Here is a 138,057-nt window from a genome sequence, read left to right as displayed (position 1 = left end):
TGACACACGGCTTGGGGGTTAAAGGTGCTTGCTTGCAAAGCCTAAAAGCCTGGGGTTCAATGCCCCAGTACCCAGGTACCCAGTACACAGACTACTGGAGTTCATTTGCACCCATTCTTTCTCACACACTCTCTGTCAAATATTTAAACATTATTTATTTATTTATTTGCAAGAAAGAGGGGGAGAGAGAGAGAGAATGGGTGCCCCAGGGCCTCCAGCCACTGCTAACAAACTCCAGATGCATGGCCCCCATGTGCATCTGGCTTACGTGGGTCCTGGGGAATCGAATTGAAGTCCTTTGGCCTTGCAGGCAAGTGCCTTAAGGGCTAAGCCAACTCTCCAGCCCCGTGTCAAAAAATTTTTTTTTTTTTTTTCGGTTTTTCGAGGTTGGGTCTCACTCTAGCCCAGGCTGACTTGGAATTCCCTATGGAGTCTCAGGGTGGCCTCGAACTCATAGCGAACCTCCTATCTGTGCCTCCCTGGTGCTGGGTCATCTACTTTTAAAATTAATTAATTATTTACTTATTTATTTGCAAGGAGAGAGAGAATGGGTTTGCCAGGGCCTCTAGCCACTGCAAACGAACTTCAGGTACACACGCCACTTTGTGCATGGCTTTACATGGTACTGGGGAGTTGAACCCATGCCTGCCACACTGAAGAATACTATCACTTAAGGACACTTAAAAACTGTGAACCAGGGCTGGAGAGATGGCCTAGCAGTTAAGCGTTTGCCTGTGAAGCCTAAGGACCCCGGTTCGAGGCTTGATTCTCCAGATCCCACATTAGCCAGATGCACAAGGGGTGCATGCGTCTGGATTTCGTTTGCAGAGGCTGGAAGCCCTGGTACACCCATTCTCTCTCTCACTCTCTAACTCTATCTGCCTCTTTCTCTCTCTATCACTCTCAAATAAATAAATAAAAAATGAACAAAAAAAAACAAAACAAAACTGTGAACCAGCTGGGCGTGGTGACGCATGCCTTTAATCCCAGCACTCAGAGGCAGAGGTAGGAGGATTGCTGTGAGTTCGAGGCCACCCTGAGACTCCATAGTGAATTCCAGGTCAGCCTGGGCTAAAGTGAGACCCTTCCTCGGGGAAAAAAACCAAAAAAACTATGAACCTTTTTTTTTTCTTTTTCTTTTTTTGGTTTTTCAAGGTAGCCCAGGCTGACCTGGAATTCACTCTGTACTCTCAGGATGGCCTTGAACTCATGGTGACGCTCACACCTCTGCTTCCCAAATGCTGGGATTAAAGGCATGCACCACCACACCCGACTTGCCTTTTTTTTTTTTTTTTTTTAATGACACAGAATTGGTGCAACAGGGCCTCCAGCCACTGCAATCAAACACCAGATGTGTGAACCCCCTTGTGTGCATGTACAACCTTGTGTGTCTGGCTTATGTGGGACCTGGAGGGTCAAACATGAGTCCTTAGGCTTTGTAGGCAAGTGCCTTAATGGCTAAACCATCTCTCCAGCCGATGACCCTGTAAGTTAATGCTCATGACCTTGGAGGAAGCTATCAAACCTCTTTGAACATCAGATTTCTTTTTTATTTCTTTCTATCTTCCTTTTCTTGTTTTATTGCTTTGTTTTGTTTTTTGAGGTAGGGTCTTTCTCTAGCCAAGGCTAACCTAGAATTCACTATGTAGTCTTAGGCTGGCCTCCAACTCATAGCAATCCTATCTCTGCCTCCCAAGTTCTGGGAATTAAAGGCATACGCCACCACACCCAGCTCCTGAACCTCAGTTTCTTTTAAAAAATATTTTTTAATTTTTTTTTATTTATTTGACAGAGAGAAATGAGGAAGAGAGAGAATGGGTGCATCAGGGCCTCCAGCCACTGCAAATGAACTCCAGACACATGTGCTACCTTGTGCATCTGGCTAATGTGGGTCCTGGGGAATCAAACTTGGGTCCTTTGGCTTTGCAGGCAAATGCCTTAACCAGTAAGCCATTCCTACAGCCCCTTGATTTCTTTTTCTTTTTCTTTCTTTCTTTCTTTCTTTTTTTTTTTTTTTTGGTTTTTTTTTTTTGGTTTTTTGAGGTAGGGTCTCACTCTGGTCCAGGCTGACCTGGAATTAACTCTGTAGTCTCAGGGTGGCCTTGAACTCATGGCAATCCTCCTACCTCTGCCTCCCAAGTGCTGGGATTAAAGGCGTGCGCCACCACGCCGGGCTCTTTTTTTTTTTTTTTTTTTTTTTTGAGGTAGGGTCTCACTGTAGTCCAGGCTGACCTGGAATTCATTATGAAGTCTAGGGGTGGCCTCTAACTCACAGCAATCCTCCTACCTCTGCCTCCTGAGTGCTGGGATTAAAGGCATGTGCCACCATGCGCAACTACCCCTTGATTTCTTTATGATGAAACAATAGTACCAAAATCAAAGTGCTGTTAAGAAAGTCATATAAGTAATTTAAAGTGCTTCATAGAAAAAGAAAAACAAAAAGAAAAGAAAGAAAGAAAAGAAAATAGAGTGCTTCAGTTCAGGTAGGTGCTTTGCTTAGAGTACTCATACTTTAGAGTGATGAAGACTAGAAACTTCATAGTTAAGTAGATGGATGTGGGTTCGAACTATAGCCCATCAATTTTTTTAAGCATTTATTTATTTCGTTATTTTTTTGTTAACAACTTCCATGATTATAAACAATATCCCATGGTAATCCCTCCCCCACAACTTTCCCCATTGAAACTCCACTCTCCATCATATCCCCTCCTCCTCTCAATCAGTCTCTCTTTTATTTTGATGTCATGATCAATTCCTCCTATTATGATGGTCTTGTGTAGGCACTGTGAGGTCATGGATATCCAGGCCATTTTGTGTCTGGAGGAGCACGTTGTAAGGATTCCTACCCTTCCTTTGGCTCTTACATTCTTTCCACCACCTCTTCCACAATGGACCCTGAGCCTTGGAGGTTATGATAGAGCACTCCTCTGTCACTTCTTCCCAGCACCATGATGCCTTCTGAGTCATCTCAGCATTACTGACACCTGAAAAGAGAAGGTTCTCTAACACAAGTGAGAATAGCGTTAATATATGGGTATGAACATTAAGAGAAGTGCTTACTGGGCAGTTTGGTGAGCATAATATATACATTTAGCCAGACAGCAGCAAACGTTATACCCCTAGGGCTCATGACTACCCCTGTTGTAGGTTTTAGTATCAGGGATGTATTCCTTCCTATGGAGCAGGCCTCCAGCCCAATTAGAGGGTGATTGGTTTCCACCATGACAGACGTGCCACTATTGCACCCGTTGGCTCATTTGGCCTGGCTTAGCCCACCAGTTGTTAGCAGTGTGACAGCAGGCAACTTACCTGTGCATCCAGCTTCATGTCAACTAAGTACCTACTCTCTGGACTGTGTCCACCTCAAATACGGGAGAGTTTCCCTGAAGACAAGTAGTTTCACAAATACCTGGCTATCCCATTTGGTCTCAAGAAGAAGTTTGGTATTTCTCAGTGCCAGGGATTAATGTTCCTACTTTGAAAAATTATTAAATGTGAGTTTGCATTTCACAATCTTTAATACTGAGTGGGTCATCTAATAACATTTTTTTTAAATATCTTATTGAGCTTGGTGTGGCACACACTTTTAGTCCTAGCATTCTGGAGGCAGAGGTAGGAGGATCACCAGGGGTTCAAGGCCACCCTGAGACTACATAGTGAATTCCAGGTCAGCCTGGGCTGGAGTGAGACCCTACCTCAAAAAAAAAAAAAAAATTGTGTGTGTGTGTGTGTGTGTGTGTGTATGTGTATGTGTATGTATGTATGTGTATGTATGTGTGTATATATATATATATATATATATATATATATATATACACACACACACACTTGGAAAGCAGAGGTAGGAGGATCACCATGAGTTCAAGGCCACCCTGAGACTACATAGTGAATTCTAGGTCAGCCTGGGCTAGAGCGAGACCCTACTTCAAAAACCCAATAAAAGGGGCTGGAGAGATGGCTTAGCGGTTTAGCGCTTGCCTGTGAAGCCTAAGGACCCCGGTTTGAGGCTTGGTTCCCCAGGTCCCACGTTAGCCAGATGCACAAGGGGGTGCACGTGTCGAGTTCATTTGCAGAGGCTGGAAGCCCTGGCACGCCCATTCTCTCTCTCTCCCTCTGTCTTTCTCTCTGTGTCTGTCACTCTCAAATAAATAAAAAAATTAAATTAAATTAAAAAACCAATAAAAGAAGAAGAATAGGAGGAGGAGGAGGAGGAAAAAGAAAAGAAAAAGAAGGAGGAGGAGGAAGAGGAGGAAAAGGGCCACTGATCTTGTCATCTGGGAGGATGGCGTAAGGCTTACTCTGGCCACTAGACTTCTTCACAAACATCTGGATCTGAGGAGGGAAGGTCTCCGGCACCATGATGGTTGCCTCAGAGAAGATCCCACGGTCTACCTACCAGGGTCTTCTGGCTGCTGACCAGCTGCCTCTCCCCACCTGACTCCTGGAAGACTCCCTGAGGACATTTGTCCTCATTTATTTAGTTAAGAGAGAGAGGCAGAGAGAGAGAGAGAACGAGTGAGCATGTCAGGGCCTGTAGCCACTGCAAACAAACTCCAAACATATGCACCATCATGTGCAACTGGTTTATGTGGGTTCTGGGGAATAAAACCTGGATCTTTAGGCTTCACAGGCAAATGCCTTAACTGCTAAACCTGGGCTACAGCGAGACCCTACCTTGAAAAACCAGAAACAAAAAGAAAAAAAAATGAGCTGGAGAGATGGCTTAGTGGTTATGGTGCTTGCCTGTGAAGCCTAATGACCCAGGTGCGACTCCCCAGAATCCACGTAAGCCAGAAGCACAAGGTCACCATGCGCACATGCATCTGGAGTTCAGTTGCATTGGCTACAGGCCCTAGCATGCCAATTCTCTCTCTTTTTTTCGAGGTAGGGTCTCACTCTAGCCCAGGCTGACCTGGAATTCACTACGTAGTCTCAGGGTGGCCTCAAACTCATGAAGATCCTCCTACCTCTGCCTCCCGAGTGCTGGGATTAAAGGTGTATATCACCATGCCCAACTCTCCCTCTGTTCTGATTAAAAAAAAAAAAAAAAAAAAAAAGTAAAAGAAGATGTTACTGATAATTATGTGGAAAAAACAGGTATGGAAGTGTTCCAAGCCAAGAAAATTATTTGGTCATTCTAGGCTTATAGAACCACTGAGTCACACTCTCTATCTTTTTTGTGTGTTTGTTTTTTGAGGTAGGGTCTCACTCTAGCCCAGGCTGGCTGACCTGGAACTCACTATGCAGACTCAGGGTGGCCTTGAACTCATAGCGATCCTCCTACCTCTGCCTCCCAAGCTAGGACTAAGGGGCATGCACCACCACACTCAGCCACACTCCTTTTTTTTTTTTTTTTAATAGTATTTAACTTTATTTGAGAGAGAGAAAGAGGGAGACAGAGAGAGAGGGAGAGAGAGAGAATGGGCGCACAAAGGCCTCTAGCCACTGCAAATGAACTCTGGACACATAAGCCACCCTTGTAGATACTGGGGATTCAAACCAGCGTCTTTTGGCTTGCAGGCAAGAGCTTTAACTGCTAAGTCATCTCTCCAGCCCAATACAGCTTTTTAAAATCAGGATGTTGATAGATTATATATAATATTACATAGTTGCAATGTTTCATTGTGTCCTGTGTTTCTTTTCAAAGAATGAAAGCATTTTAATATGTAGAACCAGTAGAAGACAATTCTCTCTCTGTCTCTTTCTTTCACTAAAATTAAAAAAATTAAAAACTTAGCCAGGCATGGTGATGCACGCCTTTAATCCCAGGACTTGGGAGGCAGAGGTAGAAGGATCACTGTGAGTTCAAGGCCACTCTGAGACTACATAGTGAATTCCAGGTCAGCCTGAGCCAGAGTGAGACCCTACCTCAAAAAAAAAATATATAATAATAATAATAAATAAAAATTAAAAATAAAAATTTAAAAACTTAATAATTAGCAGGGTGTAGTGGTTTGAATGAGATGGCCTCCATAGCCTTGTGTGTTTTGAATACTTGGACCCTGTAAAGAAAGTGTAAAAGAAAACATTGGACTTTCTAGGCATGGTGACACATGCCTTTAATCCCAGCACTCAGGAGGCAGAGGTAGGAGGATAGCCGCGAGTCCGAGGCCACCCTGAGACTACATAGTGAATTCCAGGTCAGCCTGGGCTAGAGTGAGACCTTACCTCAAACAAACAAACAAAAAAATTGAACTTGATCTCTACAGACAGTTTATTGAGAGAAACAGAGAGGGGCTTGAGATTTCCCACGGGATGAAGGCTGAAGCACTGGGCCAGGCTGGGGTGCAAGTTTATAAGGGGGATCCTAAAAAAACACACTGGGCCAGCTGCAGGTCTAAGGGAAGTAGATAAGGAACTGCAGTTATTTGTGTCCTTGCTCAGAATAAACTCTTTTAGCCAAATTGTCTAGAGAAGATAACCCACCAGATGGTTTCTGTTCCCTCAAGATTTTCTGAGCTAAGGGAAGTTTAGTTTATTATTCAGGAATAGACGGGCCTAATATTTATTTATTTATTTATTTATTTATTTAAGAGCAACAGACAGAGAGAAAGAGGCAGGGAGAGAGAGAGAGAGGATGGGTGCACCAGGGCCTCCAGCCACTGCAAACAAACTCCAGACACATGCACCCCTTTGTGTATCTGGCTAACATAGGTCCTGGGGAATCAAGCCTCGAACTGGGGTCCTTAGGTTTCACAGGCAAGTACTTAACAGCTAAACCATCTCTCCAGCCTCCCCCCTTTTTTTTAATGATAGTGTCTCACCTAGCCCAAGCTGGCCTCAAACTCACTATAGCCAAAAATGTTCTTGAACTCTTAAGTCTCCTGTTTCTAAACTGCTGGGATTATATTAATGCACCATCATGGCTAGCTTTCTTTTTGTATTGTTTTTTCATATTCATAGCAACCTAAAGATGGTGGTATTGTCTCCATTTTATGGATGAAACAGTGGAGTCTTAGATTAGACAGATTTCTCAAGTTTGCAAAGCTAATAACTTGTTGAGTCAGGATTTGATCCCTGGCCTGCCTCCTTTCCTAGACTCATGCCCCTTCCATACTTGAGCGCCTATCTTGAATGACTGAGCAGAAACTCTGCTCTCCTTGACAGTGAGACATCGGGCAAGTCCCAGTGGATCCACCACAGCAGTTTGGTTTTCCAAGGTAGGGTCTCCCTTTAGCCCAGGCTGACCTAGAATTCACTATGAAGTCTCAGGCTGGCCTCAAACTCACGGAGATCCTTCTGGCTCTGCCTCCCAAGAGCTGGGATTGTAAGCATGTGCCAGGCTAGAGAGATGGCTCAGCAGTTAAGGCACTTCCTGAAAAGCCTAACGACTGGAGTTTGATTCCCTAGTACCCACAGAAAGCCAGATGCACAAAGTGGCTCATGCATCTGGAATTCATTTGTAGCTGCTGGAGGCTCTGACACACCCATTCTGTCTGTCTCCTCTCCCTCTCTATTTGCAAATAAATAAATAAAAATATTTTTACTTGATGAAAGAGAGAGTGAATGGGTGTGCCGGGGCCCCTAGCTCCTACAAACAAACTCCAGATGCATGCACCATCTTGTGCATCTGGTTTATGTGGGTCCTAGGGAATCAAACCTGGGTCTTTTGGCTTTACAAGCAAGCACCTTAACCTCCGAGCCATTTCTTCAGCCCAACAAAAATATTTTTATTCATTTATTTATTTGAGAGAGACAGAGAGAAAGAGAGAGAATGGGAGCGCCAGGGCTTCCAGCCACTGCAAATGAACTCCAGATGGGTGCGCCCCCTTGTGCATCTGGCTAACATGGGTCCTGGGGAATCAAGCCTCAAATGGGGGTCCTTAGGCTTCGCAGGCAAGTGCTTAACTGCTAAGCCATCTCTCCAGCCCTATTCTGGTACTTTGTGTGTGTGTGTGTGTGTGTGTGTGTGAGAGAGAGAGAGAGAGAGAGAGAGAGAGAGAGAGAGAATATATGAATTGGTTTGCCAAGGCCTCCAACCACTGCAATTGGACTCCAGTCATGTGCGCCTCCTTGTGCGCATGCATAACCTTGCACGCTTATGTCACCTTGTACGTCTGGCTTACGTGGGATCTGGAGAGTCGAACATGAGTTCTTAGGCTTGGCAGACAAGCGCCTTAACTGCTAAGCCATCTCTCCTACCATGATTTTTCTTTTTCTTCTTTTCTTTTTTTTTTTAGAAATTATTTATTTATTTGAGAGTGACAGACACAGAGAGAAAGATAGATAGAAGGAGAGAGAGAATGGGCGCGCCAGGGCTTCCAGCCTCTGCAAACGAACTCCAGACGCGTGCGCCCCCTTGTGCATCTGGCTAACGTGGGACCTGGGGAACCGAGCCTCGAACTGGGGTCCTTAGGCTTCACAGGCAAGCGCTTAACCGCTAAACCATCTCTCCAGCCCCCATGATTTTTCTTTTAATGCTGACCATGTGAACAGGACAGGAGGGGAGAGGCAGATTATTATGGGTGTCCTGTTGTGAGTGCAGGGGCATAGGGAGTGTTGGGGTACATTCATTTTGGTTCGTTGTCTAATAAATCAGATCTACATAGTAAGGGGGTTTGAGCTTGAGGCAGGACCCACACAGTCCTTGGCCAGTTCTGGTTGTGTAATATTAAGCAGCCCTCTAGCATAGGAAGAAACTTTAATCTCTTCCTTCCAGTTTGGGAAGGGGAGCTCTAGTGACATTTTAGCATCTTTGATCATACACAAAAGGAGAAAACAGGGTGAAAGGGCTACCAAGAAGCCTCAAAACACAGTGGTCTCCCAAGATTGAACCGTGTTGGGAGAGCTTTAGGGCCTGTAGGGAATATGGGTCTGTGGGGGTTGTTGGCATTTCTTGGTTGCAGAGCAGTCCATCTTGCCTCAGGGTTTGGGCCACTGATAATGGGGATGGGTGAGCTGGATAATTGGGCAGGGTGCTGGGTCACTCTTGGGAAACAAAGTTACAATGAAATGTCAGTCGGAGTCCAAAAATGGAGTTATTCTGCTTCTAAGATTCCAAACTCTGTCATTATATAGAAGGCTAGAGTAGGGATTTTATAGGATCTGCCTCTGGTCATATGATTCTGATTGGGGGAGTCAAGGTAGATGTGCAATGGAAACATGGATCCAGTGCCATCCCAAGAGGTGGCCTAAGGACCCCAGTCCGAGGCTCGATTCCCCAGGACCCACGTTAGCCAGATGCACAAGGGGGTACAAGCATCTGGAGTTCATTTGCAGTGGCTGGAGGCCCTGGTGCGCCCATTCTCTCTCTCTCTCTCTCTGTCTGTCAGCCTCATTCTCTCTCTGTCTGTCCCTCTCAAATAAATAAATAAATAACAGAAAATTTTTTTTAAAAAAAGGACCTGGAGTTTCAGGAGAGATATACAGGCAGCAGAGAGAGCCTTGCCCACCTGGTAAGCATCTCTAAATATTTTTATTAATTTATTTGCATGCAGAGAGAGAAAAAGAGAGACAGAGAGAGAATGAGCCTGCCAGGTCCTGCAGCCACTGCAAACAAACTCCAGATGCATGTGCCACTTTGTGAATCTGGCTTATTGGGGAATCAAACCTGGGTCCTTAGGTTTTGCAGGCAAGCACTTTAACCGCTAAGCCACCTCTCCAGCCCTCATCACAGTATCTTGATCCCAACTCTGAGTGCCCAGCTCCTGGTGTTCCCATGATGTAATCCCGTTTCTTCCTCCACTAGTGGAAAGTTCTAGGAAATCTGGGACTTGTTTTGTTCATCTCTATCCTCATCATGGTTTCAGAATATGGCATGCGGTGAGCATTCAAAATATTCTATAAATTGATGAAGGAAAAAATATTTAATGATGCAATATGTGAAGATACAAGGCTAGACTGTATATATAGAAAAACTATGCCTTGAGAAACCAGTAACAATAAAAAAGATACTAAAAGTATATATTTTATATAATATTTTAAATATATTTTTTAATTTTTAAAAATAATTTTATTTTAATCCCAGCACTCAGGAGGCAGATGTAGGAGGATCACCATGAGTTTGAGGCCATCCTGAGGCTCCATAGTGACTTCCAGGTCAGCCTGGGCTAGAGTGAGACCCTACCTCAAAACCCCTCCCCCCAAAAAATTTTTATTTATTTATTTGAGAGAGAGAGATACAGAAATAGGCAGGTAGAGAGAGAAAGAGAATGGGCGTGCCAGGGCCTCTAACCACTGCAAATGAACTCCAGATGCATGTGCCCCTTGTGCATCTGGCTTGTGTGGGTCCTGGGGAGTAGAACCTGGGCCCTTTGGCCCCATAGGCAAATGCCTTAACCGCTAAGCCATCTCTCGAGTCCATTAATATAACATTTTAGTTGGTCTCATGGCTCATGTACAGCTGGGCATGGTGGCGCACACCTTTAATCCCAGCATGCAGGAGGAACACAGGAGAAGTACTGAGTTCGAGGCCACCCTGAGACTACATAGTGAATTCCAGGTCAGCCTGGACTAGAATAAGACCCTACCTCAAAAAATCAAAACAAAAAGAGAGGGCTGGAGAGATGGCTTAGCGGTTAAGTGCTTGCCTGTGAAGCCTAAGGACCCCGGTTCGAGGCTTGGTTCCCCAGGTCCCACGTTAGCCAGATGCACAAGGGGGTGCACGTGTCTGGAGTTCGTCTGCAGAGGCTGGAAGCCCTGGCGCGCCCATTCTCTCTCTCCCTCTATCTGTCTTTCTCTCTGTGTCTGTCACTCTCAAATAAATAAATAAATAAATAAAATTAAAAAAAAAACAAAAACAAAAAGAGAGTTACACCAATGGTTACCCTGAGCTTAGAGAAATTACACATGTAGCAAACCCAGAATTGAGAGGAAACACCCACATGGTAGATCTAGACTGTGGAGGAGATGCACACTTAGATCAAAGAGTAGAGAGCAAATTATATATGTAACTAAAGTGAGAAGTTACCTCAAAACTTAAAGCAGGGCTAGAGAGATGACTTAGCAGTTAAGATGCTTGTCTGCAAAACCAAAGGACCCAGGTTTCATTCCCCAGGACCAGCATACAAGAGGGCGCACATGTCTGGAGTTCATTTGCAATGGCTGGAGGCTCTGGTGTGTCTATTCTCTCTCTTTCTCTCCTTTACCTGCCTATTCTCCCCCAAATTAAAAAAACCTCACAACTAAAAAAAAGAAACATAAAGCAAATAGAAAGCAAGCAGAAAACTATCCAGGCCAAGAAGCAGTGCTCTCTCCTACTCAGCCAGAGTTACATGTTGTCCAGACAGAGATCACAGGGCACAGAGAGAGATGGGAAGCTAGAGTGAGACTCTACCTTAAACCCCCCCCAAAAAAAATTATATATATATTGGCTAGAGAGATGGCTTAGTGGTTAAGGTCTTTGCTTTTAAGCCAAAGGACAGAGGTTCGATTCCCCAGGACCTACATAAAGCCAGATGCACAAGGTGGAACATATGTCTGGAGTTTGCAGTGGCTGGAAACTCTGGCGTGTCCATTCTCTTTCTCTCAAATAAATAATAATAAAATTAAAAAATATTTCTTTAAAATGTATTCTTGGTGATGGAGAGATGGCTTAGCAGTTAAGGCACTTGTCCACAAAGCCTAAGGACTCATTTTAAACTTCCTAGGTTCCCCCTAAGCCAGATGCACAAGATGATGCAAGCATGTAAGGTTGCACATGTGCACAAAGCGGTGCATGGAGTTTGACTGCAGTGGCTGGAGGCCCTAGCGTGCCAATTCCACCCCCATCTCTCTCATTGAAAAAAAAGAAAATAAAAAGAGAGAGACAAATGTATTCTTAGGCTGGAGAAATGGCTTAGAGGTTAAGGAGCTTGCCAGAAAAGGCAAAGGACCCAGGTTCAATTCCCTAGGACCCAGATACACATGCATCTGGAGTTCATTGGTAGTGGCTGAAGACCCTGGTGTGCCCATTCTCTCTTTTTCTCTCTATGTGCTTCTCTCTCTCAAATAAATAAGTTAAAAAACGTATTCTTGCCTGGCACATGTCTTTAATCCCAGCACTGTGGAGGCAGAGGTAGGAGGATCGCTGTGACTTTGAGGCCAGCCTGGGACTACAGAGTCAATGGCAGGTGAGCCTGAGCTACAGTGTGACCCTACCTTGAAAAAACAACAAAAAAAGTTTTAATTAAAAAAAATTTATTGTACTCTTTCCTTAGATTTAGATATGTATGGGGATAACGCTAAATCTAACACTTAATTGGTTTGCAGAGTCTAGGGACGGACCCCAAAGGCCAGCCCGCCTCGGCAGCGTGCTAGTCTGTGGAGGCAGCAGAGGGCGCTGCAGCCCGTGTGGATGAACTGGATCAGCCGTGAGTTTCATTCGTGCCAAGACCAGCTGGTGTCTTCTGGTTTCCTCTTTGTGTTGCTATCTCTCACTGAGACTGCCTAAAAGAAGCTGGCTTTCTCATCTAAAAAAATGTTCTACATCACTAGTCATCAGGGAAATGCAGATTAAAACTACATTGAGATTCCATCTCACTCCTGTCAGATTGGCCACCATCATGAAAACAAATGATCATAAATGTTGGCGGGGATGTGGAAAAAGAGGAACCCTTCTACACTGCTGGTGGGAATGCAATCTGGTCCAGCCATTGTGGAAAACAGTGTGGAGGTTCCTAAAACAGCTAAAGATTGATCTACCATATGACCCAGGTATAGCACTCCTAGGCATATATCCAAAGGACTCATCTCATTTCCTTAGAAGTACGTGCTCAACCATGTTTATTGCTGCTCAATTTATAATAGCTGGGAAATGGAACCAGCCTAGTTATGGAACCAGCCTAGATGTCCCTCAACTGATAAGTGGACAATGAAGATGTGGCACATTTATACAATAGAGTTCTACTCAGCAGTAAAGAAAAATGAAGTTATGAAATTTGCAGAAAAATGGATGGACCTGGAAAGGATTATACTAAGTGAGGTAACCCAGGCCCAGAAAGCCAAGCACCACATGTTCTCTCATATGTGGATCCTAGCTACAGATGATTGGGCTTCTGCATGAAAATGAAAATACTTAGTAGCAGAGGCCAGTAAGTTAAAAAGGAGACATAAAGGGTAGAGAAAGGAAGGGAGGAGGATACTTAATAGGTTGATATTGTATATATGTAATTACAATGATTGAGATGGGGAGGTAATATGATGGAGAATGGAATTTCAAAGGGGTAAGTGTGGGGGAGGGAGGGAATTACCATGGAATATTTTTTTATAATCATGGAAAATGCTAATAAAAATTTAAGAAAAAAAAAAGAAGCTGGCTTTCTCATTTCTCCTTCAATCTCACTGCTGGGGAGGAAGAGATGGGCGGATCACTGCCTCTCACTGGCTAGTCAATGTAGCATGCTTGGCAAGCTGCAGGCCAGCGAGAGACCCTGCCTGAAAATAAAAGGTGGGGCTGGAGATATGGCTTAGCAGTTAAGCGCTTGCCTATGAAGCCTAAGGACCCTGGTTCCCCAGTACCCACGTTAGCCAGATGCACAAGGGGGCGCACGCGTCTGGAGTTTGTAGTGGCTGGAGGCACTGGTGCGCCCATTCTCGATCTATCTCTATCTGCCTCTTTCTCTCTCTGTCTGTCATTCTCAAATAAATAATTTAAAAATAAAAGGTGCTGGATTCCCCAGGACCCACGTTAGCCAGATGCACAAGGGGGCGCACGCGTCTGGAGTGTGTAGTGGCTGGAGGCACTGGTGCGCCCATTCTCGATCTATCTCTATCTGCCTCTTTCTCTGTCTGTCATTCTCAAATAAATAATTTAAAAATAAAAGGTGCATGGTACCTAAAAGGAATGACACTCAAGTTGTTCTCTGGCCTCCACAGAATTTCTTCCAAAATAAATTTCTGAGTGGGTTTTTTTTGTTTTTGTTTTTGTTTTTAGGTAGGGTCCCATTCTAGCTCAGGCTGACCTGGAATTCACTATGGAGTCTCAGGGTGGCCTCGAACTCACTGCGATCCTCCTACCTCTGCCTCCCGAGGGCTGGGATTAAAGGTGTGCACTAGCACACCTGGCCTGGGTGCTATTTATAATTTACATTTTTTTTTAATTTATTTGCAAGCAGCAAGAGATAGAAGAGAGACAGACGGATAGAATGGGTGCAGCAGAAGCTCCAACTGCTGCAAACTCCAGACACATGCACCATTTTATGTATCTGTGCTTTATGTGGGCGCTGGGTGTTGCAGTCAGGTTTGCATTGCTGAAAGAAATCACCCAACCAAGAGCAGCTTGTGGGGGAGGGGGAAGGGTTTATTTTGGCTTACAGACTCGAGAAGAAGCTCCATGATGGCATGATCAGAGGGTGGACATCATCTCCTGGCCAACATCAGGTGGATAATAGCAGCAGGAGAGTGTGCCCAACATTGGCCAGGGAAAACTGGCTATAACACCCATAAGCCCGCCCCCAACAATACTCTGCCTCCAGGATGCATTAATTCCAAAGTCTCCATCAGCTGGGAACCTAGCATTCAGAACACCTAAATTTATGGGGGACACCTGAATCAAACCACCACACTGGGGAATTGAACTTGGGTCATTAGGCTTTGCAGGCAAGCACCATAACCACTAAGCTATCTCTTTAGCTCCCTCCTCCTTTTTTTTTTTTTTTTTTTTTTTTTTTTGAGATGTGGTCTCATTCTAAGCCAGGCTGACCTGGACTTCATGTATGACCTGGAATGAAGTCTCAGGCTGACCTCAAACTCACAACGATTCTCCTACCTCTGCCTCCCAAGTGCTGGGATTAAAGGCGTACGCCACCACGCCCGGCTTTTCTTTCTCTTTTTTAAGTCTCTTTCTAACCCTGGCTGGCCTTGAACTTAAGGTAGGGGTTTCACTCTAGCTCAGGCTGACCTGGAATTCACTATATAGTCTTAGGGTAGCCTGGATGCCTCCTGAGTACTGGGACTAAAGGTATGTGCGGCCACGCCTGGCTCTTTCTATTCTCACATCCTACTGTAGTGAGAGTTCCGATGGAATTAAGATTTTGCCAATCCGCAACCAGAAGCCATGGATTGTTACCAGGAAAATTTCAGTACCTGGTACTAAAAGCCTAGATAGAAACCTATGGCTGAGGAGGTCATGAGTCCTAGGGGTGTAATGGCTGCTATTGCCTGGCAAAATGCATATATTATGTTTATCAAACTGCCCTATAAGAAGTTTTTAGTATTTTATTTTTATTTATTTATTCAAGAGGGAGAAAAAGAGAGAGAGAGAGAGGGAGAATGAACACACTAGGGCTTTCAGTTGCTGCAAAGAAACTCCAGATGCATGTGCCACCTTGTGCATCTGGCTTACGTGGGTCCTGGGGAATAGAACCTGGGTCCTTTGGCTTTGCAGGCAAACCCCTTAACCACTAAGCCATCTCTCCAACCCTGTAAGCACTTTTCTTAACTTCTTACTCGTATATTAATGCTACTCTCACTTTTGGTTAGAGAAGCTTCTCTTTTCAGAGATGGGATGACTCAAAAGGCACCATATAAATCAGAAAAAAAAAAGATATAAAAGGAAATCGCTGGGCATGGTGGCTCACACAGTTAATCCTAGCACTTAGGAGGCAAAGGTAGGAGGATTGCTGAGGGTTCAAGGCCACCCTGAGACTTCAGAGTGAATTCCAGGTAAGCCTGGGCAAGAGTGAGACCCTACCTCAAAAAACCAATAAAAGAAAAGAAAATTTTAAAAAGGGCTGGAGAGATGACTTAGTAGTTAAGGCACTTGCCTGTGAAGCCTAAGGATCCAGGTTTGATTCTCCAGGTCCCACGTAAGCCAGATGCACATGGTAACGCATGCATCTGAAGTTTGTTTGCAGTGGCTAGAGGCCCTGGCACAATCATTCTCTCCCTCTCTCTCTCTCTTTGTCCCATCCCGCGGGACCTAGTTATTCATGGGGGCGAGGAGGACCCTAACCTGAAATAAGATGGGCGAGAGAGAGAGAGAGAGAGAGAGACTCAAGCAAATGTACACTTGTCAAGAGTCCAATTTTATTGAGCCGGAGCAGCCTTTTAAAGGGTTAGGGTTAGGGTTAGCGTTTTGGGTGAAGGAGGGGCTGGAGGAGGCAGGTGGTGGAAAGTTACAGAATCTTCTTGGCCTTTGGCCTAGGACAGTTTGCGGTTATTCCGAGAAGTCACGGTACAGTTCTCACGTCTCTGCAGTTGCCAGGCAGGGTGTTAGGTGTGGTTAGGTGTGGCAGGGTGGGGGGGATGGAATCAGTTAGGTGTGGCGGGGTGGGGGGATGAGGAGAGGTCAGAAGTTGCTCAGGGCTTGTCTCTAACATTTCCCCCTCTTCTGTATACAAGGACTAAGATAGGGAGGTTACCGCGACCCCCTGATGATGTCCCAAAAAAGGGCTTGTTTTGGTGGCCGATTATTTTTGTTTAAGAGTAAAAATGGATCCAGAGGAGCAACCTGACAGCAGCCTGACATCAGAGAGGCAAGCGTTCCCCAGAGTAGGTTGAGCGCTGTTGCTCATAGGTCATTGATTTCGATAAAGTTATTTGGATTGACCTTAGAACAAGGGGCACAAATGGAGTCTGAGCCTGTTAGAAGGGCAGTGCTGGACCCTTACCCGTCATTGGATCGGCCTCCTCTCGGCGAGGTCGTCCTGTCTTAGGCGGGTCGAGACTTAGCCACCCGTTCCGTCGCTGACTTACCAGACCACTCACTTTGTGGAAATGTAACGCATTTTGCTCTCAACAAGACCGTCAAAGCCCCATAAGGATCCTGGAGGAAATATGTTTGGTAGCCAAATAGTATATGAGGGGTCGCGGAGACCTGAGTTATTATTCGGAGGGGCGGGGCCAAAATTTCCACCCCAGGGTGGATTTTTGTAGGGAGGTAAAGTCTAAGGGTCGAGATGGGGGGTTGTCTTGTTCTTTTGGCGGGTCAGCGGCAGATGTTTCTTCTGTGGCAAGTCGATGGTAGTGGACTTCCACCAGCTTGATTGCAGATTCTACCTGACTCTTAACAAAACTTGTTAACTGTTTAAAGGCCCAGGGGCCAAAAGAGAGAAGTAAAAGGATACCTACAAAAGGTCCTAGCAGACTGGGAAGCAGAATGGTTAGCCATGGAGATGTGGAAAGCCAATTTTTATGCCAAGATTCTTGTTGTTCCCGAGCCCTTTTTCTATCTTCTAGATTCCTTTTAACTTTGTCAAGGCTATTTTGTACTAGCCCAGTCTTATCTGAGTAGAAACAGTATTCTTCCTTGAGGGCTACACAGAGTCCCCCTTCTTTAAGGAAGACTAAATCTAATCCTCCCTGATTTTGAAGAACTACCTCAGAAAGGGAAGCTAATGAATCTTTAAGATCTTGTATTCCCTCATGTATGAGGCTGAGATCTCTATCCACTAAGGCACTGAGATGTGAAAAATGTTGTTGGGAGGTAACCATTGAGGCAATACCTGTCCCGGCCCCTGCAGCACTAAGCCCCAGGAGTACAGTCAGAGTAATGGTGGTCAGGGGTTCTCTTTTCTGCCTAACAGACATACCTCTGTCTAATGTACTTAGAAAACTCTCTGGATCATGGATAAAGAACCGTGGTAGCACAGTGACTACAACACAATAATCCTTGTTATTAACAAAGTCCTCATTGGTTATAAAAGGAGTTAGACCCGAAGGGCAGGCAAAGTAGGTGTTATTGGGAGCCTTAGTATAAGTGGATGTTCTATTGATAACAATAGTCTGATTACAGACCGATATGAGTGAATGGGGGGGGGGGCAACATTTTAGGGCCAACAAGACAGAGTCCAATACCTGAAATGGAACTAAGAGTAAGGCCTCCATCTGGGGCAGCATGCCAAGGCAGGCCATCTGTGTCATTAGTAAATATAGGGGTCATAAGCATCGCAACACCCTCATAAAAGGGAGGTGTAGGAGAGAAGCAGATCCAGCATTCTTGATAATCGGGATTGCTAGTATTATGAATAGCTTCCAGGGAGGCGTTCACTAAGGAAACAATAAAATCAGCCGAACTTGGGAGTCCCTCAGGGATGGTGGGTTGGAACAAGGTATGTCTTTGAGATAACTGAGTAACAGTAGGGGGTGTAATAGACTTTGGGGTAACGAGTAATTTGGGCTTTGCTGGTTTAAGCAGGACAGGGTTAGGTCCTATGGCCGCAGAATTTTTGGTGGGAATAGATTTAAGTAATTTGGTTTTAAAAGTAAGTCCAATATCTTTTCCTTCTTTATAGATTCTGAGCCCCCATTCAAATCCCCAACCAGTCCAATCTTGTTGTTTGGCCTGAGGGGTAAATTGAATTAACAGGGGGTTGCACCATCCACCTGTAGAGGAATGGGCAGTATTACAGAGTCGTCTCACATCCTGGGGGGAATGGTTGGGCGTTGCCTGAGGATGTTTCCACTTTTGTTTGACAGAAATGTAATCCCAGGAGGAAGAAGGCTTCCAATAGGTGTCCCCGGAGGTCTCACAGCCTCAGGAGGCACAAAAATAGTCATTAGCCCACCCGCACTTATAATTGAGGGATTTATCCCAGTGGGCTCCTGGGCAGACATAAATACCCTCCAGGCCGTGAAGAAGACTTTTTTCGACATCGTTTCTACAGCCAGGGAAACTGGGATTGTGTGCGGGAAATTCAGGTGCTAGACCCTTGGGCCGAGGCCAGAATACCTCCGCTAGACCCTAATCAGGGTGTGCTCCAAGGGCAAGGGTGCAGAGATCTACTTCTAAATCAGGCCATTGGGGCTGGGACCCGACCGAAGAACTAGAGTTAACAATGTCTCCGGCCTGATTCTCAATGATCCAAGTGTAGTTATAAATTTGATAAGGGGAGGGGGCACTTACCACCAGTCGGGCTACAAGTAGAAATGAGAGAATGGCAAGGCCGAGCATCTTTCTGTAATTAAGCACAATTAAAATCTTTCTCAGGGGTTTCCCTGGGAGAATTAATCAATTTTATTAGCCTCTCTGGGAGCCATCTAGCATTTTGTTCTTTAGAATCATATATGCAAGCATGTCCTTTCCCCCAGATTAACACAGGATCTGGGCCGGACCACTTATGAGTTAATGGATCCTTCCATAATGCTTGAGCATAATTATTTGATGTAGAAGGGTGCCAAAATCTATCAGTCGCGGATTTACCATCCTTATCAAGGGTCAGGAAATTTAAAACAAACAAAGCATGGTTTAATAATGTTTTGGGATTTGTTGCCTGGGGGTATAATATTCCCCCTGAGTGTTGTAGCTTGGAAAGCATATTTTTAAGGGTTTGATGTGCTCTTTCTATTATACCTTGTCCCTGTGGATTATAGGGAATACCAGTAAGATGTTTTATTTTTAATTGAGCACAGAATTGTTTAAAGTTAGTGCTGGTATACCCAGGGCCATTGTCTGTTTTGATGACTTTGGCAATGGTATAAAGGCAGAGCAGGCAAATATATGATTAATAACATTTTTAGTAGCTTCTCCCATCTGAAGGGAAGCACAGATAAATCCACTAAAGGTATCTATAGACACATGAATATATTTTAATTTGCCAAAAGGCGAATAATGGGTAACATCCATTTGCCATAATTCCCCTGGTGTAAGACCACGAGGATTAACTCCCAAGTGTGGCTCAGGCAAAAATGTTATACAGCCCTGGCACTGGCAGACTATCTGTCGGGCCTGTTCTCGGGTGATAGAGAATATCTGTCGGAGAGTTTGGGCATTAAGATGGTGTAACCGATGTGTCTCTTGTGCCTGAGATATGGGGTCAGGTGGGGCAACCATTCCAGTTAGGACAACAGAACTATTTTGAGTTGCCTGATCCACAAGGTTATTTCCTTTACTTAAGGGTCCAGGAAGACCAGAATGTGCTCGAATATGTCCTACAAAGAAGGAGTGAGTTCTGGCCAGGATTAGTTGTTGAAGTTTAGCAAAAAGAGGGGAAGCATTGGTAGAGGGACGGATGTAAGGGACTGTCTCAAGCAAAGGGACTGAGCTGGCTACATAGGCGCTGTCAGTATAAAGGTTAAATGGGTGATTGGAGAGAGTCTCAAAGACCTGTATAACAGCAACCAATTCCGCAAGCTGTGCCGAAGGAAGTTTAGTTTGGACTTTGGAGATTTTTCCATTGATGTTAAAGGCTGCAATTCCAGATGAAGAACCATCAGTAAAAACTAACATGGCTCCAGGAATGGGAGAGCTTTTAGTCTGTTTTGGGAAAACAATGGACTGTCTATAAAGGAATTGAATTAGTCTGTCTGAAGGATAATGATTATCTATTTTGCCTTGGAAGGAAATACAATCAACAGCCCATTCATCAGAGGACTGTACTAGCCATTGAACCTGGGAGGCGCTATAAGGCACACTAATGGTGTCTGGGTCTTTTCCAAAAAGTTTAAGGGAACTTTCTCTCCCAAGTTTTAAAACCTGGGCAACCAGGGAGGGGTAGGTGGGCAGAATTTTTTTTGGGGGGGTAGCAGGTAAATGGATCCAATATAAAGGCTTAGTCTGCCATAAAAGACCGGTGGGTGTAAAGGTTGTAGGGAGAATAAGTAACCATAACGGGGAGGTGGGAGAGAAGTAACCAATCTTTTGTGCCTGAATGGCCTTTTCAACAATTTGTAAGGAATTTTTAGCCTCTGTAGTAAGCTCTCGAGCCGAGGAAGGGTCAGAATCCCCTTGCAAAATATCAAACAAGGGTTTAAGTTCTCCAGTAGTTAATTTTAAATAGGGTCGTAACCAATTAATGTCCCCCAAGAGCCGTTGGAAATCGTTAAGTGTTTTTAAAGAATCTTTTCTTAACTGGATTTTTTGAGATAGGATTTTATTGGAGTGTAATTCAAATCCAAGGAAAAGGTGGGGAGGATGGATTTGAACCTTCTCTGGGCCTATTTGTAGTCCGAATTTTTGGAGTGTAAGGATTAATTCTTGTCCCACCTCATATAATTTTGTTGTCTCTGGTCCTGCTAATAAAATATCATCCATATAATGAATGATATATAAATTAGGATATTTAAGCCAAAAGGGATCTATTGTTTGGGCAACAAATTTTTGACAGAGGGTAGGGCTATTGGCCATCCCTTGTGGCAAAACTTTCCATTGGAAGCAGGGCGATGGACTGATACAATTAACAATAGGGAGGCTGAAGGCAAAACATTTGCAATCCTCTGGGTGGAGGAGAATGCAAAAGAAGCAATCTTTAAGGTCAATGACTAATTTAGCATAACCCTGCGGGATGGCTACCGCTGACAGGAGACCAGGCTGAAGGGCCCCCATCGGAACCATGGTCTTGTTAATTTCTCTTAGATCTTGGAGTAATCTCCATTTCCCCCCCTTTTTTTTGTATAACAAAGATGGGTGTATTCCAGGGGGAGGTGGAGGGTTCAATATGACCAGCCACTAATTGTTCCTGCACCAACTGTATGGCTGCTGTTAACTTATGTTGAGGAAGGGGCTGTTGATCTACCCAGACAGGGGAGTCATTTTTCCAGGTTATTTTATCTGCCTGGTGTGCAGGAGGAGCAATGGCCCTTAGGAAAAATGTGAGTCATAGCCAAGACCTGTCCGTGTTGTTTTTGGAGTAACCGAGACAGGGTTTGGTATTCCTTGGTTGTTTTTCTAAGGCCTCTGCCTGGGATAAAACCCTGGTTAAGCATTTGTTGAGTAACTGCCTCAGAAGGGCTGAACATGAGGACTCCCATCTGGGATAAGATGTCTCTTCCCCAAAGGTTGACCGGAAGGCCAGGGACTATGAATGGCCAAACGTGTCCAGTGTTTCCTTCGGGATCCTCCCAAGTCAGGAGTTGGGAGCTCTGAAGGGTGTTAGTAGATTGACCAATACCTTGAAGATGAGTCAATGAGGGCTGGAGGGCCCAGGAAGGGGGCCAAGCATTTTGTGAAATTACGGTGGAATCTGCCCCTGAGTCTAAGATGCCCTCAAAAATTTTACCATTGATTTTAAGTTTTATGCTAGGACGTTCTTGGGTCATTTTTTGAATCCAATAAATGTCTGAAGACCCAGGCCTGGAGGCTCCTCTATGGGGACCTATCGAAGGAGCCGTTGAATCCAAGGGCAGGGGGAGGGCCTGTGCTAAACGTTGTCCTTGTATGATAGGAAGAGGCCCTCGTGTACTGGTGGCCAAAATTTTTATTTCTCCTGTATAGTCATTATCAACTATTGATGGAAAAATGGTGATGCCCTTTAAAGTACTAGATGCCCTTCCCAGAATTAGATAATAGGTTTGTGGCGGGGGTGGGCCAAAAACTCCTGTAGGAATTATTTGGACTCCCTCTTCAGGTTTTAATATTGAGTCGGTGGAGGCACACAGGTCCACCACTGCACTTCCAGGAGTGACCCTGTGGAGGCAGGCAGTTGATTGGGGGTCTGGCTGTTGTCTGTCTGGCTGTTTCCTGAGGCCGGCAGGAAGGCTATCGGTTGAGGGGGCCGGGGCTGGCCCCTCATTCCGTTTCCTGGTAGGGGAGGGAGAGGATTGCCAGAGATGTCTGTTTTAGACCGGCAAGTATTAGCCCAATGTTTACCACGACGGCAGCGAGGGCAGACTGTGGTAGGTGGAGGGCGAGCCCCTCCAAGTTGACCAGGAAGCTGTGGCTGACCAATGGACTGTCCCACAGTTCCTTGGGGGCATTGCCGTGCAAAATGGCCTGTTTGTCCGCATTTGAAGCAAGTATGTTTAGAACCGTTGGGTTGAACAACCGCTCCAATGGCCAGATTGATTGCCTGAGAAACCTTATGGGTAAATAGATCTACGTCTTGGCATATGCGGATCATGTCATGAAGATCCTTGTCTCTATATTTGCCGCGTAGGGCGGCTCTGCAGGCCGAATTGGCATTTTCATAAGCAAGTTGTTTGAGAAGTTTATTTTCATTTTGACCAGGTCCCAGAGACCTTTCGGCAGCCTTTAAGAGACTGACAAAGTCACTATATTCTTCATGATTGCCCTGGATGATTTTTGTCAAGGGCAAGAGAACAGATCCCTTAGAGGGAATTGAATGCCAAGCTGCCATAGCGGCATTAGCAGTTTGTGCCAACAGACCTAGAGGAAAGTTTTGTTGTCGTTGGTCAGAGGAATATTTCCCTTGACCTGTAAGTTTCTCAAGTGTCCAGCCAGCAGAGGGAGCTCTAGATCTTTTAGCGTTATTGTTAGCCAGAGTCCTACAGTGATCAACCCAATCAGCCTGCCATGAAAGGAATTGTCCTCTAGTTAAGACCGACTGTACAACAGTGAGCCACTCATTAGGAGTCAGATAACCTCCCCCGCCAAGGCTTTCCAATAAGGAAAGGGTAAAAGGGGCATTAGGTCCATAGTCCTTGACTGCTGAGTTAAGTTTTTCTAGGTTTTTAAAGTGGAGTCGGCGATAAACAGTCTCCTCACCTTGACTATCTTGGCCTGTGGTGGGCATATTGTGGCGTGGTATACTCTGACTTTCTTCCTCCTCATTTTCATTTTCACTTTGAGAATCATCATCATCAGAGGAAGGCAAGGGAACAGAGACTGCGGGGAGATGGCGTGAAGAGGATGGGGCATCGCGATTAGGGGCAGAGGAGGAGGTCGGACCCATATCTCCGATTGGGAGCGTGTCTAGTTTGTGAGCGGGTAATGGGAAAAGCCAAACAAGGAGAAGACGAGGGGCAACGGGGCTGGGGTTGGGGTAAGGGAGGGGGGTGTCCAGCAGAACAGCGAGCAGAGAGACAAGAAAGTTGATTTTGAAGTTGGAGAATTTCAGGGAGATCTTGAACTTGAGAGGAGAGGCGAAGCTTGGTCTCAGAAAGGGAATTAGGTGGAACAGTCGGAAAAGAGGGCAAGGTCAAAAGAGGAGCAGAGGGGAGAGTTTGGGGGAAAGAGTTGGGGCAGCGGGGGCGAGGGATGGCCAATCAGGATTGTGATAACGGGTGGCCTCATCTTCTAAGGTGGTTGCATCTCCAGGATCGAGAGGGTCATCTGGAGGGGAGGAAGAGGATGAGGGATCAGCAGGAGGAGGCCGAGGTTTAGTGGTAGGTTGCTTCTTTAGAACAGGATTGATTAGGTGAGGCGATTGGTTATGGGGGGGGGTTAGAAATGTCAATTGGGGGTAGTGGAGGGTAAAGTTGGGGAAGATTCGAAGGGTCAGAAGTATGAGAGTCAGAAACATCAACGAGAGAAAAGGAGTCTGAAGCTCGAGAGGGGGGATGTGAAGGGCAGCGGGAGCCAGGCTGTGAAGATGAGAGACAATGTTCGGCCACAGAGAGAAGGGGGCGTTTACCAGAGTCATTATTCGCTTCATCTACAATGTCTCGGATTAAGCCCCAGAAAGAGAAAATAGTTGGGGATAGTGCGTCATTGCCTTCCTCAGTGAGTTTCTGATTTAATTCTCTACCTACTCTTTGCCACTTTTTGGGATGAATATTAGGTCCATCAATCATCAACCATGGACATGTCTTATCAACAAAAATAAAAAACTGTACAAGATCCTTTTTCTTTACCCGTATTCCTCGCTCTCTGAGAGAGGCTTTTAAATCCTTTATGAAAGAAGCCTCTTTAGACAATGAATGGCCCATCTCAATGGGACAGAATGAAGAGGGAAAACTTACCAGGTCTTGCCGTCTTCTTGGGCGGAGAAGCGGTGACCATTCAGGAACACTCCGGAGATCGTGTGCTGAGGGGTCTCCATCTGGCAGGGGTCCGTGCCTCAAGCCCCACGTTGGGCGCCACATGTCCTGTCCCACGGGACCTAGTTATTCATGGGGGCAAGGAGGACCCTAACCTCAAATAAGATGGGAGAGAGAGAGAGAGAGAGAGAGAGAGAGAGAGAGAGAGAGAGAGGGAGAGACTCAAGCAAATGTACACTTGTCAAGAGTCCAATTTTATTGAGCCAGAGCGGCCTTTTAAAGGGTTAGGGTTAGGGTTAGGGTTTTGGGTGAGGGAGGGGCTGGAGGAGGCAGGTGGTGGAAAGTTACAGAATCTTCTTGGCTTTTGGCCTAGGATAGTTTGCGGTTATTCCGAGAAGTCATGGTACAATTCTCACATCTCTGCAGTTGCCAGGCAGGATGTTAATCAGTTAGGTGTGGCGGGGTGGGGGGATGGAATCAGTTAGGTGTGATGGGGTGGGGGGATGAGGAGAGGTCAGAAGTTTCTCAGGGCTTGTCTCTAACATCTCTTCCTCCCTCCCTTTGTCTTGTCTTAAAAAAAATGATTTTGCCAATCAAGGGGCTGGAGTTCAAGTTAAAGGTGCCTGCTTGCAAAGTCTGACAGCCTGGACTTGATTTCCCAGAACCCACATAAAGCCAGATGCACTATGTGGGGCATGTGTCTGGAGTTCGTTTGCAGAGACAGAGGCCCTGGCGTACTCATTCTTTCTCTCTCTGTCTCTCTCTCTCTCAAATCAATAAACTTAAAAAAAAATAAAAAAGAGGGGGGTGCTGGAGAGATGGCTTAGCAGTTAAGTGCTTGCCTGTGAAGCTTACAGACCCAGGTTTGATTCCCCAGGACCCACGTAAGCCAGATGCATGAGGTGGCACATGTGTCTGGAGTTCGTTTGCAGTGGCTGGTGGCCCTAGCATGCCCATTCTTTCTCTCTCTCTCTTTCTCTCTGCCTCTTTCTCTGTCTGTTGCTATCAGATAAATAAAAATAAACAAAACAAATTAAAAAAACCAACAAAGATTTTGCCAATCAAGACCAGGGGTGTGGTTCAGTAGTAGAGCACTTACCTAGAATGTCCAAAGGCCCTGGGTTTTATCCCCAGCACTGAGAAAGAAAAATGATTTTCCCAATCAGGTGCATTTATATGAAGTTCAATCGTGAAAGCAACGAGTCTGGTGGAGACAGGCGTCCGCAGCTCACAGATCACCACTGAGGAAGTGAATGGGGCTCTGTGGCTGTCCATGTGCTGACTTGTGGGTTTCCAGTAGAGGCAGCTATAGTTTACACAACCACAGCGGAATAATGACATTTTGATTGTCATCTTATCCTCACCTCTTCCTCCTTCCCTTCCTTTTTTTTTTTCGAGGTAGGGTTTCACTCTAGTTAGTCCAGGCTGACCTGGAATTCACTATGTAGTCTCAGGATGGCCTCGAACTCATGGTGATCCTCCTCCCTCTGCCTCCTGAGTGCTGGAATTAAAGGTGTGTGTCACCATTCTGGGTTTTTTTTTTTTTTTTAGGAAGGGTCTCACTAGAGCCCAGGGTGATCTGGTATGTAGCCTCAGGCTGGCCTTGAACTCAAGGCGATCATTCTCCCTCTGCTTCCCTCTCCCCCTTCTTCTCCTCCTCCTCCATCTTTTTTTAAGGTAGGGTTTCACTCTAATCCAGGCTGACCTGGAATCCTGGAACTCACTATGTAGTCTTAGAGTGGCCTCAAACTCTCAGTGACCTTCCGACCTCTTCCTCTGCCTCCCAAGTGCTGAGATTAAAGGCATGTACCATCACGCCCAACACTTTTTTTGGTTTTTCTAGGTAGGGTCTCACTGTAGCTCAGATTGACTTGGAATTCATACCATATAGTCTCAGGGTGGCCTCAAACTCAGGGTGATCCTCCCACCTCTGCCTCCTGAGTGCTTTGAGATCAGACAGAGCTACAAAGTGAAACCATGTCTAAAAGCACCACCATCAGGTTGAGGAGATAGCTCAGCATTTAAGGTACTTACTTGAGAAGCCACCAGCCCAGGGCTCAATTCCTCAGTACCCGGGTAAAACCAGATGCACAAAGTGGTACAAGGTCTGGATATAAGATGCTCTGACACACCCATTCTCTCATTTTCTCAAAGAAATAAAAATATGCTTTAAAAACCCCTCCATCAACAACAAAACTTGCATGCTCCTCTAGCCCTCTCAAATACTATGGAAATCACATAACCCTTAGTGATAATAACCTTTACTGTTAAACTACCGAGTGTATATTTGTGGTCTGTAACTGAGCTATGAAGTATATTGCTTCATTTGGTGCCTGTTAGCAGAGGTACATCCTTTTTATGCGCCTCCAAATCTCCTTCAGTATTACTTCTTTTTAAAAAAAAAAAAAGTATTTATTTGAGAGAAAGAGAGAGAGGCAGGTAGAGAGAGAGAGAGGGAGAGAGCAAGTGAGCAAGTGAGCTGGGCATGGTGACACCCACCTTTAATTCCAGCACTTGGGAGGCAGAGGTAGGAGAATCACCATGAGTTAAAGGCCACCCTGAGACTACATAGTGAATTCTAGGTCAGCCTGAGCTAGAGACCCTACCTTGAAAAACGAAATGACAACAGAAAACTTGCCTGAAGTGCCTTTAATCTCAGCATTTGGGAGGCAGAGGTAGGAGAATCACCATGAATTCAAGGCCACGATGAGCATATGTAGTGAATTCCAGGTCAGTCTGGGCTAGAGCAAGATCCTACCTTTAAAATAAAATTTAAAAAAACAAAAACAAAAACAAACAAAAACAGGAGAACAGGTTTTTGCTGGGTTCCTCTGGTTAGGGGCCAAGCTGGTGACCCACACCTTTTGTCCCTGCATTGGGGAGGCAGAGTTAGGATTTCTGTGACTTTGAGGCCAGCCTAGAGCTACAGAGTGAGTTCTAGGTCAGCCTGAGCTAGAGTGATACCCAAAAGTAGGAGGGAAGGAGCATCACAGGCTTATTGTAGTAACTTACTCTGTCCCAAACATCAGAGGATCAAAAAGATTAAGTTGGTGACCTGAAAACCTCTTCCATGTAGACCAGCTGACAGAAAGCTGGAAAAAGCCATGCTGCACGCAGTTCAATAGGAGAAAGAAAATCACCATGAAGAAGACTCAACAGTGGACACCGCAAGCCTTATATTTGGACAGCCAGGCCAAATGAGGCAACTGGTGCAATAGTGGCACATCTGTCATGTTGGAAACCAACCACCCTCTAATTTGACTGGAGGCATGCTCCATGGGAGGGAATATATCCCTGAGACTGGAAACCTACAACAGGGGTAGTCATGAGCCTTAGGGGTGTAACATCTGCTGCTGTCCGGCTAAATGTATATACTATGCTCACCAAACTGCCCAGTAAGTGTCGGGAGCCATAAAGCAAAAGCCTCTCCATTTTGCTTGGGCCTGCTCATAAACTGACTCATTACTCAGAAAGCTGGTCCATCTAGCTTTCAGCTAGGTACTTCTGGAACCGGTCAGCAGGCTGCTTACAGAATCTTATCTTTTGCTAAAGGACAGTTTATGGTCAGGATGTGAAACCTGGTGCAGTCAGGACATTAAGCCAGTTGGGCAAGATTAGATGAACACCTAATTACAACCCCTCTAGGTTTCCTGACAAGTCCTTGCCCTGGCCACATCCCCTTTCCCCTACAACCCTATATAAATGTAAGAATACATGTAAGAATAAACTCTCAAGGCCGTGACAAATGTCTAGCATGGTTTCCTTCTTGTGTCTGTTTCCCTACTTTCATTCAGGTTGATTTTCACCTTGCTTCTTTGTTCGACTCCCCACTGGCCGGGGCAAATGGCACCCGAATGTGAGACCGAGGTACGAAGAAAGACCTGAATGTCGCTGGAGTGGACCGCCGTCCCAGCCATTAGACCACCACCCCACCGGAGGGGTGAGTGAAGGTCTGCATAGAGGTCACTACAGGCAATTCCCCTGTAATATAGACCCGCACCGCGATCGACGCAGAAAAAGCCCGCCTGCAAAACTGATCCGTTTGAGGTAAGCGACGAATTTTAGGCAATTAAAGTAAGGACTATTGAGTCATTTTTTTCAAGGCACAAGAACTGCGGGACTTTCTTTTTGCACTTCTCTTCCTCCTTTTACTTTCGGTCGGCGCCATCGCGTGGAATTGCAACATAGCGACAGGGCAACTGAAGCCTCTTGGCCAGGGCCACCCTCTGGCATTGGCTGAAGGCCCCTAGCTCCCTGTGTGAATCCCGACAGCCCGTTTGGGTGTTGGCAAAGACCTCCTATCTAGCCTCTCTTCCTATCAACAAAACTGGGTACGCAACAGCCAGTAACTGCTCTTAGAGCGGCTGCCAGCTCTTAACATTGCGGTCAGGCTCACGGTAGGCCCACCGGAAACCCTCCTGTGCTGGTTCTCTGACCGGGAATGTTGCCCTCTGGTCTTGCCGTTTCTCCTCTTTCCTTTTCTATCATGGGACAGACCCTAAGTAAGCATAAATTGTTGAAAGGCTTAAAACTTCCCTCAAGGCATAAGGAACACAGGTTAAAGAAAAAAAATTTTGGGCTGGAGAGATGGCTTAGCGGTTAAGCGCTGGCCTGTGAAGCCTAAGGACCCTGGTTCGAGGCTCGGTTCCCCAGGTCCCACGTTAGCCAGATGCACAAGAGGGCACACGCGTCTGGAGTTTGTTTGCAGAGGCTGGAGGCCCTGGCGTGCCCATTCTCTCTCTCTCCCTCTATCTGTCTTTTTCTCTGTGTCTGTTGCTCTCAAATAAATAAATAAATAATTTAAAAAAATTTAAAAAAAAAAAGAAAAAGAAAAAAAATTTAGCAAAGAGTAAAAAGGAGCTAATTGCCATAGTAAAAGATATTTTAAAAACCAAGGAATTGAGATTGCTTCAAGTTCTTTTTAATTTTATCAGGAGATTTGTTCTTTTTATGTGTGTGTATGTCTTTATGTGTGCTCATTGTGCTTGCTAGTTGTGTCATGTTTGTGACTGTTTGTAACTAAAGAGATGAGACAGACGCAGGTGATATTCCTTTCTCTTCTAGAGAACGAGTTCAAGGAAATCAAAGACCTAAGCATAGCAATTAAAAAGGAAAAGTTAAATGTCTTTTAAGGAGTGAATTTGCCAGATATATGTTCTAGGTCAAGTTCACCTTACATAGAGGATCATTAAAAACAACAAAACTTCCTCTAAAGAGGTAACTTATAATTTGTCAGATATTTTAAAAAAGATTGCAATGTCCTGTTACTTAAAAGGAGGAAGTAACTGATCTGACTTCTAGGCCAGCCTGCCTCAAGATAATAACAATATTTGCCTTAATTTAGTGTCTTATTGATATTAATGACATAAAATTTTGTTAGACTACTCACTTGTTAGTGAGTAATAGGATTAATTTGGTGTAATTTTTTAATAGCCTTATAAGAAAGATAATCGCTTCTCAGCCTTTTGGCTAAGATCACATGTAGTATCTATTCTTATCAGTTTAATATCTGATACGTCTGCTATCCGAGGACAATATATTAAATGGATTTTTGGAGCTTGGAGTTGGAATAGGAGCTTACTCCGTCCACTCCATGCATCCACCTGGTATTGCAGTACTTCCAGGAATGGTGCACCCCTCAGGGGAGAAAAAAAAAAGGGAGAGAGAGAGAGAGAGAGAAAAGATAATTAATGATGGGGTGAGATGAATTGATTGAAGGAACTGGAAAATAATTTTTCAATGTTGGAAAATAGAATGCTCGTTAAAAATGCTTTTTGAGGGCTGGAGAGATGGCTTAGCGGTTAAGCGATTGCCTGTGAAGCCGAAGGATCCCAGTTCGAGGCTCAATTCTCCAGGACCCACGTTAGCCAGATGCACAAGGGGGCGCACGCGTCTGGAGTTCGTTTGCAGTGGCTGGAGGCCCTGGCGCGCCCATTCTCTCTCTCTCTTTACCTATCTGCCTCTTTCTCTCTGTGTCACTCTCAAATAAATAAAAATAAACAAAAAAAAATTAAAAAAAAAATGCTTTTTGAGTGGTACTAAGAATGTTAAAGTATGTGAATAAAGATGTGCGTATGTAGGAAAGAATTTTCAAGCTAAACCTAAATGCCATGCCTAAAGTTAGAGATTCTTCCACTGTTTACAGACTCTTAAGGATACTCTAAAAGTTTTATATAGGGACATAGTCTTAATCTAAATTCATCTTACATTAGACACAGGTGATGCCTATGTTAGGTGGGTCACAAAGTCATAAGTACAGATGTAATTGGAGGCCTAACCAGGTTAAACATAGACAAGAGTCTATCACCTTGTGTTTTGCAAATGGGTAAATTTGCTATGTAAAAACAAACAACTTCAGAATAGAAAAGAAATGTCAGGATGCTTATCTCTCTGCTCTGTAATTTCATTTTGCCCTTGCTTTCCAACATATGCTACTTAAATTCATGGAAAGCTGGACTCTTAAAAAAAAACAAACAGGTGGAACCCCCTTTATCTCAAGCCCCATGCAAGTTTAAGCCATGTGTCACCCAGACTCTGACTAGAGACAAAAATGGCCAATTGTCTCTTGACAAGGAAAAAGGAATACAGCATATAACTGTAGTTCTCCCTAGTTCATCTCTTATGAACACCTAAAGTCACATCTGTTAGATAAAGTCTCTCACTAGACAAAATGTTAAATAGATAAACTGAGTCTTAGGATAAGGCCTCACTCATTAACAGGTCACTGATGCTAATTTTTTATGATTTAAGGGTTATAAAACTGGCTTTAAGACTCTCTCAGTAAAGTAAATTAGGTTCTTCTTTTCATCAAGGTTTTAACTATTCTAAAGATAAAGGCTCACATAGAAATGGTTAATTTCCAAAGGTGAAGTACTCATACCTAAAGACATTGTGACTTTACAGATAGCTTCTGTCTTATTTATGCTAATTTTATTGAATGGTCATAACTAAGTTTAATCACTTAGGTTTAAGTGATTTAATTTCAGTAATAATAACTTTCATCTTCCTGGGATTTGTTGGGATAGCTTACTTAAACTTTATCAAATTTAAGTCATGGGTAAAACATAAAATTGTTTTATGTTTATAAAAATTTCTGTGGTACATAAAAATCAATAGCTATCAAGTTTAAGCCAAAATCATTGGTTGTCAAATAATGTTTTTTCTTTCAAAAAAAATTATCAAGGGTTATATTAATATTTAGCTAGCTATTTTGGCTCAGGAAAAACCAATTTCTACTCTATTGTATGTAAAGTAACTGTCTCAATTTTTGCATCTTAAGTTCAGTGCTTATAACAAAATTAACTCTTAAGACATATTCCCTACTTTAGGGTACAGCCTCATGCTCAAACAATGGTTCTCATCTAATATATATATATATATATATATATATATATATATATATGTGTGTGTGTGTGTGTGTGTGTGTGTGTGTGTGTGTGTGTGTGTGTGTGTATGTATAAAATTTAAGCTCCATGGTTCTGTTTCCAATGTTTTCTGGGTAATTTGTACCCACACAGGTATCTGAACTAATCAAAGATGTTTTCACACAGGTGCTAAGACCTTATACTGTCTTACTTGTTCTTTTCTGATAATTTCTAGGTTGAATTAGTTAAGTTTATAAATCAATTGGTACTGTTTTCAAGACTGGTAACAGGTTCTGCCTATATTTATAAATGTTAAATATTTAAAATGTGAGATGTGCCTACTTCCTATGCCTCAGATATATGGCTTATGCTGCCACAGTACAACAAAAATTTTTTAAAGATTAGGACAAAATGATTTTAGAAGCCCTTGTGCCATTCTTTAACTAAGTCTATTTCGGTAATCAAATGTGCTCTATATGTACACACATCCAGGCTGATGTAACTTCCTTTCTGATTGTGTTAATCACCTATGTATAAGCCAAAGCCAACTGGAATCATTAGAGTAAAAAGTGTCAATATTTTGGCCTGTGCTCCCATGTCATGAGGCCACTGGAGATAATGGGACACTTCTACACTGGCCCCCTGGTAAGTCACCTGTCTTCATGAGCAGGGAGGATATGGAGACCCAAACCAAAATTGGTGTACATTCTAAAACAGGAGAGTCACAATTGAGGAACAATCGGCCCTCCTGACTTCCCAAAAAAGGAAAAATTACTTGGCCAGCATGGCCCTGACTCATCCTAACAGGCAAGACACCAGTAAACTATGGGGCTACTCCTGTGTCCCTAAAGTCTCTTTGGAGAGCCATTAATGACCTCTAAATTTAATCCTTAATTAACTTTTGGCTATCTGCATGGTCTTAAACACTCAGAGAGAAATCTGTAACCAAAGATTAAAAAAAAAAACAAAAAACCTTAAATGTATAAATGGCCCTTAACTTCTGAAATTAGCCACAGCCACGATGTTAGTACAGGAACAACTTGCTGAAGGGCATGTTGGACCTACCACCTCTCCTTGGAATACTCCTATCTTTGTATTGCTCCAGGACCTTAGAGAAATTAATAAGGCCATGGTACCTATGGGGGCCCTACAACCAGGCCTCCCCACTCCAGTAGCAATTCCTGCAGGACATTGTAAAATCATTATTGACCTAAAGGATTGCTTTTTTGCAATTCCCTTACACTCCTCGTCAGCATTTTACATTTAGTTTACCTGTGGTAAATTTTAGAGGCCCTAAAGATAGTGGAGGCTACGATTCTGAGCCAAAGAGTCACTTTTATCTCTTATAAAAAGCCTCTTCTCCTGGTCATTTGTGCCACTGACTTTACACCCACTGGGGTGTTCTGGCAGGAGGGGCCCCTCTTCTGGGTCCATTTACCCTCCAAAAATTAAAAACGGGGGATTTATATCCCATAAAAGGCTCTCCAAGAAATATCCTTCATCATGCCTTGTTTGTCCTAAACTTTTTAACCCTTGATACTCAAGGAAATTTAGCTGCTGATCACTTTTGGCACACAAATACAAAAAATACCTTTGCCAAAGCCATGTGGAAAGATCCTTTAACTTTAAAATGGAATGGCCCAGACCCAATATTCATTTGGGGCCAAAGATCAGTATGCTTGTCTGACACCAAAGAAAATGCTGCGAGATGGCTACCAGAGAGACTTGTAAAACAAGCTGATGATCCTCCAGTGACATCTCACATATCCAGGGAAGAAACACTTCCCTGAGAGAATCTCCCCTTTTTCCCTAACAGGACAAAGCTGGAAGGACCTCTACTTATCTTAATCCTCTCACTCACAATCGGACCCGTTATTATAATTAAAATCATGTCTTTTATATGTTAACAGATTAAAGCCATTAAGGTGCAGCCTTTACAGGTCCATTATCACAGACTGGAGCTGGCGGATCCAGGAGTTGCCACTGAAGACCTACCACCTGCAGCTGTCACTCTCCCTTGATCTTACATTCTGTACTTACTTACTATACTGCTGTCCTCTACACATCTGCTATCGCTGCGGTCTACCTGTCTTGGCCAAATAGCTACCCCTCCTACAGGAGCTGCATGAGGATCCAGACCTATACATGTCAGCTCACAATGAAGTGAGTATGATATGGGCACCAATGTGGATGCGAGGAAAAGCACCGCAAGGGAAGGTCCTTATCTGACCGCTTCTGGATTCCCTGAGAGGTATACCTGGCTTGCATGGAGGTTGGTACCATAACTGTTATCACTAAGGCTGTGACTCGCTCTCCGGCCACATAGGCCCTGCCTTCCCTCCCCAAAAGGTACCAAGGGCCAAATATTGTGGGAAAAAGACATCCCACGGGAGGAGTCGGGTCCCTACTCCCCCAGTTGGTTAATGCCCACTGCTGCAAAGCGGGCCTCACCCGAGGAGATGTTGGGAGCTATGAATCAAACCTCGGCCATGTTAACAGAAACCGCCATATAGCAAGTTAAGTTTCTACTTCCTCACCTAATACTCAACTACCAGAAACAAAGACTGCCATATAGCAAGTTAAGTTTCTACTTCCTCACCTAATATTCAACTACCAGGGGATTGAACACTTGGCTGAATACTCCCGCATCCTGCCGGTAGCTGATGAAGAAACAAAGACATTGCAGCCCACTGCTGAATAGCGGGCCTCCCCCTCTTTTGTATAAAAGAAGGGAGGAGATGTCGGGAGCCATAAAGCAAAAGCCTCTCCATTTTGCCTGGACCTGCTCATAAACTGACTCATTATTCAGAAAGCTGGTCCATCCAGCTTTCTGTTAGATACTTCTGGAACTGGTCAGCAGGCTGCTTACAGAATCTTATCTTTTGCTAAAGGACAGTTTATGGTCAGGATGTGAAACCTGGTGCAGCCAGGATGTTAAGCCAGTTAGGCAAGATTAGATGAACACCTAATTACATTCCCTCTAGGTTTCCTGACAAGTCCTTGCCCTGGCCATGTCCCCTTCCCCCTACAACTCCTTGCCCTGACCACGTCCCCTTCCCCCTACAACCCTACATGTAAATAAACCTACATGTAAGAATAAACTCTCGAGGCCGTGACAAATGTCTAGCATGGTCTCCTTCTTGTGTCTGTTTGCCTACTTTCATTCAGGTTGATCTTCACCTCGCTTCTTTGTTCGACTCCCCGCTGGCCGGGGCAAGTAAGCACTTCTCTTAATGTTCAACCCATATATTAATGCTACTCTCACTTTTGGTTAAAGAAGCTTCTCTTTATAGATGGCAGTGACCTTGGAATGACACAAAAGGCACCATGGTGCTGAGAAGTGACAGAGGAGTGCTCAGCACTGAAACATCTCTATCATACCTCCCAAGGCTCAGGGTCCATTGCAGAAGAGGTGGCAGAAAGAATGTAAGAGCCAAAGGAAGGGTAGGACTCCTTACAACGTGTTCCCTCCAGACATAAAATGGCCTGGATGTCCATGACCTCACAGTGCCTGACACTACCTACACAAGACCCTCATAATAGGAGGAAAAGATGATTACATCAAAACAAAGGAGAGACAGATTGAGATGGGGAGAAGATATGACGGAGAGTAGAGTTTCAAAGGGGAAAGTGGGAGCTGGGTGTGGTGGCTCACGCCTTTAATCCCAGCACTCGGGAGGCAGAGGTAGGAAGATCACCATGAGTTCAAGGCCACCCTGAGACTACATAGTTAATTCCAGGTCAACCTGGACCAGAGTGAGACCCTACCTCAAAAAAACAAAACAAAATCAAAGGGGAAAGTGGGGAGAGGGAGGGAGGGAATTACCATGGGATATTGTTTATAATTATGGAAGTTGTCAATTAAAAAAAGTAAATAAATAAAATATTAAGTTGCACTGCAGCCTAGACCACTTGGGAAACCGCTTCTCAGTTTTATTGAAGTTGGATTCCTCCCACTGACTGAGGAAGTAGATCAGGGCAGAAAGCACAAATAAGACAAACATTGTCACTATACTCACGCAAAAGAGGTGACTATTTTGTTTAGGGAAAAATCCATGTAGACAAACTATGGGTGCATGCCTCACATGAGGATTGTGGCAAGTTCGAGGCTAGCCTGGTCTACATAGACCAGGCCAGTACTACAGACTAAGAACCTATTTCAACAAACATACAAAATTCAGGGAGCCATATTTCATCTATAGCTTTCTGCCAATTAAGCTAAGGAAAAAGATGTCATGATCATTTTTTTGTTGTTGTTTTGTTTTTCAAGGTAAGGTCTCGCTAGAGCCCAGGCTTACTTGGAACTTACTCTGTAGTACCAGGCTGTCCTCAAATTCACAGTGATCCTCCTACCCACCACCCCCCAAAAAAATGCTGGGATTAAAGATGTGTGGAGAGAGAAAAAGAGGCAGGAACAGAGTATGTGGGCACACAAGGGTCCCCTGTTGCTGCCAATGAAATCCAGACTCATGTACCACTTTTACATGGGTGCTAGGGAATAGAACACAGTCCATCAGACTTTCTTTCTTTTTTTTTGGTGGGGGGTGTTAGGAGGTAGGGTCTTGCTCTAGCCCAGGATGACCTGGAATTCACTCTGTGGTCTCAGGGTGGCCTTGAACTCACAACAATCCTCCTACCTCTGCCTTTCAAGTACTGGGATTAAAGGTGTGTGCCACCATACCTGGCTTCTTATTTAATTAATTATTTTTTTATTTTATTTATTATTTATCTCTTTTTGGTTTTTCGAGGTAGGGTCTCACTCTAGCTCAGGTTTACCTAGAATTTACTCTGTAGTCTCAGGGATTTTATTTATTTAAAAATTTTTTTTAAAATTTTTATTTATTTGAGAGTGACAGGGAAAGAGGGAGAGAGAGAGAGAATGGGCGCACCAGGGCCTCCAGCCACTGCAAATGAACTCCAGATGTGTGCACCCCTTTGTGCATCTGGCTAACGTGGGTCCTTGGGAATTAAGCCTCGCACAGGGGTCCTTAGGCTTCACAGACAAGCGCTTAACCGCTAAGCCATTTCTCCAGCTCCCCTTTCTTACAATATTTTTAATTTTTATTTATTTATGAGAGAGAGAGAATGGGCATGCCAGGGACTGTAGCCAGTGCAAATGAACTCCAGAGGCAAGTGCTACCATATGCATCATCTGGCTTATGAGGGCTCTGGGAAATCGAACCTGGGTTCTTAGAATTTGCAAGCAAGTGCCTTAACTGCTAAGCCATTTCTCTAGCCCTTGTTATTTGTTTTGTATTTTATTTTATTTATTTATTTTTTTTTGAGGTAGGGTCTCGCTGGAGCCCAGGCTAACCTGCAATCCACTATATAGTCTCAAGGTGGTCTTGAACTCATGAAGAACCACCTATCTCTGCCTCCCAAGTGCTGGGATTAAAGGCTGGTTCCAGCACATCCAGCAATTTTTATTTATTTATTTGAAGGAGAAAGGCAGATATATGTATAGAGAGCAAATGGGTGCACCAGGGCCTCTAACCACTGCAAAGGAACTCCAGACACATGCGCCACTTTGTGCATATGGCTTACGTTGGTTTTGGAGAAATTGAACCTGGCTCCTTTGGCTTTGCAGGCAGGTCCCTTAACCACTGAGTCATCTCTCCAGCTCTGCTTGGATTGTTTTCTTTTTTTTCTTTTTCTTTTTTTAAATGGAAACTTTATTTATTTGAGAGAGAAAGAGAGGAAGAGACAGAGAGAGAAAGAAAGGAAGAATGGGCATGCCAGGACTTCCAGCCACTGCAAATGAAGTCCAGACACATGTACCACCTTGTGCATCTGGCTTATGTGGGTCCTGGGGAACCAAACCTGGGTCCTTTGGCTTTGCAGACAAGTGCCTTAACTGCTAAGCCATCTCTCCAGCCCTCCTGCTTGGATTTTTTTAAAGGCACTTTTTCACATTTTTCCTCTTGATCTTACGTAAGTCTGAGAAATTCAGACTATTACATACCAAAAAAGAACTGGTGAAGAAAATAAGGCTTTTAGTGACATTGGACAGCTTGTACAAGAAAGAAGGCAAAAGGAGAGAGAATACACAGGGAGCCAAACATTTTTATATGTTAGCCATGTAATTGCAATTTTAGATACTAAAACCATCTGTTTCCCCCATGAACTTGGGTAGATAGCCAACAAATACTCTTCCCCAGAGAAACAAGGGGAAGAAACAGAACAGTGGGTGTCCAGTATTGCATGCTGGAGAGGACATTTACTGTTGGGTCCACTGATGGCAGGCTAGACTCAGAGTAATTGAATATTCATTTAAAAAACATTAAGGGGCTGGAGAGATGGCTTAGTGGTTAAGTGCTTGACTGTGAAGCCTAAGGACCCCAGTTCATAGCTCGATTCCCCAGGGCCCAGGTTAGCCAGATGCACAAGGGGCGCACGTGTCTGGAGTTCATTTGCAGTGGCTGGAGGCCCTGGTGCACGGATTCTCTCTCTCTCTCCCCCTTCTCTCTGTTTGTCACTCTCAAATAAATAAATAAAAATAAAAAATTTAAAAAAAAAAACATTAAGAAGGGCTCGAGAGATGACTCAGTGGTTAAGGTGCTTGTCTGCAAAGTCCAAAGACCCTAGTTTGATTCCTCAGAACCCATGTAACTCCAGATGCACAAGGTAGCACATGCCTCTGGAGTTTGTTCCTGGAAGTGACTAGAGGCCCTGGTGCATCCATTCTCTCTCTCAAATAAATAAAATATATCTTTTAGAAGGCCACATAGAAACACAAATCTTTTATTTGTTTGTTTGTTTATTTTTATTTTTATTTTTTTTGAGGTAGGGTCTCACTCTAGCCCAGGCTGACCTGGAATTCACTACGTAGTCTCAGACTGCTCGAGACCCTCCTACCTCTGTCTGTCTCCCGAGTGAGGGGATTAAAGGCATGCACCACCATGCCCGACTGAAACCCAAGTCTTACAAGGACACAGGTTTACAGTAACAGTCAGGAATTCTAGGGGCATCTGCTACCATGCTGGCAGAGAGAGAGAGAATGGACACACCAGGGCCTTCAGCCACTGCAAATGAACTGCAGTTGCATGTGCCACTGTGTGCATCTAGCTTATGTGGGTCCTGAGGAATTGAACTCAGGCTTTGCAGAAAAGCCCTTAACTGCTGAGCCATCTCTCCCACCCACCATTTTCTTTTTATCCATAGGGTCATTAGTATAATCAGACCAATTTGCCAAAATGTTTCCCAAAGGTGTGTCACAAGGAATGGAAGCTATGACCTTCATTCCAACAGAGCTCTTAAGCAAACCAGATAGAACAGAATGTTATCTTTAAGGTGAAGGCCAAAACAAACCATAGCCCAGGAAGGAGAAAACACACACACACTCTCCCCTCTGGGTGTGGCGGTGCAGTCCTTTAATCCCAGCACTTGGGAGTCAGAGGTAGGTTCAAGGCCAGCCTGAGACTACACAGTGAATTCCAGGTCAGCCTGGCTACAGCAAGACCCTACCTGGAAAAAACAACAAAAACAACAACAAAAAAAAAAGCAAAAGGAAAAACAAGCAGAAAGTGCTTTTAAGCCAGAGGCAAAACAAGCAATAACCCAGGAACAAAACCAGAAAGTGCAGAGATTCCGTTAAGCCATCATGACTCCTCTTCACTAGCTCAGTGATTTATGGGAGTCTCCACGTCGTCTCAGCAGAACCGGCAGAATGCGCAACCGGAATAGCAGACCTCGTGACACTGTCACCACAAATGCTGAAGAGCGGAGACAAGAACTGAACCTTTGACTTGCTCTTCACTCCAAGAGCAAGCGATCTCTGCAGGCAGCGTGTTGACGCCCTTCAAACAAACTGCCTTCCGCCTCATCTCCAGCCAGCAGGCTTTATGAGGAGCGAGGGGAAATAAAGGTAGTCATGCTAGAGCTCAGGATTGCTTGCAGGTGGTCAGACACATTCCTGAAGAGACCTGTGATGTCTGCCTCTCTTGAATTCTTTCCTTATTCTTTCTTTTTTTCTGTTTTTTGAGGTAGGATCTTGCTGTAGTCCAGGCTGACCTGGATTTCACTATGTAGTCTCAGGGTGGTCTTGAACTCACAGTGATCCTTCTACCTCAGCCTTTGAATGCTGGGATTAAAGGTGTGCACCACTATGCCCAACATAAACAAATTTTAAAATATTTTATTTATTTATGTAAGAGAAAGAGTGAGAGAGAGTTAAAGAATGGGTGTGCTAGGGCCTCCAGCCACCACAAACCAACTCTGGATGCATGCACCACTTTGTGCATCTGGTTTATGTGGGTACTAGGGAATCTAACTTGAGTCCTTAGGGTCCTCAGGCAATCCCTTAACTGCTGAACCATCTGCCCATCCCATAAATAATTTTTTAAAAAGAGTAAGGAGGGTCAGCCAGGCATGGTGGCGCAGGCCTTTAATCCCAGCACTCAGAAGGCAGAGGTAGGAGGATGGTGTGAGTTCGAGGCCACCTGAGACTACATAGTGATTTCCAGGTCAGTTTGGACTGGACTGAGACCCTTTCTTGAAAAAAAAAAAAAAGAGCAAGTTTATTTGAAATACATCCATAAGAAGAGAGTTCCAAGTCAGGCGGGCATAGTGGCACACATCTCTAATCCCAGCATTTGGCATGATTTTTGTTTTCAAAATATGGTCTCACTTTGGCCCAGGCTGACCTGTAATTAACTATGTAGTCCTACCTCTGCCTCCCAAGTGCTGGGATTAAAGTTGTGCACCACCACGTCCGGCTTAGTTATTATTATTTTTTGTCTATGACAGGGAGAGAGTGAGAGAATTGAACCTAGGTCCTTTGGCTTTGCAGGCAAGTGCCTTAACCCGCTAAACCATCCCTTCAGGCTGGTCTCGAATTCACAGTGATCCTCCATGGTGGCAGACACTATCATGCTCTACATGTTTACATTGGTTCTGTTTCGTGAACTCAGGTCTTTATTCTTTTTTTTTCTTTATTTATTTGAGCTGGGCATGGTGGTTCACACCTTTTATCCAAACACTCCATATCTCCAGCACCGCCCCCCTTTTTTTGTTTTTGGTTTTTTGAGGTAGGGTCTTACTCTAGCCTATGCTGACCTGGATGGAATTCACTCTGCAGTCTTAGGGTGGCCTTAAACTTGAAGCAGTCCTTCTACCGCTGCCTCCCAAGTGCTGGGATTAAAGGTGTGTATCACAATGCTCAGCTTTTTTTTTTTTTTTTTTTAGGTACAGTTTCACTCTAGTCCAGGCTGACCTGGAATTCACTAGGGACTCTCAGAATGGCCTTGAACCCGGGGCAATCCTCTTACCACTGCCTCCCAAGTGCTGGTATTAAAGGCATGCGCCACCACACCCAGCTGTAACTTTTACTTTTATAATTTTAAAAATTTATTATTATTTATTTATTTGAGAGAGAGAAAGAGGCAGAGAGAGAATGGGCATGCCAAGGCCTCCAGCCCCTGCAAAGGAACTCCAGATGCATGCTGTCCCTTGTGCATCTGACTTGTGTGGGTCCTGGAGAACTGAACCAGGTTCTTTGGATTTGCAGGTAAACACCTTAACCACTAAGCAAACTCTCCAACCCTGGAGCCAGCTTTTCTTTTTTTGGATTTTCTTTTTGTGGTTTTTGAGGTAGGGTCTCACTTTAGCCCAGGCTGACCTGGAATTCACTATGCAGTTCCAGGGTGGCCTCAAATTTACAGCGATCCTCCTACCTTTGCCTTCCAAGTGCTGGGATTAAAGGCATGTGCCACCATGTCCAACTGGAACCAAGGTTTTAAAGTTACTAAGTAACCAATTTGGGAAGGTAACAGATCTGGTCCTACCCAGGAAAGTCTTTGCTCTTTCCCTCTCATCCCTTTTTTCCTGCACTAAACCTCAATGTCAGAAATGACAGCCAGCCAGGGGGAGAAGAGGACTAGACGCAGTGGAGAAAGGTAGGATGTGGAGAAGCCTACCACCTCCCTTCATCCCACATCCATCACGCTTCAAATCCGAAGCAGGCAGTAGCTGAGGAGATGACAACATAGAGCTGAAATGAAACTGAAAGTTTTTTTGTTTTTTTTTTTCCCCCTAAGATACAGTCTTGCTCTAGACCAGGCTGACCTGGAATTCACTATGTAGTCTCAGGGTGGCCTCGAACTCACAGAGATCCTCATACCTCTGTCTCCCAAATGCTGGGATTAAAAGCATGTGCCACCACTCCCAGCTTCTCTTTTATTTTGATGTCATGATCTTTTCCTCCTATTATGATGGTCTTGGGTAGATAGTGTCAGGCACTATGGGGTCATGTATATCCAGGGCATTTTGTGTCTGGAGGAGCACGTTGTAAGGAGTCCTACCCTTCCTTTGACTCTTACATTCTTTCTGCCACCTCTTCTGTAATGGACCCTGAGCTTGGAAGGTGTGAGAGATATTGCAGTGCTGAGCACTCCTCTGTCACTTCTTCTCAGTACCATGGTGCCTTCTGAGTCATTCCAAGGTCACTGCTATCTGAAAAGAGAAGCTTCTCTAACCAAAAGTGAGAGTAGCATTAATATAAGGGTATGAACATTAAGAGAAGTGCTTACTGGGCAGTTTGGTGTGCATAGTACATACATTTAGCCAGACCCCAGCAGATGTTACATCTCTAGGGCTCATGACTACTCGTTGTAGGTTTTCAGTATCAGGGATGTATTCCCTCCCATGGAGCAGGCCTCCAGTCCAATTAGAGGGCAGTTGATTTCCACCATGACAGACGTGGTACTATTGCACCCTTTGGCTGATTTGGCCTGACTGACCAAATGTAAGGCTTGCAGTGTGCACTGTTGAGTATCTTCACTGATGGTATCTCTTTCTCCCATTGAACTGCATGCAGAATGGCTTCTTCCAGCTTTCTATCAGCTGGTCTACATGGAGGAGGTTATCAGTGAGAGGAACAAATTTGCTCCAGTTTACAGCCAGGCCTAAGTTTCAGTTTCCTGGACAGGCAGGCAAGACTTCTGGGAAAAACCAGGAGCAAAGGAGCCCCCCTAGGTGGTGGGCTCTGGGGACTGAGTCAGTTCCTGGAGACATGTCCAAACATGCCTCGCGCCTTCTGTCCCAACCAATCAGAGATGTACAACTATAACTGCTGCTTGCCTAGCCAAACATTAAAAAAATTTCATAACCCACCTGAAATTCCCCTAGACCTAGCGGGCCAAAACCTTAGGACCAGTGAAAAGAATGCAAGTACAGGTACTGTTCAAATTAGCCAATCATGTCAGAAAACACTCAATCTGCCAAAATTCCTCTAGCTGTGTTTAAAAGGAGCCTGTAGCATCTCTCAGGGTCGCCATTTTGTATGAATGGTTGACCACCGCATACTGGCTGATTCTGCAGAATAAACGCTGTTTGTTTTTACATTCTATTTGAGCCTGGGGGGTCTTTCTTCAGTGATTCTTGGACCCTTACAATTAGCTCAGTTCCAGCAGGATTTCTCAGTGGCCTTACAGCCCAAGTATGTGGAGTCTTCAGCAATAGAGTCCTACCATCTATTCCTGGTAAGAAACCAAGATCCTTGGCAATGGCCTGTGATATTCTGGGGGCATCAGGGACCTCCCTGGCCAACAACTCACTGGGTATCGCATCCCTGGCACTGAAAATTTTCTAGTAACAATCTATGGCTCCTGAGTGTTCTATTGTCCACAAAAGTAGGTTTCCATATGATTTATTTATATCTTCTTAAGATTTTGATTAGCCCTCCCTCCACCTTTCCTTTATTCACTCTCTTCCCCTGACCTCACTCCTTTCTTTTTGACGTAGGGTCTTGTTCTAGCCCAGGCTGACCTGGTATTCACTATGTATTCTCAGGCTGGCCTTGAACTCACAGTGATCCTCCTCTGCCTCCAGTCCTTTTTTGGCTTTTGTATCCATGATGCAAGGCCTTGATTGGCATCTGAAAATTCTAGTTACACTGTAACTAGTTTGTCATGACATGCCCTCTCTGATGGTGAGTGACCTCCACCATGCCAGGTTGCTTGGTCAAGACTTCAGAAAAGGGCTGGAAAGATTGCTCAGTGGTTAAGGTGCTTACCTGCAAAGCCTAATGACTTGGGTTCCTTGGCACCCACGTAAAGCTAGGTTCTCAACTTGGTGCATGCACCTGGAGTTCATTTGCAACGACTAGAGACCCTGGCATACCCATTCTCTCACTCCTTTCTGTGTGTACAAATAAATAAATAAAATGAAAAAACAGGAAAATCCCCTGATGTCTGTTTATGTTTGACTTTCGCTCCTACACTTTCCATCCTTACCCTAAACCTAGAAATTGGGCAGAATGAAAAGTCTTGTTTCTTCCACTGGGGTGTGTGTGGTGGTGGTGCTGGTGGTGGAGGGCAAGGAGTTCAGTGGATAGTCTCATTATTTATTTATTTATTTATTTATTTTTTGTCGAGGTAGAGTCTCGCTCTAGCCCAGCCTGACCTGGAATTCCCTATGTAGTATCAGGGTGGCCTTGAACTCATGAAGCTCCTCCTACCTCTGCCTCGGGAGTGCTGGGATTAAAGGCGTGAGCAACCAAGGCCGGCCTTATCTTTTTTTTTTTTTTTGTTATTTCAGTGGGCATTCTTGTTGAAGCGCATAACCTCTAACCAAGCTGAAGTTCTGCGTATAGCGGTCAGGTCATTTACAGTCTCACCGTCTATAATCCTCTATGGTCCCCTCATAAGTCAACCGGTGGAGGGAGGGTGCGTGTGGGGACACAGCCAGGGGCAAAAACTCCAGCTGGGGAGAGGCCTTGGGCACTCAATAGGGAAGACCTCCCCAAGGCACAAAAAAAAAAAAAAAGGGAAATCCCTCCTCCCCCCCTCCCCCCAATTCTCCACTCCCAGCCCATCCATCGGGCTCCTCCGCCCCGCCCACCGTGCACTAGGCCCTGGGGCTGACATCACGTGGTGCTGGGGAGGGCGAGCGGGTGTCTCCGCGGCGGCCATCTTGCGTGCGGGGAGGCGGGACGCGCGCCTCGGCTGCCCTCTTCTCCCCTCCCCTCCCCTCCCCTCCCTTCGCCGAGCCTCGCGCTCCCTCCCGGCCGCCCCGGGCTCCGGTGTCCGCTGTGTGCGTGGAGCGCCGCGGGGGTGGGGGAGAACCAGGGAGGGGTGTGTGTGTGAGTGCGCGCGCGCACGTCTGCGCGTGCGCGCGCGTGTGCGCGCGCTCCCTGACCCAACGGCCCTCCGCGGGCTACGGGGACGCGCTCGGCCGGGCCGCAGGGACGACGTCGCCGGTGGGCGGGTGGGAGGGGGCTGCTCCCTCCCTCGGTCGGCGGCGGCGGCGGCGCGCGCAGCGGCGCGCTCTGGGCCTGACTGAATCCGCGGCTGAGGGTGGGAGGTGGAGGAGGACGAGGAGGAGGAGGAGGAGGAGGGGCGCCCGAAAGTCGTAGTTCCGGCCGCTCGTACCGGAGCCACCATGTACCGCAGCGGCTCCCGCTCCTCCGTGTCTTCGCACCGGTCTAAAGACGACGGCGGCCCGCGCATGGCCCGCAGCTCGGGCTCCTCCTCGTCAGGCCCGCTCCGCCGCCCCTCGCCGCCGCCGCCTCCTTGCGCGTCGTCGTCGTCGTCGTCGTCGTCGTCGCGACCCCCGGCCCGTCGCTATCGTTCCCCCTCGGGACACCGCGGCCGCAGATCCTCGCCGCCGTCTCCGCCGCCTCGGGGTCGTCGCTGTTCCCCGTCTCCTCCCCGAGGTCGACCCCGGGCCTCCCGGTCGCCGTCATGGAGCCGTCGCGGATCGCCGTCGCCACCGCCGAGAAGCCGACGACTCTACCCTCCGGGCCCGTCCAGCTTCCGAAGCGGAGGTCGAGGGGACTCCCGCGGGGAACATCCGGGAGACTGCGGCAGCCGGGTAAATCTCACCCCGTCCGTCCGTCCGTCTGTCCGTCCGTCTGTCCCCAGCCCGGGTGTCCCTCGGGGGAGGGGGGCGGGAGGAGAACCTCCGCTCCACGGTCCCTCTTGAAGTCGAAGTCTTCCCTTGTCTCCTCGGTGACACCCGGGGACCCGAGGTCTCCCTGGCAACGTGGTTGACCCGGGAACGGACCCAGAACCTCCCCGCAGGGAAGTTGAGGAACGGGCTGTGCTGCAGAAGTTAGCCGAGGCGAGGGGAATTGCATTCTGAGTCTTGCACATTTATTTATTTATCTGTTCATATGTATTTTGGCGCGTTCAGGCTTCCTCGGGGTTCCGTGGGATCTTCCTGAACTTCTTCCCTGAACTTCCTAAATCAGCTGAAATGCCACCTTCTTGTCTTCTTGGCGACTGGGGATCTAGATGGGAGCCCCCAGTGTGTGCGATGCCCAGTTATTGGAGTGGCTGTCACCAGTTCGCGATGTTACGACACGAGCAAGCTGTGCCACATTGCTTTTTCACCCTCACGACCCTTTGAGGGACAGCAGTTGATGGTACCAACCCAGAGCAGCTGAAGTAATTTGACCAAGGTGACAGCGACAAAGTGATTCCCAAATTTGGTTCCTCCAGCCTGCGATTTTAACTGTTTAAATGCGTTAAAAAGAGCACAGGCCGGACGTGGTGACGCACACCTTTAATTCCAGCACTCGGGAGGCAGAGGTGGGAGGATCACCGTGAGTTCGAGGTCACCCTAAGACTACATAGTGAATTCCAGGTCGGCCTGATCTAGAGTGAGACCCTACCTGGAAAAACAAAAATGAAACAAAACAAAAAAGGCCAGACTTTACCTCAAAAAACAAAACAAGGGGCTGGAGAGGTGGCCTAGTGGTTAAGGCGCTTGCCTGTGAAGCCTAAGGACCCAGGTTCGATGCCCCAGTACCCACATAAGCCAGATGCACAAGGTGGAGCAGGCGTCTGGAGTTCACTTGCAGTAGCTAGAGGTCCTGGTACGCCCATATTCTTTCAAATAAATACATAAACTATTTTTAAATATTTATGTATTTCAGAGAAAGAGAGAGAGAGAGAGAGAGAATGGACACACCAGAGCCTTTAGCCACACTGCAAATGAACTCCAGACTCATGTACTTTTTTTTCCTTTTGGTTTTCTGAGGTAAGGTCTCACTGTAGTTCAGGCTAACCTGGAATTCACTATGTAGTCTCAGAGTGGCCTTGAACTCACGGCAGTCTTCCTACTTCTGCCTTCCAAGTGCTAGGATTAAAAGCGTGCACCACCACGCCTGACCAAAGTGATTTTTTAATTTTAATTTATTTGCAAGCACAGAGAGAGAAAGAGGAGAGAGACACACAGAAAATGGGCGTGCCAGGCCTTCAACCACTGCAAACAAACTCCATACTCATGTGCCCCTAGTGCATCTGGCTTATGTGGGTACTGGGGCATTGAACCTGTGTCCTTTGGTTTCACAGGCAAGCGCCTTAACTGCTAAACCATCTCTCCAGCCCTCAAAATGATTTTTTGTTTTTGTTTGTTTTTTGAGATAGGGTCTCACTCTAGCCCAGGCTGACCAGGAATTCACTATGAAGTCTCAGGGTGGCCTCGAACTCCCGGCGATCCTCCTACCTCTGCCTCCCGAGGGCTGGGATTAAAGGCATGCACCACCATGCCCGGCTTCAAAATGATATTTAAGCCTTCATTTCATACATTTAGTTAAGTATTGAGTACCATGAATTAGGCACAACTGTGATAACAAATAACATAGAGAAGTCAGAAATTCTATGGCATGTTAAAAGTGATTAAGGCTAAGGACGAAGCTGCTAAAGGAGTTACACTTTTTTTTTTTTAAAGATTTTATTTTTATTATTTATTTTTGAGGTAGGGTCTCACTCTAGCTCAGGCTGACCTAGAATTCACTATGTAGGCTCAGGGTGGCCTTGAACTCAAGGTGATCCTCCTGCCTGTGCCTCCTGAGTGCTGGGGTTAAAGGCCTGCACTACCACGCTTGACTATTTTTATTTATTAGAGACAAAGAGAGAGAGAATGGGCACACCAGGGCCTTCAGCCACTGCAAATGAACTCCAGAAGTATGTGCCACCATGTGCATCTGGCTTATGTGGAACCTGGAGAATTGAACGTGGGTCCTTAGGCTTCACAGGCAAGCGCCTTAACTGCTAAGCCATGTCTTCAGCCTAGGAGTTGCAATTAAAAAATTTTTTAAAAACATTTTATTTATCTATTTTAATTATTTATTTGAGACAGAAAGGAGGGGGAGAGAGAGAGAGAGTGGGAATGGGCGCACCAGGGCCTCCAGCCACTGCAGATGAACTTCGGATTCATGCACCACCATGTGTATATGGCTTACGTGGGACCTGGAGAATGGCACCTGGGTCCTTAGCTTTTGCAGGCATGCGCCCTAACTGCTAAGCCATCTCTCCAGCCCTTAAAAAAGTTTTATTGCAAACAGAGAGAGAGAGAGGAGAGAAAGAAAATGGGTGTTCCAGGGCTTCCAGTGCTGCAAAGTGACTCCAAATGTGTGTACCACCTTGTGCGTCTGGCTTTATGTGGCCCTGGGGGATGGGACTACGGATCCTTAGGCTTTGTAGGCAGAGTCCTTAACCTCTGAGCCATAGCTCCAGCCCAGGAGTTGCATTTTTTTTTAAGTAGGGTCTCACTCTGGCCCTGGCTAACATGAACTCACTATGTAGTCTCAGGGTGGCCTCGAACTCATGACAATCTTCCTACCTTTGCCTCCCTAGTGCTGGGATTAAAGGTTTGTGCCACCACTCCTGTCTAAGTTACATTTTTATTTATTTATTTATTTTTGTTTTTCGAGGTAGGGTCTCACTCTGGTCCAGGTTGACCTGGAATTAACCCTGTAGTCTCAGGGTGGCCTTGAACTCATGGCGATTCTCCTACCTCTGCCTCTCGAGTGCTGGGATTAAAGGTGTGCACCACCACGCCCGGCTAAGTTACATTTTTAGAAAAGTATTTATTTGTTTGAGAGAAGGAGAGAGAGGCAGATAGAGAGAATGGGCATGCCAGGACCTTTAGCCACTGCAAACTAACTCCAGACACATGCACCATCTTGTGCATCTGGTTTACGTGGGTACTGGGGAATTGAATGTGGGTCCTTAGGCTTTGCAGACAAGTGCCTTAACTACTAAGCCATCTTTCCAGCACCCCCTTTTTTTAATGCAACAATTTATTGGGGCAGTAAAGAACAGCTCATTTGTTTTGAGGTTTTTCAAGGTAGGGTTTTGCTCTAGGCTAACCTGGAATTCACTATATAGTCTCAGGGTGGACTCAATTCCCAAGAGTGCTGGGATTAAAGGCATGAGCACCATGCCTGGGACTTTAAACCTTCTTGTATCTCTTTCACACTAAGAATAAAATTCAAGCTTCCTAAATGGCTTTTGTCTACCGACTCTTTTACATTGCTGCAACAGTATTGTCCTCCTTTCTGCATGTCCAAAACATGCGAAGTTAATTACTCAGGTGATTTTCTTCCTTGAAAATATGTGTCCATTCACATCTCAGGTTAAATGATAGGACTTTAGAAAAGCACCTCTGCCTCCCATGCCAGGCAGAAAAGCCTTTTTTTTGGTTGTTGTTACTTGTTTTTGAGGTAAGGTCTTGATCTAGCACTGGCTGACCTGGAATTCACTATGTAGTCTCAGGCTGACCTCAAACTCACAGTGATCCTCCTACTTCTGGTTCCAGAGTGCTGGGATTAACAGCATGAGTCACCACACCTGGCCCCTTTCTTTTGATTTATTTATTTACGAGTGAATGCATGTGCCAGGGATTCTTGTTTCTTTGAATGAATAGCCAACCCTGCCGCTCCAGTCTTCTTTGGGTGGCTTGGGATTTGAACCTTGCCAACAGACTTAGCAAGTAAGCACTTTTAACTGATGAGCCATGTTTCCAACAACTTTTTTTTTTTTTTTTGGTTGGTTGGTTTTTTGAGGTAGGGTTTCACTCTAGCTCAGGCTGACCTGGAATTCACTATGTAGTCTCAGGGTGGCCTTGATCTCACGGTGATCTCCTTCGTACTTCTGCCTCCCAAGTGCTGGGATTAAAGGCGTGTGCCACCACAACCGGCTTGCAATTCATATTTTTAATAACATTGGGTCAATAATAGTTGCCAGAAAATTTAAAAAAATTAATTTTAATTTATTTGGGAGCGACAGACGGACAAAGAGGCAGACAGAGAGAGAATGGGCGCCCCAGGACCTCCAGCCACCATATATGAACTCCAGATGCATGCACCACCTTGGCCATCTGGCTTACGTGGATCCTGGGGAATTGAGCCTCGAACCAAGGTCCGTAGGCTTCATAGGCAAGTGCTTAACTGCTAAGCCATCTCTTCAGCCCCAGAATTTTTTTTTTTTAGAGAAATGAACTTCTTTCCCCCTATATTTCTTACTAGAATATATAGGTTCTGAGAATGCATGCTTTATTTGCTTTGTTATTCCCATGCCTGGTATAAATAACAGGTCACTATTTAGAAAAAGTGGAGATATAGGCTTTTGTCTCTTAAGAAAATTATTTTCAGTTTTTTCTTTTAAAGTTTTTTTTTAATTTATTTGAGAGAAAATGGGCATACTAGAGCCTCTAGCCATTGCAGATGTTCTCCAGATACATGTGCCACCTTGTGCATTTGGCTTATGTGGATTATGGAGAATTAAACCTGGGTCCTTAGGCCTTGAAGGCAAGCGCCTTGACCGCTAAGCCATCTCTCTGTCTCTAGCCCAAGAATATTATTTTATTTTGGATTCAGTGACTCATGTAGCTTAGGCTGGTCTCGAACTTGCTGAGTCATTGAGGATGACCTTGAGTTTGTGGTCCTCCAACCTCCTGAGTGATGGGATCATAGGTGAGCACTCGTGCTGGTTTCCTGCAGAGCTGGGGATTGACTCCAAGGACTCTTGCCTGCTAGGCTGGCACTATATCCTCACCCGAAGAAAATAGTTTTTTTAAAAAATTTAAATTTAATTAATTAATTTATTTGACAGAGAAAGAGGGAGACAAAGAGAATGGGCGCACCAGGGTCTCCAGCCACTGCACATGAACTAACTCCAGATGCGTGTGCACCCTTGTGCATCTGGGTAACGTGGGTCCTGGGGAATTGAACCTGGGTCCTTTGGCTTTGCAGGCAAACGCCTTAATTGCTTAGCCATCCCCGCAGCCCTATTTTGATTTTTAATTTTTTTTATTTTTTGGTTTTCCAAGGTAGGGTCTCATTCTAGCTCAGGGTGACCTGGAATTCACAATGTAGTCTCAGGGTGGCCTTAAACTCATGGTGATCCTCCTACCTTTGCCTCCCAAGTGCTGGGATTAAAGGTATGCGTCACCACATCTGGCTTAGTTTGAATTTTTAAAGACGATCTCCTGATCTGTGTTCTGATTCTTTGGAACAGAGCTTACGGATCACTGTTGGCAACGACCACTTCTGTGTTAGCACACCTGAACGTCGACGACTTAGTGACCAGCTGGGGTCACCAGTGGATAATCTGGAAGACATGGACAGGTAGGTTTCAGCTGCGGCAAGGTGCACACAACTAGTTTGGGAATGCAGAAATACTCCTTTTTTGTGAATATTTTTATCTTGTCAGAACCCAGATTTTCTGTGTGTTTTTGTGTCCAGTAAAACTAGAATATTCAAAAGGCTTTCTCAGTAGCAAGAGTGTGTTGATATGGACTCTTGTTGAACAAATTATATGGAGGAAAAGACTAAAAAGGACATCTTGGTACAACTAGAAAGAAAAGCTAAGGAGACAAAGAGTTTCTCATATCAAAAGTTGTTGAAACAGCATGAACTTTTTTTGGGGGGAGGGGCTTTTCAAAGTAGGGTCTTTCTGTAGTACAGGCTGACCTGGATTTCACTTTGTAGTCTCAGGCAGGCGTTAAAACTCCCAGCCATCCCCCTACCTCAGCCTTCCGAGTGGAGTGCTGGGATAAAACACACACTTACAACTGCCTGGCAGCACGAACTTTAAAATGCTGAAATTTTGAAGAGTCCCTTATGCAAAGCAAGTTTTGTAAAAAATGGGAAGTCTTTCTTATTTATCTATTTTTATATTTGAGAGGAGAGAGAAGAGAAAATATGAGAATGGGTGCCCCAGGGCATTCAGCCACTGCAAAGGAAATCCAAGCACATGTGTCCCCTTGTGCATCTGGCTTATGTGGTGGGTCCTGGGGAATTGAGCCTGGGTCCTTTGGTTTGCAGTCAAGCACCTTAACTGTTAAGCCATCTCTCCAGCCTTCATTTTAGTATTTTGAGACAGGATCTCATTATGTGTCCCTGGTTGTTGTCTGGTCTGGAATCCACTAGTTACCCATACTGACCTTGAATTCATGGTAATTCTCTTGCCTCTGCCTCCTGAGACTTGGGATTACAGGTGTGAGCCACCATAACCAGCTGGAAATCTTTTTCTTTTTAAAATTCATTCATTCATTTTTTTTTTTTAATTTATAGCTTCCATGATTATAAATAATAGCCCATGGTAATTCCTTCCCTTCCTCCACTTTCCCCTTTGAAATGCCACTCTCCATTATATCCCCTCCCCTTCTCAATAAGTCTCCTTTATTTTGATGTCATGATCTTTTCCTCCTATTATGATGGTCTGTGTAGGTAGTGTCAGGCACTGTGAGGTCATGGATATTCAGGCCATTTTGTGTCTGGAGGAACACGTTGTAAGGAGTCCTACCCTTACTTTAGCTCTTACATTCTTTCCGCCACCTCTTCCACAATGGACCCTGAGCCTTAGAAGGTGTGATAGAGATATTGCAGTGCTGAGCCTTCCTCTGTCACTTCTCAGGACCATGGTGCCTTCTTAGTCCCAACGTCACTGCCATCTGAAAAGAGAAGATTCTCTAACCAAAAGTGAGAGTAGCATTAATAGAGTGTGAACATTAAGAGAAGTGCTTACTGGGTAGTTTGATGAACATAGTATATACATTTAGCCAGACAGCAGCAGATGTTATACCCCTAGGCTCATGAGTTACCCCTGTTTTAAGTTTTCAGTATTAGGGATTTATTCCCTCCCATGCAGCAGGCCTCCAGTCAAATTAGAGGGCAGTTTGTTTCCCCTATAACAGACAAGCTACTATTGCTTCTGTTGGCTCATTTGGCCTGATTGGCCAGATAGAAGGCTTGCATTGTTCACTGTTGAGCATCTTCGCTGGTGATTTCTCTCTCTTCCATTGAACTGCATGCAGCATGGCTTTTTCCAGCTTTCTGTCAGCTGGTCTACATGGAGGATGTTTGAGTAGGATTTCTCAGTGACCTTGCAAGTCTGTATAGTTTTCAGCAGTAGGGTCTTACCACCTATTCCTGGTAGGAAACCAAGGGCCTTGGCAATGGCCTGTAATGTTTTGGGGACATCAGGGACCTCCTTAGTCAACAACTCACTGGAAGGTATCCCAATCCTGGCACTGAAAATTTTCTAGTGACAATCTGTGGCTCCTGAGTGTTACATTGTCCAAAAAAGTAGGTTTCCATATATATAAATATGGAAAGGATTATACTAAGTGAGGTAACCCAGGCCTAGAAAGCCAAACATTGTATGTTTTCTCTCATGTGTGGATCCTAGGTACAAATGTATGGACTTGTTTGTGATCTGGTCTGGAACCAAAAATCAGTAGCAGAGGCCTGTAAGGTAGAAGCAGGCTATAAGGGATGGAGGAGAGAGAAGGACTTAAGGGGATGGTATTGTATATATATATATAAGTAGAACAGATCATAGGGAGGGGAAAGGCCGATGTGAGGTCAGGGGAAGAGACTGTAAAAGAAGGGCGGGGGGGGGAAGAGTCATTCAAAATTCAAGTTATTCTGAATTAGACATACAAAAATCTACTTTCTTTAATAATGGCATATTCAGAAGCCATAGAGTGTTACTAGAAAATTTTCAGTTCCAGGGATGGGATACCTTCCAGCGAGTTGTTGGCCAGGGAGGTCACTGTTTTCCTTCAAAACATAGGCTATTGCCAAGGTCCTTGGTTTTCTGTGAGAAAGAGATGGTGAGACTATTGCTGAAGACTTTACATGCCTGAATGGCAGAGTCACTGAGAAATCAAGCTGGTGCTGAGCAGAAAACCTTCTCCCTGTAGACCAGCTAAGCTGGAAAAAGCTGCCCTGTACGCAGCCTTATGGGAGATCATCAGCAGTGAAAACAGTGGATGCTGGAAGCCTCATGATTAGCCAGACAGGCCAAATGACTGAACGAGTGCAATAGTGGCATGTCTGCTCTGGAGGAAACCAACTGCTCTTTAATTGGACTGAAGTTCTGCTCTATGGGAGGGAATATACATCTGGTACTGAAAACCTAATCATAAGCCTATAGCAGGGGAGGTGATGAGCCTTAGGGGTATAAAGCCTGCTCTTTTGTGGATAAATGCATATATTATATACATATTTGTTATTATATTTATTTATAGGTATGTATATGGCTGAAATATTTTGGTTTTATTGATGAAGGGTTTTGCTGTAGCCCAAGCTTATGTGGAATTTACTAGTTTCAGATTGGCCTTGATTAAACTCACAGCAGTCCTCCTACCTCTACCTCCCATGTGCTGGGATTAAAGGTGTGTGCCCCCCCCCCCCCATGTCTGGTGAAATATTCTATAATATTGGTAATATTCATTATGGGACAGAGCAAAGGCAGGCAGGTGGGGATAGCTGTGCAGGAAGTCAGGACTGCTGTTAACTGGTAATATTTACTTCAAAGTTCTAGTGGCTGTAGATGCAATGAAGTATTGTATTATTATATAACACTGAGGCTTCTGAAGGTAGGGCCTCAGGCTGTGTGACTACATCACTTAACCAAGTAACAGTTCTTGTCCTAAAGTCTACTTCTATTTTGGGAGATGATTGAGTAGGCGGTTTCGGTAGGTGGTGGTGCATCATGGTATGTTTCCTTCCTGCTCGCTGAGTTTTGAGGCAACTTTAGCGTTTCTTTCTTTTTTATTTTTATTTTATTTTTCAAAGTGAGGTCTTGTTCTAGCCCATATTGACCTGGAATTCATTATGTAGTCTCAGGTTGGCCTCCAACTTATGGCAGTCCTCCCATCTCTGCCTCACAAGTGCTGGAATTAAAAATGTACACCACCATGCCCAGCTCAACCATTTGTCTTAAGTTGTGAATATTTAAGTTTTCTCATAGGGAGTTTAAAACTGGAATCTTTCCAGAATTGTGTTTCAGAGAGAGATGTCTACTTTAGAAAACATGAACATAAGGTTATAAATGGAAGCTATATGGCTGCTACGTATATTTCTACTATCTACATATTTATGGTCCTTTCTCTTGTGTAATATGTGGGTAATTACTGCCCACCATAGACCATTGGCATGCAGTGACTGTAGTCATTAGCTATTAGGCTATTTCTCATAGGCCATATATTTTTTCCCTTGAGGCCCCAATATTCATTTTCTTTATTTACTGAATCTGTCAAGTCTTACCAGATGTGGGTGACAGCAAAGTTACCAGGGTCATGTTATATACTTAGCAACCCTAGAGCCGGCTATAACTTGTTTTGTAAAGGGAGTTATGTTCCAAGACACTTGGCTTCTAAAGACTAACGGATGTAAAGTCAGTTTCTTCTAGCAGTTACTACATCCAGTTACTTTAGACAGTAAATGTTCCACTTAGGGAATTAAAAAAAATTATTTATTTGCAAGGAGAGACAGAATGGGTGTGCCAGGGCCTCTAGCCACTGAAAACGAACTCCAGATGCATATGCCATTCAGTGCATCTGGCTTTTATGTGGGCACTGGGGAACTGAACCTGGTTCATTAGGCTTTGCAGGCAATTTCCTTAACCACTGAGCTATCTCTCTAGCCTGGGAATTTTTTTTTTTTTTCCAAGGTAGGATCTCACTAGCCCAGGCTGACCTGTAATTCACTCTGAAGTCTCAGGGTGGCTTCGAAGTCATGATTGTTTTGTGAGACAGGGCAGGCTGGCCTTAAACTCCTAATCTTTCACCCTTTTATCTCCACTATACGTATGCACCATCATACCTAACTCCGCATTAATGTTATAGATAATGGTAGAGTAGAATTTTTCTCTGCATCCTCTGATATTTCTAAGGGAAAAGAGACAGAAGTACTTTTCTCAGGGCATTTTGAATCTTCAGCAAAAGAAAAGAATGGAGAGTTTAGGCTCTGGGGCACTTTTGTTTTTTATTTTTATTTTTTGGTTTTTCAAAGTAGGGTCTCAGTGTAGCTCAGGCTGACCTGGAATTCACTATTTAGTCTCAGGGTGGCCTTGAACTCATGATGATTATCCTACCTCTGCCTCGTGAGTGCTGGGGTTAAAGATGTGTGCCACCATACCCGCAACACTTTTTTTTTTTTTGTTTGTTTGTTTTTTTGAGGTAGGGTCTCACTGTAGTCCAGGCTGACCTGGAATTCACTATGTAGTCTCAGGGTGACCTTGAACTCACGGGATCCTTTTACCTCTGCCTCCTGAGTGCTGGGATTAAAGGCGTGCACCATCATGGCTGTCTCATGATAAGACATTTTAAACTATTCGAAATATGATTAAAATAATATATAATTCACTCATTTGAAGTATATCTGATTTGATAACTTTTAGTATATTCACAGAGTTGTGTATCTATTACTACAACCCATTTTGTACTTTAAGGTTTGGAGAGACTTTATTAGATTAAGGGAAGGAAAGAGAAGGAAGTAAAAAGCAGGCAAAGGAGAAAACCAAAGTGCCCAGTGTCCATGAGGAAGGAAGTTGTAAAGAAGATATTCTTCTCTGAGTTTCCCAGCCAGTTGCAGCAATATGAAATGGGAATTTTGGGGTTCCTTGCCAATACACCAATGTACCAATAAATTTAGGGTACTCTGATTTTTTTTTTCTGATTTCTTCTGAATTTAAAGAACTAAAATCCATAGACCAGAGGGTAAGGTTTAGAGAGACTTTATTAGATTAAGAGAAGGAAAGAGGAGGAAGTACAGAGAGCTCCTGTCCTGAGGAAGAAGAGGGTTTAAAGACCCCAACTTTACTTTTTTTTTTTTTTTTTTTTTGAGATAGTGTGAGATAGAGTCTCACTCTAGCTGTGGCTGATTTGGAATTTACTATGTAGTCTCAGGCTGGCCCTGAATTCACAGTGATCATCCTAACTCTTCCTTTTGAGTGCTGGGATTAAAGGCGTGGGCCACCAAGCCTGGCATGTATGTATATGTGTGTATATATGTATGTATTTTTTTTTGCGTGTTTTTTTGAGGTAGGGTTTTGCTGTAACTCAGGCTGTCCTGGAATTTTGTATATAGTCTCAGAGTGGCTTCACAGCAATCCTACCTTTGCCTCCCAAGTGTTGGGATTAAAGTCATGAACCACCATGCCTGGCCATTTCTGGATTCTATTTTCTTAATGTCTAGAAGAGCACTGATACTTGTAGCCATTTCTCTTCATACTCTAATCCCAGCCCTAGGCAATCACTAATTTACTTTCTTCTATCAAGTTGCCTATTTTGGGCATTTAATGGTGTTATAGAATGTGTGATTCTTATCTTTCACATAATGTATTAAGGTTCATCTGTTTATAGCTATACATTACCTTTTTGTTGTTTTTGAAGTAGAATCTCACTTTAGGCCAGGCTGACCTGGAATTCACTCTGTAGTCTCAGGCAGACCTCAAGAACTCTGAGTGATCTTCCTACCTCTCTACTTCCTCAGAGGTGGTTTTTTAAAATATTTTATTTTTATTTATTTATTTGAGAGAGGCAGAGAGAGAAAAGAGGTAGAGAGAAAGAGAGAGAGAGAATGGGCATGCCAGGGCCTTCAGCCACTGCAAACGAACTCCAGATGCATGCCACACCTTGTGCATCTGGCTAACATGAGTCCTGGGGAATTGAGCCTTGAACCAGGGTCCTTAGGTTTCACAGGCAAGTGCTTAACCACTAAGCCATCTCTCCAGCCCTCAGTGTTTATTTTTTATTTTTTATTTTTTTGTGGTGCTGGGGACTGAACCCAGGGCCTTGCGCTTGCTAGGCAAGCGCTCATCCACTGAGCTAAATCCCCAACCCCTGATTTTTTTAAAAACTTTTTTCAGGTAGGGTCTTTATGTAGCCCAGGCTGCCCTTGAACTCACTGCGATCCTCCTACCTCTGCCTACCAAGTGCTGGGATTAAAGGTGTGCACCACTACACTGGGTTCCCAACTAGCATTACTTTTTTTTTTTTTTTTCTGAGGTAGTGTTTCACTCTAGCCTGTGCTGACCTGGAATTCACTCACTCCTTGCTGAATAGCATTACTTTTTTTTTTTTCTTTTTCTTTTTCTTTTTTAATCAGAGAGAGAGAGAGAATGGTCATGCCAGTGCCTCTTGCATGTGGCTTTCGTGTGTACTGGGGAATTGAGCTTGGGCCAACAGCTTTATAAACAAGTGCCTTTATTGAGCCATCTCGGCAGTCCATGTATTACTTTTTTGTTTGTTTGGGTTTTTTTGGAGTTAGAGTCTGGCTGTAGCCAAGTTGACCTGGAATTCACTAGTTTCAGAGTGGCCTTGAACTCACAGTGATCCTACTACTTGGGCCTCCCAAGTGCTGAGATTAAAGGCTTGTGCTACCATATTTGGCTGCATTACTTTGTCCTCCCCTCCCCTCCCCTCCCGTGCCCATTCTCCCTCGAACAAAATTAAAATATAAAAAAAATGAAGTTTCACTGTATAAGCCAGGTGTGGTGGCACATGCCTTTAATCCCAGCACTTGGGAAGCAGAAGTAGAGGATTGTGCATGCACGCGCTTTCTCTCTCTCTCTTAAACACACACACACTCTCTCTATGTGTGTGTGTGTGTGTATTTTTTTCCGAGGTAGGGTCTCACTCTAGCCCAGGCTGAACTAGAATTCACTATGTAGCCTCAGGGTAGCCTTGAACTCATGGCGATTCTCCTACCTCCTCCTCCCAAGTGCTGGGATTAAAAGTGTGCCCCACCATGCCCAGCTGGATTGCTATAATTTTTTTTGTTGTTTATTTTTATTTATTTATTTATTTGAGACAGAGAGAAGGAGGCAGAGAGAGAGAGAGAATGGGTGTGCCAGGGCTTCCAGGCACTGCAAATGAACTCCAGACGCATGCACCCCCCTTGTGCATCTGGCTAACGTGGGTCTTGGGGAATCGAGCCTTGAACCGTGGTCCTTAGGCTTCATAGGCAAGCACTTAATTGCTAAGCCATCTCTCTAGCCCTGGATTGCTATAATTTTGAGGCCAGAGCCTGAGACTAGCCCAAGTAAGCCTGGGCTAGAGTGAGATCCTTCCTGGAAAAAGAAAAAAAACAAAATAAAACCAAAAAAAATACATATATATGCATGTCTGTATATACATAGAAATGTATACATAAGCCACATTTTGGTTTTTTATCATTGGTGATTGGATAATGACACTGGATTTTGCTTTTGGTTACTAGGATTAATGCTGCTCTAAATGTTAGCACACACAAACTTCTGTGTGCACATTATGTCATAGATTGGTTTTGCTCTTGTTGTGGTTTTGCTTTTTTGGTGCTGAGGATTGAGTTCAAGGCCTGTGCCTGTTACAGAAGTGCTATATTACCAAGCTGTACCCCCAGATTTACATAAGTGCTCTATCACTAAGCTATACCCCCACACTTACATTTTAAAGTTGTTTAATGGAAATTCCTAAACAAAAATATAGATGGGCGACTACTTTGACATAGGAAGAGGACCAATGGGAAGGAAGAGTAGGAATAATAAAGGACAGTGGTGGAGTGAATATGATCAAAATATATTTATTATATGCATATATGCAAATGCCATAATGAAATTATTTGTACAATTAATGTATGCTAATAAAAACTTTAAAATTTTTGCTTGTGTGTGTGGTATATGCACATGTATGTACCCTTGTGTTAGCCTGAGGAGAACATTGGATATCTTGGATCTAGTGGGCATATGCAGCCTTGAGCTTGCCTCACCTTTGTGGGTCTGGCTAATGTGGAATCTGGAGAGTGGAACATGGGTCCTTCGGCTTTGCAGGCAAGTGCTTTAACCACTAAGCCATCTCTCCAGCCCAAATAATTTTTTAAAATTTATTTATATGTGAGGAGAGAGACAGAGCAGGCATACTAGGACATCTTGCCAGTGCAAATAAATTGCAGACACACATACCACTTTGTGTATCTAGATTTTTGTGGATTCTGAGGAATGGAACCCAGACCAGTAGGCTTTGCCAACAAGCACCTTTATATACTGAGCCATTCTTCCCAGCTCAATAATAATAATGATAATAATTTATTTTTTGGTTTATTTAGGGCCTTGAACTCACAGTGATCTTCCTACCTCTGCTTCCCAAATGCTGTGATTAAAGGCATGTACCACCACACCCAGTTTATAATAATAATAATTATTATTATTTTGGTTTTTCTTTTTTGAAATTTATTTTTATTATTTATTTGACACAGGGAGAGAGAGAATGGGCATGCCAGGGCTTCCAGCCACTGCAAATGAACTTCAGACACATATGCTACCTTGTGCATCTGGCTAACATGGGTCCTGGGGAATCGAACCTGTGTCCTTGGCTTTGCAGGCAACTGCCTTAACTGCTAAGATTCCTCCAGCCCTATTTTTGGTTTTTCAAGGTAGTGTCTCACTCTAGTCTAAGCTGACCTGGAATTCACTATGTAGTCTCAGGGTGGCCTTGAACTCACAGTGTTCCTATCTCTGTTTCCCAAGTGATGGGGGATTAAAGGTGTACTCTACCGTGCCTGGCAGTTGTTACTATTTTTACTTTTAGATTTTTTTTTGTTTTTGCTGAGGTAGGGTCTCACTCTAGCTCAGGCTGACCTGGAATTCACTATGTCATCTCAGGGTGACCTCGAACTCAACAGCAATCCTCCTACCTCCCGAGTGCTGGGATTAAAGGCATGCACCACCACGTCTAGCACTTATTTTTAGATTTTTTTTTGTGGTAGAGTCTCTAGCTCGGGCTAACTTGGAACTTGCTCTCTTGTCTCAGGCTGGCCTGGAATTTACAGCAGTTATCTTATTTATCTCTGCCTCTGCCTCCTGAGTGCTGGGATTAAAGGCATGAATTTTTTTTTTTTAATTTTTTATTTATTTATTTGAGAGCGACAGACACAGAGAGAAAGACAGATAGAGGGAGAGAGAGAGAATGGGTGCGCCAGGGCTTCCAGCCACTGCAAACGAACTCCAGACGCGTGCGCCCCCTTGTGCATCTGGCTAACGTGGGACCTGGGGAACTGAGCCTCGAACCGGGATCCATAGGCTTCACAGGCGAGCGCTTAACCGCTAAGCCATCTCTCCAGCCCAAAGGCATGAATCTTTAACTAAACACAAAAATATAGATGGACAACTACTTTGACATAGGAAGAGGACCAGTGGGAAGGAAGAGGAGGAATAATAAAGGACAGTGGTAGAGTGAATATGATCAAAATATATGCACATATGCAAATGTCATAATGAAATTATTTGTACAATTAATGTATGCTAATAAAACATTCTTTGTCTTTTTTTTTTTTTTTTTTTTTTTGGCTTTTCTAGGTAGGGTCTCATTCTAGCCCAGGCTAACCTGAAATTCACTACTTAGTCTCAGGGTGTCCTTGAACTAACAGAGATCTTCCTACCTCTGCCTTCTGAGTCCTGGGATTAAAGACATGGTGTTACCATGCCTGTTGCAGGCAGCTCTCTCCCTCCCTCTCTCTCTCTTTTTGTTTTTTGAGGTAGGGTCTCACTCTAGCACAGGCTGACCTGGAATTCACTATGTAATCTCAGGGTTGCTGTGAACTCTCGGCTATCTGTCTACCTCTGCCTCCCAAGGGCTGAGATTAAGGGCGTGGTCCACCATGCCCAGCTGAGAGTGGTTTTTTGAGAAGGGATTTCACTTTGGAGCCCATGATGACCTCAAACTCATGCTGATCCTTTTGCCTCAGCCTCCCAAGTACTGGGATTACCTGGTTTCATTTATTTTAATTTTTATTTATTAGAGAGAGAGAGAGAGAACAGGTGCACCAGGGTCTGTAGCTACTGCATATGATCTACAGACACATGGGCCACTGGCCTATGTACTTTCTGGGGAATGGAACCTGAGTCCTTAAGCTTCACATGCAAGTGCCTTAACCGCTAAGCCATCCCTCCAGCCCTGGTTTAATTTTTTTGTTGTTGTTGAGATAAAATTACAGGCTTCAAATACCAGAGAATATTTATTTCTATGATTTTTTTAAAGTTTTATTTAAGAGAGAAAAAGAGCCGGGCGTGGTGGCGCACGCCTTTAATCCCAGCACTCGGGAGGCAGAGGTAGGAGGATCGCTGAGAGTTCGAGGCCACCCTGAGACTACATAGTGAATTCCAGGTCAGCCTGAGCCAGAGTGAGACCCTAACTCGAAAAACCAAAAAAAAAAAAAAAAGAGAGAGAAAAAGAAAAAGAGGCAGATAGTGTATATGTCAGGGCCTTTAGCCACTGCAAACAAACTCCAGATGCATGCATCACCCTGTGCATCTGGCTTACATGGTTCCTGGAGAATTGAACCTGGGTCCTTAAGCTTTGCAGGCAAGTGCTTTAACCACTAGGCCATCTCTCCAGCCCTGTTTCTATGATTATTTTTGTTAGTTTTGATTGTTTATTGATTATTCTTCCTTTATCATCACATCATGTTCTATATACAGATATGTGTGTGTGTATACATACATATATATATGTATACACACATATACACACATACATACATATATACATCATCATGTTCTAGAATGTCTTTTCTTTTAAAGACTTATTTTAAATTTTTTTTTTATTTTTTGAGAGTGACAGAGAGAGAGAAAGGCAGAGAGATAGAGAGAGAGTGGGCATGCCAGGGCCTTCAGCCACTGTAAATGAACTACAAACACGTGCATCCCCTTGTGCCTCTGGCTAATGTGGTCCTAGGGAATAGAGCCTCTCACCAGGGTCCTTAGCTTCACAGGCAAGTGCTTAACTGCTAAGCCATCTCTCCAGCCCTAAAGATTTATTTTTATTTATTTATTTGAGACAATGAAGGGGTGAGGGAAGACAGAGAGTGAACGTGGACATGCCAATGCCTCTAGCCACTGCAAACAAACTCCAGATGCATGTGCCATCATGGGCATCTGGGACCTGGAGAATCAAACCTGGGTTCTTAGACTTTGCAGGCATGTGCCTTAACTGCTTAAGTCATCTCTCCAGTCCTGTCTTTTTTTTTTTTTTTTTAGGTAGGGTCTCACTCTAGCCCAGCTGACTGGAGTTTACTATGTAATCTCAGGGTGACCTCAAACAAATGGTGATCCTCCTACCTCTATCTCCTGAGTGCTGGAATTAAAGGCGTGTGCCATCATACCTGGCTTCTGTCCACTTTTTTTTTTCTGTCTGTTTAAAAAAAATTTTTTTTTTAATTGACAACTTCCATAATAATAGACAGTAACCCATGGTAATACCCTCCCTCCTCCCACTTTCCCCTTTGCAACTCCACTTTCCATTATACCTCTTCCCCCTCTCAATCAGTCTCTCTTATTTTGATGTCATCTTTTTTATTTGTTTGTTTGTTTGTTTTTCAAGGTAGGGTTTTGCTCTAGCCTAGGCTAACTTGGAATTCACTATATATTGTCAGGGTGGCACAGCGAACCTCCTACCTTTGCCTCCTCCGTAGTACTGCTGTTAAAGGTGTGTGCCACCACTCCCGGCTTCCATCTTTTCCTCCTTTTATGATGGTCTTATGTAGGTAGTGTCAGGTACTGCGAGGTCGTGGACATCCAGGACATTTTGTGTCCGGAGGAGCATGTTGTAAGGAGTTCTGCCCTTTCCTCTACCTCTTCCGCAATGGATCCGGAGCCTTGGAAGGTGTGATAGAGGTATTTCAGTGTTGACTCCTCCTCAGCACCATGGTGCATTCTGAGTCATTCCAAGGTCACTGGCATCTGAAAAGAGAAGCTTTTCTAATCAAAAGTGAGATTATGGGCTGGAGAGATGGCTTAGCAGTTAAGCGCTTGCCTGTGAAGCCTAAGGATCCCGGTTCGAGGCTCGGTTCCCCAGGTCCCACGTTAGCCAGATGCACAAGGGGGCGCACGTGTCTGGAGTTCGTTTGCAGAGGCTGGAAGCCCTGGCGCGCCCATTCTCTCTCTCTCCCTCTCTCTGTCTTTCTCTCTGTGTCTGTTGCTCTCAAATAAATAAATAAATAAATAAAATTTTAAAAAAAGTGAGATTAGCATTAATATATGGGTATGAGCTGGGCTTGGTGTCACATGCCTTTAATCCTAGCACTTGGGAGGCAGAGGTAGGAGGATCACCGTGAGTTTGAGACTCCATCTAGGTCAACCTGAGCTAGAATGAGACCCTACCTCTGAAAACAAAAACAAAACAACAAAAAATAAATAAGAGAAGTGCTTATTGGGCAGTTTGGTGCGCATAGCATATGCATTTAGCCAGACACCAGCAGAATTTCATCCCTAGGGCTCATGAATACCCCTGTTGTAGGTTTTCAGTATCAGGCATATATTCCCTCCCATGGAGTGGGCCTCCAGTTCAGTTAGAGAGTGGTTGGCTTGCCCTATAACAAGCATGCTACTGTTGCACCCATTGGCTCATTTGGCCTGACTGGCCAAATTTAAGGCGGGGGAATGAATGGTTGCACCAGGGCCTCCAGTTGCTGCAAATTACTCCAGAAGCATGCACCACCTTGTACATCTGGCTTATGTGGGTCCTGGGGTATCAAACCTGGGTTCTTTGGCTTTGCAAGCAAGCACCTTAACCACTAAGCCATTTCTCCAGCCCTGGTTTTACTTTTTTTTTGAGATAAAATTACAGGCTTCAAAGACTAGAACATCTTTATTTCTATCATTTTAAAATGAGAAACTTTGTTCTCTTAGGACATATAAAAACTGTAACCATAGTGCCCCAAAAGGTTAGGTCTGTTGTGTATGGTGTAAAGCTCTGAGTTGAAAGGAAAACTGTCCCATCCTGATTTTATTTTATTTTTTTGTATGTGGTCTTTTGAGGTAGGATCTCACTCTAGCCCAGGCTGACCTGGAATTCACTTTTACTATGTAGTCTCAGGGTGGCCTCAAATTCATGGCAATCCTCCTACTTCTGCCTTCTGAGTGCTGGGATTAAAGGCATGTACCACCACATCTGGCTCCATCCTCCATCCTCCATCCTGTATTTTTATTTTCATGCCATAATGATCTTAGACTTTTATATTTCAATAAACAAATATGCATAATGAAGGGTTGGAGACATGACTTAGTTAGGCGCTTGCCTGCAAAGCCTAATGACCTAGGTTTGATTCCCTAGGCCCTGGTGTGCCCATCCCCCTTCTCCTTATAAATAAATAAAATAATTATAAAAAGTAAAAGAATTAATGTTTACTGAAGGTGGACATTGTGGTGCACCCCCTTACTCCCACCAGAGGTAGGAGGATCATTGTTTGAGGCCAGCTGGTAACTACATAGTGAATTTCAGGTAAGCCTGGGCTACTTACTGTAAGACCCTACCTCAAAAACTTTTTTTCTCGTGTGTGTGTGTGTGTGTGTGTGTGTAGGTAGTGTGAGTCAAAACCTTACTTATTTCTAAATCTGAGATTACCAGAGTTCATGAGAATATCCAGGAAAGGCAGGAAAGAAGGCGATAGGGAGTATTTTTTTTTTTTTTTTTCCTGAGGCAGGGTTTCGCGCTAGCCCATGCTGACCTGGAATTCACTCTGTAGTCTCAGGCTGGCCTTGAACTCACAGCAATCCTCTTACCTCTGCCGCTAGACTGCTGGGATTAAAGGCGTGCACCACCACGACCGGCTAGTTTTAAGGTTTTAAATTATGTAGTGAAACTCCTTTTTTCTCAAGTGAAATATGATATAGATCATTAATGTGTTATTTAGTTGAGCCTACGAAATTTAAATGGGGTAGAAATCCTGGAGCCTTCTGGTTCTGCTGCTTTTTTTTTAGTCTCACTCTAGCTCAGGTTGACCTGGAATTCACTATGTAGTCTCAGAGTGGCCTGGAACTCATGGTGATCCTCCTACCCCTGCCTACCGAGTGCTGGGAATAAAGGTGTGCGCCACCACACCTGGCTTCTGCTTCTATTTTATTTACTCTTTCCTTTAGCTCCTGATTTTTAGAATTTCTGTGGGGCCTGAGGGTGCAGTTCAGTGGTAGAACTTTTTTTCTTTGTGTGTGAGGTCCTGGGTTTTGTCCCTAAGCCAAGGAAAAAACATAGTTTGTGCTGAGGTATTGGCTATCCCATCTCTTTTTTGCAGGCTTAAGGCAGAAATAAAAGGCCCTGGAGGATATGAGTTCAAGGCCACCCTGAGACTACATAGTCAGCCTGGGCTAGAGTGAGACCCTACCTTGAACCACCCCTCATCCAAAAAAAAAAAAGCTCTTGTCACAATGTATTAGTACCTCATGCTTACAAGCAGAAACTGCTTGTGACCCTCAGGAAATGGAGAGGGAATGTTCTGTGTATAATAACCTCTACATTTCATAATTTCTGTCTTGCCTTGAGCATTCTGTAGTCATTTCTCTTGCCAAATATCAATCTTTTAGCCTGGTGTGGTCTTGTTCTTACCAAGTTCATTGTTTTCAGTAATGCTTGTCTCTTTCCTCAGGGATGACCTGACTGATGATTCTGTCTTCTCTCGAAGCTCTCAATGCTCTCGGGGTCTTCAGCGGTACATTTCTCGGGAGGAGCGGCCTCTTAGTCCCTTGGGACAACTTGAGGACTACCGAACAAGAGAAACTTTTCAGCAGCAATCTGAGTATAGTTCTCATATCAATTGTCATGATGAGCTGTTGTGGGGAACAGAACGGAATAGAGACAACTTCAAAGGATCCTACTCTTTACGGACTGAGGAAAGGAGCAGGGAGGCCAAAAGGCCCCGTTACGATGACACAGAGAATATCCACAGCATGGGAGGGGATCATGCAGGTTTTATGTCAGGAACTCACAACTATCAACATAGACAAAGCCCAAGTCCTAGGTTTCTGGATCCTGAGTTTCGGGAACTGGATCTTGCCAGGCGAAAGCGAGAAGAGGAGGAACGAAGTAGGAGCTTGAGTCAGGAGCTGGTGGGAGTTGATAATGGAGGCACGAGCTGTTCCATCCCTGCATTGTCAGGTGTCTTAACATCGGAGCCAGGATATGCTTTGCACCGGCCTAAGGAAGTATCTGTGATGCCTAAGTCCATTTTGAAGAAGCGAGTTGAGGTGGACATGAAGCCTTCCATGCAGGTCTTTGTTGCGTTTCTTTTTTTAGTTTCTCTGATATCATTTAAAAAATATTTGTTAGAGAGAGAGGCAGATAGAGAGAATGGGCATGCCAGGGCCTCCAGCCATTGCAAACGAACTCCAGATACATGCACCACTTTGTGTATCTTTACATGGGTACTAAGGAATTGAACCTGGGTCCTTTGGCTTTGTAGTCAAGCACTTTAACCATCAAGCATCTTTTTAGACCTCTAATATGATTTTTTAAATATTATTTATTTGCAAGGAGAGAGAGAGAGGGAGAAACAGACATAGACACACACAAGCTATCTTTCCCGTCATGTAATATTTTTTTAAAAAATATCTGCTAGGCATGGTGGTGCATGCCTTTAATCCCAGCACTCGGGAGGCAGAGGTAAAAGGATTGCTGTGAGTTTGAGGCCACCCTGAGACTACATAGTTAATTCCAGGTCAGCCTGAGCCAGAGTGAGATCTTACTAGAAAAACAAAAATAAGTAAATAAATAAATAAATTGTTATTTATTTGCAAGTAGAGAGAGAAAGAATGGGTGCACCAGGGTCTAATGCCACTGTAAACAAACTAGATGCATGTGCCACTTTGTACATCTGGCTTTTGGTGGGTATTGAGGAATTGAACTCTGGGTCTTAGGCTCTGAAGGCAAGCCCCTTTAAGTGCTGAGCCATATCTCCAGACCCTCTTTGTTTAAAAAAAAATTACTCATTTATTAGAGAAAGAGCGAGAGAGAAAGAGGCAGAGACAGCCATTGCAGATGAACTCCAGGCACATGCCCCACTTCGTGCATCTCGCTTTATGTTGGTACTGGGGAATTAGACCCAGGTCGTTAGGTATTGCAGGCAAGCACCTTAATTGCTGAGTCATCTCTCCAGCCCGCTTACCTTTTTTTTTTACTTAAAAAATTTTTTTAAAAATTAAAATAAAAAAATTTCACTATGTTGTCTCAGGGTAGCCTTGAACTCACTGTGATCCTCCTACTTTTGCCTCCTCAGTACTGGGGTTAAAGGCGTGCACCACCACACCTGGCTGTTTTTCTTTTTTTTTTTTCTGTCCTGGTAGGGTTTTGGAATTCACTGTGTAGTCTTAGGATAGCCTTGAACTTTCGGCTATCCTCCTATCTCTGCCGAGTGCTGGGATTAAAGGAGTGCACCACCACGCCTGACTTTTTTTGGGGGGGGGGTGGTTTCGAGATAGGGTATTACTCTAGCCCAGGCTGACCTGGAATTCACTATGGAGTCTCAGGGTGGCCTTGAACTCAGGGAAATACTCCTACCTCTGCCTGGAATAGACTGAGACCCTACCTCAAAAAAAAATTTTTTTAAATTTATTTTAGAGAAAAACAGAAAGAGGCAGAGAAAGAATGAGTGTGCCAGGGTCCCCCACTGCAAATGAACTCTGCATGCGCCTCCTTGTGCATCAGGATTACGTAGGTCCTAGAGAATCAAACTGGGATCCTTTGGCTTTGCAGGCAAAGGCCTTAACTGCTATGCCGTTTCTGCAGCCGTGTTTTGGTTTTTTTAAATTTATTTATTTATTTATTTATTTATTTATTTGAGGTAGGGTCTCACTCTAGCCCAGGTTGACCTGGAATTCACTATGGAGTCTCAGGGTGGCCTCGAATGCACGGTGATCCTCCTGCCTCTGCCTCCTGAGTGCTGGGATTAAAGGCGTGCGCCACCACGCCCGGCTGTGTTTTGGTTTTTTGAGGTAGGGTCTCACTCAAGCCCAGGTTGACCTGGAATTCACTATGTAGTCTCAGGGTGGCCTAGAACTCATGGTGATTCTCTTACCTCTGCCTCCCCAGTGCTGGGATTAAAGGCGTGTGCCACCACGCCTGGCTTAATGTTTTATTTTATTTATTTATTTGACAGAGAGAGGGTGTTGGGGAGAATGGGCACGCCAGGGCTTCCAGTCACTGCAAATGAATTCCAGGTGCATGCACAAGGCATCTGGCTAACGTAGGCCTTGAACCTGGGTCCTTCAACTTTGCAGGCAAATGCCTTAACTGGACTGGAACTCCCTCTGTAGCCCTAGGCTGGCTAGGAACTCATGGTAATCTTACTACCTCAAGCTCCCTGATGCTGGGATTAAAGGTGTATACAACCATGCTCAGCTTTTTCTCTCTCTTTCAAGAGAAAACAGAATATATGAATTGTAGAACATGAGACCAGAAGTCAAAGTGGTTCTGATTTTGGACCCTCTTCTGCCACCAACTTGTTTGAATTTTAGATAGGTTACCTCACATCATTCCTGAGCTTCGTATCTCTTCCTTGCCTAAGAAAAGATAGTTAGACAAGACCACTAATTTAGGCAAGTGCTTCAGAACAGGATTTTAAACATTTTTGATTTATTTGCAAGCACAGAGAGTAAGAGTAGAGAGACAGGGCTGTAGAAATGGCTTAGCAGTTAAGGCACTTGCCTGCAAAGCCAAAGGATCCAGGTTCGATTCCCCAGTACCCATGTAAGCCAGATGCTATAAGGTGGTACATGTGTCTGGAGTTTGTTTGCAGTGGCTGAAGGCCCTGGCATGCCCATTCTCTGTCTCTGTGTGCTTCTCTCTCAAATAAATAAAAATAAAAAAAAATACTAAAAAAAAAAAAAAAAAAAGAGAGAGAGAGTTGGCATGCCAGGACTTAAATCTACTGCAATTGAACTCCAAGTGTACGTGCCACCTTATGCATCTGGCTTAACATGGGCAGTGGGAAATCAAACTTGGGTTATTAGGCTTTATAGGCTGTGCCTTAACTGTTGAGCCATCCTTCTAGGCCCTGAAACAGGTTTGAAGAGCACTTAAGAGAAACAAGGGAGGCTAATCAGGTAGGGTTCTAGTTTCCTGTATTCACTTAAAGCAGCACCAATTTTATGTTTTGTCACAGCTATGAAAAGCTGGGCATGGTGGCATATACCTTTAATCCCAGCAGTCAGTAAGCAAAGGCAAGGGAATTGCAGGTTTGAGGTCAGGCTGATCTACATAGTCCAGATGAGCCCTGAGCTACATAACTAGACTATGTCTTGAGAAACAGCTCCCCTCTCCACACATACACAAAGAGAGAAAGAAAGGAAACAAGAAAGAAGAAATGAAAACAAGTTAGGGAGAATCTCTGAAATTTATTTGGGAGAGAGAGAGAATGGTTATGCCAAGCCCTCTGGACCCTTCAGACAAAGTCCAGACACATGTGCCACCTGTACATCTGGCTTACATGGGTACTGGGGAATTGAACTTGGGTCTTCGGACTTCACTGGCAAATGACTTAACTGCTAAGCTATCTTTATAGCTCTTTAAAATCCTTTAATTCAGGAAGGATCTTTGATAGACACAAATGGGCAAAGATAAGGCTTCCCTCTATTCTACTTCATTTTCTGTTTTTCCTTGATGCAGCAAAGACCTCTGGATAGATGGAGATTCATATCTTGAATTTAGTAAGGATTAATTCTCCTTCTTTTTCTCTATACTTACATTTCCCCCAATGAAGAAGCATTTGTCTCATTTACTAGTGTTTTGGGTTTGTTAGTGTGGACTAAATCAGTTGTTTGTCTTTGCAGCTAGAGAATTTTTCCAGCAGTACCACCTCCAGCCAGAATTGCCCTCTCTATTCTGAACACTCATCTCTTCCACTAAGTGGTGCTATTGCTGCTTTTGCCTCAGAAATTGACAGTAATGGGAACACAGTGGAGACTGCTCTCAAGGAACCTCATAGTACTCGGTACCAGTGGGGTCCCCTCCCTGAGGTGTCCAAAGACAACAATCCTCTCAGAGAACAATTTGAAAGTTTTCGGTGCTTCAAAGAGAAGCTGGATTCAAAGGCTGAGGGACTTGAGCAACACAGTGACTTCTTACTGCCCCATGAAAGAGTTGGCCAAGATGGCAGTGGCTTTTCCCAAATTCTGAACATGTTGGCTGATTCTACCAATGCACAGGAAAAAAGACGATGTAGCTTCCCTGACATTGAGGATGAGGAGAAATTTCTCTATGGGGATGAAGAAGAGGACTTAAAGTCAGAATCCCCACCAAAGTCCCTTGTGGATCCGGAGAGTGAAGTTATGAGGCAGAATACAAGCCCCTTTTCCTCTTTGGCTCCAGCTACACAGCTAGAATCACTAGAAGAGACTAACCCAGAATATGCCAAAATTCATGATTTGCTTAAGACCATAGGGCTGGATATTGGCGTAGTTGAGGTTAGTAAGATGGCTGCACGCACCCAGGAACGACTTCATGGCAAGAAGCCATCATCACGCTCTTCAACAGATCGTCGTTTCTCTGTTGACCAACACTTTTCAACTGACCGTTGTTCCTCAGTTGACCAATGTTTTTCAGCTGATCAGCGCACCTCAGATCCCCATAGACTGGAGAATACGGAGGTATATCATAGTAGTACCCACTCCCTAGAGATTTCCCCTGCACATCCAGCCTCCCCTGTGGATCCTTACCTGCTCACAAAAAACAGGTCTCCATTCCTAAAGGTTGATCATCCAGTAAGTCATATTTCAGGATCAGAGGTAGTTGGTAGTGGGTTTCAATCGTCTGTTGCAGTTAGGTGCAGGTTGCCATTAGTACCTTCTGCTCCAATGAGACTTCCACACCCTGCTTCTTTATCTCAGTTTCATATGCCAAGGGCATCACAGTTTGCTACAGCTCGGATACCTCCAAACTACCATGGGTCTGCCATTCCCTCTGCCTCTTTTGAAGCCTACAGGCACTACATGGCATATGCAGCCTCAAGATGGCCCTTATACCCTGCCTCTCAACCGTCAAACCACCCTCTACCTGAACCACACAGGACATCAAGCAAAAGCATTACTCATACTCGTCCCAATCTCCGTGTAATCCCTACGGGGAGTTATGCTTATCGCAAAAAGAAAGCGAAAGGCTTAGTTCCTGCTGCTCAAGTGCCTGCTCAAGTGTCTATTCCACCGCTCATGAAATGTAATCCAGAGAAGATCTCTGATGAGAAGAACCGCGTTTCCCAGAAGCAGAAGGTGATTATTAGCTTTGGACATCCCATGTCTGAGTTTTCTGGGTTTTTTGCTTGTTAAAATACTTGCTTATTTGAGAGAAAAAGAGAATGGACACACCAGGACCTCCTTCCGCTGCAGACAAACTCCAGATGCTTGTGCCACTTTATGCATCTGGCTTTATGTGGGTACTGGGGAGTTGAACCCAGGATGTCAGGCTTTGCAAGCAGGCATTTTTAACCACAGTGGCATCTCTCTGGCCGTGAGTTTTCTATTTAACAGTAGTTTGTACCTGTCCTTTAGAGGGAGTTAAAAATTTGTAAGGCCTTTTTACTTTAAACCATTTAAAGGTTGTCACCATTACTTAAGTAATGTGTATAGCAGTCTCTTTGATTTTCTTATGCTTTGCCATTGCAACGGAACAAGCAATGGGGGAAGTTGAACCATAGGTTCCACAATGTGACTGCACCTCTTTTTAAAGTTTATTTCTCTGTTCATATTGATGGTCTAGAACACTTACGGTAGAAGCTATGGACTTTCAAAGTCCAATATTCTCATTTTTTGAGTTTTTTCCCCAATTTAAAGACATCTAATCCTTGAAAAAAATACTTCCTCTAATTTTATATAGTATTCATGTACTTTGAACTTCAGTTGGAAAGGGGAATAGGTTCAATGAAGACAAAAATTAGACTTCAGGGCAGTGGAGACTGAGTACTTTTTTCTTACTTTCCTTTTAGAATCTTGCACTTAAGTCAGGGCTGATATAACATGAGTTTTTTTTGTTGGTTTGTTTTTGTTTTTCAAGGTAGGGTCTCACTGTAGTCCAGGCTGACCTGGAACTCACTATGTAGTCTCATGGTGGCCTTGAACTCACAGCAATCCTCCTACCTCTGCCTCCCAAGTGCTGGGATTAAAGGTGTGTGCCACCATGCCCAGCTACATGAGTTGTTTTTTTTTTTTTTTTTTTTTCCCCCTGAGGTAGGGTTTCTCTCTAGCACAGCCTGACCTGGAATTCACTGTCTAGTCTCAGGGTGGCTTGAACTCACAGCAATCCTCCTACCCTTGCCTCCCAAGTGCTGGGATTAAGGTGTGTGCTACCACATCTGGCAAATTTTATTTTTATTTATTTAGAAGAGAAAAGCAGATAGAGAAAATGGGCACATTTGGGCTTCTAGCCACTGCAGATGAACTCCAGACACATGTATCACCATGTGCATCTGGCTTGCATGGGTACTGGGGAATCAAACCTGAGTCCTTAGGCTTTGCAGACAAGTGCCTTACCTGCTAAACCATCTTTCTAGCCCTTACATGAGTTTTCTCACTGGCCTATTAAAGCAAGTCAGATTTGGTTTTGTCCATTAGGTGTTAGTAACATGGTTAAAATACTCAGGACAGCTACACCTATATTTTTATTTTTTATTTATTTACAAGCAGAGAGAGTGAGTATGGGTACACTAGGGCTGCCTGCCACTTCAAAGGAACTCCAGATGCATGTATCACTTTGTGCATTTTGGGTACTGGGGAATTGAACCCCAGCCAACAGGCTTTGCAAGCAAGGGTCTCTAAGTGCTGAACCCCTCCCCAGCCCATATACCTGTATCCTCTATTTTAACTGTGTGAGTTTCTTTCTTTTTCTGTTTTTGGTTTTTTGACGTAGGGTCTCACTCTAGCTCAAGCTGACCTGGAATTCACTTGGTAGTCTCAGGATGGCTTGAACTCATGATGGTCCTTTTACCTCTGCCTCCCAAGTGCTGGGATTAAAGGCATATGTTACCATGCTCGGCTTTTTTTGTGTGTGTGTGAGAGAGAGAATTTGCATGCCAGGGCCTCCAGCCACTGCAGTATTAACTTCAGACATGTGTGCCCCTTGTGCGCATGTGCATCCTTGTGTGCTTGTGTCACTTTGTGCATCTGGCTTATGTGGGACCTGAAGAGTCGAACATGAGTCCTTAGGCATTGCAGGCAAGCACCTTAACTGCTAAGCCATCTCTCCAGCCTCCCCCCTTTTTATAAAACATTTTTTTAAGGTTTATTTTTATTTGAGAGAGAAAGAGTGAAAAATGGGTGTGCCAGGGCCTCTAGCCACTGCACATGAACTGTAGACACATGCACCACCGTGTGCATTTGGCTTACATGTTACTTGGAGAATCAAACCTGGGTCCTTAGGCTTTGCAAGCAACCACCTTAAACGCTAAGCCATCTCTGCAGCCCACTTATAAGTTTCTTAGTCCTCTTTCTTTCTCCTTCCTCCTTCCCTCCCTTCCTTCCTTTGTCTTTTTCTCTTCTCGTCTCTCTCTTTTCTTTTTTTGCCTTTGGTTTTTCCAGGTAGGGTCTTGCTCTAGCCCAGACTGACCTACAATTCACTATGTCCTCTCAGTGCTGGGATTAGAGGCATGTATACCCACGCCCAGTTTATTAATTCTGTTTTCTTTCTTTTTTCTTCAGGCTGCTAAGCCTGGAAGTGATGCAAGTGGAGGTGACCCGGGGCAGAGAGACCTGTTTTCTTATTGTAAAAGAAAATGTGGGGATTAAACACCGTTAAATATCTAATGGAACTGATACAATGAGTCATCCATAATGCATTTACTTCATCTTTTCATGCTGCCTTTGGGTTTAGAATAACACTGTCCAATAGTTGCTGTCAATGGCTTTAGGTTTTTCTCACATAAAAGCAATAGTCTGGTAATATAGTTGTGAAATACCTTTTTTCTTTTCTTTTTTTTTTTTTTTTTTTTTTTTTTTAGGTAGGGGCTCACTCTGTTTCAGGCTGACCTGGAATCTGGAATTAACTATAGTCTCAGGGTGGCCGGGAACTCACAGTGATCCTCCTTCCTCTGCCTCCCGAGTGCTGGGATTAAAGGTGTGTGCTGCCACACCCCGTGTGAAATACCTTTTCGTTGTTTTTTTTTTTTTTTTTTTTTAATTTTTATTTTTTGAGGTAGGGTCTCACTCTAGCCCAGGCTGACCTGGCATTCACTATGGAGTCTCAGGGTGGCCTCGAACTCACGGCAATCCTCCTACCTCTGCCTCCCGAATGCTGGGATTAAAGGCGTGCGCCACCACGCCTGGCTGTTTTTCTTTTTTGAGGTAGGGTCTTGCTCTAGTCCAAGCTGACCTAAAATTTGCTATGTAGTCGCATGGTGACCTCGAACTCATGGCAGTTCTACCTCTGCCTCCCAAGTGCTGGGATTAAAAGAGTGTAGCACCATGCCCAGTTTCTAAAATAATGTTTTTTTTTGTTTGTTTTTTGAGGTAGGGTCTCATTCTGACCCAGGCTGATCAAAACTCCCTCTGTGGCCCCAGGTTGGCCTTGAACTCACAACGATACGTCAGCCTTCTGAGTGCTAGGACTAAAGATGTGCCCCACCATGGCTGGCTTGTTTAGTTTTTTGTTTTTTTTTAATTTTTATTTATTTGAAAGCGACAGACAGAGAAAGGCAGAGAGAGAGAAAGAGAATGGGTGCGCCAGGGCCTCCAGCCACTGAAAACGAATTCCAGACGCGTGCACCCCCTTGTGCATCTGGCTAACGTGGGTCCTGGGGAATCGAGCCTTGAACCGTGGTCCTTAGACTTCACAGGCAAGTGCATCTCTCCAGCCCTTGTTTATTTTTTTGAGACAAGATCTTACTGTGGTCCCTGGCTGACCTGGTACTTGATGTATAGCCTAAGCTAGCCATGAACTCTCAGTAATCATTTTACCTTAGTCCTAAGTGCTGGAATTAGGGGCATGTGCTTCCATACCCAGCTTTTAGGTTTAAGATACCTAGCATGAGGGTTTCTGGAGACCAGCTAAATAGAAAATAGAATTTTGGAAGCTGAGGGAAACTCTCGCCATTTTTTTCGCTGTAGGTTATGGAGGAGAGGGAAAAACTAAAGAGTGACCAGGAAGCCCGCCAGAAGAAAATGTTCTATCTTAAGACTGAGTTGGAGCGGCTTCATAAACAACAAGGTATATGACAACTCCTTTGCATGGCTGCCTTTTTGTAGTTTTGTGACTAGAATTCCCAAGAGGAGACATATTGCTACTTTCAGACAGAGTCACAGAAAAAAATTGATTTAAACGTAGGGAAAAGTTGTAATAATTGTGCAAGTAATTCTTAGGTACTCTTCTCTCAAAAAAAAAATTTTTTTTTTTTTTTCTTTTTGGTTTTTCAAGGTAGGGTCTTGCCTAGACCAGGCTGACTTGGAATTCACTATATAGTCTCAAGGTGGCTATGAAGTCACAGCAATCCTCCTATATCAGCCTTCCAAGTGCTGGGATTAAAGGTGTATGTTACACACCTGGCAGAGAATGTTCTTTATAGCAAAAGAAATTATAAGATTATTCATCACATTCAGTTGTCATTGCTTTTTAGTCTTAATATCTTTTTAAAATTTTTATTATTATTTATTTGTTTATTTGAGAGAGAGAGAGAGTCAGAGAGAATGGGCACACCAGGGCCTTTAGCCACTACAAACTCCAGAGGCACGCATTACCTTGTCCATCTGGCTTTATGGGTCCTGGGGAATTGAACCTGGGTCATTTGGCTTTGCAGGTAAGCACCTTACCCACTAAGCCATCTCTCTAGCCCTCTTATATCTTTTTTTTTTTAAAATTTTTTATTTATTTATTTGAGAGCAACAGACACAGAGAGAAAGACAGATAGAGGGGGAGAGAGAGAATGGGCGCGCCAGGGCTTCCAGCCTCTGCAAACGAACTCCAGACGCGTGCGCCCCCTTGTGCATCTGGCTAACGTGGGACCTGGGGAACCGAGCCTTGAACCGGGGTCCTTAGGCTTCACAGGCAAGCGCTTAACCGCTAAGCCATCTCTCCAGCCCTTTATATCTTTTTTATGTGTTCATGTTCATGTTCATGTGCATGTATGTGGAGTCTAGAGGACAGCCTGGGGTGCTACTCCTGAAGAACTCTGTTCCATCTTTTTTTGTGTATGTATGTGGTATATGTACATGTTTGTGCAGTGCAGAGGTCAGTTTGATGTCTTGTCCAGTTGGTTTCTGCCTTATTCTTACAGTGTCTCATTGAACCTAGACCTCACTGATTAAATTATACTAGCTAGCTAACTAGGAAACTTCAGGCATCCACTTGTCTCCACCTCTCCAGCACAGGGCCTATAGGCACATGCCACCACAATTGGCTTTTATGTGGGCTCTGGGGATCTGAACTCAGGTCCTATGCTTACACATCAGGCACTTTGTATACAAAGCCATCTCTCCAGCCAGTTAATCCCACCCTGCATCCACCTTATTTGAGACAGGGCATCTCACTGACCTGGAGCTCACCAATTAAGCTAAACTGACTGGTTAGCAAGCCCCAGGGATCTACTTGTCTCCACCTCCCTAGCTGTGGGATTATAAGCACGCGGCCAGTATAACTAACAGTTTTATGTGGGTTCTGGGAATAGAACTAGGGTCCTCAGGCTTTCAAGGCAAGCACTTTACCAACTGAGCTATCTTCCCCAGCACCTGAACTTTTCAGGTTTTTTTTATTTTTGTTTTGTTTTTCGAGGTAGGGTCTCACTCTAGCTCAGGCTGACCTGGAATTCACTTTGTATTCTCAGGGTGGCCTTGAACTCACGTCGATTGTCCTACCTCTGCCTCCAAAGTTCTGGGATTCAAGCGTGTGCCACCATGCCTGGCTCACAAAATACCTGTTTTTAAAAATATATATTTTATTTATTTATTTGAGAGAGAAAAAGAGGCAGGTGGGGGGGGGGGCGCGAATGGACATGCCAGGGCCTCTAGCCACTGCAAATGAACTCCAGACCCATGCATCCTTCACATATGTCGTGGAGAATCAAACCAGGATTCTTTGGCTTTACAGGCAAACACCTTAACCACTAACCCATCTCTCCAGCCCTCACAAAATAACTTTTTTTCTGCTTTTCAAGGTAGGGTCTCACTCGAGCCCAGGCTTACCTGAAATTCACTGTGTAGTCTCAGGGTGTCCTTGAGCTCCCAGCGATCTTCCTACCTCTGTCTCCTGAGTGCTGGGGTTAAAGGCTTGTGCCACCACGCCTGGCTTCACAAAGTAACTTTTAAAAAATATTTATTTATGCAAGAGAGTGGGAGCAAGAGAAGAGAGAGAGAATGAGTATGCCAGGGCCTCCAACCACTGCAAATGAACTCTAGATGCATGTGACCTTGTGCATCTGGCTTACACCGATCCTGGACTTGAACCTAGGTCCTTTGGCTTTGCAGGCATTTGCCTTAACCATTCAACCATCTCTCCAGCCCCCATATATAGCTTTGATAGATGCCTACTTAAAAATGAATCATCTTGGTTTATTTCCCTTGTATTTCTTTTTGTTACATTTGACTAACCAGGGGAAATGCTGCGTAAGAAACGAAGGGAAAAAGATGGTCACAAAGATCCACTCCTGATGGAGGTAAATCGGCTTCAGGATAACATTATGAAGGACATTGCAGAGTTACAACAAGAGTCAGAAGAAGCAGAAAAGAAGCAATCTGAACTAGACAAAGTGGCTCAGATCTTGGGAGTTAACATCTCGGATAAAGCTGTGAAATCTTCAAGTGATAGTAAAGAATCTACAGAGAAGCCTGAGAATGAAGAAAAACCCAACAGCCCAGAAACAGTGTTGTCACTCGTAAACCCTTCCTCTGAAAATCAGGTAATAATTCAGCTTTGCCATTATTTCTTTTATTCTGTGGACTCCTATTGAAGTTTTCAAACATTTTCTTAGTTTCATTTTTTTCAACCTGTTAATTCTTGTTAGAGTCATTTTTTTTTAAATTTTTATTAACATTTTCCATGATTATAAAATATATCCCATGGTAATTCCCTCCCTCCCCACCCCCACACTTTCCCATTTGAAATTCCATTCTCCATCATATTACCTCCCCATAGAGTCATTTTCTTAAAACATCAATCAGATCATGATATTTTCCTTCAGAATTTCATCAGTTTCCTGTTGTCCACAAACTAGAATTCAAAAATCTTTATTATTTAAAGCATTGAGACTATAGTTTGGCTTCTAATCTTTCCATAATATTATTTTGGGAGTTCATATTTAGCAACTGCATTCATGCTTAGATGACCACCATATTGCTAAAGCCAGTGGATATATTCAGTTTTAAAACCAATAGCAGTTGATATTTTCTTTTCCCCTTGGCTGCTACAACTTAATCTCTTTTACATGATCCTAAAATATTTGAGTTTCTTTTTTTTTATTTAAATATTTTTATTTATTTATTTGAGAGTGACAGAGTAAGAGGCAGATAAAGATAAGGAGAAAGAATGGGCACGCCAGGGCCTCCAGCCACTGCAAACGAATTCCAGATGCGTGCGCCCCCTTGGGCATCTGGCTAACATGGGACCTGGGGAACCGAGCCTCGAACCAGGGTCATTAGGCTTCACAGGCAAGCGCTTAACCGCTAAGCCATCTCTCCAGCCCTATTTGAGTTTCTTGAGGCTCATTTGAACCTCCACAATTCTGATTTTTCTTCTTAAGCTATTTTATACAGTTCTGTGCTGAAATACTGTGACAACTTCCAGTTTTACATTTGAGCTCAAATTATATATTTGATTTCCCTGATTCTGCCCAGTATATACTCTGTTCTTAGCATCTATGACGGTTTTAATTACATTTACACGATTGTATTTTCATAAATTATTTATTCAGTAGTAGTAGATCATACACTTTCATTCTTCTTCTTCTTCTTTTTTTTTTTTTTTTGAGGTAGAGTCTCCCTCTAGCCCGGGCTGACCTGGAATTTATTATGTAGTCTCAGGGTGGCTTTGAATTCCTGGCCTACTTCTACCTCCTGAGTGCTGGAATTAAAGGCATGAGCCACCACACTTGGGTTAATAGTTTATTAAGGCAAGAATATCTTTGAAGTCTTTATTTTTTCCCTTTTCTTTTTCTTTCCTGTTTTTTTTTTTTTTTTGAGATTGTGTCTCATTCTAGCGCAGGCTGACCTGTTATTCACTATGTAGTCTCAGGGTGGCCTTGAACTCATGGCAGTCCTTCTACCTCTGCTTCCCGAGTGCTGGGACTAAAGGTGTGCACTACCATGCCCTTTATTTTCTGTCATCTCCCCACCAGTCAGTATTTTCAGGTGCCCTGTTCCCTTATCTACTGTAAGTTTCATTTATACTTAATTTCTCTGTGTTGTAAAATTGTCTTTCATTTTTTGCAGTACTGTTGGTTGCATGCTAGACAAGCACTTTAACATAGGAATTATGTCCCCAGTCTTAGTTTTTACTTTTTAAAAATTTTTTGTTTATTTGAAAGAGGAAGAGAGAGTGAGGAAGAGAGAGAGAGAGAGAGAGAGAGAGAATGAGAATGGGTGGGTTAGGACCTCCAGCTACTGAAAATAAACTCCAAATACATGCGCCACTTTGTGCATCTGGCTTATGTGGGTCCTAGGGCATCAAACCTGGGTCCTTTGTTTTTGCAGGCAAGTGCCATAACTGCTAAGCCATCTCTCCAGCTCATTTATTTATTTTTTATTGAAAGAGAGAGAATGGGTGCATCAGGGCCTCTAGCCAGTGCAAAACAAACTCCAGATACATGCTCCACCTTGTGCAACTGGCTTATTTGGGTATTAGGAAATTGAGTGTGGGTCCTTAGGCTTTACAAATAAATAAGTTTTTAAAAAGTAAAATCAGCACTCGGGAGGCAGAGGCAGGAGGATTGTTGTGAGTTCAAGGCCACCCTGAAACTACATAGTGATTCTAGGTCATCCTGGGCTAGAGTGAGACCCTACCTTGCAAAAACATAAACCAAGAAAGAGAGAACTTTAAAAAAAAGTTGGGTTGGAGAGAGAGTTCAGCGGTTAAAAGTGCTTCCTTGCAAAGCCTGAAGGCCTAGGTGTGGTTCCCCAGGACCCACGTAAAGCCACATACACAAAGCAGTACATGTGTCTGAAGTGTGTTTGCAGGGGCAAGAAGCCCTGGTGCACCCATTCTCAATCTCAATCTCTCTTAAATTGCAAATAAACAAATTATTAGGACTGAAGAGATGGCTCTGCATTTAAGGTGGTTTTCTGCAAAGCCTAAAGGACCCAGGTTCAATTCCCCAATACCCATGTCATCCAGATGGACATGGTGGCACATGCATCTGGAGTCTGATGGAGTGGCTACAATTCTTGGCACACCACTCCCAACCCAGTCTAGAGCAAGACCCTACCTCAAAACCCACACCCCCCAAAATTGTAACTGACTAAAAGGTCACCAATAGATCTTAATATTTTAGAGTTAACATGAATTCTCTTTTAAAACATAACTATACAACCATAAGTTATCTATAAAAATAATATGAATTAGTCATTCAGTTGGGAATAAGGTACTTAGATAATGGAAATTTTTGGTTAATGTTGAGACACAGGTGCAGAAAAAAAATATTTGAAACTGAGTCTGGCTGGCCTATAATTCCAACTCTGGGAGGCTAAGGCAGGTGGATTAAAAATTCAAGGACAAGAGCTGGGCATGGTGGTGCACGCCTTTAATCCCAGCACTCGGGAGGCAGAGGTAGGAGGATTGCCATGAGTTCAAGGCCACCCTGAGATGACAGAGTTAATTCCAGGTCAGCCAGGACCAGAGTGAGACCCTACCTCGAAAAACCAAAAAAAAAAAAAAAAAAGTTCAAGGACAGCCTGAGCAATTTAGTAAAATCCTGTCTTAAATCAAAAAGTAAAAAGTGGGGCTGAAGAAATGGCTTAGAGAATAAGGCAATTGCCTAGAACCCAGGTTCGATTCCCCAGAACCCATGTAAGCCTTTTTTTAAAATCTCTATCTCTCAAATAATATAAAATAGAATAATTTTTTCTTTTTTTTAGAATAAAAATTTTAAAAAGTAAAATATGGGCTGGAGAGGTAGCTTAGAAGTTAAGGTGAGTTTTATAAATTTAACGAATTATTTGGTTGCACAGTTAACATATTCAACTTCTTTCTAAGACCATACAGTGGAATGACTCCCTTCCACCTTTGTTCTTCAGTCTGCCTCCCTGGAGGCAGCTGACTTTTTCAGTCTTAGTATTCTTTTTTATTTCTTGAGCATTATTTTAGACATGCTGTAGGGTATATGAGTAATTGTATTTGTGATGTGATATTGCTATGAGGTCTAGTTAGTTCTCTTTGAGATTTGTATACAGGTTTCTCCTAGGGTTCTTCCTAGCTTTTATAGACATTTTAAACATGGTTATATATCTGTATTCCTATTATGTTGGTCACTTGTGTAGGAGACTCCTTAATAACTGTGAGGCTGCCTACATGACAAAAGTCAATGAGGCAGAGTGATGGTGTTGACACCACCATGTAGGCTGGAAAACCAGCTCATTAATATGTTGGAGGCAGGATGTCTGAGAGAGCTTTGTAGGAAAGAAATAGACGATATTATCAGCAGTGGCCTGGTCAGAAAGTACTGTATTACCTTAGTTCATGGTCTGTGCTGATTTACACTTTCCTTGCCTCAGACAATATCCTCATATTCCTCACTCCACTGACCTCTGCTGTTTGTCAAGTTCTTACTAAGACCCATGTAGACTTGAGTAGGGGGCTGCAGTCTACCAAAAGACTATGTCCTCTCCAGGTTCTCCTGGTTCTGTACAAAACATGTCGAAGTAATCCTTTGTTCTCTCATACCGGCTGGGCTGAAATGAGACAAGTGGTGCCATGTTTGAGGCATGGCAGCTTGGCAGTCAGTGCAGACAAGAGGGACTACTCCCCAAGCCTGGTAAAAGGAAAGGACGCATCCAGTTTTCATCTCTGTAAGATATGCAGGCAATTGAGGATTAGCCCAGAACACCTGCAGCGGGGCTAGATTAGAAGTCAGCCTGAATGTGATCCTTTTTCCTTTGTTTCCCTGCTGTTTTTTTCCTCTGCTTTCACTTTCCTTTTGCTTAGCTTGAAAATGGGGACCTCCCTTTGTATGGCTCAGTGGAAGTGTAAGAAACAACTCAAAGGGACTGATGGAGATCACAGAGAAACAATTCACTGTCCCTCTGAAGGAAGTTTGGAACATCAAACTGGGAGCAAGTTGGGCAATGACTGGCAGTCTTTGCCTGATAACAGTAAATATCACTACCTGGAATTTGGGACAAGGGGCTGTTCACCCCATACAGAGAAAGCCCCCAGAAACACCTCCTAATGATTTTGACCCACCTTCCTGCCCCATCTTCACACACGCCGTAGGCCTACATGCGGAGCTCCAGGAAAGGTGGCACTTCAGGCTGTGGCACATGGCAGGGGTGGCCTCCAAAACAACTCTCCCTCCACCTCCTTTCTCTAGCAGTTCAGAATTAGAAAATAAAGCAGTAAAACCTCCCACCTTTCCACTCTCTGTAATGGAGAGATGCTTTCAAGAAGGAAAAGAAAAAGAACTCCTTCAAGCTTTTACTGTTTTATGAGAGGTAGGAATGGGGGAATGACAGACAAGGAGGAACCCCCAATTCAAACCATTGCATTTTCAAATTTTTAGAGTTCAAGAAAAGTCTCTTGGAAATGGAACCCAGATTTAATTTACAACAGGTCTAATAGATGGCTATAGGACCCCACGGGATAGGAGGGCTTTAATAAAGTCCGTGTTGACCATAGCTCAGTACAGTGTCTGCACCCAAGAATGGTGCATTATCACTGTGGAGATGTCGGCATATCATTTACAAAGTGATCCCTGGTGGCATGAACATACTGATGGGGGAAGGACCCTGTGCTACAATTCAAGTTCAGCTCCAAATAAATGCCAGTGCCCATGGGCAAACTCTACTGAGCTGCCATAAAGGCTTGGAATAAAAGTTCCGACACTGAGAGTCCTATTGACTCTTTCCCAACCATCAGTCAAGGAGCTTCAGAATCCTGTATAGATTTCATTAATCATTAACAACAACCAGTAGTCTGCAGACATTGTAACATTGCAGTAGCCTTATAGGAATGCTACTAAAGACTACAAAAAAAAGTTGTGGACCCATTAAAAGGACAGTGGTGTAGCCTTGCAGAAGTATTAAAGCCTGTCAATATAGAAACTGAGGAATGTAAAGCCCTAGGTTTTTTTTTTTTTTTTTTGAGGTAGGGTCTCATTCTAGCATAGGCTGGCCTGGAATTCACTCTGCATTTTCAGGGTGGTCTTGAACTTACAGCAATCCTCCTACCTCTGCCTCCTGAGTGCTTGGATTAAAGACGTGCACCACCATGCCCAGCTAATTTTTAAAAATATTTTATTTATCTCTGGGAGAAGGAGAGAGAATGAGTATGGGTGTGGCCTGGGCCTCTTGTCACTGTAAATGCACTCCAGAAACATGCACCCCTTTGTGCATCTGTCTTTACATGGGTACTTGAGAATTGAAGCTGGGCCATCAAGGTTTGCAAGCAAGTGCCATTAACCCTGAGCCCTCTCTCCAGCCCCAAAGCCTTGGTTTTGGCTGCTGTTCTTCAGCCCCAAGAACATTTTAATTGTTGGAAATCAGTCCTTTGTTTAAAAAAATACAAATAGGGCTGGAGAGATGGCTTAGCAGTTAAGGTGCTTACCTGCAAAGCCTAAGGACCCATGTTTAACTCCCCAGATCCCACATAAGCCAGATGCACAACGTAATGTGTGTGCAAGGTTACACATGAGTACAAGGTGGCACATGCATCTGTAGTTAAACTGCAGTGGTTAGAGGCCCTGGTGTGCCAATTCTCTCTCACTCTCTTATTAAAAAAAAAGCCTAAGCAAAAATGTCCCCAATTCAGTAAAAATTTTTATTGGGCCAATCAATGCTAATATAAAGTTGATAAAGAAGGCAGTCCTCTTCAAGGAAAGCAAAGGATGGGCGGCATCTCACATGCCTCAGTAAATCAGAGGAGCCATGTGTGCAGTGTAATTTCCTCAGTTTGGCAACCTTACCACTACAGGAATCCCCACAATTACCCAGGAATTTCACATTGGTAATCCCAGCCCCAGGAAAGACTAGGCTTAACCTCCTCACAGACTAAGTGGTCATTTTAGATACATAGGGTGAAATTACAATTGTTCCCACTACAGTGTTTGGATCAGTCCTTGGAGGATACAAGGGTCTTCTTCTCCTGGGAAGCTCTGTGTTTACCACCAAGGAGATTCAAGTTCTCCCTGACCTCATATCCTACAACTATACAGATCCAATAAAACTTTTGGTTTTAAGTAGTGGGTATCATGTAGTTCCCAAAAGATTCTAAGTTTGCTCCATTACTCTTAGTAAACAAATGATCATAATGATATTTTAAAACTTTTTTGTTGACAACTTCCATGATTATAGACAGTAAATCATAATAATTCCTTCCCCACCCCAACTCTCCCCCTCACAAATTCACCCTCCATCATCTCCCCTCCCCTTCTCAATTAGTCTCTTCTATTTTGATGTCATTATCTTTTCCTCCTATTATGAAGAATTGTGTAGGTAGCGCCAGGCACTGCAAGGTCATGGGTTTGGGGAGGGGGAGGCTCCACGATGTTGTGTAGCTGCCTTTTTCTTACAGGTGTCACAAATGATAAAAATTTTACTGGCTTGATAGTCTCAGGAGTTGATTCAGCTGTTAATGTCAAATATGACTGGGTGCCTGATTGGCCTCTAAATTCGTCCTTCACCATCCTCATGGGATAAGGAGGCTCTCACACCTTTTGACTTGCTATAGCCCAGATGGTGGTGGTGTTTTTCTTATGTTACGACACTCCTCAATCTTTATGAGGAAGGATCTTCTCGCTCAATGCAGTATTAAAATTGGTACTTAAAATTTATCCTAATATGGTCTGGGCGTGGTGGTGCATGCCTTTAATCCAAGCACTTGGGAGGCAGAGGTAAGAGGATCTCTGTGAGTTTGAGGCCACCCTGAGACTCCATAGTGAATTCGAGGACAGTCTTAGCTAGAGTGAGACCCTACCTTTGGGAAAAAAAAAAAATTAATGGACATTGCTAACACTCCCTCTCATGCTGCACTGGCACCCTACCCCACTGTTAAAGGGGAAAAATTCAAATAAGTTTACTTGTAAAAAAGAGCAATTTAAGGCAGACCACATGGAACCTTCTCAAAGCCCATAGAACACCCTCATATTAAGTATTCCAAAAAGGTCAGGAAAAGGGACACATCAAGATCTCCACCAAGGTAATGCCCAAATAATTCCTAGGGGAACTTTATAACCAGGTATTCCTAATCCAGCCTTAATTTCTAAAGGATACAATCTTATTATCATAGATTCAAAAGACTGCTTTTTTACCATTCCCCTACATCCAAAAGATAAGAAAAGTTTGCTTTCTTTTTTAAAAAATATTTTATTTATTTATTTGAGAGAGAAAGAGAAAGAGGCAGATAGAGAATGGGCGTGCCAGGGCTTCCAGCCACTGCAAATGAACTTGAGATGTATGTGCCCCCTTGTGCATCTGGTTTATGTGGGTCCTGGGAAATCAAACCTAGGTCCTTTGGCTTTGCAGGCAAGTGCCTTGACTGCTAAGCCATCTCTCCAGTCACTCCTTCTTTAATAATAACAGCAGGTTGGGCGTGGTGGCGCATGCCTTTAATCCCAAGATTTGGGAGGCAGAGGTAGGGGGATTACCATGCATTTGAGGCCACCCTGAGACTACATAGTGAATTCCAGGTCAGCCTGGCCTAGAGAGTGAGACCCTAACTTAAAAAACAAAAACAAATAAATCCAGGCATGGTGGCACACGCCTTTAATCCCAGCACTCAGGAGGCAGAGGTAGGAGGCATATATATTTATCATTATATGATTGACAGTCTTCTGTGACACACAGCTCCTCAATTAAGAATCAGAGGTTGGAGAGATGGCTTAGAGATGGAGAGATGGTTAAGGCACTTGTGAAGCCTGAGGACCCATGTTCGATTCTCCAAATCCCATGTTAGACAGAGAACTCCATCTCATTAGTCAAGTCCTCAACTCCTATCAGTTAGATCGAATAATTCCTAACTTTTTTGCTTTCCTTATTCTCTCTCTCTCTTTTTTTTTTTTCTTCCAGGTAGTGTTTCACTCTAGTCCAGGCTGATCTGGAATTCACTGTGTAGTTTCAGGGTGGCCTTGAACTCACAGTAATCCTCCTAACTCTGTCTCCTGAGTGCTGGGATTAAAGGTGTGTGACACCACACCTGGCTTCCTTATTCTTTTTTTAAAAAAAAAACTATTTGCAAGGAGAGACAGACAGACAGAATAGGCACACCATATCTTCTCTTGACCCTGCAGAGAACTCTAGACACTTGCACCATTTTGTATATTTGACTTTACATAGGTACTGAGGAATTGAATATAGGGTGTTAGAATTTAAATGCCTTAACTTCTGAACCATGTCTCCAGTCTTGAGACAGTATGAGTTGAGTGTATTGACATACCAGAGCCTCCTGCCACTGCAAACGAGCTCCAGACACATGCGCCACTTTGTGCATCTGGTGTTATGTGGGCACTGAGGAGTCAAACCTAGGCCGTCAGGTTTTGCAAGCAAGTCCTTTTAACCACTGCACCGTTTCTCCAGTTCCTTATTATTATTATTTTAAAATATATTTTATTTGAGGGAGAGAAGGAGAGAATGAGTGTGCTAGGGCCTCCAGCCACTGCAAGCGAACTTCCGATGCATGCCCCTTCTTGTGCATCTGGCTAACATGGATCCTGGAGAATTGAACTGGGATCCTTTGGCTTTGTAGGCAAATGCCTTAGCACCTTAAAATTTTTTTTTTTTAAATTACTTGCAAGCAGAGAGAGAAGAGAGAGAAAGCGAATAGGCATGCCAGAGACTTTAGCTGCTATAAATAAATTCCAGATGCATGCACCACTTTATGCATCCAGCTTTACATGGGTGCTGGGGAATCAAACCTGGATCATTAGACTTTGTAGACAGGCTCCTTAAAACTGTTGCCATCTCTCCAGCCCTCTTAATATTATTATTATTATTAATTTGGTTTTTTGAGGTAGGGTCTAATTCTAGCTCAGGCTGATCTGGAATTCGGTACGTAGTCTCAGGGTGTCCTCGAACATGTAGCAGCGATCCTCCTACCTCTGGGTATTAAAGGCGTGCGCCACCACGCTCAGCTTTTATTGATTCTTAATCTTTATTTAATTGGGGGGGGGGAATGGGCACACCCGGGCCTTCAGTCACTGTAAACAAACTCTGGATGCATGCACCGTCTTGTCTGTCTGGCTTATGTGGGTACTGGCAAATCAAACCTGGGTCCTTTGACTTTGCAGGCAAGTGCCTTAACTGATAAGCTATCCCTCCAGCCCAATAGCCATTTTTTTTTATCCTGGTTCCAGGGTTTAATCCAAAAGTCAGCATACCTTGGTGAAGTTGGCAACTTAAAAATTTTTTTTTAAGTTTTTCTTTATTTATTTGAGAGAGAGAACTAGGGAGGGGGAGAGAGAGAGAAAGAGATAGAATGGATGTGCCAGGGCCTCCAGCAACTGGAAGTGAACTCCAGATGTGTGTGCCCCCTTATGCATCTGGCTTGCATGGGTTCTGGGAAATCGAACCTGAGTTCTTTGGCTTTTCAGGCAAGCACCTTGCACCTTAACTGCTAAGCCATCCTTCCGGTTCTTACTTTATTCTTTTGTTTTTTGAAGTAGGGTCTCACTCTAGTATGGGCTGACCTGAAATTCACTGTGTAGTCTCAGGTTGGCCTTGGAATCATGGCAATCCTATCTCTCCCTCCTGAGTGCTGGATTAAAGGTGTGCAACACCACACCTGGGCAGTCTAACTTTTTTTTTTTCCTGGTTTTCTGAGGTACGATTTCACTCTAGCCCAGGCTGACTTGGAATTTACTATATAGTCTCAGGGTGGCCTCAAACTCACAGCAATCTTCCTACCTCTGCCTCCTGAGTGCTGGGATTAAAGGCATGTGCGACCACACCTGGCTTTTTTTTTTTTTTTTTTTTTTTTTTTTTGAGAGAGAGAGAGAGAGAGAGAGAGAGAGAGAGAGAGAGAGAGAGAATGGGCACACCAGGGCCTCCAGCCACTACAAACGAACTCCAAATGCATGCACCACCTTGTGCATCTGGCTTACGTGGGTATTGGGGAATTGAGCCCCAAACTGGGATCCTTAGGATTCACAGACAAGAGCTTAACTGCTAAGCCATCTCTCCAACCCAGTCCAACTTTTTAAATAAAATATTTAATTAATAATTTATTCATTCATTCATTTGAGAGAGGGACAGTGGGTGCACTATATCCTTTAGTCACTGAAAACAAACTCCAGATGTATGCACCACCTTGTGCATCTGGCTTAACTGCTAAGCCATCTGTCTCCCTGTTGTTAACTTTTAACTGAATAAGACTCTTCTGTCAGATATCCAGGACTTCCTAAAGATGACTTTCAAGCCTTTTTTACAATATGAAAAACTTAAGTTATCTATGTACATTTAAAAAAACTTTTATTTATTAGAGAGAGAGAGAATGGGCACGTCAGAGCCTCCAGTTACTGCAAACAAACTCCAGACACATGCACCACCTTGTGCATCTGGCTTACATGGGTACTGGGGAATTGAATCTGGGTCCTTTGACCTTGCAGGCAAGTGCCTTAACAACTAAGCCATCTCTCCAGCCCTCCCTGTGCAGATTTCTTAGGAGAATATTACTTCATTCTTCCTCCTGATAAAAGATTACAAGGATCCCAGCACTCCGGAGACAGATGTAGGAGGATTGCTGTGAGTTTGAGGCCATCCTGAGACTACATAGTAAATTCTGGGCCAGCCTGGGCTAAAGCGAAACCCTACCTTGGAAAAAAAGTTTACAAGGTTCACAGCTTTTTCTCAACATTTAATAGTTAGTTTACATACCCTTCCTGGGGCTCTTCCACTGTATGATAGTCCTGTTAAATAAGGCATGGTATAGTTATATGATTCAATGGAAATTATGCCTCATTTTATTCTGGCTGGTATGACAGAACAAAGGACTGTTTGACCACTTTTTATTTAGTTAGTTATTTTTGTTTTTTTGAAGTAGGGTTTCACTATAGCTCAGGCTGACCTGGAATTCACTATGTAGTTTCAGGGTGGCCTTGAAATCAAATTGATCCTCCTACCTATGCCTCCCTAGTGCTGGGATTAAAGTAGTTTGCTACCACACCCAGCTTTTTTATTTACTTTTTGAAATATACTTTTATTTATTTACTTGCAAGGATAGAGAATGGGTGCACCATGGCCTCTAGCTGCCTCAGATTTCACAAATATGTGCCACTTTGTGCATCTGACTTTACATAGTTACTGAGGAATCAAACCTAGGTCTTAGGCTTTGCAGGCAAGTACCTTAACCTTTGAGCCATTTCTCCAGCCCTTCGCCCCTTTTTATTTATTTATTGATTGATTGATTGATTGATTTATTGATTTATTTTTGAGGTAAGGTCCTACTTTAGCATAGCCTGAAATTTACTGTAGTCTCAGGCTGGCCTCGAACTCATTGCAATCCTCCTACCTTTGCCTCCCAAGTGCTGGGTTTAGGGGAAAGTGGGGGAAGGGAGGGTATTACCATGGGATATTTTTTATAATCATGAAAGTTGCTAATAAAAATTTGAAGGAAAGCCGGGCATAGTGGCACATGCCTTTAATCCCAGCACTCGGGAGGCAGAGGTAGGAGGATCGCCGTGAGTTCTAGGCCACTCTGAGACTCCATAGTGAATTCCAGGTCAGCCTGGGCTAGAGTGAGACCCTACCTCGAAAAAGCCAAAAAAAAAAAGACTAAAAAATACTATAAAAAAAAAAAAATCTCTGGATAGTAGAATTATGGAGATTTTAAATTTGTAATTTTTATATGTTCTAAAAATACATACTATTTATATAATAGAATATATATGAATATATATATTAAAATCTTTAAAGAAGATTCCGCCCTAATATATATTTATTAAATATATTTATATATATATTTACTATATATACTTATATATTATATACTTATTTATTTATTTGAGACTGAAAGAGATTCAGAATGCCAGGGCCTCTTGCCACTGCAAATAAACTGCAGATATATGAGTCACTTTAGGCATCTGGCCTTATGTAGGTAGTGGGAAATCAAACCTACTCAAGTGGGGTTTGGAGACAAGTGCCTTTTAACTACTGAGCCATCTCCCAGGCCCCTGGGACACATTCCTTTAGTGAACCAAGACCTGGGGAGGCCATACACTTTTATCAGATTGTGACTCCTCCTTAAGTCCACATGGGTTTTATGGATAGACAAAAGAGATCAGAAGAAATGAGGAACATGAGATCATTCTCTAAGGCAAGGAAGGTGTACATTAGCATACACTATTAACTCAGCAAGCAGGACAGAACGTTGTTTGACAGGGTCACTGCTGACAGCATACGACCTATAAGTTCTCCTACAAAGCTCTGTCAGACTTCCTGATGCCGGCCAATTGCCGAGCTGGTTCGCAAGCCCTACATGTTGTTTTCAACACCAGGTATTCTGCCTCTTTGACTCTTGTCACACAGGCAGCCTGCAGTTATCAAGGAGTCTCCTACATATCCCCTTTTTGTTTATAAGAGAATGGTTGTAAAGTCAGGAGTGGGCTCAGGGAGGCGCTGGAGTTGACTCTGTTGCAGCATCACCACGTGGCTTCAGTTCGATGGGTTCGGTGGCTTCGCTGAAGGACTGTGTGCAGAGGCTTCCAGTCTGTGAGAAAACAAATGACAAGAATGATAACAGCACACACAATGCGCACGCAAATACTGAGTCTGGAAAACCAGTTAACAAGGTTGAGCCAACGAGCAGAGTTACTGAGACCATTTAGTGTCCCTCTTTGTGCCTCCTCTTTGAATGGAGTCAGCTAGGATTGTAAAATGTACTTAAGAGAAGAAAAGTTCTGGCTTAAGGGAGTAAAATGAGCACCATGGAGTTGTCGTTGGGCCTCTGCCCATGGTGAGTTGCAGGTGTCACTGAAGACAGTAGGAGTAAAGCAAACTGACTTGAAGCCTTGATCACAAGACAGGTGGCTTTGGGTCCATAGGGCCTGTTGGAGGTTGGCCCAGCTAAAGGACGAATGCTTCGGGAGCATCCAGCCTGGCTAGGATTGCTTGATCATTACTAGTTTGATCGAGGAGTTGAGAGGTCATATCCTGTAAGTAACTGTGCACCAGTTGTACAGTTTGGATAGACTATGTTAAAGCAACTACTGCTGTGGCCACTGTAGCGGCAGTAATGGTGCCAGCTATTATCAGGGCTATTAGAATACTGAGAAATCCTTTGGGCTGGCTACATTCATTCTAGGGCATTACTGATTGGTTCAAGGGTGGTGTCTCCTTTCCAATTCTGAATGAGGCTGACTGGAAGCCAAGCTTCTGCATACTGTTTGAGAATAAAAACATGAGTTATATTAAGTTGAGTCAAACAAGGAGCTAGCCAAACGTGTGGCTAGCAAGGAGGGTTATAGTAAGAGAAGCATTATAGAATGAGAGGGCTATGCAGGGGAAACTGTTGAGGTCCTTGGGAGAGGGCAGCATATCTGGTCTACCAGTATAAATCATAACATCCTAGATGGTGTCGTTAATGATCCACTTGTATCCGGCAAAATTAACAGCTTGAAAATGTTCTGTGCAGAGGGTTCTGTGAAAGAAAGGAAGCCTGAGACTCCAGGTCTTATGCTTATGGATCTTAACAGGGGAGAAAAGATGACCTTGTTGGAGACACAGAAGCAGCAGTCCTGCCAGGCAGGGGTTCCAATCAAGGGAGCTGTTACGAGTGTAAGGCAGATGCTACATCCATTTTAATTTATTCCAAGGTTTATCTTCATTCACACCCGTGGACCTTGAGGTCCCAGTTTCCAGGAGTCACTTTATTTTTAAATTTCTTTTAACTTTGGGGAGGGGCTTGAGTTAGGGCTCACTCTAGCCCAGACTGACCTGGAGCTCACTCTGTAGTCCCAGACTGCACTTGAACTCACAGTGATCCTCCTGCCTCTGCCTCCTGAGTGCCGGGATTGAAGGCACATGCCTGGCTTCCAGAATCATTTATAAACATTAAGGTTTGAATGGAGAAATGAGTTGATTTGGAGGCATTCCGATTTAGGTCATTATATTCATCAGTGTTTAGCTGTGGGAGTGTATAGCCTGGAAAATAGGGTTCAGATAATTTTTTCTGGGGGACCAAGGGTCCTCCTATTCTGCTTGCTTGAATAAAATCTTTATATTTTATACTTTTTACTCAAGAATATTTTAGAGTTTTTAAAAATTTTTATTGTATGGGGAGGAGAAGAGCACATGTGCATGTTAGGGCCTCTTGTACAAATGAACTCCAGATGCATTGCCATTTTGTGCGTGTTTGGCTTTATGTGAGTACTGGGAAATTGAACTTGGCCCTGTAGGCTTTGTAAGTAAGTACCTTTACTACACAATCTTCACAGCCCATGATTTTTTTTAATTAATTTATTTATTATTTGGAAAGAAATTCAGAAAGGGAGGGAAGAGAGAATGGACATGAATGGGCTTACCAGGGGCTTTTGCCACTGCAAATGATCTCAAGATGTGTGCACTACTTTGTATGTCTGGCTTTACATGAGTACTGGTTAATGGAACCTGAGCTGGCCCACTTTGCCTCAAAGTTCCATTAACCACTGTGCCATTTTTTTTTTTTTGTTTGTTTGTTTTTGTTTTTCTAGTTAGGGTCTCACTCAAGCTCAGGCTGATCTGGAGTTCACTATGTAGTCTTAGGGTGGCCTCAAACTCATGGCAGTCCTCCAACTTCTGCCTCCCAAGTGCTGGGATTAAAGGCATGCTCCACCACGCCCAGCTGATAGTGTCTTTCTTTTGAAGGTATAGTTCTGTGGCAGATAAGTCCTTTTGAAAGGAACAGTTTCAAAAAATTACAGTATATAGAACTTTTGTGTATTTGTTCTTGGGGAATCATATAATATTCTAAACTCCACCTTAAAATTTTTGTTTGTTTACCCTTGTATAGATTGTTTTCTCATTCTACAATAAGGTCAGGAATACCTGAGTGTTCATAGAAAAAGTTTTTTTTTTTTTTTTTTCGTTTTTCAAGATAGGGTTTCCTGCGGGCGTGGTGGCGCACGCCTTTAATCCCAGCACTCGGGAGGCAGAGGTAGGAGGATTGCCATGAGTTCAAGGCCACCCTGAGATGACAGAGTTAATTGCAGGTCAGCCTGGACCAGAGTGAGACCCTACCTCAAAAAAACAACAAAAAATAAAGCGTTTCCTGTTAGCCCAGGCTGACCTCTATGTATAGTCTCAGGGTGGCCTTGAATTTAAGCAGTCTTCCTGCCTCTGCTTCCCAAGTGCCAGAATTAAAGGCATGTGCTACCATGCTGGCCTCATAAAAAGTGTTTTTCTTTTTTTTTTTTTTTTCATGGTAGGGTCTCACTCTAGCCCATGCTGACCTGGTATTAACTATGTAGGTATCAGGGTAGCCTTGAACTCTCAGTGATCCTCGTATCTCTGCTTCCCAAGTGCTGGGATTAAAGGCATGCACCGCTATGCCTGGCAAAACCAAATGTTTTGTGTGGGTTGTGTGCAGCTTAATGGACCTAACTGAGGTGAAATGACAGAGAGTAAGGTAGACATCATAACTAGGGACTCAGCATGTTTATGAACCCACAGTAAAGGACCTGGTAGCTCCACATGGTACAGATGTGAGTCATAAAAAGAGGATGAGCACAAGGATGAGAGATTGATTGTAGTAAAGAAAACTTGAGAGACTCATCATTTGTAGGTTGTAAGAAAATGGTTTCTATAATACGAACTGTGTGTACAGCAAGAGTTAGCTACAAGATTGAAAGACTGATGTAGAAAATCTTTGAAGCACTAATAATAGCAAATTCAATTCTTTGACTCAAAGAATGGCCAGTAGTAAAGAAATGTTTCTAAGGTTGATTTTTTTTTAAATTTATTTTTATTAAAGAGAGAGAGGTAGAGAGAGGGAGGGAGATAATGGGCACACCAGGGCCTCCTGCCACTGCAAATGAACGCCAGATGCATGTGCCATCCTGTGTATCTAGCTTACATGGGACTGCGAGAATTGAACCTGGTTCCTTTGGCTTTGCAGGCAAGTGTCTTAAGTGCTAAGCCATGTCTCCAGCCCTCTGTTGTTGATTTTTAAAAAAATATTTTTATTTATTTGACAGAGAAAGAGGGGAAAAGTGAGAGAGAGAGAGAGAGAGAGAGAGAGAGAGAGAGAGAGAGAGAGAGAGAATGGGCACAACAGGGCCTCCAGCTACTACAAACGAACTCCAGACACATGCGCCCCCTTGTGCAGCTGGCTAATGTGGGTCCTCGGGAATTGAACCTGGGTCCTTTGGCTTTGCAGGCAAATGCCTTAACCAGTAAGCCATCCTTCCAGCCAATGTTGTTGATTTTTTAAAATGTACTTTTATTTATTCATTTGACAGTGAGTATGGGCACCAGGTCCTCTTGCCACTGCAGACCTATTCCAGACACGCCACTTTACATCTGGTTTTATGTAGGTACTGGCGAATTAAACCTGCTCCATCAGGCTTTGCAATCAAGCACTTTTAGCAGCTGAGCCCTCTCCTAACCCTCCATTGATTATTGAACTATATATAACTACACCTATGCGTGAACCATCAAGAAACAGCATAAGAGTCCTGAGAAGGCAGTGTAAACTAACCGTTAAGTGTTGAGGAAAAGGCAGAAGCAGGGAGAGTAAATCAGTATTTTTCTTAGAAATCTGTTAAGGCAATTTGATGTTTTTCATATTGTCTAAAAGAGACTTGAAAATTATCTTTAGGAAGGTCAGGATTTTATGATAGAAGGATCTTGTCCAGCTAAAAGTTGATAACTGGGAAGCCGGGTGTGGTGGCGCATGGAAGGCAGAGGTAGGAGGATCACCATGAGTTTGAGTCCATCTTGAGACTACATACTGAATTCCAGGTCAGTCTGGGCTAGATTGAGACCCTATCCCCCAAAACCAAAAATAAATAAATAAATAATAATAACAAATAAATAAAATAAAAAAGTTGATAACTGGGGCTGGAGAGATGGCTTAGTAGTTAAGGTAATTGCATGCAAAACCAAAGGATCCAGGTTCCATCCCTCAGGACCCACGTAATCCAGATGCACACGGTGGCACATGCATTTGGAGTGTGTTTGCAGTGACTAAGAGGTCCTGGTGTGCCCATTCTCTCTCTCTCAAATAAATAAAAACAATTTTTTAAAGTTAATAACATGCCTGGCTTGGTGGTACACACCTTTAATCCCAGTACTCAGGAGGCAGAGGTAGGAGAATCACTGTGAGTTCGAGGCCACACTGAGACAGTGAATTCCAGGTCAGCCTGGGCTAGCACGAGACCCTACCTGGAAACCCCCCCCCCCCAAAAAAAAAAAAATTGATAACAGGCTTTGCGTGGTGGTGCTATCCTTTGTCTCAGCTCTTGGAGGACAGACCAGGAAGGATTGCCATGAGTTTGAGGTCAGCCTCAGAATAAAGACTCAAAGAATGAGTCAGCCTGGCTAGAGTGAGACCCTACCTTGAATAAAACAATATAAAAGAGGATAATAGTATCTACCTAATTGTATAAGGGTGGCTCTGTGTTATGTGCATAAGTGATTTTTGGTTGATGTTGCCTAAAATGCCATTCTAAAATTTAAGGTTTTTTTTTTTTTTTTTTCCTAGATGGTACAGTAATCCATTAGGGCTAATAGGAATAGTAAGAATAATAAGGGGCTGGACATGGTGGTGCATGCCTTTAATCCCAGTACTTGGGAGGCAGAGGTAGGATGGCTGCAATTTCAAGGCTACCGTGAGACTAAATAGTGAATTTTAGGACAACCTCAAGTAGAGTGAGACCCTACCTTGAAACCCCCCTGCCAATAAAAAAAAGAGTACTAAGGGAGGGCTGGAGTGATGACTTAATGGTTAAGGCGCGCATGCCTGCAAAGCTTATGGACCCAGGTTTGATTCCTCAGTACTCACATAAGCCAGATGCACAAGGTGGCACATGTGTCTGGATTTCATTTGCACTGGCTGGAGGACCTGCCATGTCCATTTTCTCTGTCTCTCTCTCAAATAAATAAACAAACTTTTTTTAAAAAAAGAATAATAAGCCAGAAATGGTGGCACATGCCTTTAATCTCAGCACTCAAGAGGCAGAAGTAGGAGGATCGCCATGAATTTGAGGCCAGACTGAGACTACATAGTGAATTCCAGGCCAGCTTGGGCTAAAGCAAGACCCTACCTCGCAAAAGAAATATATATATATGAGGGGAGCAAACAAGGAAGTTATTAATTATTCCATCTAATTGGTGAGATCTGAGGGCTTGACTAAGGAGATGGAGTTCTTGTGCCTTAGAGGTTAAAATTGTAGGAGATCTAAGATCAAGGTCTTTTTTTTTCCCCCCAGGTAGGGTCTTGCTATAGCTCAGGCTGAACTGGTATTCACTATGTCGTCTTATGGTGGCCTCAAATTCATGATGCCTAGCTTAATTTTAAGAGTATTGACACACTTAGTAAGATGATATTTGAAATGCCAATCATGAGGTAAGTCAGTTAATGTTTAACAGTAACTGATACTCATTTAGAGTTAATTGGAATCAAAATTTTGATTTTTTAATATTTTATTTATTAGAAAAAGAGAGGCAAATATATAGAGAGGCTGGGTGCTCCAGGGCCTCTAGCTGCCGCAAACAAACTCCAGACACATGCACCACCTTGTGCATACGGCTTACATGGGTACTGGAGAATTGAACCTAGGTTCTTAGGCTTTGCAAGCAAATGCCTTTACCATTAAGCCATCTTTCCAGCTCAAAAGTTTGATTTTTTGAGTTTGTGTTCGCCTGTTGTTTTTAAAGTATCCAAGATATTTTCAAGGACCTGTAAACTTTTTCCTGGTGCTATTTGAAGACTCATGGTCTTTGTGGATGTTTAAGATAAGAAAATAGTTCTTGTACTAGAGGAGCTGCACGTCCCAGGAGATTGTCATCCATGTAATGATGAGTAAGTGTTCAGTGGCAGGCTTCTCGGGTCTGCTTGAGAATTTCTGCTACAGAATATTGACACATGGTTGTACTATTTATCATTCTTGGAGGGAGAACTTTCCATCGAAATCTTAAGTATAGGATCCATTGTTAATATAGATAATGAAAAGGCAAACTTTTCTTTCTTCTGATGTAGGGGAATAGTTTATTTTAAAAAAGCAATTCTTTATTAATAAGATGGTGCCCTTTAGAAATTAAAACTGGATTAGGAATATCTGCTTGTAAAGCTCCCATAGGAATTATTTGGGCATTAACTTGGTGGTGATCTTGTAAAAAGCCCCATTGTCCTGAACCTTTTGGAATATAGAATATAGAGATATTCCATGAGCTTTGGGAAGGCTCTGTGAGGCCTGCCTTGGTGTTTTTTCCTTTTTGTTTGTTTGTTTCCTGTTTTCTGGTTTTTTTGGGGGGGAGGGGTAGAGTCTCACTTTAGTCAAGGCTGACCTGTAGTGCTGGTCTCACACAGAAATCCTCCTACTTCTGCCTCTCAAGTGCTCAGATTAAAGATGTGCACCAACAAGTCCAGCTAGTTGTTTTTTCAAGTAACTTGTTAAGAGGGGGAATGTTATCAATGGCTGTTAGGATAAATTGAAGCACCTTTTTTTTTTTTTTTTTTTAATTTACGAGAGAGAGAAAAAAAAAGAGAGAGGGCATGCTAGGCCCTCTAATTATTGCAGTCGAACTCCAGATTCATTCACCATCTTGAGTGCACGTGTGACTTTGTGCATATAGGTCCCCATGTGCATCTGGCTTATATGGGTTCTGGAGAGCTGAACCTGGGTCCTTAGGCTAGGTCCTTAGACTTTTCAGGCAAGTGCCATGCCGTAACTGCTGAGCCATCTCTAGCCCTCTGAAGTGCAAAATTAAATGTTGCATTGGGTGGGAAGATACTTTCCCATAAAGAGTGAAGAGTGTCATAACATAAGAAAGAGTAACAAGAACACCATCTGGGCTATAACACGTCAAAGGGTGTGAGAGCCTTCTTGTTCCATGAGGGTGGTAAAGGAGGAATTTAGAAGCCAATCAGATGGCCAGTCAGGTGTCTGCAGACACTTGTATTGGGATAGTGTGCCATTCCTGGATCTGGACTATATTGAGCTGTGGTCAACACGGACTTTATTAAATCCCTCCTATCCCGTGGGGTCCTATAGCCGTCTATTAGACCTGTTGTAAATTAAATCTGGGTTCCATTTTCCAAGAGACTTTTCTTGAACTCTAAAAATTTGAAAATGCAATGGTTTGAATTGGGGGTTCCTCCTTGTCTGTCATTCCCCCATTCCTACCTCTCATAAAACAGTAAAAGCTTGAAGGAGTTCTTTTTCTTTTCCTTCTTGAAAGCATCTCTCCATTACAGAGAGTGGAAAGGTGGGAGGTTTTACTGCTTTATTTTCTAATTCTGAACTGCTAGAGAAAGGAGGTGTAGGGAGAGTTGTTTTGGAGGCCACCCCTGCCATGTGCCACAGCCTGAAGTGCCACCTTTCCTGGAGCTCCGCATGTAGGCCTACGGCGTGTGTGAAGATGGGGCAGGAAGGTGGGTCAAAATCATTAGGAGGTGTTTCTGGGGGCTTTCTCTGTATGGGGTGAACAGCCCCTTGTCCCAAATTCCAGGTAGTGATATTTACTGTTATCAGGCAAAGACTGCCAGTCATTGCCCAACTTGCTCCCAGTTTGATGTTCCAAACTTCCTTCAGAGGGACAGTGAATTGTTTCTCTGTGATCTCCATCAGTCCCTTTGAGTTGTTTCTTACACTTTCACTGAGCCATACAAAGGCAGGTCTCCATTTAAAAAAAAAATATGTGATAGTGCCTGACACTACCACAAGACTATCATAAGAGGAGGGAAAGATCATGACACAAAATAAAAGAGAGACTTATGAAGATGGGGAGGAGATATGATGGAGAATGGAATTTCAAAGGGGAAAGGAGGGGGAGGGAGGGTATTACCATGGGATATTTTTTATAATCATGGAAAATGTTTTAAAAAATCGAGAAAAAATAAAATAAAATAAATACATAAAAAAATAAATAAGAGCCGGGCATGGTGGCGCATGCCTTTAATCCCAGCACTTGGGAGGCAGAGGTAGGAGGATTGCCATGAGTTCGAGGCCACACTGAGACTCCATAGTGAATTCCAGGTCAGCTTGAGCTAGAGTGAGACCCTACCTCAGGAAAAAAAAGAAAAATAAATAAATAAAATATATTTGTAACCCCCCAAAAAATATTTATGTGAGAGGGAGAGAATGGATATACCAGGACCTCCTGCCACTGTAAATGAACTCCAGATGTATATATCACTCTGTTCATCTGGCTTTATGTAGATACTGGAGAATCAAACTCAGGCTATTAGGCTTTGCAAGCAAGTGTCTTTAATCCCTGAACCATCTCTATAGCCTGAGGTTCCCATTTTTTTAATTTTAATTTAATTTAATTATTTTTTTCCTCAATTTTTATTAACATTTTCCATGATTATAAAAATATCCCATGGTAATACCCTCCCTCCCCCACTTTCCCCTTTGAAATTCCATTCTCCATCATATCCCCTCCCCATCTCAAATCAGTCTCTCTTTTCTTTTTTACTTTATTTTTATTTATTTATTTTTTTCAGTCTTTTATTTTGATGTCGTGATCTTTTCCTCCTCTTATGATGGTCTTGTGTAGGTAGTGTCAGGCACTATGAGATCATGGATATCCAGGCCATTTTATGTCTGGAGGGAGCATGTTGTAAGGAGTCCTACCCTTCCTTTGGCTCTTACATTCTTTCCGCCACCTCTTCCGCATTAGTTCCTGAGCCTTGGAAGGTGTGATTGAGATGTTACTCAGTACTCCAGTCACTTCTTTGCAGCACTATGGTACCTTCTGAGTTATCCCAAGGTCACTGCCATCTGAAAAGAGAAGATTCTCTACCCAAAGTGAGAGTAGCATTAATATAAGGGTATAAATATTAAGAGAAGTGCTTACTGGGCAGTTTGATAAGCATAGTATATACATTTATCCAGATATCAGCAGATGTTACACCCCTAGGGCTCATGACAACCCCTGTTTTAAGTTTTCAGTATCAGGGATGTATTCCCTCCCATGGAGCAGACCTCCATTCCAATTGGAGGGCAGTTGGTTTCCACCATGACAGACATGCACCCGTTGGCTCATTTGGTCTGGCTGGCCAATTATAAAGCTTGCAGTGTCCGCTGTTGAGTATCTTCACTGGTGGTATCTCTTTCTCCCATTGAACTACATGTAGAATGGCTTCTTCCAGCTTTCTGTCAGCTGGTCTACATGGAGGAGGTTATCAGCTCAGTTCCCACAGGATTTCTCAGTGGCCTTGCAGCCCAAGTATGTGGAGTCTTCAGCAATAGGGTCTTAAGAGGTTCCCATTTTAACATTTATTTTTAGAGAGAATGAGGGGGGGGGGGAACAGAAAGAGAATTGGCGCGTCAGGGCCTCACCCACTGAAGTTGAACTCCAAGGGCTTGCGCCACCTAGTGGGCATGTGTGACCTTGCACTTGTCTCACCATTGTGTGTCTGGCTTATGTGGGATATGGAGAGTCAAACATGGGTCTTTGGTCTTCACAGGCAAGTGTCTTAACCATTAAGCCATCTCTAGCCCTGAGTTTCCCATTTTGTTTATTTATTTTTTCAAGGTAGGGTCTCACTCTAGCCCAGGCTGACCTGGAAATCACTCTACTTTCTTCAAGTGGCCTCAAATTCACTGAGATCCTCCTACCTCTGCTTCCAGAGTGCTGAGATTAAAGGTGTATGCCACCACACCTGGCTGAGTTTCCCATTTTCAACAGTGCAAAAGCAAGTGAAATTAGAGGAACAAGCATAGGAGGGGAAACAGTAGAGGGTTATACTCATGTCGACTTCTTTTTAAAAACATTTTATTACTCATTTTCAAGCAGTGTGTGTGAGAGAGAAAATGGGTACACCAGGGCCTCTAGCCTCTGCAAGTGAATTCCAGATGCACATGCCACTTTATGCATCTGGTTTTATGTGGGTACTGGAGAATCAAACCTGGGTCCTTAGGCTTAGCAGGCAAACACCTTAAGTGCTAAGCCATCTATTTATCCAGTCCTTATGTTGACTTCTAACCTAACACCACTGCAGGCATGCTGAACTAATTAGTTGATCATGTATGTCCCTTTCTGGGAAGTTTCACGGCCTAGTTGGTTGACTGCCAAGCTGCTGCTCCTCACATGGGTCACCACTTTTCTCTTTTCTCTATGGGCATCATGTGAAAACAGGATTACTCTGACCCATTTCTTTAGAGCTCCAAGGAAGCCACACCATTTGGGAGGACTGTGATCACCTCCTTTCACCTACATGAGCATTTTATTCAGTATAGACAGAGAGCAGAGATCAGAAGAGTAAGAAATGTGAGGTTACTCTCTAAGGCAAGGAAGGTATAAATTAGCACAGACCATTAACTCAGCACACAGGACAGAATGTTGTTTGACGAGGTCACTGCTGACATTCCATAATCTATGTGGTTTTTTTCTCCTTTTTTAAAAAGAAATATTTATTTACTTATTTATTTAATTATTAGGGAGAGAGAATGGGTGTGCCAGTCATATAGACACCACAGACAAACTCCAGATGTATGTGCCTCTTTGAGTATCTGACTTTAAGTGGGTACTAGGAAACTGAACCCAGGTCCTTAGGCTCAGCAGGCAAGTGCCTTAACTGCTGAGTCATCTTTCTAGTCCTGATCTATGAGTTTTTCTACAAAGTTTTATTAAATATTATGCCAGCCAATTACCGAACTAGGTTTCCAGCCTATGTGTTGCTTTCAAAACTGGCATTGCTGACTTATGTTATGTAGGCAGTCTTCATGACTATCAGGAAGTCTCCTATAGAAACATTTCTTTACTAGTGGGCATTATTCAACTCAAAGAGCTGAACCTGTGGCTGCTATTAGTGCTTTAAAGGTTTTTTCACATCACCCTCTTAATCTTAAAACTGACCCTTCTTATGTGGTACATGCTGTTCATGTTATTGTTTTGCTTACATCATACAAACTATGACTCTTCCATGTTTCCTTTCCTACGGTCTTTAATTCTTGTGCTCATCCTCCTCTGATTACTCATATCTGCAGCCACTCCAGGTTGTCTGGTCCTTTAAGGTTGTGTTGTAAAACATACTGAGTCCCTAGTTATGATATCTACCTTACACTCTGCCATTTTATCTCACAGTTGAGCCCATCAAGGTGCACATGCTTGTGTTAAGCCATTTTGTTTTTCTGTAAACAAAGCAAAATATGTCATTCTTGTTTGTTCTGATTGTCAAACAGGTGGCCACAGGCAACTGGGCCCTTGGGTATAAACCCATGAGGCCTTTCCAGTAATCAGTTATGGCAAATGGACATATACTTTTTATGAATTCTTCAGTAAATTAAAAAAATAATTTGTCTATCAACACATTCTCTGACATGACATATGGTATGTGTCAGTCTGGAAAAGCTAGCCAACATGTTAAAAAACACATTGGCTAATGCGTCCCTAGGAAAACATCAGAAATTTTAACAGGGCTGGAGAGATGACTTAGCAGTTAAGGCGCTTGCCTGTGAAGCTGAAGGACCCATATTGGACTCCCCAGATCCCAAGTAAGCCAGACATACAAGGTGATCCATACACATAAGGTGGCACTTGTGTCTGGAGTTGGATTGCAATGGTTGGAGGCTTCGGCATGCCAATTCTCTCTCTTGTTCTCTTTCTCATAACATGTAAAATAAAATAGCCTGGTGTGGTGGTGCATGCAATAAAATAAAAAGCTTAAAAACAGATAATGGACCTGCTTATGCTTATCTGGCCTTCAAATCTTTCTGTGTACATTGGAGTATTCAACAGCTGGAATTTCTTATAACCCTACAGGACTCGCCATTGCGGAACAAGCTGTCTATTTAAGGCTCAACTAAATAAAAGGGGGGGCCCTAGGGGATCATGATTGATTTCCTAAGAACGTGCACAAAACTTACTCTTTAAAATTGTTCTTAATATTTTATTGTATTTATTTGAGAAAGAGAGATAAAGAGGCAGAAAGAATGGGCACTCCAAGGCCTCTAGCCACTGCAAACAAATTCCAGACACATACGCCACCTTGTGCATCTGGCTTATGTGGGGACTGGGGAATTGAACCTGGGTCCTTAGGCTTCATAGGCAAGGGCCTTAACCACTAAGCCATCTCTCGAACACAAAATTTATATACTCTTAACTCAAACTTTTCCTCTAATGCCTTATCTGCCATAGTATACTACTTTCAAAAGAAAGTCTCCCGTAACCTTTAGTTTTATTTTAAAAAATAGAAAGAAGGAAGGAAGGAAAGAAAATAATAATAGACCTCAGTGGCAACGTCTGTCTCAACTCTTCACCTGGGGCAAGGGATATGCTGCAGTTTTGTCTCCTACAGGTTCCTTGTGGATTCCCACTCCTCCAGAAGTTATGCCTTGTCATAAGATGGCTTCAGGGACAAAAAGGCATTTTTCCTGGACTCAAAGAATTGGAAGTGGCCACTCCCAAGAAGAAAAGCAAAAAACCAGGAATGAATTCACTGGCCCGGATGAATAAAAACTCTGGCCCTACCTGGGCTGACCTGAAAGCGTTAATCACCCAAGCTACAAACACACTGAATAATACTGGTACTCCTATGAACCCTGTAAACTTGCTGCTGGCCGTGATGGCCTGTATAACATATAATTCTAATCAGAAGGTAAGTATATTGGTCTCTGTTTTCCCCTTGTCCCCAAAACATCAGCCTTTCCTACTAATACAAAATTTGCTTGTTGCACTCAAATCCTTGACTCTCCTATGTTTGATCTTCTCTCCTGGGGAAATCCAGAGCCATTAATAGCACCTAAGGACAAGGCTGTCACTGAGGGAAATGGCTGCTACCATCTAGGCCTTTAGAAGGATATGAGCAAAGTTGTGGAAAATTGTGGAAGTAATACTTACCAATAGTTGCCATCGATTAATTACAACATGATCAGTTTTCCTAACAGTTAGAACTTCCCCACTGTATCAGTAATGGTGTAAATACTGCAAAAATGTCTTTACTCAACAAAAATTGTATGCGAATAACATACATAAACCTCCCAAACAATCTCAAGTCCAAAATATAAAAAATCAGGTTTGGGAGTGGGTTTTTGTTGTTTGTTTTGTTTTCTGAGGTAGGGTCTCACTGCAGTCCAGGCTGACCTGGAACTCACTCTGTAGCTCTAAACTGGCCTCAAACTCATGCTGGTCCTCCTACCTCAGGCCTCTGAATGCTGGGATTGAAGGTGTGTGCCACCATGCCTGGCTAAACTATCAGGCTTTTATCCCAGCAGTCAGAATCCTGGACGCTTAGTTCCCCAGAAAAAAATTATCTGAACCCTATTTTCCAGGCTATACACTCCCACAGCTAAACACTGATGAATATAATGACCTAAATCGGAATGCCTCCAAATCAACTCATTTCTCCATTCAAACCTTAATGTTTATAAATGATTCTGGAAGCCAGGCATGTGCCTTCAATCCCGGCACTCAGGAGGCAGAGGCAGGAGGATCACTGTGAGTTCAAGTGCAGTCTGGGACTACAGAGTGAGCTCCAGGTCAGTCTGGGCTAGAGTGAGCCCTAACTCAAGCCCCTCCCCAAAGTTAAAAGAAATTTAAAAATAAAGTGACTCCTGGAAACTGGGACCTCAAGGTCCACGGGTGTGAATGAAGATAAACCTTGGAATAAATTAAAATGGATGTAGCATCTGCCTTACACTCGTAACAGCTCCCTTGATTGGAACCCCTGCCTGGCAGGACTGCTGCTTCTGTGTCTCCAACAAGGTCATCTTTTCTCCCCTGTTAAGATCCATAAGCATAAGACCTGGAGTCTCAGGCTTCCTTTCTTTCACAGAACCCTCTGCACAGAACATTTTCAAGCTGTTAATTTTGCCGGATACAAGTGGATCATTAACGACACCATCTAGGATGTTATGATTTATACTGGTAGACCAGATATGCTGCCCTCTCCCAAGGACCTCAACAGTTTCCCCTGCATAGCCCTCTCATTCTATAATGCTTCTCTTACTATAACCCTCCTTGCTAGCCACACGTTTGGCTAGCTCCTTGTTTGACTCAACTTAATATAACTCATGTTTTTATTCTCAAACAGTATGCAGAAGCTTGGCTTCCAGTCAGCCTCATTCAGAATTGGAAAGGAGACACCACCCTTGAACCAATCAGTAATGCCCTAGAATGAATGTAGCCAGCCCAAAGGATTTCTCAGTATTCTAATAGCCCTGATAATAGCTGGCACCATTACTGCCGCTACAGTGGCCACAGCAGTAGTTGCTTTAACATAGTCTATCCAAACTGTACAACTGGTGCACAGTTACTTACAGGATATGACCTCTCAACTCCTCGATCAAACTAGTAATGATCAAGCAATCCTAGCCAGGCTGGATGCTCCCGAAGCATTCGTCCTTTAGCTGGGCCAACCTCCAACAGGCCCTATGGACCCAAAGCCACCTGTCTTGTGATCAAGGCTTCAAGTCAGTTTGCTTTACTCCTACTGTCTTCAGTGACACCTGCAACTCACCATGGGCAGAGGCCCAACGACAACTCCATGGTGCTCATTTTACTCCCTTAAGCCAGAACTTTTCTTCTCTTAAGTACATTTTACAATCCTAGCTGACTCCATTCAAAGAGGAGGCACAAAGAGGGACACTAAATGGTCTCAGTAACTCTGCTCGTTGGCTCAACCTTGTTAACTGGTTTTCCAGACTCAGTATTTGCGTGCGCATTGTGTGTGCTGTTATCATTCTTGTCATTTGTTTTCTCACAGACTGGAAGCCTCTGCACACAGTCCTTCAGCGAAGCCACCGAACCCATCGAACTGAAGCCACGTGGTGATGCTGCAACAGAGTCAACTCCAGCGCCTCCCTGAGCCCACTCCTGACTTTACAACCATTCTCTTATAAACAAAAAGGGGATATGTAGGAGACTCCTTGATAACTGCAGGCTGCCTGTGTGACAAGAGTCAAAGAGGCAGAATACCTGGTGTTGAAAACAACATGTAGGGCTTGCGAACCAGCTCGGCAATTGGCCGGCATCAGGAAGTCTGACAGAGCTTTGTAGGAGAACTTATAGGTCGTATGCTGTCAGCAGTGACCCTGTCAAACAACGTTCTGTCCTGCTTGCTGAGTTAATAGTGTTTGCTAATGTACACCTTCCTTGCCTTAGAGAATGATCTCATGTTCCTCATTTCTTCTGATGCTTTTTGTCAAACTTTTAATAAACACCCGTGTAGACTGGATGGGAGTGTCACAGCCCACCAAAGGGCTGTAGCCTCCCCCTGGTCTCTCGGTTCTCTATGAAACGTGTCCTAGTAATGCTTTGTTCTCTACCACTGTCCTAACTGAAATGAGACACACCTTCTTATTCTGAGTATACAAATTTAGACTGCTTTGAATTCTTTGTAAGTGCAAGTTTTTTCTCTCTAGGAGTCAAAAGTAAACAATGAAAAGTCCCATATTAAGAGCCCTAAGCCAGCTGAAAGCCCCCAGCCATCTGCTAAGCAGTCTGACCAGCCTGTTGCTGTTTATGAATATTATGATGCTGGCAATCACTGGTGCAAAGATTGTAACACCATCTGTGGAACCATGTTTGACTTCTTCACCCATATGCATAATAAGAAGCATACACAGGTAGGTATCCTGCCTTCTGTTGTTTCCACTATCTCATTCATTCTCCTTCATCTCTGAACTTCCATCTGCATTACCAAGCTGAAAAATGAACCATTGGCAGCCCCAGTCTGAAGAACCAAGAGATACCAACAAAGGAAATTCCATCCCTGGGGCTCAGTTCCAGGGACCTGCCTATAACTAAACACCATGACACGTGTAAGTGAGGCTTCTGCCTCTTTGATTCCTTAAGTACCTGATATTTTTTTCTCTATTTCTAGTACTTGCTCTAACATGTTTTTACCTTTTCCACAGGTGATTTTCGTATAAACAGTTGGCAGAGTGGGCAGGTGGGAGTGGGTAGCTAGGGACTTTTGTTTCCCTGGTCTGATGTTTGGGGGAAAAAAACAGGTCATTGAGTTTTTATTTTGTTGTATGAGCACCTCTGCCTCTTGCAAATAGACACTGGATCCCTACAACAGACCTTGGGCTTCAAAGACCCAGAATGAATCTAAGCAAGATGTTATAAAGCGAACTGACAAGATAACCGTTCCTGCAAAAGGTATGTTTTCTCCCCAACTTTTTTACTTTGTGGCTTTCTTACATTCAGCTAATCAAGAGATGTCTCTGAATGAAGGTGGTAGGAAGCAGCATAGTATGAAACAGCCATTCCAGTAACAAAGCTTTAAGAATGCTGTCTCTGTACAAAACAGTACATGATTGGTCCTGAATGTACAGAGGGATCTATTTATTAAAACAGTGGTCTTTACCTGTGTGGTCAGAAGTCTACTAAGGTGGTAAATATATCTATACTACTTAGTATATTCAAAAATCTTAGTTGAAATCTGAGTATAAAAGATAGTAAGAGGTACAGTAATTAAATTGTTTTTATAAAATAAGAACTATAAAATGTTTTGAATTATTACTACAAAGTAAGTTGATAAATAGCTTTAAATTTTTCAAATTTGTTACCTTTAAAAGTAATGTTGTTGCTGCTACATCAGCATCCTTTAGATCTCTGGAAGATTTAATTTAATGACAACATGAGATCCTCATACCAATGGCAGGGAGCTAAGCATTTGGGAATACAGGTTTTGAATCTCCTCCAAGATGCATAGCTAGTTGGAGTTTGAGGAGAGTCAGCACTACGAATGTATCTGACACAGAATAGTACTGAATTTAACCAGATGGTAGTCCTAAGAAGTAAAAAGAATAGAGATATACAGTTCAGATCCTCGGCTCAGAAGAGTATCCGCTTGGGAGTCATCTAAATGCCACTTCTGATCACAAAATGTAAAAGACCACGTTACTGATAGCATTCTTGATGGAAAACACTGTTTCCTTAACTTTTTTTAAAAAACATTTCTATTAACAATTTTCTGTTTCTTTCAGGCTCTGAGTTTCTAATTCCCATCACTGGATTTTATTGCCAGCTCTGTGAGGAGTTTTTGGGGGATTCAATTTCTGGAGAGCAACATGTGAAGGGTCACCAACACAATGTGAAATACAAGGTTGGTCCTTGTAGTGCCCTGTGGAGTTCCCCACTTTATATAATAATTCTTTTGACCTTATCAAAGTTTAGAGCCAGAAAATAGCACTGACATTTCTTATTCCATATAACCACCCAATGCTAGTGAGAGATGCTGAGGCAACAGAGCAATCTGCAATCCTTGACAAGATTACTCTAGGGAGTTTCTACTAAATGAATTCTAGCAGTGGCAAGGGCCAAGATTTTCTCTCTTATATTAATTTGATCAATTACTGAGCTTTTATCTTTTCTGTTTCCAGAAATATGTGGAGGAAAACCCACTGTATGAAGAACGACGAAATCTGGACCACCAAGCTGGCTTGGCTGTGGTCCTAGAGACAGAGCGACGACGACAGAGTGAGCTAAAACGCAAACTGAGTGAGAGACCAAAGGAGGAGAAAGAAAAAAAGGCAAAGGTTACGAGAGAGTCAAAAGAAGATAACAAAGTATCTATGGAATTAGAAAACCAACACTCTGAGGATGGGAATTCCCCTGAAAAAGCTGAAAATAAAAGGAATGCTAATATCAAACTCAGAGTAAGAGAGGGAAAGAAGGGAGCACCAGTATCTTCTTTTGGAAAACTCAACTGGAAGAAGCCAGAAAAAGAGGAAAAAAGCTCATTGGTAGCCCCAAGTATCTCTAAGGAAGAGTTTGTAGAAAACAGTAAGGAGAAAGAAGACTTGCGATCTGAAGCTGGAAAAACAAAGCCCATCAAGATCAAGCTGTCTGGAAAAACTGTTGTTGCACACACCAGCCCCTGGGCACCAGTTGTTAGAACTTCACCACAGACCAAGATTCGACCCAACCTGCCCATCCCATCCACAGTGCCCCGCAAGTCTTGTTCAGCCACAGTGAGCAAGCCTGCTCCTCTTAATACCTTTCTATCTATCAAGTCCTCCGGGACCCCTGCTAAACCTCTGCCAGTAGTTAAAGAGGCTTCTACTGGTCTACTGTTGCCTCCAGATATCTTCTCTAAAGTTTTTGGAGGGGAAGAGGTGATTCTAAAAGGGTCTCCAGAGGAAAAAACACTAGCTGAAAAGAGTGAGCCATCCCAAATAACTGAGCAGATTTTGGCACCACCACCACCACCTCCTCCTCCTCCCCCTCCCCCTCCCCCAGTTACATATCATCTAGCTGTTCCATCTTCTGCTCCAGCTAATGTTGTCTTAGCTCCAGTAAAATCCATTTCAGATGTACCTCAGTCTCTCAGTCCTGGCTTCCAGGGTCCAAACATTTTGAACCCAGTGTTGCCTGCAGCCTTTATGGCCTCTGAACAGCCAGTTGCCATTCCTTCTGATGAGACAGCTCCTGGTGTGAGTGAGAATGACCAGGATCAGACCCCATTCTCTATGTTAGTACGTCCTCCACCACCCCTTTCAAGTGTGTTCAGTGAACAGGCCAAAAAATTAGAAAAGAGGAATTCATGCTTAGCTACAGCCAATGCTAAGGATCTGTATGGCATATTCTATAGTAGTGGTGGAAAGGGGGCCCCTGAAACTAAGCTGGGTGGTGGTACATTGGCCAATGGGGAAAGTAGCAGCCCCTCTAAAACTGAGAGTTCAGAGACCTCTTCTTCTTTGAGCAGTAGAGTATTCCAAGGGGAATTGCCTGATGATAAGAGTTTGGTCACCGCTATAGTGAACAATTCTGAAAAGTCCATTTCAACCCCTCTGGTATCCACAGAGAAAAGGTCAGCTGTAGAGCATGTAGACTCCAAAAGCAGAAATAGCAGCCATAGTTTCCTACAGCCTCTTACAAGGTTATGCAAAAATAAGCCTCATGAAACTATAACCTCAGAGACAGATGTTTTGGCCATGTGGACTTCTAACTCCTCCCAAAGTAACACTAATAGGGATAGACCTCCAGAAAGGAAAATGAATTTTGACCTGGGAAAACCAGGGCCTCCTGATATATACCCAGCTCCTCATCTGTCCGATATAAACTGCCATGCTGAGGAATCTCAGAAGTTGGTAAAAATTGACCTCATAGACTCTGATAGCCAAGATAAGGAGAGCCACGAGCTCCACCAGTCTGAGGATTATAAAAAAAGTGAGGTAAAGAACACTGAACTAAAAGAAAAGGTAGTGACGGAAGAGGGAACAAGTGCCAACATTGACCTCTACAGCATAGAAGATTCCAGTTTGAGCCATGGGAAAAGAAACATGGAAGGAGAGATAGAACAGCCCAGATTGCTAATGATTAACACAAAGGCAGAACAGTCTGGGAAAGTGGTGACAGGACATGAAGACCCAAGTAAAGTAGTAACTGAACTGAGTGCACAGTCTCTCTCTCTCACCAGGGCAGAAATAGAAGCTTTTCCATCAGAAGCAAGGTCCTCACTCCAGAGCCCACAAGGTACACCTGAGAAAACCACTACTGCAGAATTATGTCAGTCCCCAGCCAGACCAGGGACGTGTCTAACAGATAGTCCCCAGCAGAAAGGAGGCTCAGCTGGTAGTGAAGAGTGGGTAGAAAACTCAGCTCCAGACTCAGCTTTCAGAGCTTCTAGGTACAGAAGCCTCAGGCTCAAGAATAATGGATCAAAAAGTACTCAAGATAAAACAGTCTGTGTGCTGGCTGACTGGGATGAGACTCAGAAGAGGCCAGAAACCTGGGAGAGCCCAGAGAGACTAGAAATGGAAACTGCGCAGCTACACAACGTCAGTCCAGAACGGACAGTCACAGTGGCAAGCAAGGCCTTAGGAGATTGTGAAGCTACACACGTAAGGATAGAGCCTGCTGCCCTCGGGGATAGGTGTGGTGATTTCTATAATGCTCAGGTGGAACCAGCACATGGTTCTCCAGATGCCCTGCCACAGAAAGTGTGTGAAGAAAATTCTGTATTACCTACTCCCAGTGACTTTCAACCAGTCCCATCTTTTTCTGGGTTTCCATTAGACTCTCCTAAAACCTTGGTGCTTAACTTGGGAACAGAGGCTAAACACGACTCATCTAATTCCAGAAGCGAGAGAATCACTTCTAACTATTTGAGAACTGGATTAACTATAGAAAATGTTGACCATGGCTTAGACAGCATAGAGGGAGCACACCAGGCCTTTGATTTATTGGCAGGAGGCGTGTTACCTGAGGAAGTAACAGAAGCTTCAAAATTAAAGAATGAGTTACTCCGATTGGAACCTGAAACAATGAGTCTTTCAAGCCTTGGCCCTTCTCCTTGCCTGCCAGACCTTGTTGACTTTGTCACACGGACATCTGGAGTGCCAAAAGAGGAATCATATTCTCCACTGTATGATCCAGATGACCTTCCTAGGTGTAGTTCCCTAGAGATGAGATCACGACAGCTAGAAATTCCAAATGTATCCATCCCAGATGTATCAGCACCTCAAGTAAATGAGGACAATGGTATTGCATTGGATTTGGTAAAAACTCCAACCTCAGGATCCCCTTTGAGGGAGCAGGTTGTTGGAGTTAATACAGTTCCGCAGGAAATGCCTGAACAAGAAGCTGCAGTTGATGTCATTCGAGACCTCATAGGAACTAGTGTTCATGACTAAGAACACCCAGGACTACATGAATCAGATTGGTTTTTTAAAATAAAATAAGATGCCCAGGTGATCCAGGACTAGCTGCAGTCTTGTCTGGACCCTACACCAAGGGATATACTCAACACCTTACAGTAAATAAGTGCTCATGGAAGCTGAAAACAATTTACCTTTTTTTCTTTCCCCTTTCAAAAACAGACAGATTGATTATATTAACTGTGTATCTGTAAAACTCTTATGTTCTGTTATTTTTTTTTTTTTCTTTTTGGCCAAATTATTTTCTCCTTTATCATTAAAGTCAAATGTCTTATCTGGCTTACCACATGGTGTGCTTTGATTTTGGCTTTGATGCTGCCATTTTCTGAAATGTGGGGAAGGAGGGAAACAGAGAGCTGACTTCAATTGCTATGTTGTATTCCTACCCAATTTCCTGGACAGCTGAGGGATCTCATAGACACACCTGAAAGTTTGCGGAAGCGGAAAGCTTCTGATGAAGAACTCCTCTCTCAGGCTTCCGATTGGATGAGTCTTGTCTGATATGGATTGAAAAGCAACGTGAGTAGCCGCTTACTTACAGTTCACTTTCTTTATTGCCATGGCAGCTCCCATATCTCCCTTACTCTGAGGCCTTTGCTTGCAACGGTCCTGCTGTCCTACAGACTTGTTTGGAAATGGTCCCAATAAACGAAAGAAAATTTGACAAGCTGAATTTTGGAAGACACCAAGTTGGTAAGGCTTCTTCATGACTTACTACCAGGAGCAGATGTTTTCGAGGTCACTTTTATTTTTGAAATGGCATTTGTTCATTGTACTGTTACCCACTAGCACTTTGTTATGAAATTGTTTGGCAGCCATCTCTGTGCTGAAGAGGTAGAAACCTTTCTTGGGATTGGACTCATTTTCTGTTTCCCAAACTTGTATGTATCCCTTCTTCTACCTCTTCCTTACTCGAATTATCACCACCATAGTGTGATGCTTTGAGTTGTACATTTTGTTTAATAAAAGATTAAAGAAATTATGCGTTATCTTGAACAAGTTTCACTTTATTTTTAATGTGTTAGTTTTTTTGGAATAAATGAGTTAATCTCATGTTTCTTCCTGAATTTTTTGTATTGGAATCACACACTTTTGAACTTCAAAGGGAAAGTCGAATAGTGAACCCCACAACTACTTCCATTCTTTCCCCCACAACTACTTCCATCATGCCAGAACGCTAGGTTCTCTAGTGTTGCCTGAATGGGTGGTCTGGTATTGGAGTGAAGCTTTATTTTATTTTATTGCTCATGTGTTGGTTCTGCCTAGGCTTTTCTGTAAACTGAGCTCTCATAGGACGATCAGGTTCTTGCTGAGGACACTCTTGGAAACCAGGGAGCTCAGTCCTCCAATCTAACCTGTGTCCCTGCTTTCTTCCAACATCCCCATTGTCAATGGCTGATAACATGGTTCAACTAAGACTTGAGGTATCTTTCCCCAGCTGTTCCTCAGTGTTACCGATCTCTTTTACATATGTGTGTGTATGTATGTGTGTGTGTGTGTGTGTGTATGTGTGTGTGTGTGCATATATATATATATATATGTATATATATATGTATATATATATATTCTTCAAATATTTTATTCATTTATTTGAAAGAAAGGAAGAGGCAGAGAGAAAGAGAATGGACATGTCAGGGCCTCTAGCCATTGCAGTGAACTCCAGATGCATGTGCCCCCTTGTGCATCTGGCTTATGTGGGTCCTGGGGAGTTGAACCGGGGTTCGCAGCCATGCGCCTTAACCGCTAAACCATCTCTCCAGCACCCCGCCCCCTTTTTTGGTGGGTTTTTCAAGGTGGGATTTCACCGTAGCTCAGGCTGACCTAGAATTCACTCTGTGGTCTTAGGGTGGCCTCAAACTCACGGCGATCCTTCTACCTCTGCCTCCTGAGTGCTGGGATTAAAGGCATGTGCCACCACATCTGGCGGATCTTTTTTATCCTAGGCTGAATTTGGCAAGGCTGTTTAATTTTTCTTGAGCCTTTAGTATTACCAAGTAAGAAGTCATGGCCCCTCTATGTGTGGAAAGGGCATGGATCTGACAGAACTAGATTCTAGAATGTCTCAGCCATTTGCCTTGCTGTGATTTGAGGGGCAAGTTGGTTTACTCACTATGTCGCAGGGTTGTTGTATGTTTACTCCTTGGGTTTGAAGATCATTATCCTCAGCATCAAACACTTAAATCAGTACAACCTTGGGTAATCTTTCTAGGCCTGCTTCTTGAGCTGAAGTCTAAGTTCTGGCCTAGAAACCATAGATTTAACTCCAAAAGGTGCCTTTTTACAAAAGCTTACAGGAGCTGGGTGTGGTGGGACACGCCTTTAATCCCAGCACTGGGGTTCAGAGGTAGGAAGATCCGCTGTGAGTTCAAGGCCACCCTGAGACTACATAGTGAATTCCAGGTTAGCCTGGGCTAGAGTGAAACCCTACCTTGAAAAACAAAACAAACCTTAAAGCTTACAGGGCTGCAAAGATGACTCAGCAGTTAAAGTTACCTGCTTACAAAGCCTACTGCCAGGGTTCAATTCCCTAGTACCTAGGTAAGCCAGACACACAAAATGACACATGTATCTGGGTTTCATATACAGCGACATGAAGCCCAGGTGCACTCATTACTTCCTCTCAAACGAAAAATGTTTAATTTGTTTTCAAAAAATAGCTTAAACCTAGATGGCCTTCAGAGAGAGAGTCTTTTCTCCAGAGAACTATTTCCTCCCTGTTGTGGTCAGTTATCTGCAGGAATATAGGGGAATATTAGAATTTAAAATACCAGGCGTGGTCGTGCACATCTTTAAATCCCAGCACTCAGAAGGCAGAAGTAGGAGGATTGCTGTGAGTTTGAGAGTAGCCTATAGAGTGAGTCAGCCTGGCGAGAGTGAGACCCTACCGTGAAAAACCAACAATTAATAAAAATTAATAAAATTAATAAAAATTAAAATTATGCTGATTTTTAGCCTGTTTTAGTTTAGACAGGTAGGGCTGGAGTGACTTTATGCCTAAACATTCTCATATAATTTCAGGGTTTCTTTCAAATTTGCCTACCATTCTGGGGCTTTTTTGTTGTCATTTAGAATGTTCACTTGTAAGAGTTGAGAGAATCACATTCTGCATAAGACAGCTTTTAGGATTCCATGGTTTGGGCAGGGAGTATTACTGAGTTCTTTTTTCATCAGTGACATCTAGCTTTGGAGCATATTCAAGGGAACATGGCTAAGGAAGAACAGAACTCTAACCTGGTAGTTGGTACTTAGAAACGGCATATTTCTTCTATTCACTGCAACACTAGGAGATGAGACACAAGCAAGAAATGGACCCTGACCTTTAACATGGCTTATGGTGTGAAAGACCTGTTTTAAATTTCTCAAAACATTAGGAACAGTTCTTACTGAACTTCCTCAGCAGTGAGAAGAAGTTATCAGCAGTTATGTCTAAAAGTGAGCAAATACCTCACTAAGTTGTACAAACTGCTCCCTAAAAATTCCTGTTTGTTTTATAAGTAAAGGTTTCCTGCCTTATAAACCATCTTCTAGTAACAGCATTTCATACTCTTAGTATTTAATATTATCAGTAGTTATTTAATTACAATTTAATAATTTTCTGTTAGTACTGCTGATCAATATAGTAAGATACTTTCATCTTACCATATGCCACTTCATCTCTTAACAAATCAAAAAGTCAGAGTTAGTGTTCAGTAGTGGAGTCCGTCAGTATACATGTCTGTCAGAGTGCCAGTTTCTGAGACTGAGAAAGACGGGTAAATATTCAGGGCAGTAAGGACACCGTATATGTGTGTGGATTTAAGTGGCTTCAGAGAGGAGATAGCCTATAGTAGAATTATTACATTTTTGGTGGCTTTGTTTTGTAGCTAATATTTCTAAAGCAGTGGAACTTCACACCTTAAAGCTTTTGTCTACTAGGTCTAGGATGAGATCCTAAGTAAAATCTTTATTAGCCACTTAAAAATATTTTTATTTTCAAGCAGAGAAAGAGAATGGTTGCACCAGAGCCTCCAGACATTACAAACTCCACACACATGTGCCACTTTGTGCATCTGGCTTTACGTGGGTGCTGGGGAATTATACCTGGGTCTTTGGGCTTTGCAGGCAAGTGCCTTAACTGCTGAGCTGTCTCTCCAGCCCTGTTTATCAGTAATTTATATGAGAACATAGATGTGGAAATGTGGGATTCTAAGCACATTTCCATTTAGTTTAATTTTGCAATTATGTTTATATGATTTTGTTTTTGGGGGGGGTGGGTGGCATTGAGGCAGGGTCTCACTGTAGCCCAGGGTCACTTGGAATTCATTATATAGCATAGAGTGACAACTGTAACAATCTTCACGCCTCAGCCTTCTAATCCCACATGCTGGGATTATAAGCATGTGTCACCCCTTTTAATCCATATACACTTTTGGAAAAAAAAACATTCACAAATGTGTGTTCATGCTGAAATACCTAACATTATTGTAATTTTACATTTATGTGTTTCTTTGACTAACATGTTCTGTGCAACTATATTATAAATTCTCTAGAGAAACTCCTCTTTGATTACTATGTCCCCCACCCCTGCAATCATTGTATTCATAGTCATGGTTTCCTAGCACAGAGGATACTAAATAAAAAACATTGCCAGGTGTGGTGGTGCACGCCTTTAATCCCAGTCTTTGGGAGGCAGAAGTAGGAGGATCATGAGGATCATGAGTTTGAGGCCACCCTGAGACTACACAGTGAATTCCAGGTCAGCCTGAGTTAGAGTGAAACTCTACCTCAAAAAACAAAACAAAAAAATTTCTCTGAGGTAGGGTCTCACTCTAGCCCATGCTGGCCTGGAATTCACTCTGTAGTCCCAGGCTGCCCTCATCTCACAGTGATCCTCCTACCTCTGTTTCCTGAGTGCTGAGATTGAAAGTGTGTGCCACCATGCCTGGTTGAAAAAGAATTGGTGAAATAACAGCTGTTTTTTACTAACTGCTTGTTAATAGTGAGCACTTGGTGAGTTATGACCTGTGGATTGTTGGTTGTATCTGCTGGAATTTAGTACTCATCTGTGCCTATGTCCTGGGTCTCCAGCAGCTAGTGTAGATCAAGGTTGCCAGTGCTTTCTTCATTTCAGCTGGGCTCTTAGGAAAGAAACTAGGATGGGAAGAAGGGGGATAGACTAAGCTTACAGTTTGCAAAAAGAAGAAAGAAAAAGATTTTGAAGGGCTTTGACTTTCAAATGGCCCCTTTTCTCCTTTCAGTCTGATAAAAGCCAGCCAGATGCCAACTCTCTTGATTTGGCTAAAGGAGCAATTCAACTTTTTTTTTTTTTTTTTTTTTTTTTGTGGGGGTGGAGGTAGGGTCCTGCTGAGGCTAACCTGGGATTCACTCTGTAGTCTCAGGGTGGCCTTGAACTCAACAGTGATCCTCCCCCTCCTGCTGGGATTAAAGGAGGCATGAACCACCATGCCTGGCTCATTTCTTAAATTCTTTTTTGTTATTGTTTGTTTTGTTTTTGAGGTAGGGTCTTGCTGGAGCTTAGGCAGACCTGGAATTCACTATGTAGTCCCAGGCTGGCCTCAAACTCACAGCAATCCTCCTACCTCTGCCTCCCAAATGCTGGGATTACAGGTGTGCCACCATGCCTGGTTTCACTTTCATCTTTAAAAATGTTTTATTTATGAATGGCAAGCAAACATATGGGTTGTCTGAGGCCTCTTGCCACTACAAACCAACCACAAACTCATGAGCCACATTGTGCATCTGTCTTTATGTGGGTCCTGGGGAATTGAACCCCAGCTCAATGGCTCTGCAGTCAAGTTTCTTTAACTGCTGAAGCATCTCCCCAGCCCTCAATTAAATTTTTGAACGGAAATAAAAATCACAGGTTATCTTATAGGAGTGCTTTTTTTGTGTGTGTGTTTCAACCTTCTGATGATAAAAATGTATTTTAGGGCTGGAGAGATGGCTTAGTGGTTAAGGTGCTTGCCTGTGAAGCCTAAGAACCCCAGGTTTGATTCCCCAGTACCCCAAAGCCAATGCACATGGTGGCTCATGCATCTGGAGTTCATCTGCAATGGCTAGAGGTCCTGGTGCACCTGTTCTCTCCCTTTCTCTTTGTAATAACTTAAAAATAAAAAATTAAAATGCATTTTACATAAAATATTTTACACATGTAAAATATATATACATGCACACATGTATGCAAAGTATTTATACCAAGATTATCTGGTACAATAGAATTTATAAGCCAGGGTTTTATTTATTTCCTACTCATTGCATTGTTAACTTCTGTCATCTGCTTTCTGTCAGCACAAAAGGATCCTGCTGCTTGTCCCTGAAGACTTCCTAACTTATCCCCCATTGATGCCAGGGCAATATGCCTTCTTCAAGAATCTCCAGCCATTCTTTTTCTGTCTCCTCCTCCTTCCCTTCTTGTGTCCCTGCCTTCATTGAGCTGATTGTGCCTGTCAACTAATGTTTTCAAGCACTTGGGCACTGAATAATAAAAATAAGACACTTATCTTCACAAAGCTAATTTTAACACAGGTAAACAAAAGACATCAGCTTTTGTTCCATACAGTAGAATAGAAGATAATGCATATCTGGATGTAATAACTTGAAGGCTTTTGTTCCATTCATGGACAGTCAAGCAAGAAAGGAATTTTGTTGGGGAGGGGGGGAAGTATGCTTAAGTGAATGAGCAGGATGAAAACACAAACGAGATTACATAATGAGGAAACATAAGTTCTTTTCACTCTCATAGTCTATATGCTAAGATTCCATTCAGCCTTCCTATATAAAAATGATTTTGATCACATTGTTACCCACTCACCTTCCTTTCTTTTCAGAGGCAATTCCAGAAGTCTTCAGATTTTCGAAAGGAAGGATTGCAGCAGACATTTTGGCTCCAGGAAGGCAGAGATCAAAGCCACAAAGATCATGGAAATGATGAGCGCCCTCACGGCCAGTAGGCAGTCACCTTTAGGGTCTGGCTTGCAGAAGGTGGGTAAGGCTATTTGGGGCTGTCTGGGTTGTGGAGAAATCCCTTTAATTTTAGCTGCCAGGAAATGGGTAGGTGAATGAGTAAATATGTGTATTCTGTATCTTTGTACCAGTAAAGTATGTATGGACATAGAGTGTGTATATTTTAGACTTACCACACCATACCTCATTTAGCACCAAATAAATCATTAAACTTTATCTCTCATTTTGTGCTGTGGTACTTACGTTAAAATTGTGGGCTTTAAATCTTTAAAAAACAAACTGTGGACTTAAGACTTCCCATGCTTTCTGGGCCATGTGCCCCAATTTCCCCAGCAAGTGGACATGTATTTTGGCTCTAGTTTCCCTTTCTGGCCCATGTAGGAATAAAGGTAAGATTGGGTATGGCCTAAAGGAATGGATACAAGAATACAAGATACAGGGCTGGAGAGATGGCTTAGCAGTTAAGCACTTGCCTGTTAAGCCTAAGGACCCCGGTTCAAGGCTCGTTCCCCTAGGACCCACGTTAGCCAGATGCACAATCGTTTTTAGTGGCTGGAGGCCCTGGCACACCCAGATTCTCTCTCTCTCTTTCTCTCTCTGTCGCTCTCAAATAAATAAATGACAAAAAAAAAATTAAAACATTTAAAAAGAGAATACAAGATACAAAAGGAAGGAGTGGCAGTTGCAAACAGGATGTTGGAAAAACCCTGTGATATGAGACTTTTTGTCCCTCATAAATACAGTGAAGTATGTGGTTCCCAGGAGCAGACAGGGATCACTGCAAATGGCCAAGGAAATGCCTTGTACTATGTCCATTTAAAGTTCAGGTCAGAGCTGACCATCATGGTTCACACCTTTTATCCCAGTGCTTAGGAGGCTAAGGTAAGGGAATCACCATGAGTTTGAGGCCAGCCTGGGCTACAGGGTTCTAGATCAGCCTGCATTAGAGTGAGACCCTACTCTAATATTTAAAAAAACAGGGCAGGAGAGATAGCTTAGCAGTTAAGATGCTTGCCTCAGAAGCCTAAGGCTCACTTCCCCAGTACCCACATAAGCCAGATGCATAAGTTGGTACATGTATCTAGAGTTTGTTTGCAGTGGCTAGAGGCCCTGGCATACCTGTTCTCTTTCTCTGTCTCTCAAATAAATAAAATGCCAGTAGTACTTCTTTTATACCCTTGTGTACTTGAAACTAGACTCAGTAGCACAGTGGAAATGAGAATCAAGGCCCAATAAAACAGCTTAACCTCATCTTTTAAACTCAGATTAATTTAAATCTGATCTGCCACAGTTCCATATTTATCCATGAAACTGTTCATGGTTTGTAAATCCAGTTACTTTTAGGTTACTTTCCATATCTGTGGTTTTGATAACTCTTGGGGATACTTATAATGTAATAAATATTTATAAATATATAACCAAACCCATCAGGATAAAAAGTAAAGGTGAAACACCCTTCCAGGCTGCTTGCTACTGAGATTACCTTAGTGAGGGACTACTCACTTCTGAGGCATGACCTTGTAGACATAGCACTGTAAACAACCTGGTGCCAAAGCTGCCAGCACTGTCATCCTCACTTCCTCCAGCCCCAGATTTACTTCTTGTCAGCTGTCACATTCTGCCCAAGGACAGTCAAAGGTGTCGTCAAAAGCTTTCATCTCAAATGATGATTCACGGTTATATTCCAGCCCATTTTGCTGCTTAGACCTCCATTCTAGGTGGTTTTTAAAGTTCATATACTGATCTGGAGGAAAAGAACTGTTTGTTTATTTGTTTACTTATTGCTTAGTTTACTTGAGAGGGTGAGAGGAGAGACACAGCATGGGCTCACCCAGGGCTTCCTAACACTTCAAACTCCAGAGGCATGCTCCCTCTTCGGTATCTGGCTTTATGTGGATACTGGGAATTGAACCCAGGCTGGCAAGCTTCACAGGCAAGTGCCTTTAACCATGTAGCCAATTCCCCAGCTCCAGAACATTTTAATATTTTTCCATGGGATTTTATTTGACAGAGAAGGAGGGAGGGAGGGAGAGAAAGAGAAAATGGGCGCACCAGAACCTTCAGCCACTACAGACAAACTCAAGATGCATGCGCCACCTTGTGCATCTGGCTTACGTGGGTCCTGGAGAATTGAGCCTTGAACCAGTAGGCTTCACAGGCAAGCACCTAACCGCTAAGCCATCTGACCAGGCCTCACACCTGTAATCTTAGCACTCAGCAGGCTGAGGTAGGTACTCCTCCCCACACACCATCTGTTCAAGGCTGGCTTGCGCTAGAGGGAGATTGCCTCAGAAAAACCAAGTTGGGTTTGGTGGTGCACGTTTAATCCCAGCACTCAGAACAGAGGCAGAGGTAGGATTGCTGTGAGTTTGAGGCCACCCTGAGACTACATAGTGAATTCCAGGTCAGCCTGAGCTAGAGTGAGACCCTACCTTGGGGGGGGGTCAAAATTTCAATTTTTTTTTTTTTTTTTTTTTTTTTGTTTTTCGAGGTAGGGTCTCACTCTGGTCCAGGCTGACCTGGAATTCACTATGTAATCTCAGGGTGGCCTCAAACTCATGGCAATCCTCCTACCTCTGCCTCCCGAGTGCTGGGATTAAAGGCATGCACCACCACGCCCAGCTTAAAATTTCAAATTTTGGTAGGGATTACATCAATCTGTATATTGCTTTGGATTGTATTAGGATTAGCAATATTAAGTCTTATAATCATTAATATGAAATAGTTCTCACTTAAGTCTTTTATTACTTTTGTAATATTTTTAAGAGATTAAAAAAAAATTATTTGGGCTGGAGAGATGGCTTAGCAGTTAAGCACTTGCCTATGAAGCCTAAGGACCCCAGTTCAAGGCTCAATTCCCCAGGACCCAAATGAGCCAGATGCACAAGGGGGCGCACGTGTCTGGAGTTCGTTTGCAGTGCCTTGAAGCCCTGGCACGCCCATTCTCTCTCTCTCCCTCTGCCTCTTTCTCTCTCTGTCACTCTCAAATAATAAAGAAAAAAAATTTAAAAAAACATATTTTCAAAATTTATTTATTTGAGAGAGAGAGAATGGGCATGCCAGGGCCTCTAGCCACTGCAAATAAACTCCAGATGCATGTGCCACCTTGTGTATCTGGCTTATGTGGGTATTGGGAAATCGAGCCTGGGTCCTTAGTCTTCACAGGCAAGTACCTTAACTGCTAAGCCACCTCTCCAGCAATATGTGTTTTTTTTCCAAGGTAGGGTCTCACTCTTGTCCTGGCTGACCTGGAATTCATTCTGTAGTCTTAGGTGATCCTCCACCTCTGCCCCCTAGAGTGCTAGTATCAAAGGCATGTGGCACCATGCCCAGCCAGCTCAAAGTGTTTTTTTTCCCCTCCCTAAGTAGCTTTTAAAAAAAAATTTTAGAGCTAGGAAGATGGCTTAGAGGTTAAGGTACTTGCCTGCGAAGCCTAAGGACCCACGTTCAACTCTGTAGGTTCCATGTAAGCCAGATGTACAAGGTGACGTAAGTGTTCAAGGTCGCACATGCATACAAGGTGGCACACGTGTCTGGAGTTTGATTATAAAGGCTGAAGGTCCTGGTGTGCCAATTCTGTTTCTCTCTTCTTCTATCCATCCCTCCCTCTCTCTCACACACACACATTTTTAAAAAGTCCAGTCTGTTGGGGTTGCTTCAAAAAAATAATATTTTTAAAAATGTGTGTATGTGAAGATCAGAATATAACTTTGGTGTTAGTCCTTTCTTACCTTGTTTGAAGTAGGATCTCTTGTTGTGTTTTGCCACTACAAAGGCCAGAGTAGTTGATCCATGCACTTAAGGATTCTCCTAATTCCTCCTCTTATTGAAATTACTGGCACATGGGCCACTGCTTTACGTGGCTTTACTTGGATGTTGAGGACATGATCTTGAGTCATGAGGCTTGCACAAGAAGTGTTTTTAACCACTGAACTATCTCCCCAGGTCCAGTGTTGTATAGTGCTTTTGTATGTCTTTTATCTCCAAAGTTATTAAATTTATCCTAGTTATTTTATTCTTTTTCATTTATTTTTTTGAGGTAGAGTCTCACTCTAGCCCAGGCTGACCTAGTCTCAGGGTAGCCTCAAACTCACAGTGATCCTCCTACCTCTGCCTTCCAAGTGCTGGGATTTTCTTTTTTACTTTATTATAAATGTAATTATTTTCTTATAGCTTAGTGGTAGAGCACTTGCCTAGCATGCCAAAGGCCATTAGTTTGATTCCCTAGCACCACAAGGAAGAAAAAAAAATCCACAAAGTAGATGTAATTGTTTTCTTGATTTCTTTTCAGAATACTGGTTGCAGACATAGAGAAACACTAATTTTCATGTTTTTATCTTCACTGGATTCATTTTTCTATTCAAGTAGTTTTTGCATAACTTCACTAGGAGTTTTATGTACATAGGATCATGTCATCTGAAAATAGGGACAGTTTCACTTCTTTACATTTTTTTATTTTGTTTTTGTTTTGTTTTTCCAGGTAGGGTCTCACTGTAGTCCAAGCTGCCCCGGAATTCACTGTGGAGTCTCAGGGTGGCCTTGAATTTACGACGATCCTTCTACCTCTGTCTCCCTAGTGCTGGGATTAAAGGCATGTGCCTTCCAGCCCATGTTTTTGCTTTTTAGATTAGAAAAGGTCTTGTGTATCCCAGGCTAGCCTTAAACTGGCTAGGTAGCTGAGGATGGTCTTGAATGTCTAATCTTCCTGCTTCTACCTCCCAAGTACTGGGATTATAGACATGTGCCTCTACACCCAGTTTTATGCTGTTATCATATTTCTTTTCTTTCTTTCTTTTTTTTTGTGTGTGTGTGTGTGGTCTGCTCTGGCTCTCTCTAGTTCAAGCTGACCTGGAATTTTACTATGTAGTCTGAGAGGTTTAACACATTTTAAATCTTTTAAGTTAAGAATATGTGACTGCTATTTGTCTTATTTATTTATTTATTTATCTTATTTATCTATTATCTTATACTTTCAAATTTAATATATATTATAACTATATGAACAAACAATTGATTGTATGTAAGACTCCAAACTGAGTCCTGCATTTAAGGAACCCAAGATACTGATAGCTACTGCTGTACAGCGGGCTCTGCCAGGCATTGTTTAGATGCTCGGCAGGTGTTAACTCATGCAGTTCTCCTAACAGTCCTGTGAGGTAGACTGTCACCATGACACTCACAGTGCAGACAAGACAGTGAAGGCAGAGGGAGAGACGCAGATGGGCTTCAGAGGATGTCCCACCCCTTCATACCTTTTTTTCTCAACAACCCAGACGCTATAACCATTTAAGCAAGTGTATTCCTGGTTCTAATACCTCCCAATCTTCAGCCTACTCTCCTTTGAATGTCCCTTGAAGTGAGGAGAAATCGGCTTCTGTCCCCCAGGTGGGATGATTTTAAATTTCTGTGCCCAATCAACACCCACAGTGGGCTCAAAGCCATTCAGTGGGCGGAGCTGGCAGAGGGGTGGAACATTGCAGCTGCCAGGGAGGCAGTGTGTGCTGGGCTGTCCCAGGAGGAACCATGAGCTGGACTTGCCCGCGTTGCCAGCAGCCTGTTTACTTCGGTGAGGCCAAGACTCAGGAGGGGTAAAGTTGGAATGAGTGTGAGCTGTTTCATTCTCTGGAACAGATATGTGTGTGCATGCATGTGTGTGCATGTGTGTGTATGTGCTCACCTTTCCTCTGAGAGTTCAGTAAGCCATGTTACACCTGGGTGGGCTGGAGCTATACTAGGGAGACACTTCTTTGTCTCCAGGAAACAAGGCTGGCAGGGCTGGTTCTCCCAAAGGGCTGAAGGGGCAAAAGGAGGGTGTCTTGCAGCCGGTCTCCATCTTTTCCCCAACAGCTGAGAAAGTGAGCTCCTTGGGCAAGAATTGGCACCGCTTCTGCCTGAAATGTGAGCGTTGCCACAGCATCTTGTCTCCCGGTGGGCACGCAGAGGTGAGGCCTGGCCACAGTGCACGGCCCTTGGTCACTGTCCCCACCCCACCAGTGTGCAATCTCAGCCCGTAAGCCTGCCAACGGCAGCCTCAGTAGACAGCCTTAGGGCCTCTCACTTGGTGGGGTTCATGCCAGCCAGGACTTAGGGAGCCTCAGTTGTGCTGTGACCTCATGGCTCTGGGAATGTTGAATGAGCAGCATTGTTCCCCACCTGCTCTTGCTGTCCCCCTGGACTACAGTGGCAATTCCAGCAAGACCAGTATATCATCCACCCCTTCCAGCCCCACCAGACCAGTCTAGGGGCCACATGCACCTGGCAGCCTATATTAGGGAAGGCTTGTGCACCATGCCCTTTGGTACTGAATGACCCCTTCCTTCTGCTGTGCTTGTGCCCAGCACAACGGGAGGCCATACTGCCACAGGCCTTGCTATGGGGCTCTCTTTGGACCTAGAGGTAAGTACCAGCCTAGAAGGGGGCAGAGGTCCCAGAGCTCTCCCTGTGGCTAGCAACTAGGGCCAATCTGATCTCCTGTCCTGGGTCTTCTCTCTGCAGGGGTGAACATTGGTGGTGTGGGCTGCTATCTCTACAATCTTCCCCCCACCTCCCCTGCCAGCATTTCCCTCAGCCCCAGCAACTTCAGCCCCCCCAGGCCGAGGACTGGCCTCCCCCATGTCAAGAAAAGTAAGTGAGGCTAAGCCTCAGCTATCCCTGCTCTTCTTCCTGACCCTTGGGCTGCCGCAGAAGCTAGGTCCTGCAGGCCGGCAGTTCTACCCTGCCCCCGGCCCACCATCCTACAGCTTGCTCTTGGCAAAGTCTTCTCTGTCTGCAGCTCTCCTTTAAAATAATCTCTCCTGTAAGCTGCTGAACTTAAGAGGTAAATTGGGGAGATGGCATGAGCATCCTCATTTTACTTGTGAGGCAACTGAAGTCCAGAGAGGACACATCACTTTGTACAGTCACACTGTTTATTGGAGCAAAGCTGGCCTGGAACTCAGGTCTCTTCTCTGGTCCAGAGCCATGTAGGAAAACCTATGAGGAAGTGGTCATGGGATGGGGTCAATCCCTCATATTCCTCAACTTCTCTGGTTCCTGTTCCTTACTACCTCCTGGAATGGGCAATGACACCATGCTCCCCAAACATCTGACACCTGTGCCCTGGCCAGCTCCTGTGTCAGCTCAGGTTTCCTGAGGATTGAGTTGCTAACAGTGTACACCCTGAGAAGATGACAGGAAAGCAGGTGGTCCATCGTGAAGATAACGGCGGGGCAGAGGGGCTCTCCTCCTGGATCGAGGAGGGAACCCTGAGATTAGTGGGCTTGGGGGAAAGATAGTGCCATGTGCAGGCCACCACAGCCCTAGCCAGGGTGTCTTCCCCTTAAAGGCCCTCCCCACATGAAGACATTCACTGGGGAGACCTCGCTGTGTCCTGGCTGTGAGGAGCCTGTCTATTTTGGTAAGGGACAATGGAAAGCATGGGCAAGGAACACTGGGTGGGCAAGAGTGGGCAGGAGGATGATCCAAGGCAGGTGGGTCTTCCTGCCCTGCCTCTAGAATGAGGAACGACCACTCCTCTCCACCACCAGCTGAGAAGGTGATGTCTCTGGGCAGAAATTGGCACCGACCCTGCCTGAGGTGCCAGCGTTGCCAGAAGACCTTGACTGCTGGGAGTCATGCTGAGGTGAGCAGGGCAGGGATGGGTTAGACTGGGAGGAAGAGAACTGGGCTAAGATTCTCTTTCCGTTTCCAGCATGATGGCGTCCCCTACTGCCACATCCCCTGCTATGGCTACCTGTTTGGCCCCAAAGGTTGGCAGCCCCACCCCAGACCCCAGACCTAAAGTATAATACTCTGTGGGGGATGTCTGGACAACTTCCCTTGTAGTCAAGCATCCCAGGTTCCTCCCAACTCCCTCCATTCCTTAACTAGCCTCTCCTCAAGTCCTTGGTGATAGGGTTCTCTCTCTCAGGTGTGAACATTGGCGATGTGGGCTGCTACATCTATGATCCAGTGGAGATAAAATCTAAATGAGCCAATCACAGAAGAGGTCACCCTATTTGGGGCTTTCTACCATCTTCTCCATGATCCAGTGGAAGCTCTGGAATTCCTCAGTCCCTTGGGATGGGGGAAGGTGGGATCCTGGGGGCTTTGGACCTATGCTCTGCAGTAGGCCAGAGACTTTCTCTGCCAATTCTTCCCTCTCCCGTACCTATCTCGACAGGGAGCATATGCAGCCCACTGTGGTCATCTCCTGGCCTTCGCAGTCCCTCTGCCAGCAAACTCTGCAGCTTCCACATGCTCATCAAACTTGTTTGTTTGCCTCAGCTCTCTGGCTTCTCTAATAAAATGTTGGCTCTCATGCCTTCAGCTCTTCTTTAGCATGAAGACTAGACAATGAGCCAGGGTGGGGTAGGGAGCATCCTGCAGAGTGCCTCAGAGGTCACAGCATGAGCCATGGCAACAAAAGCATTATTTCCTGGTCCTTTGAACCTGGTATTGGGGAGCACCTAGCAGTAAGCATGAACAGCATGCCCACCACCAGCCTAGTGAGTACTAGGATAGCCGTCACTAGCACTGTCCAGAATCTCCTTGTTCAGTTTCAGCATGACAACAGATCCCATGGGAAGGTTCTATTATCTATTTGGGAGATAAACAGACTTGAGACCAGAGAGGGACATAGCCTGGGGTCACACAAAATGAGTGGCAAAGCTAGAGTAAGAGCCCAGGGCCAGTTCCATGGCTTCCTATCTAATGGGCTTCCCAAATCTCCTCACTGCTGCCCCAACCCAGGAGAATCAGCCATGAGGATGCCCAGAATCTCCACTGCATTCTGGGATGTCCTGTTGCTGGAGACTGAACAGTCAAGGCTGGATGGGCACAGGCAGAGGGCACCAGCGGTAGAGGGGCTTGTCCTGGTCACAAGGGTCTCCTGTCGGCCCCTCCTGCGAAGCTTCCGTGGAGGTGTCTGTCCCTGTTCCACTCAGTTCTGGGCCTGCATCTCTTCCTCTTGAACACTGGACAGGGCACTGGGGAAGAAGGAGTCCAGAGCATGGTGGGCTTCAGTCCTGGGGCCTACCGCCCCATTAGGGCTAGCTCAGGGCTCTCCCAGTTCCTGACAGAAGCATACATACTCCTAAGTGACTCCACATTTGTGGGCGCTACTGGGTGTGCACGTTGTGTGTCTTCCTGATCATCTTTAGTATTTGTGCGTACAGAAATCTGTGCTCTTATCCACACACTGTACACCCCAGGATATGCACCTTGAGACACCTGTATACACCCACAGGCCAAGTATCGTTATGCAGCTCTCTTCCCTTCTGCATCTTCAGGTGCCAGGGACCTGAGCACCTGCATGCCCAGGAGTCCCATACACACCTCTTCCTTTCCACGTCCTGGATTGTCTCTGGGAGCTGTGCCGTCCTTGTCTCTGGCAACAGGAGGGTAGTGCCGGCAGCCAGCAGAGCTGTCCCTCCATAAGCAATTTTGGGCAGCGACACCCACACTTCATCCAGCAAGCCTGCCAGTGGGGCCAAAGAGCCCCCAAGCCGGCCCACCAGTGCAGCAAGCCCCAGCCCCGTTTGTCTGTTAAGAGAAAGGATAAGGGAGGCACCTGCTTCTCCCATCTATTTGGGGTCATGCCTCAAAGGGTCCCTAGCCCCTGCTACCCACGTCCCAGACAAATGAAATGTAGGCACCCCCACCCACGCTAGGCCAGAAACTCCCAAGCCAGCACCCACCCGAGCATGACGCCCCTATTCTCACGGCACCTATCAGGTACCGCTAGAAGAAAAGTTACAAGACAGGACGGAAAAGCGGTGGGCAAGCAAGCGTGGGCAGCTGGCGCAGGAGCTGGCATGTTAGGAGACCTACGTCTTGAAGCCAAATGCCCAGCCTGCTTTGCTTCCCTCCTGCCAATAGCTGGAAGGACCCCCAGCCTTGTGTCCAGAGACAAGACCCAAGACCGTTCTGCAGCAATGAATAGCTGAGCAGCATGGAGAACGTTGGACTGTGTTACACACAGTACAGAGATAAAAACCAACCCTTTGCAAAACTTGGGTCAAACCCAGCTTTGATTAGCTCTGTGTCCTGGGCGTGAAGAATGGGGAGGGCAGTGCGCGGCCGTGGCAGCGTGGGCTATGGCAGGTGACCGGCAAGCCCTGCTCCCAGGTCGGTCCTCTCACCTGAGCACGGTAGGGTACAACTCGGAAGTGAACAGGTAGGCCGTGGTGAACGCGGCTTCAGAAAAACTTTTTCCCATCACCACCAGGGCGATGGTCCAGGACTTGGTCTCTGAAGGAAAAGGGGGTAGTCAAGCCCTCCCCGCGCGGGCGGCGAGGCGAGGCGCGGGGCGGGGTGCTGGGCGCCGTCCGCGGCCGCTCGCTCACCGGGGACCGCGAGCATCCGGAGGCCGAAGGTCAGCGCGGCGCCCAGCAGCGTCCCCGCCTCGGTGAGGCGGCGGCCGGCGTAGCGCACCGACCAGAAGACCGCGAGCTTGGAAGGCAGCTCCACGGCTCCGAACAGCAGCTGCGTCTGGTACACGTTCAGCCCCAGCCCGGACAGGTCCAGAGTCAGGCCGTAATAGGAAAAGTTCACGCCAAACCTGAACGGAGTCGCAGTGCCACTCAGGGCCTCCATCCGACCTCCCTGGGTCCGCCTGTCGGGAGGGGAGGGTCTGCAGCCTAGGACCCTCCCCATCACCCTTAATCCCCGAGGGCGCGCCACGTGACGGTGGTCAAAGCGCCTTTCCTCTTTGGAGCAGTCGCGCCTTAGAAACTAGCGGTGGCCCGTTTTACAGAATGCGAGTAAGGAAGTGGCAGAGGCTGAATTTGAACCCCTGCGCCTCTGCTGCTTGTTCTATCTTCTAGCCTCCCAGAGCCACATGCTCTTGGCTGTCAACCTTCTCACACTCAGCCCCTTCCTCTGACCACCCTCACACCACCAGACCCACCAGCTCCCTCCTTGTTACCACATCACCATGCAGCACAGTGAGAGGTGTCGGAGCTGCGGGGTTCGGAACAGGTCCAGGTATGAGGGTCTTCGGACTACCCGTTCCATAGTGGCTACTTTGTTCAGGGCCTAGTGGAGGAGAAAGTGAGGTGGTGGCTTCACAATTGGTCTCAGCAGGTCCCACTGGGTACTTGGGTTCTCTCTTTCCCTCCCTCCTGCCTCCTCTGTCTAGGTTTCTACTTCTCCCTTCTGCAGTCCTGGGGGTGGAGGGACACATGGAGAAAGCTCTGAAGAAAGGATGTGACCCACCAGAGCCAGGCAGAGCTTGGAATGCTTTACTGTAGATCAAATGCTTTTCTTGCTGCATATGGTGGACCTCTGGACAAGAGGTAATTGGTACAAAAGCCTCCCCTCCCCCTCCAAGATATGCTCACACATAGTAACCTCACCTCCTCACTCAGGCTGTCCTGACCCATGTGCCGCCCATTGATCCTGGCACAGCGGAGCAAGTACCTTTGGGCCTCCGCCACACGGCCCTGTGTCAGAAGCCAGCGTGCAGACTCAGGTACCCACCTAGCGGATAAGCCAGAACATCAATCTTGTAAATCACCTCTCCTAATGGCATCCCAGACTGTCATCTCCAGGGTCTTGCTTATGCAATCCCCCCTCTGCTCACAAGGGGATTTCCTCTCCCAAGCCCTCTGCACCTGATGAGCACTTATTCAGACCCAATTTGTAAAATCCACCTATTGGGGCTGGAGGGATAGCTCAGTGGTCAAGGTGCTTGCCTGCAAAGCCTAAGGACCCAGGTTTGATTCCCCAGTACCCATGTAAGCCAGATGCAGAAGGTGGCACATGTGTCTGGAGTTTGTTTGCAGTGGCTAGAGGCCCTGGTGCTCCCACTCTCCCTCCCTCTCCCTCTAGTAAATATATTTTTAAAATCTACTTAGCTGGGCATGGTGGCGCATGTCTTTAAAACCAGCACTTGAGAGGCAGAGGCAGGAGGATCACTGTGAGTTCAAGGCCAGTCTGAGAGTACACAGTGAATTCCAGGTCAGCCTGGGCTCTTAGAGCAGGACTCTACCTCAAAAAAAACAAAAAAAGAGTCAGGCGTGTTGGCTCATTCCTTTAATCCCAGCACAGGAGGCAGAGAAAGGAGGATCACTGTGAGTTTGAGTCCAGCCTGAGACTACATAGTGAATTCCAGGTCAGCCTGGGCTAGAGTGAGACCCTGCCTCAAAACAAACGAACAAACAAAAAGCCATTTCTTGGGGCTGGAGAGATGGCTTAGCAGTTAAGGTTTTTGCTTGCAAGGCCTAACAACCTGGTTTGATTCCCTAGCACCCTGTTAAGCCAGATGCATAATGTGGCACATGCATTTGGAGTTTGTTTGCAATGGCAAAAGGCCCTGGTGCATCCATTCTCTCTCTCTCTGGCCAAGGGTCTTTTTTGTTTGTTTGTTTGTTTGTTTGTTTGTTTTTCAAATTAGGGTCTCACTCTAGCCTAGGCTGACCTGGAACTCACTCTGTAGTTCCAGGCTGGCCTCAAATTTACAGCAATCCTCTTTACTCTGCCTCCCAAGTGCTGGGATTAAAGGTGTGCACTACCATGTCCAGCTTTTCTCTCTCTCTCTTTCTTTCTTTCTTTCTTTCTTTCTTTCTTTCTTTCTTTCTTTCTTTCTTTCTTTCTTTCTTTCTTTCTTTCAGGCAAGCCCAACTGAGTGCCTTTTATTTTATGCTGTGGGCGGGGGGGGGGGCGGGGAGAGAATATTGGCTCTCCAGGGCCTCCAGCCACTGCAATTGAAACCCAGACACATGTGCCTCCTTGTGCGCATGTGTGGCCTTGTGTGCGCTTGCGTCACTGTGCACCTGGCTTATGTGGGGCCTGGAGAGTTGAACACGAGTCCTTAGGCTTTGCAGGCAAGTGCCTTAACCACTAAGCCATCTCTCCAACCCAGTTGTTTTTTTTTTTTTTTTCAAGATAGTCTTAGGTCTACCCTTGAACTCATTGTTAGCTAAGAATGACCTTAAACTTCTGATCTCTGGCTTCCACCTCCCAAATGCTGAGATTACAAACATGCACCACCACACACATTTTATGGGGTGTTGGGGATAGGTCAAGCACTCTACCAACTGAGCTAAGTGCCCCGTTCATCTCTCTGTCTCTGATGAGTTATTTGGTTGCATGTATCTCTCGCACTCAGCTGCTTGCAATCCTCACCAGATGCTGAGGATGCCCGGGACACAAGGCAGGGTGACAGCCAACAGAATCCATCGCCAGTCCCGTATCAGGTACCCAGCCAGTGCCAGCAGCATGACACCGGCTGTCCAGAAGATGGTGCTCAGGACACCGGCTACTGTGCGGTGTTCCACATCCAGCCATTCCAGCTCTAGACCACCGAGTCACCAGAGATAGGAGACTGTTAGCAAGGGTCAAGTGGACCCTCTCCCCCTCCCTCCAGCCATCGGTGGTGTGCCCACGCTTTGCTTGCCTCACCCAGTGGCAACACGATGATGGTGAAACCAGCCAGGGCTAAGCCGGTTAGCGTGCGGAAGACGACAAACATGACGTAGTTGACTGAGGCCGCAGACGCCGAGCTCAGCAGCAGGGTGCTCACGTAGGCCGCCAGCAGAAGCCGGCGCCTCCCAAACCTGCCCAAGGGTCACACAAGGTTCACCCTGTGCAGTGCCCAAGACACAGGTAGACAAGGTCCATCCCCTGACAGGTGGGAAAGACTTCCCCGCACTCCCCCCCCAGCCTACTCCCTTATTTGCCTTGGGCCTCCCTTCACCTGTCCGATAGATATCCATAGACCACAGACCCCAGCAGCACACCGATGAAGAAGAAGGTAGATGTAGCTTTGTTCAGGCCTTTCTGGGTGCACACCAGATCCCACTGCAAGGACAGGTGGATGGGGCCTCTATGGAAATAAGCCCCTCCCCAGATGGCGCCAGCCCCTCCTCTCCCGGACTATGGGGTCTCTGGGTTACTCAGTCACTTCTGTGTCGGAAAATGTTCCCCTTCCCCCGGCTACTCACCTCAGCGTCGTAAGTGGGTGACCTTACCCCTCCCTGGTCCTACACCTCAACCTTTCCCCATGGGTGGTCATGACCCTCCCCCCCAACCCAGAGAGACTTGACTTGCACCCGCACCCATCTCTCGATGGATTATATAAATCCCAGCCCTGGGGTCAGATACAAGGAGGGGACAAGAGGAAGAAAGGCCTCTCACTGCAGAAGCAGCCTTCTCTGCCCCATCTCCTGGAGCTACCGTAGCCCTGCCCTGCTTTCATCAGCTCCCGTGAACAATAGCCACAGCAGCTCCTGCATGTGGACCCCACGTCACAGGCCAAGAACCCAGTGCAGTGCTTGATGTTCTTTGGATCGCAACAGGTGAGTAAATGGAACCTTTCAGTGGTGCCCACCCAACAACCGGCCCCTAGGCAGTGGCCAGGCCCATCCCACACACGCATCCCTCACCCTCTGCGCTTGGGTACCTCGGTCGCAATGGTGGAGGAGAATTCTGAGCGGTCGTACTCCCAGCCCCGAGAGCAAGGTGCTGTGGAGGGTTCACCTTCCAGCTCCCGAGAGCCGCGCGCCTCCCTCCCCAAGGTGGTGTTGAGGAGAGCCTGGGGACGGGCAAAGCGGAGGCAGGAACTAAAGGTGCCATCAGGCTCCCTGGGCAGATGGGCCTCCAGCCACACATCCCGGGAGCTGAGGTTGGCAGGGGCACCAGGCAGGGCACAGTGGTGGGGAGGCACAGCAGCCAGGAAGATGGGCAGGAGGAAATGCAGGGGTAGCAGGACCCGGGGCAGGGCCATCAATACCAGATTGCGCAGCTGAAAAGGCCCAAAGCCACCCACCTTGTCCAGCAATTCCTCAAAACCCATGCTGCCCACCTACCAGCTACCCCTCTCTAGTACCCACACAGCCCAACCTGCTCACCACATAGACCCTTGGACTCTGGGGGAGGGGTCAGAAGGGGATGGACATATTGATGAGTGGAGAGGCTGCAGCCAGAATCCAGCCCTTAGGGGCTGGCTCAGGCCTGTGCCCTCCCAGGCACCCACCTCTCCAGAGATCCTGCCTGGCTGGCCTAGTGCCCGAGGGGGCGGCCCTGCCATCAATTCAGAGGTCCCTGTCTCTGCAGCTCTGAGACTAGCGCACTGAAACTCAGAGACCAGTGTAGGGAAGCTGAGGGCCACCACATTTGGGTCGTAGTCGGTATAAATTAGTGCCTTGGTCAGCCGAGCTCCAAGGCCCCCTTAGAAGAGGTCTCAAAAGCATGGTGCTAACTGTCTTTGCTGCTCTTTGTCCTGTGAAACTTTAGGTCAGCCTTGTATATTTACATCCACAGCCACAGTCTGGCCCACAGCCCAGGATTCAGACCGAAGGCCGCTGCCCTCCCCTCGCCGGGTGCTGGGATCTTTCTGCTAAAACCGCAGGCTTTCTCATATCCCTGCTCCGGAGCGGATGCCTTGGTGTAAGTCACACCTGGAACTGTGCCGGACTCATCCCACACGTCCTCTTCATTCAGGTGATCTTCTCTGTGTCCCATCTTCCTCTTTATTTTTATTTTTATTTTTTTGTTTTTCGAGGTAGTGTCTCACCCTAGCCCAGGCTGACCTGGAATTCACTATGTAGTCTCAGGGTGGCCTTGGACTCAGCGATCGCCCTACCTCTGCCTCCCGATTGCTGGGATTAAAGGCATGGGCCACCACGCCCGGCTCCCATCTTCTTTGCAAGAGCCAGGTGTGTGGAGCATCCCTCTAACCCTAGCATTTAGCGTCCTAGTCAGCTCCATGTTGCTGGGATGAGCTTCCAAGCCAGGCACCATTTCGAGGAAGAACAGGATTTATTTGAAGCTTATAGATCCAGGGGAAGTTCCACTGATGGTGGAAAAGCTGGTCCCCTGTCCAAGGTCCACGCAGAGAGAAATACCACCGCCAGCGCCACAGGCGAGCACACTCTGGAAACCCCAGGCAGAGCTCACACTGCTCTCTTCATACTTTAAGCTAGAATTCCAGATCCGCCCCCAAACACACCTCAGGGCTGGTTCTGCCCGCAGAGGCACCTCCTCCCGCCAGGCTGGAGATGGAAGTTAGAAGCTTTAATAAACACCTGAATCTACTGGGGGTGTGTGGGGGGACATCCATTCAAACTACCACACTGAATTAGGAGGATCATCATGAGTTCAAGGTCAGACTGGGCTAAAGTGAGATTCTGCTTTAAAAAGAGGGGACTGAGTTTGGAGAGGTGGCTCAGCGGTTAAGGTGCTTGCCTGCAGAGCCTAAGGACCTGAGTTTGATTTCCCAGTACTTGTGTGAAGCCAGATGCATAAAGTGCCACATGCGTCTGAAGTTTGTTTGCAGCAGCTGAAAGCCCTGGCATGCTCATTTCCTCTGTCTGCCTCCTATCTCTTGCAAATGAATGAATTTTTTTTTTTTTTGAGGTAGGATCTTGTTCTAGCCCAGGCTTACCTGGAATTCACTATATAGTCTCAGGGTGGCCTTGAACTTGTGGTGATCCTCCTACGTCTACTTCCCAAGTGCTGGGATTAAAGTTAAGTGCCACCATGCCCAGCATAAATATTTTTATAAGGGGAGTGTGCAGAGATGGCTCAGCAGCTAAATGCACTTGCTTGCAAAGCCTGATGGCCTGGGTTCAATTCCCTGTGCCCTCATCCTATGCCTGTCAGTGTATATAAAGCCCTCTTATGCTGGAAAGCCCACCTTTGCCTGGGACCTGCTCCCTCTTGTTTTTATTTATTTATTTGCAAACAGAGGGAGAGAAGAGAGACAGAAAGAATGGGCATGCCAGGGCCTTTAACCCCTGCAAATGGACTCCAGATGCATGTGACACTTTGTGCATCTGGCTTTACATGGGTACTGGGGAGTTGAACACAGGTCTTTAGACTTTACAGTAAAGAACCTTAACTGCTGAGCCATCTCCCCAGCCACCCCTTTTTTTTGAGGTAGGGTCTCATTCTAACTCAGACTGACCTGGAATTTACTATGTAGTCTCAGGTGGCCTAGAACTCACAGTAGTCCTCCTACCTCTGCTTCCTGAGTGCTGAGATTAAAGGCATGAGCCACCATGCCTGGCTTTTATTATTATTTATTTATTTAACAGAGAAAGAGGGAGCAAGACATAATGGGCATGTCAGAGCCTCCAGCCACTGCAAACAAACTCCAGACACATACACCCCCTTGTGCATCTGGCTAATGTGGGTCCTGGGGAATCAAACCTGGGTCCTTTGGCTTTGCAGGCAAACACTTTAATCGCTAAGCCATCCCTCCAGCCCTTTTCTGTTTTTTGTTTTTCAAATTTTTACTAACAACTTCCATGGTTATAAAAAAATAGCCCATGGTAATATCCACCCAACTTTCCCCTTTGAAACTCCATTCTCCATCATATCCCCTCCCCATCACAATCAGTCTCTTTTATTTTGATGTCATGATCTTTTCCTCCTCTTATGATGGTCTTGTGTAGGTAGTGTCAGGCACTGTGAGGTCATGGATATCCAGGACGTTTGGTGTCTGGGGAGGAGCACGTTGTAAGGAGTCCTACAACTTCCTTTGGCTCTTACATTCTTTCCGTCACCTCTTCCGCAATGGACCCTGAGCTTTGGAAGGTGTGAGAGATATTGGTTTTTTGGTATTGGGTCTCACTCTGGCCTAGGCTGACCTAGAACTCACTCTGTAGTCCCAGATGTCCTCAAACTCACAGTGATCCTCCTACCCCTGCCTCTCGAGTGCTGGGGTTAAATGCATGTGCCTCCACACCCGGCTCTTGATCCCTCTTTGCTTTCCTTTATCCATTCCCTGTGACTCACACATAGAACTTTATCAGATTGGGCCTAGCTGGCTTCCCAGTGGACTGCAAGAACTCTATTTCTGGTGAACTGAAAATCAACATACTAGGTAAGCTCTCACATGACCATGGCATGGTTGCATTATGTAACTGATTTGTTAGGATGAGTGTGATGGAGGACGCCACACATGACGTGTAACGGCTGAGTTTGGAATAGAGGTATGGCTGCTTCGTTGCTGCTTCTGGAGCGTTCTTGCACGTTTGTAATCTCACCTCCCGTGCCCTCCCCTGCTGTCAAGGAACTCACAGGACGTGACAGATGGCAGTGGTCAGCAGAATCACATGAGCGGCAATCCCTTGACCCCAAGGGCCCCTGACAGAAAGGGAGGTGTTTACCCTCCTCCCTGCCCTGCCACAGGACTGTGGGATCCTGAGACCACAGTTTGGCTTCAGTGGTCCATCCCAGAAGCATGAGACCACAAATCTCTGCTCTGGATGCCTTGAGCAAGGCACCAGAAGAGCTTGAAACCAGCATGCCCACTCTCCACCAAGGCATGGTGGGGACAGTTGCCTGGCTGTTTTGGACCTTGGTGGGGTAACAACAAGAAGAGACTCGCCAAGCAAGCTTGAGGACAGAAGTCACCATATGTACAAGAGCTAGAAGCCCAGACAGAGGCATGGGAGGAGAGACCAAGAAAGAGCTAGAAGCCTAGACACAGGCATAGGAGGAGAGACCAGTGCCCCACTGACCTCCAGGTAAGGGAGTCTAAAATCAAGTTCCAGGCGCACTCTCCTATTGCGATGGTCCACGGTATGTTGGCCAGTTGGTGATGTCCACCCTCTGCTCATGTTGTCATTTTCCCCCTGCCATCATGGAGCTTCCCCCTTGAGCCTG

General features: G+C 44.5%; 3 protein-coding genes and 1 non-coding gene across 11 annotated transcripts; 3 read left to right on the top strand and 1 right to left on the bottom strand.

Annotated features, from left to right (window-relative positions):
* Positions 1-29,962: 29,962 nt before the first annotated feature.
* On the top strand, positions 29,963-30,153 carry LOC123463286. Its single transcript, XR_006638866.1, has one exon. It is a non-coding gene; the product is annotated as a U2 spliceosomal RNA (small nuclear RNA).
* Positions 30,154-45,192: 15,039 nt separating this feature from the next.
* Znf318 (zinc finger protein 318) lies at positions 45,193-119,679 on the top strand. 6 transcript variants are annotated; one of them, XM_045157832.1, is made up of 10 exons: positions 45,193-45,686; positions 51,122-51,231; positions 66,295-66,916; positions 70,472-71,905; positions 75,731-75,830; positions 78,206-78,510; positions 107,254-107,457; positions 107,896-107,995; positions 108,826-108,944; positions 109,222-113,482. In XM_045157832.1, exons 1-10 carry the CDS (start codon positions 45,255-45,257, stop codon positions 112,474-112,476), a joined length of 6,681 nt encoding a protein of 2,226 aa, XP_045013767.1. In that variant the 5' UTR covers positions 45,193-45,254; the 3' UTR covers positions 112,477-113,482. The 6 variants fall into 6 exon arrangements, with proteins under 6 accessions (XP_045013767.1, XP_045013770.1, XP_045013769.1 ...); XM_045157835.1 differs by lacking the exons at positions 107,896-107,995; positions 108,826-108,944; positions 109,222-113,482 and adding an exon at positions 119,328-119,679 and having other exon boundaries at positions 45,199-45,686; XM_045157834.1 differs by lacking the exons at positions 107,254-107,457; positions 107,896-107,995; positions 108,826-108,944; positions 109,222-113,482 and adding exons at positions 104,190-104,489; positions 106,596-107,129 and having other exon boundaries at positions 45,199-45,686.
* Positions 119,680-124,985: 5,306 nt separating this feature from the next.
* Crip3 (cysteine rich protein 3) lies at positions 124,986-127,703 on the top strand. 2 transcript variants are annotated; one of them, XM_004649473.2, is made up of 8 exons: positions 124,986-125,029; positions 125,311-125,405; positions 125,802-125,859; positions 125,959-126,087; positions 126,788-126,859; positions 126,990-127,084; positions 127,154-127,211; positions 127,373-127,703. In XM_004649473.2, the coding sequence occupies exons 1-8, from the start codon at positions 124,987-124,989 to the stop codon at positions 127,432-127,434; spliced, it is 612 nt and encodes a 203-aa protein (XP_004649530.1). In that variant the 5' UTR covers position 124,986; the 3' UTR covers positions 127,435-127,703. The 2 variants fall into 2 exon arrangements, with proteins under 2 accessions (XP_004649530.1, XP_045013773.1); XM_045157838.1 differs by lacking the exon at positions 125,959-126,087.
* Positions 127,704-128,060: 357 nt separating this feature from the next.
* Positions 128,061-134,239, bottom strand: Slc22a7 (solute carrier family 22 member 7). Of its 2 annotated transcripts, none has more exons than XM_004649736.2 (10): positions 133,847-134,239; positions 133,142-133,245; positions 132,847-133,001; positions 132,571-132,739; positions 130,800-130,923; positions 130,370-130,479; positions 129,789-130,003; positions 129,585-129,693; positions 128,779-128,985; positions 128,061-128,429 (listed from the first exon to the last, which is right to left on the bottom strand). In XM_004649736.2, exons 1-10 carry the CDS (start codon positions 134,237-134,239, stop codon positions 128,384-128,386), a joined length of 1,632 nt encoding a protein of 543 aa, XP_004649793.1. In that variant the 3' UTR covers positions 128,061-128,383. The 2 variants fall into 2 exon arrangements, with proteins under 2 accessions (XP_004649793.1, XP_045013477.1); XM_045157542.1 differs by having other exon boundaries at positions 128,383-128,417.
* Between the last annotated feature and the right edge of the window lie 3,818 nt (positions 134,240-138,057).

The sequence above is a fragment of the Jaculus jaculus genome, chromosome 8 (genome assembly GCF_020740685.1).
Source record: "Jaculus jaculus isolate mJacJac1 chromosome 8, mJacJac1.mat.Y.cur, whole genome shotgun sequence".
NCBI classification, from domain to species: Eukaryota; Metazoa; Chordata; class Mammalia; order Rodentia; family Dipodidae; genus Jaculus; species Jaculus jaculus.
The sequence above is the reverse complement of the archived record's forward strand: the minus strand, read 5'-3'. Positions and strand labels throughout refer to the sequence as shown.

What these genes read in the sequence shown, in the direction of transcription:
- Znf318 (XM_045157832.1), top strand. Translation starts at nt 45,255, where the DNA reads ATGTACCGCAGCGGCTCCCGCTCCTCCGTGTCTTCGCACCGGTCTAAA. An exon ending in AATCTGGAAGACATGGACAG is followed by an intron (nt 51,232 to 66,294) that starts GTAGGTTTCAGC and finishes CTCTTTCCTCAG; the next exon opens with GGATGACCTGACTGATGATT. An exon ending in ACCCTTCCTCTGAAAATCAG is followed by an intron (nt 78,511 to 107,253) that starts GTAATAATTCAG and finishes TTTTCTCTCTAG; the next exon opens with GAGTCAAAAGTAAACAATGA.
- Crip3 (XM_004649473.2), top strand. Translation starts at nt 124,987, where the DNA reads ATGAGCTGGACTTGCCCGCGTTGCCAGCAGCCTGTTTACTTCG. An exon ending in CCAGCAGCCTGTTTACTTCG is followed by an intron (nt 125,030 to 125,310) that starts GTGAGGCCAAGA and finishes TTTCCCCAACAG; the next exon opens with CTGAGAAAGTGAGCTCCTTG. An exon ending in TGAGGAGCCTGTCTATTTTG is followed by an intron (nt 126,860 to 126,989) that starts GTAAGGGACAAT and finishes CTCCACCACCAG; the next exon opens with CTGAGAAGGTGATGTCTCTG.
- Slc22a7 (XM_004649736.2), bottom strand. Translation starts at nt 134,239, where the DNA reads ATGGGTTTTGAGGAATTGCTGGACAAGGTGGGTGGCTTTGGGCCTTTT. An exon ending in CATCATCGTGTTGCCACTGG is followed by an intron (nt 132,740 to 132,846) that starts GTGAGGCAAGCA and finishes TCGGTGGTCTAG; the next exon opens with AGCTGGAATGGCTGGATGTG. An exon ending in CCGGATGCTCGCGGTCCCCG is followed by an intron (nt 129,694 to 129,788) that starts GTGAGCGAGCGG and finishes CTTTTCCTTCAG; the next exon opens with AGACCAAGTCCTGGACCATC.